General features: G+C 46.8%; 5 protein-coding genes and 1 non-coding gene across 11 annotated transcripts in view; 2 read left to right on the top strand and 4 right to left on the bottom strand.

Annotated features, from left to right (window-relative positions):
- Positions 1-24,261: 24,261 nt before the first annotated feature.
- On the bottom strand, positions 24,262-85,363 carry AMOT (angiomotin). 3 transcript variants are annotated; one of them, XM_038164775.1, is made up of 13 exons: positions 85,170-85,363; positions 60,150-60,315; positions 57,830-58,748; positions 50,605-51,058; positions 49,101-49,245; positions 47,679-47,771; positions 45,034-45,179; positions 35,383-35,532; positions 33,651-33,841; positions 31,652-31,774; positions 30,805-31,037; positions 29,811-30,035; positions 24,262-28,829 (listed from the first exon to the last, which is right to left on the bottom strand). In XM_038164775.1, exons 3-13 carry the CDS (start codon positions 58,699-58,701, stop codon positions 28,729-28,731), a joined length of 2,733 nt encoding a protein of 910 aa, XP_038020703.1. In that variant the 5' UTR covers positions 58,702-58,748; positions 60,150-60,315; positions 85,170-85,363; the 3' UTR covers positions 24,262-28,728. The 3 variants fall into 3 exon arrangements, with proteins under 3 accessions (XP_038020703.1, XP_038020702.1, XP_038020704.1); XM_038164774.1 differs by lacking the exon at positions 85,170-85,363 and adding an exon at positions 73,480-74,326; XM_038164776.1 differs by lacking the exon at positions 85,170-85,363 and adding an exon at positions 65,063-65,571.
- Positions 85,364-88,262: 2,899 nt separating this feature from the next.
- PGK1 (phosphoglycerate kinase 1) lies at positions 88,263-99,962 on the bottom strand. The gene is made up of 11 exons (XM_038122877.1): positions 99,800-99,962; positions 97,239-97,289; positions 96,219-96,374; positions 95,958-96,102; positions 93,378-93,481; positions 92,554-92,673; positions 91,795-91,909; positions 91,321-91,500; positions 90,601-90,778; positions 90,323-90,421; positions 88,263-88,735 (listed from the first exon to the last, which is right to left on the bottom strand). The coding sequence occupies exons 1-11, from the start codon at positions 99,862-99,864 to the stop codon at positions 88,695-88,697; spliced, it is 1,254 nt and encodes a 417-aa protein (XP_037978805.1). The 5' UTR covers positions 99,865-99,962; the 3' UTR covers positions 88,263-88,694.
- Positions 99,963-105,744: 5,782 nt separating this feature from the next.
- ATP7A (ATPase copper transporting alpha) lies at positions 105,745-133,703 on the bottom strand. Of its 4 annotated transcripts, XR_005255021.1 has the most exons (24): positions 133,554-133,702; positions 127,405-127,547; positions 124,490-124,979; positions 122,577-123,308; positions 121,629-121,835; positions 120,518-120,681; positions 119,739-119,900; positions 119,030-119,106; positions 118,633-118,858; positions 117,450-117,683; positions 117,096-117,187; positions 116,565-116,692; positions 116,255-116,409; positions 115,826-115,960; positions 114,404-114,598; positions 114,005-114,187; positions 113,090-113,303; positions 112,276-112,422; positions 111,689-111,831; positions 111,171-111,374; positions 110,517-110,634; positions 109,460-109,562; positions 108,696-109,112; positions 105,745-108,369 (listed from the first exon to the last, which is right to left on the bottom strand). XR_005255021.1 is itself a non-coding variant. In XM_038122681.1 (23 exons), exons 2-23 carry the CDS (start codon positions 127,510-127,512, stop codon positions 108,836-108,838), a joined length of 4,494 nt encoding a protein of 1,497 aa, XP_037978609.1. In that variant the 5' UTR covers positions 127,513-127,547; positions 133,554-133,702; the 3' UTR covers positions 105,745-108,835. The 4 variants fall into 4 exon arrangements, 3 of the variants coding, with proteins under 3 accessions (XP_037978609.1, XP_037978610.1, XP_037978611.1); XM_038122681.1 differs by having other exon boundaries at positions 105,745-109,112; XM_038122682.1 differs by lacking the exon at positions 133,554-133,702 and adding an exon at positions 129,003-131,589 and having other exon boundaries at positions 105,745-109,112.
- A 674-nt stretch (positions 133,704-134,377) lies between these two features.
- LOC119694968 (cytochrome c oxidase subunit 7B, mitochondrial) lies at positions 134,378-136,922 on the bottom strand. The gene is made up of 3 exons (XM_038122684.1): positions 136,544-136,922; positions 135,125-135,249; positions 134,378-134,576 (listed from the first exon to the last, which is right to left on the bottom strand). Exons 1-3 carry the CDS (start codon positions 136,578-136,580, stop codon positions 134,502-134,504), a joined length of 237 nt encoding a protein of 78 aa, XP_037978612.1. The 5' UTR covers positions 136,581-136,922; the 3' UTR covers positions 134,378-134,501.
- On the top strand, positions 136,854-136,970 carry TRNAL-CAA. Its single transcript has 2 exons — positions 136,854-136,891; positions 136,925-136,970. It is a non-coding gene; the product is annotated as a tRNA-Leu (tRNA).
- Positions 136,971-138,320: 1,350 nt separating this feature from the next.
- Positions 138,321-141,707, top strand: part of MAGT1 (magnesium transporter 1) — a 10,791-nt gene continuing 7,404 nt past the window's right edge. The window contains 4 exon segments of the mRNA XM_038123041.1: positions 138,321-138,353; positions 138,355-138,558; positions 139,769-139,938; positions 140,773-140,890. Of these exon segments, the coding sequence (XP_037978969.1) occupies positions 138,321-138,353; positions 138,355-138,558; positions 139,769-139,938; positions 140,773-140,890 (525 nt within the window).

Raw genomic sequence — 141,707 nt, 5'->3', positions numbered from 1 at the left:
TCCTCAGTGCCACTCACTGCCACACCAGCACCCCCAGGGCCCCCCGGGTTTGTTGGGGTGAAAGGCTGTGTGCAGCCACCTCCAAAACCAGCCAATGTCACCTCTGAGTCCCCAGCAGGGACAGCCAGGCGAGGCACTGGCAGCTGTGTGGGGTCACCCCCAAGGGAGGTAACCTACACAGAAGGGAGCAGTGATGGATGTGGCGAAACAAAACCCACCCCCCACCATTTATTGCAAAGATGGGTTCATCTCCCCAAGAGGTGGGAGGTGCCACTGGCTCCTCCAGGTGTCCCTTTCTCCTGGGGGACACAGCCAAGGGTGACACAGTCCCTTTCCACCTTCCTCTCGCCCAACCAGGTTAACATACCCAGGCTTCTCTCTCAGCTCCTGAATAATCAATATATTAATATTATTAATTAAACAAAATACGAGTTGTAGGTGTTTGATTTCCTGCCTGAGGGAATGCTGTTGCTCTGTATCATGGCTTTTCCCCCCCAGCTCTTTGTAAGTGCCCCCCTGCACATCGCTGAGGGACTGCTCAAGTGCTTCATTAGGGGCTTAATTATCTTGAATTAAAATCTGGCCTCCTTTTCTATTTTTTAACAGTAACCCAAAATTAAGGCATGACTTAAGAAAAACACCCAAAAAAACCCATTTTTGTTTGCTGCTTGAAACTGGAGGGAATTGACTGAAACAAGCTGCTGAAGGGGGCTCAAAATTAGGGATAACTCACCTGGATGTCACTTCCTGACCCATGGAGCAGAGCACACATCAGCGCCAGCCCTGCTCCAGCATGGGCACCTCGCAGTGGGGCAGGTCTGGAGGACCAGCAGCAGTGCTCCCCGGGGCGTGGAGCCCTTCCCAATCACTCCGAACAGCCAAATGACTTCTGAAAAGGACTTTAGTGCTTCCCGGAGCAGAGCTGGAGCTGTATTTCTGTGTCATCTTCTCTGGTAATTGCCACTTGTTTGGGCCTGTGGCGGCTTGGCAGCCAGCATGGGTAGGCAATAATGTAGCAGGTTGTTAATTATGCGGCTTTATAAACTCTCCATCTTATCTACCAGCAGATCTTTACTCTGACAAGGAGCCTGTGCACGCAGGCACAGCCAGCTACAAGGTGCTATTAATTGTAGCACACGGCTGTTTACAGAGATACAACCCCGCTCCCTTCTGCAAAGGGATTAAACGAGACCTCGCCCGGAAACGGGGGTGAAAAATGGACCTAAAATGAAATTCTTCACATGATGCTATTTTTAAGCCGGAATTGCATTTTCACTCTACAGGCACATCAGCCCCGCAGCAGGGGCGTTAGATTAAACTGCAACATTTAAATAAATGACACTTTAAAAATGCCCTGGAGCCAGGCAGCTCCCGGAGATGAGATGTCTGCAGGGAGAGAGCAGCGGCGGCTGTGGTGGGGGCATCTCTGCTGCTCCGGCTCTGCCTGGCGCAGCCCAGCTCCCAGAGCCCCACCCGAGCCAGGGCAAAGCCTCTCCTGCCCCTGAGTTGTGTTTGCAGGGTGCCCCCATGAAGGCAGGAATGATGAATCTGGCTCCATGTTCTCAGAAGGCTAATTTATTACTGTATGATGCTGTATTATATTAAAGAACACTACACTAAACTATGCTAAAGAATACAGCAAGGATACTTACAAAATGCTAAAAGATAATAATGAAAACTCGTGGCTCTCTCCAGAGTCTGACACAGCTTGGCCCTGACTGGCCAAAGAGTGAAAACAACTCACAGCAGAACCCAATGAAACAATCACCTGTGGGCAAACAATCCCCAAACACATTCCAGAGGAGCACAACACAGGAGAAGCAAATGAGATCAGAATTGTTTTCCTTTTCTCTGAGGCCTCTCGGCTTCCCAGGACCAAAATCCTGGGCGAAGGGATTTTTCAGACAATGTGAATGCCACACCCCTGTGCACTGCCCAGGTAACCCTTGCAGGTCACAGAGCACCTGGAAGGGTTGGAAATTCGCTTTTAAGGTGACCATGGCTCGTGTGCCTCTGGTCAGAAATGACTCAGCCCAGGAGCTGGCACAGCCCCCTCTGGGCCATTCCCAACCCATTGCCATCGTTTCCCCAACATAAATCCACTGGGGTTTTACTTCTGCTCTCTTCCACCAGCTGGGTTTTGCACAGGCTCAGAAATTTGGCTGAAATATGGGAAAGTCCTCAAGACACAGAGAATATAAGCTTGATAAACTTCTTTGTTCTTATTAGCATTTTCCCAATAAATGTTTTGTCCTCTCTGGTAGGCAAAGTGTCCCTATTTCCCCAAAATACCCAGGCTGCCCTCAGCCCCATCTTCCCCCCCTCGAGCTGTTGTGACAACACAGACACCCATTCTTACAGAACAGCTCACCCTTACTGATGTCAAATGTTGTTAAAATAATCTTCTTAGAAAGCTGTTTGATTTACGGTTACTTTTTACTGCTGGGCTTTTTTTTTTTTTTTAAGAAAATCAATCCTTTTTTACTTTCCCCTTTGAAAAATTCCTCCAGTAAATTTCCTCCTCTGAACTGCTCTGACAGAAATCACTTCCCTGCCCTTTCTGCTTTTTAAGAAATGGGAAAATCAGAGGCAATAAATGACAAACCTCTGAGCCTCATTGACAGAAATGGGATGGTTCTGAAAAACAAATATTATTTACAGTTATCACTATTTCCTAGTTTGTTCCTGGTTTTCAGCCGTGCCTCCTGAGCTGTATCTCTGGGGTGGCATTTTTGGCCTTTTTTTCTCATGTTATTGGCAGTGACACAGGATGACATCCCATGTCCCTGTGATGGTGTGGCAGCTCAAATCCCTGGTTTTACTGGAGTGCTCCAGGGGCTGCTCAGGAATTCCCTGGCGTGCTGCTGGGGGATCAGGCAAGTGGGTAAGTGGGATCCCCAGCTGCTGCAGAGGCTGCAGGATGACTCAGTGCTTGCACCAGGCTGTGAGAGTTCAGTTGCTGCTGTCCTTGTAGGGATCCAGCGTTCTCAGCCCGGCTGCTGCACGTGACGAGCACTTCTCAATCCTTTTATGCAAAAGTTCACAGTAGGACAGTTTTATTTTTGGATATGGCAATGAGTGAAAGTTTGGCAGAAGAAGGCAGGATTTGGATGGAGGAAATCAGACAGGGCTCCACCCCATGTCTCTCCAGCTTGGGGAATTTTGGGTTTGAGCACTGTTTTCTTTGCACACAGCAGAGCTTTGGGACTGAAGCCCCAAAGGAGACATTGGTGAAAACAACACTTAGGAGGCTTTTGGGAGAGCCATTTTTTTCCAAATCCCCCTCTAACACGTCACTGGGAAGGGACACCAAGTGACCCCACCTGGAGGGACACCAAGGACCCCCCACCCTGTCCCTCCCAGCTCACACCAAGTGTGAGGTCACCCCAAATCCCACCAACAAAACATTCCTGCAGAAAATTATTGCAAAACCTCAGTCCAGCCAGGAGCTCTGCTGTCATTTCTACATCCATCAGATGCACCTTGTAGGAGGGGAGAAGGCCTGAGATTAGATTGCACTGCAATCTTCAAGAAAAACTGCTTTTTGATGACAAAAGTGATGAATTTCTGTCTGTTCTGGGAAGATCATATCCGTGTGTGGCAGTCAGAGCCGTTCAGTGCTCTGAGGCTGAGGGTGATGAATCAGTGGAGTGGGGCCTGGAACTCATCCAAAGGAGGAAAATATCTCTATTTTATACATATACACACACATACCTCCACACCTGGGTATCTTGAGTCCAAAACCCATTTTTGCTGCCCAAAGAGCAGCTGTTTTCCAGTAAACAACCCAAGGTTTCACCCACTCCTGCTCACACCTTTGTTTTCACCCAGGGCGGGATGTTATGAGGATGAGGAGGGAAGTCAATGATGCCCCATATAATGAAATTTCATTAATATAATGTTTATCTCAGTGACACATTTTTCCCCAGACTGTGACTGGTCTAGGCTGGATAGGGCTTGGAGCAACCTGATCTGGTGGAACGTGCCCATGGCAGGGGCTTGGAACAACAGGGGCTTTAGGGCCCTTTATGATTCTGTGATTCTGTCATTCTATAATTGTATGATTTCACAAAAGCAGGTGTAAAACACACATCCCCTTCCCCAGGCAGTGCTGTGGTTGAGACATTAATGGAGAAGAAATTGCCAATCTATTAAAAGGCATCTGCTTTTAAAGATAAACCCAGCTCACTTTGCTATTTCCAAGGTGACTCTTATTCCCAAGCCACCAGCTGAAAACTGCTTGGAGGGAAGCTGGGAGGGAAGCAGGGGAGATCATTCCTCCTCTGCCCCTCCCTGTGGAGCTGCTCCCCTGGCCTGGGAGGAAAAGCTGCTGCTCTGGCATCTGCTAAAGCCTGGTTTAACAGGTTTTAGTGCTGCTCCTCATTTATGGTGGCAAGTCCAGGAGTGGCTCTGGCCACGTGGGAATGGGTCAGGATATGCAAAATCTCCTCCAGCATCACTGCAACAGCTTGTAAAATACCTACAGCACCTGCAAGCCTGGGATCTGACACGACACCAGCTTTTCTCCAAACAGAGGAAAAAACACCAGCATTTAAAACACTCAGAGCCTGCTGAGATCTGCTGTCAGGGCCAAATGTCAGGTTTCTAAGCATCTTTACAATGGCTTTAAGTGTCGCCTGGAGGTTTTGGGGTTTTTTGAAGCCTGTCTTTGATCCCTTGGACAGAAGTGATCAGGAACATCTCCTGGGGACCCACTGCAGCCCCACTCATGCAGAAACCTCCTTCTCTGAACAGCTTTCCAGAATGGTTTGTGCTTGGAGGGGCCTTAAAGATCATCTTGTTCCACCCCCTGCCACAGGCAGGGACACCTTCTACTATCCCAGGTTGCTCCAAGCCCTGTCCAGCCTGGCCTTGGGCACTTGCAGAGATCCAGGGGCAGCCATTCCCTGCAGTACACCAGGAAATGCAGAGTCTTTGGAAGGCAGTAAATCTGGATATGGGCTGTCTGCATAAGACAGAGGTTTGGGTGGATAATTTATAAAGGATGGTAATAAAACAGACTGCACAGTTTAGATCTTAATAAAACTGTGATGCCTTTTGTCTGATTTTATGGACAAATTTTATTAACTTAGTACCTTTGTACCAGAGAGGTCTGACAGGTTTCTTATGGCTGAGAGCTCTCCTGAGCAGCAGAAGAAAATCAGAAACATTTAGTACCCAACAGCAGGAGATCACAAACTCGCTGTCCTTGCAAATCCATCCTCCTCAGGTGGGTCAGGGCTGAGATGGAGCTGCAGGAGAGGGGGAATCACAGAATTGTGGAATCAGTTGGGTTGGGAGGCACCTTCAGACCATCCTGTTCTACCCCCTGCCATGGCAGGGTCACCCTCCACTGTCCCAGCCTGCTCCTAGCCCTGTCCCACCTGGCCTTGGACACTTTCAGGAGTGGGGCAGCCACAGCTCCTCTGGAGGAGCCTCTGGCCTGGAGCCACCCCAGCTGGCAGCCAGGGCTGGCAGCACTCAGGGACAGCTGGTGCCTGGGAGCACCAGGAATTAGGAATGGTTTGCTAACAAATCTCATTCCAAGCCATAATCAGCTGTGCTCGAGCACCCATCCACAGCCTCCCTGTGTCCCACCCCCACAGCTCACGCTGGAGAGTGGTACCCAGAAATGCGGGGATGGGTCCTGGCTGTGTGGTTGTGACAGAGGGATATCCTCCTGGAGGATTCATGGGGATGGGTGTGGGGTGAGACCATGGCAGCCATGGCTGGGAGGCCCTTGGGGACACCCCAAAGCCAGCTCTGCTTGCCCTGCCCATCCCAGCTCCTCTCTCCAAGGAACAAAATCCCGGTGAGAGCAACAGGTCCCAGTGCACTGCCCTTCCTCATCCCAGTTGGTTTGTTTATCTGCTACTGATTATCCAAATGATTTGCATCTTCTCTAGGACTGGGCCCAGCTCCCCTTTGTGAGCGATCCACCAGCCATTTGTGCCTGCCTCATTAAGTTAATTTAGGCGAATTTCTGAGGTGCTGATTCTGACACTTGTGTGCAAGACTTTGCACCCTCCACCATGGCCATGGGATGGGGGAAATGGCCTTGGGGAGCTTCCCCACCAGGATCAGCTGTGGGATTTATGGTGCTTTCCGTGGAGAGCTTCATCCCCACGCATGACACAGCCCTTATAGAGATCATCTGAGTGTGTTTTCTCTGCTCTTTCCTGCAGGCAGGACAATGCCAGCAGACATGGGAGGGTGGTGGGGTTTGATTGGGACCCAAACCCCATCCCAAGGCACCCACACTGCTAAAGGACACAGCCAACATCCTCCTCCCTTGTACTCCTTGTAGGGTTAAAAAAGGGGGGGGGGGGGGGGGGGGGGGAAGGGAAGAGAGAGCAGCAGCATTCTCGTTTTGTTGCCATAGCAGCCTTCTGGATTATTTAGACTGATAGCATTTGTAAAAATTCAACAAAGGGTAAAGGATCACTTGGAAATGGGAGCAGATGTAACAGTGCGTGCCATATGCCACTGGGAAAAAAACCCATTGGCAAAGGCAGCATCATCAGAACGAGAGCCTAACCCACATTGTGCCACGGAAAATGTCACTTTCTCTAGATTACAGGGTAGAGTACGAAGCAGGGAAAATTCTGTTCACATGGATAATTGCTGAAAGGCGTCCCCGGCGCAGAGCCGCGGGGAGCGGGGCTCGCCTCCCCTGCAGGCCTGATGAACCTCCATGTGACACAAAGGAAAGGTTGTTAACATTAAAAATTAATTAACCTTCGCACGCAGCTTAATGGAAGTCACTCCTGAGGAAGCCTGCCCGCACAAGGGGGGAGTTACAAGGGGCTCTGTGAGGAGCAGAGCCCGTGGAAAGGCGCTGCCTTCACAGCCTGAGCTCCGCTGCAGCAAGCCTGCAATGCTGACGGAGCCTCTCAGAGCTCCAGATCAAACCAAGGAGCTCTCAAGGCTCCAGAACTCCTGGTGGTGCTCAGGGGAGCTACCCTGAGCAGGGGTCAGGGCAAAAGCCCCCAGCTGCAGAGAGGGAGGGGGCTGGAGGCGAGGCTGGTGAGGAGCGGGAGGATGTGGGTGAGGGGGAGCTGCTCCCCAGCATCAGCCCCGTCCCACTGCTCCTGGAAAGCACAGCCAGTGCTCCTCATGAGTCCAGCTAACACCAGAGTCCTGCCAGAAAGGCACTGAGGGATGAACTGAGGCCAGCACATCCAGTATGTGGGTGGATGAGGGTGGACAGTGCTTGGAGCAACCTGGGATAGTGGAAAGTGTCCTACAGAGGAATGGAATGAGATGAGTTTCAAGGTTCTTTTCAGCCCAAACTCCTCTGTGATTCTCTGATAATGCTTGGGAATGATGAAGCCTGGCAGGGGAAAGCTCTGGTCCCACCCCCAGAACCCTTCTCTGGAGCTCCCTATAATGGGAGGCAGATTGGCAAGAGCTTCCATTGCCACTCACCCAGGACTGCATGGGGCTTAAAAGGCTCTTATTTATCAGATCCTCATTATGAAAGGGGTTATTAAATGCCCAGACCTTCCTACAGCAGCCTGGGCATCAATCCTGACCATGCCCCCTTGCTTGCTTCTGCTGCTGCGATTTTAAAATAAATAAATAAATCAGAATGGCCACATAATTATAGGAAATAGAGACACATTAGGCTGGAGCGGCAGGGGATAATTATTTGCTGTCCTTCAGCACCCCAAAGCAGACAGGAGTGGAGGGGAGGCTTCCTGTGGGTAGGAGCTCCGTGTTGCCCACCCTGGCACTGGCACAGGACCGAGGCCTGGCAGCCAGGAACGGGAAGCAGACACCAGGGATGGCGTTTGGCACAACCATGAGAGCCAAAACCAGGTGCAGAAGGGAGGGAAGGACGTGGCTAGAGGCACAGCAGGGGTGGAGATGGGGAATGGAGCAGAAATATTCCAAAGTAGAGGACACAGAGCCCCTGAGCCATCCCGAGCTCCCAGCCCAAGGGCAGTGGGACAAAAGGGCTGGTCCTGCAGCTCCTGGGGTGTCCATGGGGGTGGGACATCACCACAGCCAGCCTTGAGGCCAGCAAAAATCACCTCATCTGCAATTTCCAAGGAAAAAAAATGCTTTATTAAATTACCAGCCTGTGGAAAATGTATATCCTGCTCCTCTCCAGAGGAGAGAGACACATAAAATTTGGGCTCGTTTTGACAAGATACCTTCAGTGAGTGTAAATCACTCATGGGTTGATTAACTCCTCTTCTTAGGCAATTCTGCAAGTTAAATGACAAAGCTTCCTCTCCTCCTGAAGGCTTTTACTGAACTGGTAATGAATCCAGGTATACTAATGTCTTTCTTTTTTATTATTACAGAGCCCAGGCAGCACGGCAGCGTTGCTGCCTGGGAGCTGTTTGTCATTGCACGGACACCGCTTGCTGTTTACCTTGTTTTCTCCTCAAATACCAGCAAATTTTAAAAAAGAAAAATTAAAGGAAAGAGAATTTTGTCAACCATAACAAATGATGCCATTTTTTGATGGATATGCAAAATAGCAAATGAGGCATTTGCTGATGCTCTTCCATTTACAACACAAAAGGGGCGGGATGCTGGATATGGCCTCTGGGAGCAGCACAGGAGGGAGGGGTGGATGGGGTTGCCAGAACCAAAATATGATAAAAATATTGTAAATCCCCAGAAAACTCAGAAATTCCCCAGTCCGGCCACAGACAGTTTATATCTGTGATAGCAGTGGCAGAGCAATCCCTCAGGGCTGGGAGCCAGGCAGCCCCTGCCCATGGGATCTTCATCTCCTGGCCCTGCCTTGGCTCCAACCCGCACAGCTTCTCCCTGCTGAGGTGCTGAGGCACTGAAATGAAGGTTTCAGGGTGCTCAGGAACTATTTTAATTCAAGGCACAATTATTGGAAATAGCAATTATGTGCTTGGTGAAGCTCAGAGACACCTCCCAAGTCGTGTCTGAGGGAGCACTGAGCACCCCGGGTGGCACCTGTGGCGTTCATGACCACCCCGCTGGCTGGGAGAATTTTGTTCCCCTCATGACTGAAAGAGGAGGATGAGCATCCCTGTTCCTGGCTCTGCACACCTTCATCCCCACTGCTGCGCCAGTGTTCTCCCCTGGGAAGCTGCCTCCAGGGTGGAGGAACTCATTTCATCTCCTCAGCTTCACCTGCAGCATTTTGCCTGTGAAATCACCGCGGCACAACAACACCAACAACAAAGCTTTATGTGTGCGTTCTGCTCCTGTCTCAAAGTCTGCAATGTAAAATACAATCATTTTTATTCCCACTTGCAGCAGCGTTTCTCTCATGCGGGGCAAAGGGCTGGGGCTGCTCCCCTGCTCCTGCTCCCTGCAGAAATTCTGATAAAAGAGGGGCAAATCCTGCAGCTTCCTGCACCAGGCTCAGGCAAAGCAGGGATGTGCTGTTAACACGGAGGAGCTCCTGTGAGCTGCTGGAATGTTTTCTTGGATTGACAAATAACAAATACTGATTTGTCTGGGCTCTAATAAGAGCAGGGGCTGTGGTGAGGAGGGATGGACGAGCACCCACCCCGAAAAGGGCAGCTCCTCAGCGAGGCTGGCAAAGCCTCTCACACCTCATGCAGAAAGTCCAAGTATCTCTGTGATGAGTTTGATAAATGATGGAATACATCCTCAAAAATAAACTCTGTCAAGGAAAGCTGATAGCAATAAAGGAGTTATGAGAGGAGAGGAAATTTGCCATTCAGAGAGAGATAACCTTGCAAATACTCTGTATTCCTGCCACAGGAAGAACAGAGCCGACACGCTCCCTGCTCCCCCCCATCCCAAAGAATCCGAGCTTTTCCACAAACTGTGAAAAGGATCGTGCTTTATCTGCTCCTTCCCAGGTTCAGCTGAGGTTTCAGCAGGAGCTTGCTGAACCATCAGTGCCTGCAATTAACACTTGCAACTATTTTTACAGCGGGATCCGGGCTGGGTGTTGGAGAGCCCCCGGAGAGAGGCTGAGGCTCAGGCGCTGCTTCGGGAGGAGCATCACCCTGACCCCGCGGGCTGCTCCTGCCTTGCCATCCCCACAGTGCTCGGGGAACCCTGGGGGAACGCTGGAAACCTCTAATCTCAGCCTAACCCTTAGGGGGACCCTACTGGGGACTCTAAACCAGGGCTCTGTGTGGTCTCACTCCCTGCTGAGAGCGCTGCTGTCCCCGAACGTCATCACCAAACAGAGCTTGGGACATCCAGAGGTTGGAAAATTGTCCAAAAAAAGCTTCCAGGTGTTATTTGGGCTCTGCTGCAGGCTGGGGTGGGGGGAAGGCTTTGGACTGAGCAGAGCTGAGCTCCCCTAGCAGGGAGCAGGAGGAGGTCGTGTGCAGGATTGCTGAGGGAGGCGAGGAGAAAGTGTCCCAAGGATGAGATGCTGGTTTATTTTGTAGCAGAGTAAACCCAGTGTGGCTCCAGGGAGCTCTCCAGCTTTACTGCAGGTCCCTCAGCCAGGATGTGCTGCCCACTGCAGGTACAAGTGTGTCCTCTCATGACAGGGCAGACCTTTTCCCTAAGCAGGAACAGGCAGGACCTGGAAGCTGAGGATTGTTAAACGTGGAATTGAATACACAGCCCAAGGCCATCCCTGGGGTACCCAAGTCTCTGGTGCCATGGGGCTGATGGTGAACACAAAACCAGAGGTGATGGATGTCCAGTGCTGTACCCAGGCTGAGGATGTGAAGAACATTTTATTATTCAGTTCCTGCAGTGACCCAAGTGTAGATGGCAAGTCATGCTGGGGATCACTCACAGCCACAACAATGACATTTCTTGCCTCTCTTTTTTTGCAGGCTCTGCAGAGCCAGTGACCACTCACCCTGCCCCAAAGGGCACTTGCTGGAAAGCCACAGGGCTAGCAGGAATAAGTAAAAAGCTTTCAACACAGTTTTCTTTTTGGTATAAAGCCAAGAGAAGCTCCATTGTGAGTGGAATGGGAGGAAGGTCTCAAGGCTGCTGTGGGCATCACTGTCCCACAGGAAAGCTGCAGGCACCACCTCCAACTAATTTAATTTGGGGAGGGAAGGGGCTATATTTGTATTTGTGGCAGTATTTCACACCCCTTTGGTGGCAAGAAGGGGCTCCCTCTCCTCCCTCAGCAGCCTCATTCCCTGGCAGCCACGATCCAATGATTCTCCTTTTTAATCTGCCTGGGAGGAGGGGGATAATTAGTAACGAAGCACACGTGCTAAGAACATGCAATTATAACCATTGGGTTATAATTTATGTCTTATCCTTCTGTGCAAAGTAATTAATACAGTAAAAGATTATTTATACCTAAGTGAGTAGAAGGCAAAGTTAGCTCTGCTCAGCAATGGACCCAGCTGAACAACCGTGCCCAAAAGTGGCTGGAGGCTGGAAACCCAGGGAGAGGCAGAGAAATTCCTGAAGGAACAGGAACTTTTTGGGAAAGCCTCCTCTTCTGGGCACCTTACAGTGGAGGAAAAGAGAGACCTGGCTCTGCCTTTCCTCTGCTCCTACTGCAACTCCTCTGTGGGGCAGCCCTGTGGGGTGGGTCTGACCCTGCTGAGGTTTTGGGCTTTATTTTGGGTTTGAGATTTACTAAAGAATAATTTAGGGTCTTTGTTCCCTACCCAGTAGCCAGTTTTCCTTGTTTTCTGGCCAGGAGCCTGGAGCAAGCAAGGCAAGGGCTGGCCCATCCCCAGGCTGCCACCGGCAGGGAGGGGCAGGGCAGAGAGGGGGACAGCAGGGACAGCAGGGACAGGGGATCCCAGCCAGCCACCAGTGCCACTGGGAAAGGAAACTGGGACCAGGAACCAGCTCTAAATGCAGTCATGCCCATGCAACAGTCTGAGCCAATTAGCAGGGACTAATTAGTTTCTGACGATGCTCAAGCAGTCAGGACCTTGCACTCTAATGAGTTTCTCCCCTCAGCTCTGGCCTGCAGCTGGTCCCCACCAGTGTCAGTTCAACATGTACATTTTTATTAGAAATCACTGCAAACTCCTGCCAGGTCACAGGAATAGGGAACCATTAACCCTCCGTGTCCCAGGGAAAGCTGGAACATGCCCAAGGAGCCCTGGGATGAGGTTTCCCTGCCCGGTCCCTGCTGCTTCTGGAGCTCCAAGCCCCAGGGGCAGAGGGTGGAGGCAGCAGGGATGAACAAAGCCCCTCCCCTGGCAGGACCCCCTCGGTCCAGCTCAGAGGCAGATTTCGTGTGCCCTGGCTCTGTTTCCATGGCAATTTGCCTTGGGAGCACCACTGCAGAGGGAGCATCCCCAGGGGATGGGCCCGGGAGCAGAATGGGCTGCAGGGCTGGACACAGGGCAAGGGTGGTGCTGCTGGGGCACTGGGGCATGGAAAATGTGCGGAAGGAGCAGGCACCTGGACTTCCACTTCAATTTTTTACTTCAATTCAACTTCCAAACTGCTGCCTTTCTCCTGTGCTGGTGGGATTCACAGCCCCCTGTCCACCCAGCTCCCACCCAGCTGCTCTCTCCTGTGTCCCACCTGGCCATGGAGGAGCTGTTTCAGCCAGGAGGTCGCAAAGCAAAGGAGCAAACACTGCTGCCAGCCCATGACAGGGACAAATCAGCCAGGCAGGAGCATGAAGACATTGGCTTGGCCACCAAAACAGCTGAGGAGGTTCACCACGGTCATAGCCCATGTCTGTGCAAGGCAAAACCTGGATGCAAAATCAAGGTGTGCCAGGAAGCCAACCTCAGCAGCAGAATCCACGTTTCAGAGCCAGCAGAGCACCCAGCAGTGATGCAGCTGTGAGGACAGAGCCTCCAGCTGAACTGCACTCAGGTGAACTCCCTTAGCCCAGGGGGTGCTGGGGTTTAGCCCAGTTGGGGAAGGGCTGGAGGTTTGGGAGTGGCTCGGGTGCTCCTGTGCCTGCCCTCCAGCAGCTCCAGCTGCTTCCTGACCCACTCAAGCCCCTCTGGCACAGGGGTTCTCCAGCCCCAGGTGGGGTAAAGGAGAAAAGAGGGACAAATGGCTGTGTGCTGAGGCAGCTGGATCTATGCTGGGTGACCCAGGGGAGGTCAGGGTCCCGTGCAGGCAGCAGGTTCCTCATGGCCTGGCTGTGCAGGAGCCTCTCCAGCCATGGGATGCTGCTGCTGGAGTCACAGCCAGAGCCTGAGCTCTGCTTTCTGCTGCTGGGCCAGGCCTGAGCATTTCACCCTGGAGCAAAACCAGGTATGAGAAAGCAAAAACCAACTTGGGGCAGGTGGCTGAGGAGCAGATAGGCTTTGCTTTCTTTTTTTTTGGTCCGGCCTGCTTCGAGAGCAATTTGCAAGAACCCTTTGACAGTCATTCTCCCTGCAAGAAAAACTGGCATTTTTACAGATTATTAAAGGATTATTGCTCTTTGACAGTGCTGTAGACACACAGGTGGTGTGGTGGTGGTGCAGATAAACAGCCCTGTCCATCTGGCTGTGGCTCTGCCTTGGCTTGGCCAGCCCTGGGGTGTGACATTGGACTGATGATGATGAGTGTGAGCATCATCACCTCCTGGAACAGCACTTGCCCCTCAGCTTTGTCCATTGTGGCTCTGCAGCACCATGGTGGCACTCAGTTTGTGCCTTTGGCACCACGTCCTCACACACACAGCTCACCTGGGGCACTTGTGCTTCTCCTGAAAGTCACTGCCATGAGTCAGGGTGATTTCTTCTCCCTCCAGGCCTTCTGAAATCCATGAAGCTCATTCAGCAGGGAGAGGTGAGTGTTAAGGATTGCAAAAGGATGTGCCAAACACTAGCAGAGAGGTGTGTATTGTAAATTCTTTCCAGCACTGTAAAGATGGGGGACTCAGCAGCAGGCTCTCGGGGCCCTGGCTGGTGGTGGCCTTTGCTGCTCTGGGGTGCCCTGGGATTTGCAGAGACACAGCCATTCCCTTCTTCAGCAAAGAGGGATGAAGCACTGCAAGCCACCCAGCTCTGTGAGTGCCTCTGCTCAGCTGCTGCCCTGGCTCCAGTGCTTCTCACCAGTTCTGGTGGCCATGGGAGTTCTTGTCAGCAGATGCTCCTCACTGCTGCTTCCAGAAATGGTGCTGTAAAGCACTGTAATGAAAAGTGGATAGAGAGAGACCTCCAAACACTGCTCTGCCAGCAGACAGCTGCTCTGGGTTTCCTTCCTGCAGCCTCTTTTCAGAGGAGGCATGAGAGGCAGAGAGCATCAACCCCTTGAAGGACCATGCAATGCCCCAGGCGCAGACCTGGGCTGGGTTCTGCTGCTTTACAGCTGCGCTCAGCACAGGGCAAGGTGCAGCCTGTGGTGTGAAACCCCATTTTCATTCGCAGCCCTGCCAGGAAGCTTATTAATCTGCTTTGCCCTGGAATAGCCCCGTGGTGCAGCCCAGGGGCTGCGCTGTGTGCGCTCCCCAGGGTGAGTGGGCAGTAAATGACTCGGTGGTGCTCCTGCCGAGCAGCATCTTCCTGTCCATCATCCCCAGCGGGGCTTTTCCCATGTGGAAACTGGGCCAGAGCAACCAGCAAGCCTGGGATGAGGAGAAGCAGAAGCAGCTGATGTGCCCAGGACAGCCTGTCCCTCCTGATGATCAACACCATCGCTAAACCCTTGGTGCACTGATCCAGAGGAGGAAGCCCCCTTAGGCCAGTGGTTGAATGGCCCAGTTCTCACACTGTGCTGGGCTGCTCTGGCCCTTGGAGCTGCTCCTCTCACTGCCCAGAGCCCCCTGCAGGACCCAGAGCCAGCAGCTGTGGGCTGCTGGCTGGGCAGAGCAGCCCATCTCAGATGGGCGTTGGTACCCAGCCACAGCCTCTGCTCCTGCATCCTCTGCTCTGACCAACACATCCCTGTGCCCAAACACCCAGAAAAACACCAGGAAGGGAAAGGTTTTAGAGCTGGAGCGCTGGTGGCACGGGGCCCTTGCAGCACTGCTCTTTGTCCTCCTGCCAGCAGCGCCGGGAGCCTCCGGGAGCATTCTCCAAGGCTGCAGATGCGAGGGCAAAAGCCAAGCAGCACTCTGAGCTGACAGCTCTGCATCTGGCTTCTGCTCTGAAGGAAGTAATTAACAGGAATAATCACCCAGGAGCAGCAGCATGCCCTGGAGCGGAGCTGGGTTCGTCATCACCAGCTGATGCTGGACAAGGGGGTGGTACCACCTTCTCCAGGGGCAGCAACAGCAAAAGGCAGATTAATGCAAAAAATCCTAAAAAAAGGAGAGAAAAAGAGGTTCCAGGCAGAGCCTGGGGAGTTTCCCTCCACTCCAGGCACTGGGCAGATTTTTCAGAAGAGATTAAATAATTCAGTGGTGGCCTGGCAGGGAAGCAGCACCGTCATGTTCTGAGTCTTTTGTCTTGCAGAGCAGGGATCAACTGCCCCAGCTCTCAGTGAGTGAGATAAGGCAGAGGAAAAGTTCCCTGTGGGATTGCTGGCTGTCCCCATCACCAGGACCCCTGAGAGGGAGCAGGGCCAGACCTGGCACTGTTCCCTCCTGTCCCACTGGCTCTGCAGCACGCTGGCACCTCCCACTGCACCAGCCTTGCTGGGTGGTCACAAAACTCCTCCTCACCTGGCTGACACCTGCAACACCCACTAGGGAGCAGAAAAATCCTAGTAAAATTAAATGAAAGCACTCAAAGCATTCCTGGGAGCTTGCAGGCACCCCTCCTCCTTGCACCTCCAGTAGGGTGTGCTCCCCAAATGCCACCCCATGGGGGGACAACATCAGGTACCAGCAGCAGGATCCAGGATCCTGTGTGGGGACATGGAGCCTCTCGAGCCCCAGTGGGGAGTGGCGGCCACTCTGCCTCCTCAGCCTTGCCAGCAGAAGCGCAGATGGATGTTAAAGGCATTTAAGTTTTAATTTTTTATGGTGTCTGACAGTTTATTTTTTAATTAAAGCTGTGCCTATGTGAGAATACTTGGAGCTGTTGCTCCTGTGGCTGCGCTGCCCTGGCAGATGCTTGGGGTTGTGTTTCACCCACAAGTTTGGGAGAAGGAGCAGGGTGGCCTCTGGGGGCACAGCCCTTTCCTGGTTATTTCAATAAAAATGCTCAGAATGCCATCTGTGCTTCCTAAGAAAGAAGAACTGAAGAAACTCCTCCAGGCTCCATCACCTCCAAGACACCAGACCCAACAAGTCATTAAACCCCATCCTTTGCACTTACAAATGACATTACACAGCCTTGGAATGGCCTTTCTAGAGCTTCTGGGGGGAAGGAGGATGAAAAATCAGCCCGGGAGCTGCTGCCCCATTTCTGGGAAAGAGGAACCGAAAAGCTGCTGGTTTGGGTGCCCGGCATGAGGCAGTGGGCACTGCTGGAGCCCCTTGCTTTGCCTTTCACACCAGCCCTGCTCTCAGCCAGTCGCTAAAACCAGGCATGAAACAGACTTAATTACGTTAGCAAATGGCTCCCAGGAAATAATTAACTCTTTTATGGGAGTGACCTCATTAGGCACCATTAAATCGGGCAGAAAGGGAGCCATCTGGTGCCTCTGACATCACTGCTCCGGCCGGGGCTGGGATGCAGCCACGTCCGCCGCTCTTCCCGGGGTCACTCGGGGGTTATTTTCCTGTCCCTACAGCCTGATCCCAACACACGTGTCCCCATCTGTGCTGAAGGACACTGGGGTGACAGTACAGGCACGGGACAGCCCGCGCCAGGGGAGTCCAGGAGCATTCCTGGTCCAGGAGATGCGAGTCCTGCACGGAGCTGCAGCAGTGAAGGTGGAAGGACACAGATCCTGAAATCCTGAAGGAGTCAGGGCTGCCTAGGCTGGGAACACATCTAAATCAATAACCAGGCAGCCCAGCATAACTGGAGATAATTAATTACCTCTTACTGCATTATTTATTATTGCAGGGATTTATCATTTTCTATCATGATTCATTACTTTCTGCTTGCTCCCTTCTGCAGCTCCTCATCCCTGGTGCTGAGTCAACTCCAGCCCTGGGCAAATGTCTCACCAGGGAAAAGCAGCCCTGCAAAGCTGCTGGGAAAGCTGCTCGGTGTCCAGCATGCCTGCAGCTCATCCTGTTCCTGAGGCAGGGAAAATGAGCAGCTCCTTTTCTTGGAGGGGGATGCACAGGGCTGGATGTGCTGCACCCTCACCTGCCCGTGGCTCTCGTGGGGGTGGGAAGAGCAGATGCACCCGGGGGCAGAAAAGCCCAGGCACCTTCCTCACAAAACCTGAATTGGTGGAAAAGTTGTTGAAACTGAAGGAGGGTGGAGGGGGTTGGTTTTCTTAGCTTTTTCAGAGATGGGGCATCTGAGAGGAGTTTTAAAAGATTTTGTTTCAATTCTCAAAACCTAACAAAAAGCTCACACAATCTTATACATCTATATATGAACACCAAAATAAAATATACTAACCTAAAAAAAAAACCCATAAAATAAAAATAACATTATTTTTTTTAAAAATTAAATTTCAACAAATTTTAAAATATAACCTTGCAAAAACCTAAATTTTTTAAAAATTAAAACTATAAAAAATACTTTATAACAAAACCACATAAAGAAATATATGTAATTACTATTAAAAATAATAACATTATATAACAAAAACTAATGAACTAAAAACATTTATGAAATATTATAACCAAAAATTAAATTAACTTCTGATGGAATGGCATTGAGTTTTACATCTGTTGTGTCTCACTATTCATCGAGACTGATAATGGAATAAAATCTTTTAAAACGCCTCTCAGTTGCCTTGTCTCTGTAAAAGCCAAGAAAACCAAGGGGTGGGCAGTGGGGTAGGATGGACTGGGGCAGTGGGGTGGGATGGTGCAGTGGGGTAGGATGGGGCTGGGGCAGTGGGATGGGATGGTGCAGTGTGGTGGGGCAGTGGGGTAGGATGGACTGGGGCAGTGGGATGGGATGGTGCAGTGTGCTGGGGCAGTGGGGTGAGCCAGGGCTGCGGGACGAGCCGCACTCGCTCCTAGCCCCGAGGCAGGAGGCGGCGGATGGAGCAAACCGAGGGCCTCGGTGCCCCTGCCCGGCCTCCAGCCCCCCCAGGAGCCCGCAGGTGGAAATTAGGGAGCAGCAGTGCCTAAGTGTGAGCGTGAGGAAACACAGCTGGAAAGCGGCTCTTGTTTTCCCCGCCTCCCATCAGTGCGGCTGGAGCCGGCTGCGGTCAGGTTTTACCGGAGAAAGCGGCACGATCTGCCCCGTTAGCTGCCGGCGGCGCTGGGGGCTCTCCTCTGAACCCAGAAAATGCCATTTACTGCACCCATCGCCGGGGACAGCCAGGGACAGAGGAGATTTGCAGTTTCCCGGCCGGAAGCTGCTCCAGTCTCAGCTTCCACAGCAGGACCCCGCTGGTCCCTGTCCCCCACAGGCAGCACCCAGCCATTGGGGTTGGCAAATCTGGGGTGCCCTGGGCTCAGCCCTCTTTGGCAGCGAGAGAGCCTGCAAAGTCCTCCTTGCCTGGCCAGTCACTCTGCACTTAAAAATACACTTTAAAGTTTGGGTACAATGAGAAAATCTTTTCTAGCCAGCTGGGAATAAACGGGGTGACTTGACTGGTTTTCTCCAGGTGTGTTTGTCCCCCATGAGACACAGGCCCTGATGTCGGGGCTGGTGGATCGTCCTGCTTGTCGCTCCCAAGGGAGGTCGGGAGAAGGGACAGAGCCCCGGGGAACCAGCAGGGAGCAGGACTCGAGGGGTGCTGACAGAGGACGCGGGGCTCAGAGCATCAGTTCTGCGGGCTGGCTCAGCCGGCGAGCTGCGAGCGCTGCGAGCCATTGCCATCTAGAGGTTCTGGGGAAAGCGGTGCCCGCCACCCTGCAACACAGCCCGGGTGACACCGGGGGCTCCTCCAGGACTGGGGGTGGCCGTGATGTCCCAGGAGCCCCCCGGCCCTGCACGGTGGCGCTGGGATGGCTGCGGCGGGCCAGAGCACGGAAGAAAAGCTGATTGGGGCTGGGATAGAATCATGGAATGTAAAAGGGTGGAAGGGAACCTTATAGATCATCTAGTCCCAAGCCCCTGCCATGGGCAGGGACACCTTCCACTGTCCCAGGCTGCTCCAAGCCCTGTCCAACCTGGCCTTGGGCACTGCCGGGGATCCAGGGGCAGCCTCAGCTGCTCTGGGCACCCTGTGCCAGGGCCTCACCACCCTCACAGGAAGAATTTCTTCCTAATATCTAAGCTAATTTTCTCCTCTTTTAATTTTTACTCATTCCTCCTTGTCCTGTCACTAGAGGACGATGGGGCCCAAAGGCTGCGTGGAGGAAGGAGAAGCTGGCATGAGCCAGGTGATGTGGGCACAGCTGGGGCACCCAGGGGTGTTCCGAGCCTGTCCCAGGCCATGGGCACCTGCCCAGTTTTGACCTCTCTGCCCAGGGATGGGTGTGGGCTCTGCTTCGTGAGATGGTGAAGTGCAAAGTTACTCAAAAAGGATCAGCTCACAAAGATGCTGGCCCCAGATCCATATAATTTCAGTATTGCCTTGCTCATAAAGGGTTTTTTTACGGCATGGTGGCAAAACTCATCTGTCCTCTCACAGTGTGTGCAGCCTCCCTCTTCAGGTCTTGATGTGCTCAGCAAGAGAGGGGTGTGGGGTGGGTTTGATTTGATTTTTTTTTATGTTAATGACATTCGAGGCGTCCCTGCTCCTCGGTGTCCCCGCTCCTCGGTGTCCCCGCAGAGCCCCCGCTCGCTGTCCAGGCAGCGCTGCCTTTCCCGCCTCCTTCAGGGCAGCGTTTTGCAGCTGGAACCCAGCGAGGCACCGCTCGCTTTCAGGAGCACGGATGAATCTAATAAGGCTCTCGTGAGTGTGTGGAACCGCGGCCGCCTTGTGGCACCTGCAGCCCCGGGGCTGGTTCCCTTGCGGGTCCCTTATGGATCTGTTCATCTGTTTATCTGCGGGCTGGGAGCGCTGGCCGGGACCCAGAGCGCTGTTCGGGTGAGAAATGGGACTTGCCTCTCTTCGCCTGCTCTCTGAAGCATGAAATACCCATTTTTTAAAAGCACGGATGTCCGGGAGAGTCAGTTCCTTTATGTTCCACGCTGTGCCGAGCTGCAGGTGGAAATGTTCCCAAAAGCCCAAATCCTGCTGGTAAACTTCCGTGTTTTGCTTGAAACTCTCGAGGAAAAATGCTTCTTTCCGAAATCCCATCCTTCCTAAAAAAGGGAAGCGAGGAAGGAGCACTGGGCACAGGCTCCAGCCCTGCCGCTGGCACAGCAGCCACTGCCCCGTGGCCGGGGGGTCTCAGGGGGACCTATCCTGGCTCAGTCGGGTCTCCCTGAAGGGCTGGACTCTGGAAAATGTGCTTTTCCTGCCGGTCTGGGTGGTGCCCATGGGCACAGGAGAAGGGCCCCGAGCGGCATTTGTGTGGCTGCAATGAGAGGTACAGGGAGCATCACCCCAAGCCCCTGGTTAATAATTAACCAAATACATGTGTCAGCATCAAAACCTTTCCCTACACATGGTAGATTCAAGCCTGGTTTGCTCAGCCACTCCATAAAGAGCTTTGTTTTCCCATCCAGCCATGGGGTGTATATATATATATATTTATTTATTTATTTATTTATTTATTTATTTATTTATTTATTTATTTTTAAAAGACTCAGCAGCAGCATTTGAGGGTTAAACCACCAAACGAGCACCTGCGAGTGGAGCTGGCATGGCTGCTGATCCTCACTCCTCCTGGTGCTTGAAATGGAACAGAGATCTAGGTTTCATTATCACAACAGGCTGTGGGAAGGGTTAAATTTGGATTTTTGTGATGCGGGGTGTCACTCAGCAGCCTTGGTTTGGGCTGTGAGAGGGGGAGAGCAGACCCTGCCCGCTGTGTCTGTACAGGCAGAACGGTTTCACTCTGCAGGTCAAGCCGAGTTTGATTTGCAGCACATGGCTGTGCCAGCTGGGCATCTCCAACTCCTGGTGCTTATTTTCTCAGCTTTAACCTCCATTTTCTCCTCACAAGTTGTTCATAGTTGCCACTAATGCAGTTACTTTAATTTAAATTGATATTGGGAAGAAATTCTTCCCTGTGAGGGTGGGCAGGCCCTGGCACAGGGTGCCCAGAGCAGCTGGGGCTGCCCCTGGATCCCTGAAATGTCCAAGGCCAGGTTGGACAGGGATTGGAGCAGCCTGGGACAGTGGAAGGTGTCCTTGCCCAGGGCAGGGGGGTTTGGAACAAGGTTCCTTCTAACCCAGACCATTCTGTGATTTTATGATTTGGGGACCAGTGGAAGTTTCTGATTCTCCTTCCAAGGTCTTAGTCTGGCAGTGAAAGAAGATTTTCCATCAGAAATTGTTTAGAGAGTGCAGGATTAAGGTTTGTCCAGACATCAGGGTTTTATGTGCTGAAGAGTTCCAGGAATGTCACTTGCTAGCAGCAGGGACAGCAATTTCTGCTCCACTACACAACCCATCTCTGAGCCAGGCATGCCCCACACTGGGATGGCTGAGAGGGCACCAGAGGCTCAGAAAAAAGGGAAAACAGAAGGATTGGGAATTGCTTAATTAGAAACAGTTTTCTCCTTTAATGTTCTGCAATTACTTTGAGGTCAGGAGAATTATTAGTAATATTAATGGCTGTATTTCCAGAGAACTAAAGTTAATAGTACCCTAATTGGGCTGTACCGTCCAGCACTAATTGCTGAGGGCCAGCAGGCAGCTCATTAAGTCTTCCAGCCCTTCTCCCTTGGCAAATCACATTTCTTCTAAGTCCACATCCCAGATAATGTGGCTGCAGAGGGTTAAAGTGTTGGGATAAGCACACCAGACCAATGAGGCTGAGGCGCTCAAGGACTCTGCTTTCAGCCTTCCTGCCATGGCAGTGACATCTTGGGCCTCTTGCCTTTGCCCCGTGCCCCCAGGTGGGCAGGGAGAGGGGTTTGCTGCTGGAGGTGGGCCTGAGAGCAGACGTTTTGGCTCTGAACAGGCTGGGATCTCATCCCACCCCCTGCCATTGCAGGAACACCGTCCACTGTCCCAGGCTGCTCCAAGCCCTGTCCAGCCTGGCCTTGGGCACTGCCAGGGATCCAGGGGCAGCCCCAGCTGCTCTGGACACCCTGTGCCAGGGCCTGCCCACCCTCACAGGGGAGAACTTCTTCCCAATATCCCCTCTTAAGCTACCCTCTGTCACTTTGAAGCCATTTCCCCTTGTTCTATCTCCATATTCCCTGGCCCAAAGTCCCTCTCCAGCTCTTTTGGTCTCTTTTAGGTACTGGAGGGCTGGGTGCTCCAGCGGGGAAATGCTGGTGGCTCCCACAGGAGGACAGGACAGGGATTTTTCTCCAGGCAAAGGGGACGAATGTGCAGACAGGGATATTGTGGCTGTGAATGAACACGACCCAGGCATCATCCTGCCTGAGCCATGGTGCTCTGGGGTGACCAACAAAGGAAGAGCAACCAAAATACACTCAAAATACTGAAATAAAGAACTGAAAAGCTGCAGACAGGAGGGGTTCTTTCTTATTTTTTCGTTCTGAAATGCAGCAACAGGAAACAGAAGGGTAGAGACACAATGAAGTTCTAAACCTGCCCATTTATGTTTGAAAAAAATGACTAGGGAGGAAAAACAAATTTCATCAGGTACAATGAGGTTCTCAAAATTACCAGTTTTTATAAATTGCATGTATTTGTGTGTGTGTGTGTATATATATATATATAAAAGCCTTATATTTAAAAGATTAGTGCTCCTTCTGGCAAGGCATCAATGACAATTTTCCTCTCCCGTTTACCTCCACAATACACAGTGAAGATTATCTCATTCCAACGTCACTGTATATAAATAGCACTGTAAGAGCACCTTTACAGGGCCAGTGTTTTGCTGCCATTTTATATTATTCTTCCTTACAGAATTCAGATAAATGCTCCAAAATACATAAAATGCTCCAATTATGCCTCGGGGAGCAGGAAGGGGAGGCACAGAGTTGTTGCTGGGAAAGGTCCTGTGGCATTATGGAATTTTGCTTTTCTCTGGAGGTGTTTAACAGCAATAACAGGCAAGACTTTACAATAAATGGGATAATGCAGCCCTTGGGAATGTGCTGTACTCACTGTGCACTGTTTTAGCTTCTAACTCCCTCCTCCCACCCATGGGGCTGGCGTGGAATCAACCACTACACTTAGTGAGGATTTGGAGCAAAGGAGCTTTTCACCTAAAGGCTGGAGCCAACTGAGAGGAGGGGAAAAAACCCCCAACCAACCAAACCTAAACCACCAGTCTTTTCATTTTTATTCCCTTTTAAGCCCCAGCTCTTGGCAGGCCGAGTAGCAGATAATGGGATTGAAGGAGGTGCCTTTCCCATGCAGGTGTTCAGCAGATGCAGCAGCAGAACAGGGATGGCCTCTGGGAGATGTCGAAGTCCAAGTGGGCTGGTCAGCAGGAAAGGTGAGGGCACCTGGAATCCCAATGAAATCCCAAATCCTCCCTGCGTGGCTCCTGGCTGCTCCCCACAAAGCAGGGGTTGGATCTTTGCTGCCCACATGGGCTTGTGAAATGCCCAAGTACTCCTCTCACACCCCTGTGCAGATGGGCCACACTTGTGTTATTAAATAAAGCAGCTATTAGCTGGCTCCTGGAGCTGGGGGGTTTTGTCTGGCCAGGTTGGGTTTTTTGGGAGGTTTTTTGGTGGGTTTTTTTGGTGGTTGTTGTTGTTTTTAGTTGTTTGTTTGTTTGTTTTGGTAGTTTGGATTTGGTTTTGTTTTCTTTTGAGGTTTTTTGGTTTTGTTTTTTTTTTTTTTTTTTTTTTTTTTTTTTTTTTGTCTTCTTGTTTCTGCTCTGGCACGCCAGAGAGATTTATAGAAACAACATCAAAAGGCCCGAGAGTGGAGGGGATGGATGTGCTGAGCTGACCACTGGCCCCAGGATTTGTCAGGCTGGTATTTATTACAGCAGGGGAGGTGACAGCTATGTTAAGATCAAACTCAAAAGTCAACAGTGAAATTGCATCAAGGCTGGCCACTTTCAAGCAGCTTCCCAGTAATCCCTGCTCCTTCCCTCCGACAGCACCACGAGAGGGGAGAGATAAATTAGGAGGCAGCAAAATGCACCAAGAATACAGGAACAAAAAGCACATGGGTCTAGTGCAGGCTGTGATGTGGAAAATACTCCCAGGGCTGAAGGCTGCTCGTGCTGATGCCCTCAGATGTCTGGGAAAGGGAGCAGGCATCAAAGGAGAGGTGGCTGTCACCGCAGCTCAAAGGGCTGCTAATCTGGCTGCTAAAAGGTGTGAGCTGTGGGCAGCTGCAGGGCTGGCCCCAGGGAAAAATAAATCGGGGTGCTTAAGGGAAGAGACTGGAATGACAATTACTTTATCCTGTGAAATCTCCGATTAGGAGCTGAAAACCCAAAGACAGAGGCCAAGCAGTAGTGAGGAGGAGGGAAGGTGAAGATTGTTTTTGTTTTGTATTCCATAAGCTTCTCATACCAAACAAATTTACTGCAAAACAAGCAAATCAGTGGAAAAAGCTGAAAACACGGGGTTCATTCTTTAAAAATACATGGATACAAAACATTTACAAGACTCCTTAGTGCATATTTACACTGACTATTTTGTTTTCTTTCTAGAATTAAAGCTGCCATAAACCTTCAAAGACTTAAGGGCTGTTTCAACAGCTGAATTACAAAACAGCCCAGTCACAAATTACAAAATAAACTTGGATGGTTTAAATAAAGGGGGGAAAAATAAACCACGTGATTCACTTCAATGCAGATTTATCTAGGAAAGATCATTCTCTTGACACACTGTCTATGGTTGTGAAATTGCAAACTTTAGTATTTTAATTCATGCTTTGATATTTTGGGTCCTGAAGAGAAGCAGCTGACTGGGCCCCTGTTAGGCCACAGCCCTGCTGGGAGGGAAACTGCCCAAAGCCATTTGCCCCCCAAAAACTCTGCAAGATGGTGGTGGTGGAAACCAAACTCTAAAACCAACTTAGAAAAAGATCTTTTTGAAAAGAAATGTATTTTCTTCATAAATACAGTACAATTACATTTTACAATGTCTTTTTACTTCCTAGACATAAAACCACTAACTTGTACAAAAGAGTTCCTATACAAATACATGAAAAGAGAGCCTCCCCCCCTCCAGAGCCCCCTGTCCCCTGCCCCGAGCACACCCAGGGCAGCAGGGTGAACCCGGGAGAAGCTGTGCCAGCCCCGGCGAGGGGAAGCTCAGCTCCCCCGGGCTGTTCCTGCCCTGGGCACTCCGGGTTTGGGTTTGTCTGGTGTGAATTTGGGTTTGTGGGGTGTGCAGAGCCTGGCTCCGGCCGGAGCCGCCGCGGGTGTCACACGTCCCACACGCCGCTGGCCCCTGGAGCAGGGGGTGGCCTCGGAAATGGGGCTGGCCTAAAACTCTGAGAGTCCCCCCCAACTCAGGCAGCCCCAAAAACCAAAGCAAAGGCCATGCTCAGCTTTCAGCACAACCCACACGGGCAGAACGTCAGCCCAGCACGCGTGGTGACCTCGGTGTCCCCCTGCAGACTCCTCACACATCCCCTTGAGTCCCCAGACACCAAATCGCTGCTCTAACCCCCCCAGGAGCTGCCAGGTAGGAGCTGTTTAATTTAATAACAACGTTGGGCCAGGTGGAACAAAAGTCTCTGGATCTCAGGCAGTTCCCCGAGCAGTGAAACCACAAAGGAACTGCCCAAGGGAAGGACTTGGGAGTTTGGCCTTTCTGTAAGCAGTGAGAGGAAAGAGGAAAAATAACTAAACTTCATTTTCTTGTTTTGCTCTACAAAGAATATGTGGCTTTCTTTATAAAAGCTACAATTCTGCTTCTAATACCCGAGTTTAAGAAAAACTCTTAGTCTAAAATTTTGGTTGGCAAAGGTCGTTGCAATCATTGTTAAAACCACTTTCTACTAGAAATAAACTCTACAGAAGGCAAAGGAACTAGGTGTGCAGTTTGTCTCCTTAAAGCAGTTTCTGTTTTAAAAACAAAATAAAAATCTGTACAGAGACTGAAGACTATAGTACACATCTTCCTCAAAGCAAGCAGCTCGTTTACATTCACATCAGGATGGCTCTGAGGAAGCTCCAGGGGAAGAATACATTCCTGATGGCTCCCAGTTTGTCAGCACAGCAAAACAACCTCCAGCTTCCACAGCAAAGTTTGGGGGTTTTGCTTTTTTGGAAGAAATTGAAATTACAAAATAGGGTAAAGAGCCCGACCTAAGCAGTGTGAAACTGCACCATCTTCCAAAATTACTTCAATGGGTAAGGAACTGCCAAGGCTTTTGTAATCCTGACGGTTCAGACACAGCCTGGCTTCCATTTCTGGAGGAGACAGTTGCTGTATTTTATTCACAAAAAGCTATTACGTCCTTTTTGTTTTGTAAAAATAAAATGCAGTGGCCGTCCACTTGAAAACAGGGAGCTGCAGGGAGGATCAACCAATTATTTTCACCTGAACAGCCAATACTGATTGGGGAAAATCAGTTTTCAGAAAGAGGTTTTATCTGTAAAAGATCCAAATTTTCCCAGACATTTTAGAATTTATGTGAATCAAGTGAGTTGTAACTGTTTATTTAGAGCCCCACAGTCATAAAACTTCTTTCCAGATGCTGAAATGTATTTGTAAAGATGGAATATTGCTTTTCCTGACTCTAAAGGAAGAGAAAAGCATTCCAACAGTTCTCCCCCCACTCACACTGCCACTCAATGGCATTTGATTTCCCTTGCTCATTTTAAGCCAAACTCACAAAATATAATATAGATACTTATGCTGAAATGGCAAAAAGGTGGACACCTTGAGCTAATGAGAAAAGCTGCATTTCCAGCAACTGTGGAGGAGGAAGAGAAATCAAATCATCCAGGGTGGGCATTACTTCATAAAGTGGGATGGAATTAAACCAAGAGAAATAAAAGCAAGACATTCTCAGGGATGAGAATGAAGTGGTGGTGGACAGAGTGCCTGGAAAAGAGTGGGGAATGGTTCAGAGGGAAGGGAGGTCTGGAACTGTCTGGAAAGACATCATCCCACAGGACAGGCAAAGTCTGGCAGTGCAGCTCTGCAGTGCCTGCAGCTGGCTGATGGAAGGGGTTTGTGCCTGGCCACAGAATCTCCCAGCCCACCCCTGGCCACCTCTGCCTTCTGCAGGACTGGGAATATGGCCTGAAGACCCCTAACCAGCAGCAAAGCTGCCAGAAATAATGGGAAGTGTTTTCCTTGGATTTTAAGTGATTATTATCAGAAGGAAAGCTCAGGGCTGACCTTTAGGCACCACCTGTGCAGAGAGAGGCACCTCCTCTCCCCTCCCACTGTGGAGCTCCTGGTGGTCTGCCAAGGCCATTTCATTTGAACACCACAGCAGTAGTGTCAAACAGGAATTAAAGACATTCACTAACTCTGTGATAATTACTTGCTGGATTTCCTTATTTCTGGGGTGAAATGATCTGAAATGAAAATTTTGCTACTCTAATACTGCACAGAAAGCTGAAACTAGCCAGGTTCCCAGTGTGTGACCACTGGCTAATGAAATATTTTAATTTTCAAGTACAAAAAAAAGAGTAGGTTTTAACAGAAATTAATATTGAAGTGTTTTAATAAAATGCAAAGACAGTAACAAAAAAAAATACTCATGTACTTCTATTGGTCTTAATATCTCCTCATAGTTTCTGTAACCAAAGCACTGCTGCATCTGTGCTAGTTCCCAAAAATCTGGAAGTGAACCTCATGACTTAAATATGTAACTTTTTTCTGTATTGCCTCTGAGACTTTCTTTAAGCTGCTCTCTCCACTCAGATGAATTAAAGAAGTATTTTGAAAGGAGAGAATCTGCCATCTGAACCTTTGCACAGAGCTTCTCTTTAAAGCTCTACCTCTGAGGCTTTGCTCTGTGAAAAAGAACCCAGCCTCTCCAGAAAGGAGGGATATACAAGGTTGAAGAGCATTTGAAATATAGAAAAGTCTGCTACAGAGAAAGATCTCCACAGATGCAGTAGATTAAGTTGTTACATCTACAACAGAGCTTCCCACTTGAGCTATGGTAAATTTGAAGTAGTTTCACTAAAGCCAATGGAATTATGATGTCAGAAATCAGATCTAACAGATCAGGGCTGGGCCTGTAAATTCTCTTATTAATTTATGTAAAACATGAATGCAATATATTATTTACTATCCACTGTAAAAATTATTGAAAAAGTACTTAAGTAGAAAAGTGTGGCAAATCTTGCAAAAGGAACTACAAATATGAAATGTGACATTAATCACCGGAGTCATTTGTCTTAATAATGAAATAATTAAAAAAGGAATTTGGGAAGTAAAAAAAATGTCACCACACTGAAAATGGACAACTTTTCAGCCTGTGAACATGAAACACCTACTCTGAGTTCTTACACTGAGAGGAAAGAGGAAGTGAAAGGGAAATCTCCCTTGATCACAGCTCAGATTTATCAAAGCTTCCCAGAACACCTGGATTCCAGCACCATTAAGTGATGCTCACAATGATGTCCCTGGTTCTGATCATTTTAAGGCCATTAAGCTCACCTGACTACATTCAAGCTATACATGTAACCAGCACCTGTGAGAGCAGGTACTTCTGCTTAAGAGACTTTAAAAACACTGAAATATCAGATGTAGTGCACCTAAGGTCTAGTTTTTTTCTCCAGATGTTACCAGATCCAGTATTTTAAAAATAAAGGGGGAAACTTTCAAAGAACAAGTGTTACGGGTTTTTTTATAATTTAGAACAAATTATAAATTAACCTGTCCAAACTTCTGAGACATAATATACAAGAGCAAACAGCTGAGTGTTCTTTTATTACTCACGTACTACATTTTTTTTTTCCCAGTAAAAATGTCTTTTAAAAATTTCTTGCTACTGTTATCCCAGCTCAGATCCTGGTACAGCCTTTCAGATGAGGTATTCTACCATCTCTCCATCTGGGAGGTCCTGCCCCACAGTCTGAGCAGGGGCTTTTCTTTCAAGAGTGCTGGAGTGGAAGAGTGGCCCATCTATGTGATGAGGAAAAACAAGAGACAATTAAAGGTGTAACTTCAATGAGGTTAGAAACGTGACATCAACACTTTAAGTCATCTCGTATCATTGGCCAAAGACAGCTAATAACTTATTTAGTTTTTAAAAATTCAATTCCCACGTATGCAGCCAGACAAATAAAGCTATTTTATCAAATTCCCTTTGGGTACCTCCCACTGATACACAAATCCACACAAAACTGGAGTGACTGCATGTAAACCAATGCAGTCAGGGTGGATTTTCACCACCAGACCTGTTCTCCCTCGATACCCATTAAACAGCACAGCACGGGCAGGAGGCAGAGCCCAGCCAAATGAAGAACAACAGCATTGTAATGGGTCTGTAAGGAGAAGAGGCAAGGTTGTGTAATCTGCATTGATTTGGCAGAGTGGGCTGGAAAATGAGCAGCTCTTGCCAGCTGGGAGCTCTGTGGGAAGCAAATTCAGCTCCTGGGACAGTCACTGTCAACTGGATCTTCAAGGCTGAAGTTGCTCCTGTGACTGGGATGGTACCAAGACAGCTTTATTGTGATAGCTCCCTCTCCTCCTTCTCCCTCCCCCTCTCTGAGTCCACCTGGCTTTGGATTGCCCACTCAATGCAGTAGCCAGTTTGAACGGGCCATTTTCATGTGTTTAAACCCCACATCCTACTCACAACTTACTTCAGAGCAGACGCTGACTCAGAGACTGCCCAGGGATTTGCATCTCCCTGTTCTCAATTGTCACATCTTGCTGCACCTCCCTGCCCCGTGTGCCCACGCTTACGCTGCCACTCTTCAGGCTTTTCTTGTATTCCCTCAGTGTGTTTGAGACCACTCAATCACACTTGTCCCTGAAATCAACTCGTCCTCACAAAAACTAACCCCACTTTGCCTGGAGGGAGAAAGGGATGTCAGGGCTGCCCCAGAGATGGTGAGTGGGTGGCAGGTCCCCCCTGGCACTGGGGCTGAGCTCTGTTACCTGTTTTCTCTGCACTGTAGGTCAGGTTGGTGCTGGGGAGTCGTGCTGGGGTGGGAGCTGCAGGGGAAGGAGCAGCTTTGCCCTGCTCACTGCCCCTGTCTGTCTGGGTGCTGCAGTCTCTGCTGCCTGTCTTGGAGTGGGCTGACAACAACGGCGTGGAGGGCAGGACAGGAGAGGGGGTGGAGGGGATGGATTCGGAGCGATATTCTGTTCCCAGCAGAACACCTGGGTGGGAAGAGGGAAGGAAATGTCACAGTCACAGAAAACTAACTGGTATCAGCTCTGCACCACTCTGCACTGATTGCTCCAGGACCTGGAAAGTGCTCCCTCCCTCAAAGGCACTGGTTTGCCTTTGCACAGCACCTTCCTCCCCTGGGTGCTGAAGTACCTGAGGAACAGCAGTGTCCCCATGTTGCTGCTTGCAGGTGGGCACTAATCTGCACACCGAAATCACCTGCAACAAGTCCTCATTTACATTTTGGGGGTTTTTACTCTCAGTTCTGGGCCTAACTTCTCCCAGGGAAAAGAAAAATCACCTGGGATTTGCTTTGTTGCAACTCCATTTCTCAGAACAATGCTGTTGAGCCATTCCAGACAGGAGTCGTGTTGGTGAGGCACAACACTACAGGATAGAAATCCTGATTAAAATCTTTGCTCCAATTCAAGGAGACTTAACACCATCATCCAGCTGTAACACCCAGCTGAAAGCAAGTGCTTGGGAACCCTGAAAACGGTATCCCAAACGTTCCTAAAGTCAGGTGGCAAATTGGGAATAAAGGCTTACGTTTTAATGGCAGAGCCCGAGTATCAGAAGTCACTACTTCCCAGAAGTGATTAAAATAAGCAGCTATTTCAAATGTGTCCCATCTTACAGCCAGCTTCACTGCAGGCCAGGCCAGCTGCTCTGGGGTCCAACACACCCTCCTCTGCTGCTCCTGCCTCCCCTCCAAGCACTGGCTCTGAATCAGAATTGCCACTGCTATTTGGAAATTACCCAGGCTGCCCTTCCAGCTCTTGTCCTCCCTCTTCTCCTCCAGGATGGGGGTGCTGCTCAGTGTTGAGGAGTGGGACAGCAAGCCCGAGCCAGCGTTGGAGATGGACATGAGGGACTTGGCAGGTCTCATGGAGGAGAGCTGCTCTGTCTTGCCAGGCTCCTTGCGGGAGCGCTGCTGCAGCACTTTGATCATGGCATCCTTCTCGATGATCTGAGCGTGCAGGGTCTTAATCCTTTGGGGCAAAGAAAAAGGACAGCTTCAGTGTCTCCCATCTCCCTGGACTGAGGCCTCAGTGTCCTCGTGGCTGTGACTAGGGCTCCCTAGGCACTTGGACAGGTGGAGGGAGGATGCCACGAGATTGTCCTGGGCACTGGCTGCTGTCTGGGCCACGGAGCAGATCATGTGAGAGAGTGTGATACACCCACCCCGCTCTGGCTGCTGGAAACTGCTCTAAACAGCCATGGAAGGAGCTCTGAGACAAACCTGAGAGTAATGGGCAGGACATGAGACCAACATTTTGGGGAGTCTGCACTGGGGGCCTAACCCCAGGGAAAACAGCTCTGTGAGCCTGTTAAAGGGTGGCTGGAGCCTGGGGTCTGATGAAGATACCCTGAAGAGAGGCTAGATGCAAAAAATCTAAGACAAGACTCTTTTGCATTAGCCCTCAGTATCAAGACAGGTTTTGGATTGCTGTGTTTATACTTCCTTGGCCAAATGAGTGTCTGGCATTTGACATCGCTGCTGCTGGTGAAGACACAAGAATTTCTGGTTCTGAGGCGTCTACCCAGGCAGTTCATCTCAAATCCCTGTCCCAAAGAAGCCAGACAGGACCAAAGTGCACTTTACCTTCCCTCCATGTCGAGACATCTCCTGTTGGCCAGCAGGATCTCCTCCTCCTCCTTCTGGATGCGAGCTTCCAGTGAGGTGTCGTAGCTGGGGTTGGGCGAGTGGCTGATCACCGTGGTGTCCCTGCAACAAGCAGGACAGCACATGAAGGACCTGCTAAGTTTGCTGCTTTCCCCCCCGCAGCACAAAAGTACTGCTCAAATGGAACAAACGTGGATATCCACTTCTTTCTTTTTTTTTTTTTTGAGTTTAAGCTGGCTCAGTGTCTTCCAAAAATCCAACTCCTAATTTACTTTGTTCCTAGTGAAAAAGGATTACAAAAACATGTAGATCATTACAACAACAACCTCCTGTCCATTTTGGGACAGTGCCTCACCGAAACTGAATCACTGCACCACTCTAAAGTGATCAAGGAGGCAAATCCAAGGACACGAGGAGGGGAAAGGAACACCAGGCACTTTTCTTCAACTTCAGATTAAAAGCTTTTTCCCTTCCCCTTCCAACTGTATCATACAGGGGACGTGAATATCAAAGGGAACAAGGCATGGAAGTTTCTTAAGCAATCCTAAGCAGCTTTGTCCAAAAAATCTGGAACAAGGTGAAAAGAGTTTCAGACTGATTCCCTTTAAGGCCTAATATTAACACTGTGATAGTTGGTCAGTCCACTAACCAAATAATGAGTATTTCATTCTGCTTGTGAATGTGGCAGGGCATGAGAAGATCATTCACCAAAGAAACCCAACCTGACCCAGTTCCTGCCTGGGCTCTAAAGCATCCTTCCTGCAACCTCAGCTTCCCAAGGGATGCCAGCTTCTACTGTTAAAGAAAAGGGAAAGAAATCTGGACAGTGTTGATGAGGTTGCCAATGGAATTAGTGGAATCTAGATGGAAATGGAAAAGCAGAGGCTCTTTCCTGACTGGACAACATTCTTGTTCATTTAGTGAAACCTGAGCAGGCCTAACACATCCCCTCCCAGCCCATGATAAACAATAGACCAGGCCCCAACTTATCAGCCCACGCTGAAAATATAACATGGCCTCTAAGCACAAGCAGCAGCTGGAGCCTTTAGGGAATCTCTGGGGAGGTGGAAAACAGTGCACAAGAAGCATCAATACCCTAAAATAACAGCTTCCTTCTGGAGCAAGATAAGATAAGTCTTTAAACACTAACACAGCAGATCTGCAGCTTCACCCCTGTAATTCCAGTGTGATCTTACAAGCTGGGAAGCCAGTTGTGATAACATCCCTATCTGGATTTGGCTCGTGAAACAATCTACAATAAAATCTGCTGTCCAGAACCATAAACTAGTGAGCAATGAAATTACATGCAAGCAAGGCCTAACGCTAAGGAGTTGCACTGCAGTAACAGCTCTTGTTTACCAACCAGCTGAGGCACTCGGGCCTATTCACAGCCATAATAAGGGTTTCTGTACAGTTGTCTTGGAATGCGAGCTTGTTACCAAATTTCAGACACCCTTCCCACCCCCACAAGCAGTGCTTTCCATACACAGCAGAATGTTTTGAGCAGAATTTCCTAGTAGATGCTTCTGGTTAGTAACCAGACAATACCACAAAGTAATTTGCAAAAACATTCTGGAGAACAAGGAAGCCATTCAGGGTGAATGATGTGAATCACCAAGCTCACCCCATCTCACATGACTTCAGCAAGGACTGATTCCTGTTTTAAAAATAAAAAACCCCCAAGCCTCTTCTCTTTTGAATCAACAGCATCTAGGAATGGCTCAGAACAATTCTAGTCTGGAAAATGGATCCTGCATGTGGAGGAATCTTCCCCTGGAAAAGCATTTCTAGTTGCTGGCAATTGCACAGCTCCCAGGAAGAGCAGCCAAGCTCCACTTGCTTGCAGAGTTCTGAGGAGCTGTTCAGACCACAGGGTGAGCAATCACAGGAGGATGGCATGACAACATTCCTAGGTGGGAAATATGACATTCAACTGGAAAAAGAAAATAATCCCAGTCCTGTGGAAAGTCCCATTTACCTCTGAGCAGCCACAGTCGCAGCTGCATCCAAAGCAAACTGTCTCATCACACTTTCCTCCAGGTATTTCTGTTCCCACTTGGTCATGTCAGCTTCCAGAGCAAGGATCCTCTCCTCCTTCTCACGCAGGAGCTCCATCAGCGCTGTGGCGTTGTACTCTGAGACATTGGCAGCCTGAGATGTGCCCTGACGCTGATTCCCAAGAGGAAAAGAACAAAGCAAACAAAAATAGGAGTCTCAGGATGCAGATGTAAGGCTCAGGGATGGCTGGTTTGCTTTTTGTCACTGGTTTGACACAAGAACCCCCCAGAGGGAAATGCAGTGGCTTTATGCTGTGTTGGGCAGGCTAACAAGAAAATACCTGAGATGCAAAATACTCCTCCCAAGGCCATTTTTCCCAAAAGTATATGGAAAGTATCTTTTTTTCCAAAGATATATTTGGACCTTTCCAAAGTCCCAAATATGCATCCCAGAGCTGGACTGTGCTACAGAGGTGTGATGTGCACAGCCCTTCCACAATGCCTTATGTAACACAGACTGACTCCCAAGTGTTCAGCAAGGCACTGACTAGTATCATCCCTTCCAAAAAATACATCCAAAATATTTTTAAAGCATTTGATTACTAAATTAATATGATCAGTGTATAGCTGGGGACTGAAATAATTCAGTTCTAAAGCAAGATTTGGAAGACAGGCAGTGTTCCCTTTCAAAGTAAGGACACATGGAGATTTGCTCAGATAACAGTCCAATGAATAAAACTTGCAGTTTTATATGGAAGTGTCATGTGGGATTAACAAGACATATGAATTAAAATTTTTAAAACTGGTTTAAAGGAATAGAAATAGGGCAAACTAACTATTTTATGCTGAGCTCAGAAGTTTTAACCATGACAGGAAAACAATTTTTTGTGTTGACTCAGGTTCAATGTAAAAAGTTGAGGGGTTTAGAGTACCTGATCTTCCAAAAGTGTAACAGAAAATTTTATCAAATTACTCTAACTCCTACTAAAACCTATGCAAAACCCCAAGATTTAAATATCTATTCCTATGCAGAGATGGAAGTTAGGGGATAAAAGTAAGCTAAATCACTAAAGCTAGTCACTAAACGTGATTTAGAACACAGGGCTGTGTCATATTTCCAGTAAAATTCAGACACCTGACAATTCATCTGTATTTAACATAGGCTGAAGTTAATGCAATTCTTAACACATCTGCACAATCTACTTCTCATTCATTCTTTTCACTGAAAAAAGACTCTCAATAATACTGCAATACAGTCTCTATGAAACCCCCATCTATTTCCATCAACTGCATTTATAGAATTGGCTTTGCTAGTTTAGCCTTGTGTGCTTTTTTGAATTCAAAGGGTTTTTGAGGGGCCTCTTTCCTGGCCAGCAGTTGATGAATTTTACATAAAATCACAAAATGTGAACAAGATTTAAAAAATAATTTCAAATAACATAATCGTGGTATTTAAAGGTACAGCAGCATGTAGCTATGAGGCTATTTCTGATCTTGCACAGGATGGATCCCCTATTGCTCCTTACCGAAATTCTCTGGTTAAAACAGAATTAAATCAAGTAAAAGCAATACAATAGCCAGAAAATCCATGAATCTAACTAGTGAAAAAGAAGTTTTTTAAGAACACGAGATAAAAAATGCACTGCCTTTCTCCTGTGTGTGGGGCAGGGTGCAATCCTAATCCTCCAGGAGCCCAGCAGGGCCAGGGGGTACCTGCTGCATGCGGAGAGATTCCAGCTCCCTCTCCAGCCGGGTGCGCAGCCGGTGCTCCAGCTGCTCCCTCTTCTCACACGCTGCCTGCAGCTGAACCAAGGCCTGCTGCATCTTCTCCACCTTCTCAACATAGACCTGCTTCTTCTTCAGCTGAAACAAAGCAAGAAAAGGCACCATAAACAATGGGAACGAGCGAGTGAACTTCGGGCTTTGCCACCAGCCAGGAAGAAGAGGGCCAGGTGACTTCCAGCACCTGAAGGGAGCCCGCAGGAAAGATGGAGAGAGACAGGACAAGGGGGGATGGCTTCACACAGCCAGAGGGCAAGCTTAGAGGGGATGTTGGGAGGAATTCTCCCCTGTGAGGGTGGGCAGGCCCTGGCACAGGGTGCCCAGAGAAGCTGTGGCTGCCCCTGGATCCCTGGAAGTGTCCAAGGCCAAGCTGGACAAGGCTTCAAGCAATAGTGGGTAGTGGAAGGTGTCCCTATGGCAGAGGATTGGAATTGGATGATCTTGAAGGTCCTTTCCAGCCCAAACCATACCACGATTCATGACAGATACCATGCTGTCAGTGGGCCCTGGCCTCCTGCTCTGGCCTGGCCACTCAGGATGTTACAGCTCTGTCCCAGCTCTGCTTTCCTGCTGGGTGTATTTGTCCTTTTTGTCCTCAGTGACCCCACGGTAACGATGGGGAAACAGAAGAAATTATCTGTGGCAAACGTCTGAGAGCAGCAACGGACTAGAAAGGGCACCAGGGACTGAAACAGTGTTTGAGTGACTTGACACACGTTTCCAAGGTAACTGCAGCAGTGTTTAGAGCTGGTCCCCAAGCTGGGAACACTCTCAGTGCAATATTGAGAATTGCTGGCAGCATTTTTACAAGATTAAGCAGAAACTGAATCAAAATTTGTAGCATCCTATTGCTTTCCAATCACAATAAAATTAGAGAATCAAAACACACACCAGCCGTGGCCTGGGCTCTCCCCATGCCAGGTTTATCCCAGCAGTCTGGCCACTCTTCTTGGCCTGAGAGGTCCTGCTCTGTTCCTGCCACTGCCCTTCCATCCTCCTCCACTGTTCATCCTGCAAAGCAAGCTGCCACCCTGCCTCACAAGAAGCATGAAAAAGTACCACACTGAGCCCTCCAGTAACTGTCTTAGCAAGGTTAATCCACAGTTCACGCAGAATAAAAATGAACTAAAATATTACTTAAAAAAAAAAAAACCATATCCAGAGCCCAGTTCTATTCAAATATTGCACACCTGTGGGCACTATTTGCTGTTTAGGAAAAGACTAACAATTGCAATTTACTGGCCCTGTGCAGCAAATCTGGGGCACTGCTTTTGTAGCTCTGATTGTCATACACCCTGAAATACAAAAATAGCAGGAAGAAGGCAACTTTTCCCAACAGTCAGAGCCAAAGTTCTAGACAAGCACCACAATGCAAAACACAGACTCCCTTATGTGAGTTCAAAGAGCTGCTCTACAGCTTGATGGAAGAAAAGTCCACTGAGGGATATTAAAGACAAAAGACACCACTTTTGGCTCAGGAAGTCCTTCTTGGAAGCGGAAAGTATTCTGGGAAAGTATCAGTGCTGGCTGGCCACATGCTGAGAGCGCTCCCTAGGAATCTGCTCTCAGTTTCAGCACACACAGGATACTTTGATCTGAACAACATGAGCTGTTCTTACACCGCACCTTTGCTCCAAAAAGGTCTTATCATGTGTTTCTTAAGAAATTTTCCCTTTTCTCACTCCTGTTCCTTCAGGCAATGCAAAGAGCAGAGATAGAAAAATCTCCCAACAATATTAATCTCAGACATAGTATCCTTTTCTTCTGTCCATAAAGTCAGCAGGCATCTAATCTCACAGCGTGAATGTTGCTGCCTTAGAGGATTTTCCCCAAACAAGAATTTTATAATAAAAGTTACAACAAACAGTGAGCAATCCAGCCAAAGGACTTCCCACCAGTGCATGTACAGTAGAAAGGTATTTTTATTCTTTGATTGCTCAAGATTTCAAGCTTATTTGGAATGGGAGGGATGAGAACATTTAAATGTAACTTAATAGTCCACTGCTGCTCTGCAGAAAGTCAATAAACGTGTTATACTTAATAAATCTTTTTATTCCAGATCATAGTACTTGATAACACCAATTTAAGGTTTGTCAGACTCCACTGAAGTGTGGATTAATGCACCAGTTTTAAATTTAGATTAACAGCAGCTCAAAGCAGCCAAAAGTGATAAATATAGGGCCATCAGTGGAAACCAGAAATGGAGAGCACTCAGTATTCTTGGGTTTTGACCTGGACAAGAGTGAGGAACAACTTGATAAACTCACTAGCAGTGAAATGCCATGCATCGAGCTGAAAAATAATCTCTTCAAAACCAGCTCTCCTCCCTCTCTCTTCTTTATAAAGAAGTTAAGGATGAGGTGATGGACATTTGGTCTCATTACCTACTACAAAGCATTTCAATTCCTGAGCAGTTTTTTAACACACAGGCAAAATCCTGCAAAAGCAGCCACCGACAACATTTTACAGTTTCGCAATTAACAAACCTGAGTATGCATATGTGTGGATTAACACTCTGGCCTGCATTCAAAGAATACCAAGAGCCCAGCCAAAAAGCAGAATTAGGACACAGAAATTCCACTGAAACATCCACTTTGAACGTTCTCCCATCAGCCAAACCTGCAGGTGAAAAGTTGCAACACAAGCTGTTGCCCAAGCTCCCAGCACTGCCTGCACACGCCTGACTCGGGCACCAGCCCCAGCGTACAGGCACAGCTTGTTCAGTGGCTTTGCAGAAAGACAACATTTTTTTTCCTCCTTTCACAAGATGCACTTAATCTTCCAGCATCAGGAAGAATTAAGAATGTTGGAAGATTTAGGGCTGGTGTGTGTATTCTTTTCAACGGCTTAGAACTGGAATTAATTCACAAATTCTTCAAATAATTTTCAGGTTTTTGGAACCCAGGTGTTCAGTAAGCTTTAAAGGCACGGGATGTGCTCCAGAACAACTCAACTTTCCTAAAGTCTCTTGTCAGAATTATCCTTTCTCTAGAAGATGATCTCATTTCATGCACTTGCTGCCCTCAGTTAAGTCATTGCATATTCTGGCACTCTCATTCATTTCCAGTTTTGCCACTCTGCTACTGCAAATATTTGAGAAAAATTTACGTTTCTGTGAAGCAGGATTCTCCAGAAGTGCTAGAAGGGAAATCTAAATTTAAACATTTTTGGTTTTCATCTCTCTGATTGGATCTAACTCTCATTGTAAAGAGGATCAGGAGTGATCCTTCCAAGCACAGAGGGATTTCATTACCAGAAATCAAGAGTATGATCTTGTTTTCCTAAGACAGGAATTGGAAACAATTTCCTGAGTATTGCCAAGGTGCTGAAGACATAACTAAGATGGGAAGAAGGAAAAAAGGCAGCGAGCTGAGGCTTGTTCTTGGTCATTTGCCACGGATTCCCACCCTCCCTCTCCCAGCAAAGAACCAAAACTGGCTGCTCAGTGCCAAGAGCCACAGCAACATCTACCAGGGCAGGGATGGCATCAAAGGACACAGGAATTCTCTCCTCTGCATCAGGCCTTGCAGAGAACACGTGCTCTAGATAAGAGTTCATTCCTGAAGCTTTACAAGGATGCAGTCACGCCCTTTGGGATGTAATTTTAAATAAATTTGACAAGATAGTAATTTTCCTTTTGATGGTACAGCATTTAACTAAGAAGCAAGCTCATGTTCACTTAATGTATCATAACTGCTTTGCCTCCAAGGGTGCTCTGAAAATGCAGAGCATTTTGCTAATGAGAATATCTTTATTTTAACACCTATTTACGATGTAAGAGCTCAAATAATCTCAGTGCATGTCTGGAAGCACAGCAGGATGACTGTATCCACTCCCAGCATTTCCTACAGCACAATTTTAATAATGTCCTTATCATCTCCAGGTCAATCCCTGACTGCTTTGGAAAATGTCCTAACCAAGCATCAGAGGTCAGGCTATAATTCTAACTAAACCAATGTAAACAGGAGCAGCCACTCTCCAGCTGCCATTTACTACAGAGTTTGTGTAAATTCTGCAACAGGACTCAGGACAAGAAAAATAAAGATGACCATGACTGGCCTGGGCTCTGCAGAAATCCAGGGCACAAAGAGCAAAGCAATGCAGGGAATAGCCCTGAAAGATTCCCTGGCTACCTGATCAAGTATTTCCAGCTTCATTTAACTTCCCCTCTCCCTTGGCATGTACTTGCATGGTCTAAAATCAATGGCCAAAGACAAACTTTCCTCTCAGAAACAGGGGATATTTGATTATTACTACAACTGCCCAGCAGAAAGGGAATTAACAACATTCTAAAAGCCAAACAAATCCCGTTCCTCATTTATTTAGGCTTTGACAAACCACGCAATGCCTTTCAGGGATCCCAGGTCCTTGCAGAAGGAAGGCTCTGAGGAGGGCACAGAGGTTCATGAAAAGGGAGCAGGGGCACACAGGAATAAGGAATTTTCAGTCAAGGCACAAAGGAGGCTGTAACATCCTCCAACTGGAGCTGCCTGTGCAGGACAAACACAGCCCTGGACACAGCAGGTGAGGGGGAAGGATCTTCTTTGAGGAAGGAGATTCATTGCTTCCAGATGTGTTACTCAGCAAAGATTTTTTTTTTTTTCTGGGGAAGAAGAGAAGACTTCCTGCACTGATTCAGAACTCTCCCAGGCATTTTGTCAAACCCAGCCATTACCCTCTTCATCTTGGACAGCTCCTATTTCAGCAAATTGGTAACACTCATCAGCATCTGCTTGTCTCCCACCCACTATTTCTGATGTCTTCAAAGTCCTTTGTTTAATATATTCAGCGTGTTTTCATAACATTCTGGGTTTATCCTAAAGCTAAATCCATTCAGATGCAGCTGAAAATGTGTTTCCCCACAAGAATTTGCCTGCTATGGCAGAAATGTAGTTAAAAAAAAAAAAAAAAAAAGCCAGCCAGCACGTTTACATCACCTCACCCTCTTGCAGTTGGATTTTATTCCTCTAGGATGCCTTTGAACCCTCAGTTTGTTTGAATTCAGGCCCAACAAGGCGCCAGTGGCCTCAGCAAGAATTCCTGCTGAAACAATTTGGTACCACTATCCCCGTGCTAGGGAACAGTGTTTGTGGCATGGCAATGTCACAACGTCCTCGCCCCGTTTGTTTGTGTTAAAATAAAGTTCTAACTCTCAAAGCCAGGGCTGGAAAATCACTAACGGGCAGAACATGCGAGACAGTGACATGGCAATAAAAAGGCAGCTCTGTCACAAGAACACAGCTCATTAGAGTGAACCAGTTACAGGGAAAACAGGGAGCTTTCTCTCCTCGGCACCCAATCCATCCAGGAGTGACAGGCCATCCAAAAATTGTCCCTTTTAGAAGCAACTCTTTCCTGAAAGGAGTATTAGGTAGCTCTCAGAGTCTATGTGAAACAAAGCCCTGGAGACCAGGAATATCTTTTTATAGACTCGGGGAAGTGACTGGAAAAAACTAGAGCAGGCAGCAAGCAGACAGCTCTCCTTTGGTCTCCTCCCTACAAGTCAGGGCTCTGTTCTGAAAGTATCTCAGGCACAGCATAAAAAGTACAATAGATGTCATTGGGAAATGTATTTTTGCATTTCCCCCCAGACAGAATCCTCAGTGTTATCAGAAATAGAGCTTTTTTTTCTCTCCACAACAGCAGTGAGAAATGAACACAGTATCTCAGCTGGTATCTGCTTCATTTGGAATTGTGATGGCTGAGGGATCTTAGAACTTGTAAACACAAGCAATTTTAGAGAAGATACTTCATTCAAACTTATCCCCTGCCTTATCCACCAGCTTTTACCCATTAGAGAGATGGTCTGTCTCCTCTTCCCACTGCAAACTCTGTGTGTGACGATGGCAAAGAGCAAATACTTTTTATCTTCCTGGTGGTTGTCATTATTCTTCAAAGCTGTGTCCTTGAGGCACTCAGTAAAAAAGGGATTTGTAAAGCAGTGGAGTGAAGGAGTACAAGTTACACTACTATAAAAAACCCACAAACTTGTCTTAAGTTGAAGTGTGGTCTTCCATGGTATAAATTAAATAGGGTAAGCAGAAATGACCAAGTTTGAGGGAAAAAAAAAAGTTAAACCAGTAGCACTTGTAGCCTCTGCACTCAGCAGTTGTGGTTAGATAAAGTATTTGGCACCAAACTCCCTCCTGCAACATTCCAAGCCTGGTAAGGACTGGCAGCAAGTCAGCATTTACTCACAGTCAGGTGGGTCAGGATGGTCCTTTCTGCAAAGCCAGCAGTTCTGGCCCTGGCCCAAAGCAAAGCCCAGCTTAACTGCTCCATCTGCCCCAGGCTGTCAAGGTGTATGTGAGCAGATGGGGTTAAATCCTGTGTGAGCAGCCACAGCCCTGCTGCCATCCCACTTGAGACCCTCACAAATGCTCAAAATGAGAACTTTTCATTGCTTTAGCTCCAAATATTATCGCTAACTCTTTCTGACTGTGATGTACATTTTTAAGCCAACATACATTTTACCTCAAATATGTTCAATTTATGTCAAATGTATTACATGTAATGAAAATAATCTGAAGTTTTGATTTCAGAAACCACAGACCAATACTTCCCTAGAAACAATTTTAGTAAGCTGCTGATTTATGCAAAACTGTGGAACATTTACTAAAGGCAAGAACAAAAACAGAGCAGTGAAAATAGGGGTTAATAACTGTGTATCTTTATGGAGAGTAGAGAAGTAGTAAAGTTTAAATATTATATATAAAACATATACATACTTAGCAATTCTGTTCGTAGACACATTTGAGTTTGCTTTAAATATTTATGATCACTCACCCTATTTTGCACTTTGCAGAAATAAACCCCACACTATCAAAAACTTTAATGGCATCTTGTTCTAAATTTGAAGAGCCAAATTCACCCCTGCTAACAGGAGAAGCATTCTGTGAATGTCTACTTTTGCATCCAACTGCTTCACACTGTACTTCAGTATCTCCAAGATCACTCCTTTCTCCATCACATTTAACATCCCATTATCTCTCCTTTTACTGTAACTTGGATGCTAAAATCCAGAATATATAAAACCCCTCAAAGCTCCACAGGTGTAGACAAGTGTCTACATTTCACAGATTTTGTCCAGACTGGCAATTCAAGCCAAGGGTTTTGAAAAGAATCTAAAGCTCCAATTCCAGTGCAACATTAAAATTTGGTTACAGCCACATATGGCTTATAGCTCTCCCTAGAATGGAAATATTCATTTATAAAGGACCTGGTGCACACAAGGCAAGGTTACTCTGCTTAATAGGAAGTCAAAATGGAAAGGGTAAAAAGAAAAGGTGAAAACTTACATTACAGGAGGCAACAACTGAAATATGCATCCCCCCCTCAGGCCCTGAGCCAGAGGAGCTGCCAAACCTGAGCCTAAGAAACTCCACCCTCTGCTGCAGGACCAGTTTGGAAATTCCTGACACTTACAGGGACTAGTCACTCAGATTAACCTGGCCAGAATAAAGAAATAATCCACTAATTGTTCATATCTCTTGGCCACTGAATGCCACTAACTGAGAATGGTGTTCCCAGCCCCTTCTAAAGGTGCCCTGAGCTCTGAGCAGCTCCTTGGCTGCCTTTCAGAGTAACCAAACAGCCTGGGGATTGGAGAACTTTCCACAGTTCACCACTAATGAGGCAACAAATGCGTTGTAATCCTAAGTATTTCATTAAAAAGTGATTTGGGAAACCTGCAGAAGTGACTCTTTACCATTTGTTTCCCCTTATTCTCTCTCACCTCTAGGAAAAAGCAGAGTTAATTCCTGCTCCCTCACTGAGACGCTTCCATATTTATCTACAGCAGGAAGGGTGGCACTTCCTGCACACCCTGGGATTCGAGCAAAGGTTGGATGCATGTGACCACAAGCCCTCATGCAGATCACTTCACTCTGGATCAGCCTATGTGTGCTTTTTAAGCTATCATGCAATTTAGCCCAGAGTGACCCACCTATTTCACTATTCCACCTAGGCAGAAATACTTTGCCACAGCACTGAACCCAATTCTTCTAGTGAAACAAGAGCAGTCTGTAGTCTTTTGAAAATAAAACACACAATTATTATTATTATCCCTCAAGGCTTCAACTTTACTGTGAAGGAGCCAAAGAGTGCCTACACAGAGGTTCAGCCCGGCCAAGTGTTGTGTGTGCTGGCCCAGCTGATCAGAGCACCTCATCCACATTGACTCCAAGCATTTTCCAGGGAAACCACAAGGATGTTACTTGGAGTTACATACATGTTACATACATGTTACATACATACATACATGGAGTTACATACTTGGAGTTACAAGGATGTTACATACTTGGAGTTAGTGACCCATCAGACTGAAATTTGAATGAAAGCCAATGAGCTCCAATACATTGCAGAATCAATGAGAGAACAGTTTGAGAGCCAAAGAGAGCCATGTTGGATGTAAATCACCCCCTCCCCTGAGTGAGTGCAAGTCAGCCACGCCAGGCTAAAAGAGCTCATGACAGCAGGTAAACCCACAAGAACACCCTGAATGAGCAGAGCAGGTCCAGGGGAGATCCAGAGGGACTGAGGGAAGGCTTCCATGAAGAGATTAAAGGAAGGGCAAAAATTAAGGACAGCAGGGAGAGACACAGGAAGGTTCAGGGGAGGGCTATTGAGGCAAATCTAGAGCTCAGAGAAGAGCAGGCTAAAACTCAGAAATGAGCTACACTGTACCTGGAGAGGAGGATATTCACTTAGTATTTGATCATTCCTCCTCTGTTGGCACAATGGGATTCTGAAGGGAGAGAGAACTAAAAGCAGACAAGGGGAGGGTGTGAGGAATGTCTCTGAAAGCAGCAAAATTCAGGTGGACATAGGCACAGTGCCCAGCTGAGGGTGACGCTGAGTGCCGGTAGCCAGGGAGATGGCAGGGTTGGAGAACAAATCTGCAGTGAGGAAGTGTGCTTGGTCAGGATATTTCCTCCTGAGACTCTCCATGGAGGAAGAGTAGGAGTAAAGGAAGCAGAGGCTGGAGTGGGAAATGGGGCCTTTGAGAGGAGAGCAGAAGGCAGGAGGAAAGGACGGACACCGTGACGCAGAAGGGCACAAAGGTGAAAGCCATGAGTGGCAGGGACAAGGCTACAAAAGAAACTGCTGTGAAAGCTGCCCAGCTGAGCAGCTCAAATGCATTATCCCCTCTTGGGAGGAAAGGGAGAGAAAACAACTAAGGTCATGCCCAGCTTATTACAAATGCTGGGCACACACGGTGATTTGCACTGTCCCCACACCTGGCAAAGGGACAAGCCACATTCATCTGATATTACTTGAAAGTCCATCCAGATCTGAATTTCTGCCAAGTTCAGCAGGTTTCCAGGGCTGAGATTCCACTTCCAGCCCACTTTTACAAGTTGAAACAAAAAGAAAACAAAATATGGCTGCTTAGACAAAAGCATGTCCAAGGAAATAGAGATTTGTGGCTTATCTGTTTAGCTAGTCAACACAAAGCTAAGCCGACAGAAACAGCTTTGAAGAAAGCAGATTTCCTTATAGCTTCCACAAGACAAACTCATTCCCACAGCCACTTTTGCTGGAACACAAGTTACCCTGATTCCTCTTTCTCAGCATTCTTACCTCCTCCTCCAGTTTCACCACCTTGGCCTGAGCGTTGTTCAAGGCCTGGTCTCGGATCTCGATGTGTCTCCGCTGGTCCTCGTTGGTGGAACGGGCAGCAGCCAGCTCTATTTCCAGTTTCTCTTTTTCCCTCTGTGTTTCCTTGTCTATGGATAAAAAAGTGATAGTTACCAATGCACAGCACTTGTCTCTGCCCAGTTTTCAGGTGAAGGGAAGATTGCAAGACTTCTTACAAGAAAGAGAATGCAAACCTAGTGCTAAGAGGGAAAAGAAAAGGACATGGCTTTCAAGGAAGAGAAGGACCTGTAATCCTGAAAAACAAGTATGGTACCTTCAAGCAACAATGTGCCACAAAGATAGTGAGAAGGAACAGAAGGTGCATCACTCAGTACAGTTACTCAGGTAATTTGCTGTGATTATGCAGATGGTTAGTGAAACTTGGCACCTCCTCACCTCTGAGCTTTCAGCAGTGGAAAACAAACAGAGTAATTTTAATATCTCGGGCTGGGGAGAGAGATAGCAGACTGGTGTTCCTGAAAAACTTGTGGTCCTTTTTTCCACACTGACCCCCCTCAAACTGGGACGGGGTTCTGTCCTTTCTCAGAGGAACCCCCAGCAATATCTTCAGAGGAGTCAGAAAACAAATCAGCAGTAAGAACTCCTCAGTCTTCCTCTACTGCCTGTAAAAATGACCCCCGGGCCAGAAGTGAGGCACATACATCTGTTCTGTCCCTTCTCAGAGCAGACCTGCCACCCCAAACACAGCAGCTCATCCTTTTCTGCTGCTCTCCAGGAAGAGCTGGAGCAGCAATGCTGAGTGTTGCAGGAACAGGGCACTGCCTTCATAAAAAAAATAGATAGGATAAAAATAATTGGAGACTGGAGAAATTATCACAAAGGGTGTAAGGCAAAGCCACAACACAGAGCTGATGTCCTCTGTGTATGTTGCCATTCCCAGCTCAAGCCAACCAAAGTTCCAAAGATAACATTAACCCACTTGCTGCATACACAACCACAGAATACTCCCTGGAGTGATCTACACCCAGCACTGATGACACCAGAGAAACTGCATTCCAGAAACCAATATCCCACGACAAAGGAATGAGGACAAGGAGTGGAAGGCTTGAAAAACAGGAACGAGGTGCTGGGTGTTAGGACAGACTGCATATGGAGTACACAGGCCCATTTGTGCAAGCATGTGCATAACTATATTTACAGGACCACAATTACTCCCTTTCTTCTGCCAGCAAAGAGCCAGGAGCAAAGCTTTAGCAACACAGAGTAGCTAAAGATTCCCTCCTGCCAGGGAATCAACACAGCCCACACACAGGTTGCAAAACAAACCTGTCCACCAACAGCATCCAGAGCTCTGCAGAGCAAACCCAGAGCCAGCCCAGGACATAAGGACAAATGTCATCACATGATGGGGTTTTTTTACCCATCTTTTCCCAGCATTTCTCCTCCACCCAGGAATGAGTTGCTGCCAGTGTGTGAACACATTACACTGTACTGCAGAGACTGAGCTGCATTGAGACAGGGTGGCATTGTGCCAGCAGGTATCAGTAAGTGCTACCAGGCTGTTTGTTAATCTGGAAATGCTTGCAGAGAGGCTTTTGGAGGTTTTGTTGCACACTTTTCTCCAAATGAGAACTGCTTCACTTGACAAGTGCCTGAAGCACCCCTAGAAATGCTGGGACTGATGAAATGCAGGACTGTGGCCTCCATGTTCATCCAAAAGGAGGGGCCCCCCAGCTTTGACCTCCCCAATTTCATAGGGTGCACCTATGAACCTCAGTGTCCACCAGCAGAAGGAGAGGCTAAAGTCCCAGACTTCCCAGTACCACCAGGGGTTTGGAATTCACTCCCTGACAGCCATTTGCTTGCAAGGCAAACCACAAGGAATAAGCTAAAGATGACACAAGAGAGGGACACCAGAATCTGTCAGGGTAGCTGCAGTGTCTATTACACCACAGAAAAACTCTGTTTTGCAATTTTATTGCACTACCTTTTTATATAACAATTGGAGAAAAGTGAGCATTGTCAGAAGGGTGGAGCACACTGTGAGATGAGAGAAAAGTTGGCCCAACGCCGTCAGCCTCAAGACATTTCAGAACAAAGGAAAAGCAGCATTTCACACCCGTCATTTTGGCTTGCCTTGTGATAAATCCACTGCTGTGGACAGAATTCCTGACCCTCACCCAGCCCAGCAGACTGCAGGAGTGTCCATCCCCTTTACTTTTGCTCAACAGGATAGGGCAGTGGCAAATTAAAGAGGAAGGAGATAGGAGACGTAGCAGGCTCCTCTCCTACTGGTTTAACTCATGCCAGGACTCCTGTTGGCCTGGGGAAGGTTTCATTTCAAAGCTTTCAAGGAATAAAATAAATGGATAAAATATGTAAATTATGGGGTAAACACTAATTTTACGGTTTATCTGAAAATTACCTATGCTCCAATATCTCTAATAAATCCCATCAGATGGACTTTAGATACTGACAGAAAAGGAATTCTTGAATCCCTCCTCTCTCCACTGCCAGCTTTGGGCTGCCACTGCCCTGATTTCTGTGCTGATCATTAACCTGCTGCACTGTCCTCCATCCCAGGTGACTGGAGCTTTGCACTGACCCACAATGGCTGTGAAACTCACTTTGTGCAAAGAGCTGGGAGATGGTCTTCCGATTGTCTTCAGACCCCTCAAACTCCTTCTCTGCCAGCTGCTTGTTGGCTGTCTCCATGCGTTCTGCAAAACAATTCAATAAAAGCAAAAGAAATAATTAACAACTTTCAAGCATTAAATTACATCTGCTCAGAGCATTCCTGATGTTGGGTGAATGGATCTGCTACTTCTACAGCCGATCAGAAGTTGGCACTCACTTTTGAAATGTTTTTAATTATGTCCTTGAGGAAATACACTCAATGAGACAAAACAGGTTAAAGTTCCAAATAAATTATTTTAAACATCTATAACACAGCACTTTATTTTTTCAATTTATACCTTTATTTTTTCCACACAAATAAATCCCACCATGCAATTAAAAGATCTCTTATAACTCTCCTCTAAATCTTAACAGGAGATTAAATTACTGTTGTCCAATTACCTGACTTGAGGGAATAGTGTAAAACCCTAAAAACAGCTTAACAGCTCTGCTGCTCCAAGCTGCTAGAAGCTTGTATCAGTCTGTGAAAATTAGAATGAAATGTTTATGCTTCGTTTTATTATGAATAATATTATTTAATGCAGGCCTTTGTGTACACTACTGGGAAATGCATGGCTTTACTCCCTGGATGCAAAACAATTTCTGGGAGTCTTAGTAAAAGACATGAGGCAGTGAGAGCATGCAGGACAATCAGAAGGCTCTCTTAAAAAAAAATTAAACTTACAGTTTAAACAGGTGTTTGTACACCTTCAAAAATCTCAAATTGCAGATGATTTCCACCTTCCAAACTAATGCTTAAACTTTTCCCCCCAGTGAGGTCAAATACCACTCAACACCACTCTGCTGCCAGCCGTGGGGCTGCCTCAGCCTCTTAGCAAGAACCAGATACCAATAACATCTCACTCTGGAAAAGGAAGGGAGATCCAAAAAACCAGATGCTACATTGATAAGGAATGACAAGACCTTCAGGAAGAACAGACACTCTGCAGTGTGTATGTCAGTGCAAAAAGGGTCACTGGACAGGAAATAAAGCGAACGTGCCTGGTGTGGGATTAGGCAGTCAGCAAAACCTCTTTCCATTTGTGTAAACTGAACAAATTGTACAAATTGTCTCTAGGATATAAGACATGAGAGAATTCCAGGCTTGCATCTGGTTTATGGTATTTGGCTTATCACATGTTTCTTGTCAATGAGAAACAGGCTGGAAATGAAAGACTACAGCCCTCTCCTAAACCTGTCTTTTCCATTCCTCCAGCAAGTGCCTAAAATCTCTGACTACTGAATGCACCTGAGTATCCTGTCATATTCCAGTCGTGTCAGACACTGAATTCTGCAGCAAAACTCTGTCCTGCCAAGCAAGCATAACAATAAAAACCCCCAGCACTGAAGAACAGAAGTTTTACTTCATTTACCTCGTAGATCCCTGTTGAAATCATGAAGCCTACGAATTTCTCCTTCCAGTTTGTTTCTCATGGCTTTTTCCAGGGCATCCCGCTTAGAGGATGATTTCTCCAGGTTTTTGTAGGCCTCTGAAACTTGCTGAATTTCTGTCTCCAGCTGCAGTGGAAGTGAAAACAAGAAAACAAGCACTTTATTTTCCACTAACAAATTTCATTGTCTCAGACAGGAGATTACTTTGTCTCAGGTGTTCTTTATTGAGGGAAACCTACACTTATACACTAAGGAAAAGAAAGTCTCAGGTCCATGATGAATCCCTATATAGAAAAAATACCAGTGGCTGAATAATTTTGCAATAAAATATGCTTTATCCTTCGGTGTAAAGCTTCTCTGATCATCCAGAGCAGGAGATTCTCTCCTAACTCTCCTTGCTGGGCATGATTTGCTATGGAAGTGGGGATCCAGACCACAGCAAAGCCCATCAGCACTGTCTACAGCAAGTGATCAACAGGGAGGTGGAGGGAAGTGCATTTGTATCCTTCTGTCATTATCAGGAAGCTGTCAAACAATTCTCTCAAGTATTTCCTGGCCAGAAACATTCCAAAAAAACACAGCCAAACGAACATATGTCCCTGGTAAGAGGTAACATGGGGAATAATGTGTGAAAAGCCACACTGGTCACCTGAACTCAAGGACAAACAGCCACACATTTTTCTGGCCCCAAACACAGCTCAGTGCAAAGAGCACAGCAAGGCCCACAAAGTCCTAAATTGCTAAGTAGCATCAGCCTTTCCACAGCTGCAAGGCAAAAGCAAAGCTGACCTGCTGCCCAGCTTTAAACCACTGGTCATCAAGAAGTTATTTCTGTGAGGCAGCATGAAAATACCTCCACATGCACATTAATGATGGGTCTCACTGGGGTATTTCCTTTTAAATGTCTTAGCATCGTTTATTCTGCTTGTTCCATAAAGCCATATGTGACAAATAACTGGGTCCAAATCAAGACATTATGGAAATTGTGTGGTGTTGAGAGACAAAAGGGGTGTTAGTCCCAGTCCTGCAGTCCAAATGTCTTTAGTGTAGCCATAGCAGCACTACTTGGCCTGCACACTGTGGTGCCAACCAGTTTTGTAGCCATGTCCCCTGTGCCTCCTTGAGTGCCACCCCAAACAGGCCCTTCCTGCAGCTCTGAAGTCTTTTTGGGAAAATGAAACCTGCTGCTATCCTGGACAAGCCTTAACTTAGCCAAGCAGACAGCCTCTTCAACAGCTGAGGAGGATGTGCTTTTGAGCATGGTCAGTGAACTATTAGCAGAAAACTGAAGCTTTGATTCCATCTTCTGCCAAAGTTAAGCTGATGCCCAAAGGCACAGGACACAGACTAATCAATCTGCATACGAAAGACTCTAAAGTACATCATCAGTCCCTTCAGCAAAGGAATCCAACACTCACAGGTTAAATGATTCAATTAGGGACTAGACCAGAGACAGGAGAATGCCTGAATTGCACAACCACCCACCTTCTGCAGCCGGGCCACTTTCTCATAGCACCCATCCAGCTCCTGCCGTAGGGACCGGTTCTCCTCGGACAGGATTTCCACCATTTGCTGGGCCCTGGACACGATGGCAAAAGGATCTACTTGCATCTGCTGGTAGGGGGAAGGGATCTGCTGGGCCCGGGGCATCATGGAGTAGGAGTCGCCTTGCTGCTGCTGCGGGCCCAGGAAGGGCTGGCATAGTCGGTACAGATCTCCCTGATGGACTGGGTTGGACAAGAAAGGCTGCTGGGTCCGTGGCAGAATGCCAGGATCTGCCTGGCTGGGAGTCAGAGGTTGCTGGTGCTGGGAAGGGGACAGCCTAGAGGGTGGTGGAGACTGGAGCAAAGTCAAAGATCCCAGGGATGTCAAGGAAGAAGTTGGGCTGTGGTGGTGAGGTGGTCTCTGTTGTAACTGCAGCTGCACATCTGGGTTCTGCCTGGAAAACAGAGAGCACAGGCTCCATCACAGTCATGCAGAGGGAGGAAGGTGCATAAACCAGGGACAAGGTGTATAGCTCCTGTGCACAGGTCTTCCCATACAAAAGACTCAAGTGAGGCTTTCTTCCATTTTAGAAGTCTGTTTTTAAAAAGCATTTCAAAATCAAATCTTTAGCAGAAAATTTATTCTAACGGCACGAAGGTGTTTCCTAGAAACTATTTTTTTACAGAAGTACTAAGAGAAAGTGCATCAACAACTACTGGCCAAAATTATTTTTGTAACTTTTCTCCACACTTCATGGATAAAACTGCTCAACTAATGACTGCTAGGAACAGGCTCTTTTCTTCTGGCCTTAAATGTGCCATCTGTCATCGAGAAAACAATTAATTTTCTTCTGCAAGCCAGGATAGAGAGTTGAAAGCATTGGCTAAGCTTGATGCTAGTGCTCCACCATCACTGATCTGAGCTTTCTGAACTATCAGTCAATAAACTGCAGCCTGGTTAAATGAGACAAATAAAGGATATGAAAACCAGCCTAGGAATCAGAAGCAGCATTTCATTCCAACCTGCCCTGTCCTAGGCAGTAGGTGTGTTTACTGCTCCTAACAATAACCTCTGCAGGCTATCAGAGACACATCTCACAATCTATAACATGCCTGAGTCCACCACAGAACTAAATCCAAGCTACATCCTCTCACATTTCCCAGGCTCTGGAGATCCCCAGCTCAACTCCTGCTGCATTAGCCAAGTAAGAAATCTCCCTGAGAAGACTGTGTGGATTTATCATGCTTGGATGACCTCAGGAGGCAGGATTTGCTTTCTCCTCCAAAAACATTCAACCTTTAACTCCTCTGGATGTTCTTTATTCTAACAGTTGAAGTCCCTCCCTCTCCATGCTGCAGCCAGTCTCTTCTTGAGCACGGAGCTCAGGCCAGAGCAGAGCCAGCCTGGCAGCTCAGCGTGTCCTGAAACACTCCTGCTGCTCTGACAAAATTCCCACCCTTTGGGATGCACTTCAGCCCTGCAGCTGGAAAAGCACACACTGTTGTTCCACCTGGCCAGAGCTGCTACAGAATACCCCCCTGGCTGCCTGTGCTCCCAGGAGGGACTCCTGCCCTGCAGAGGATGGACAAGGCAGCTCTCAGCATTCCCACAGCACCAGGAGCCTTGGAGGAACTGACAACAGTGAGCAGGAAGCTGAGCTGAGCTTGCTGAAGCAAGGGTTACATAAAATGCTTCTGAGACGAAGTGCAAACACTCAGCACCATCCTTCCTGCTCTACAAGAAAGAAGGAATCACTCCTCATACCCACCACTCACATCTGGGCATTACTCACATCTGGCAGCAGTGCAGGGAGTTCAGCAGCTCTGAGCCCAGCACAGGGTTCACTATTTCAGCATCATGCCCTTCATGTCTCATTGCCCTGCTTCCCTGCAGAGAAACCTCCAAGCTCCCGCTCAAATTCCTTAATAGGGAAACAAATCTAGCCTTTGTTAACTAAGAAAAAACAAAGAATCACTGCTCTAGCTACTGTTTCTCTCCTTCTCACATTCAGGTGACTGTGGTCTCTGCCAGCAGCATCATTTCAGGAGCTGTATTTCCCCAGAAATGATCATTTGCAGCATGAGGATTCCAGGGGTCATGCAGAAGAGTGATGTGCAATTAATTTCCTCAGGAATGTTCCGTTTACTAGCAGCAATTTGGTTCTTCTCCTCCCAGGGGGGCAGCTCTACTTATTGTTGCACTGATTTCATTAACTTCATTTGCCACTTCTCATCATGAAGAATAAGGCAAAACCATCACAGGCCATGCTCAAGGTCACCTGGTTTGTCTCAGGTGGTTCCCACTGCTTTCTTAGCTCACCCAGCTGTGTGCAGAGTTAAAACTTTGCATCCTCACAAACCACTCATCTCCTTGAGTTTATTCTTTACCTATCACCACAGCTCTGCTTTGATGTTGCAATCAATTAGGGAATAACCTTGCTGTGACACTTCATCTGTGATGACCTACAGAGTTAGATCAAAAAGAAGTACATTGCTGGTCTGCCTCATGGGTGCAAAAAACCAATTTTCAACCTACAAAACACTCTTTTCCAGTCTGAAAACAACCTGGAGCAGCTACTCAGGGAGACTGGTGTCAGTGAGTTAATCTTAAAAGCCTCATGAGGATGATTTAGACGCCAATGTTAACAATTTGAGCTATTTGACTAAAACCATCTTGTTATTCTGTCAACAGAGACCCAGTGGCAGCACCTTGCCATCCTAAGCACCAAGGAGATGAACAAAATAATGGTCAAAGAAACACAACAGCAGCACTTTAATTCTGAAGGGCCAGTGGAACTGACATGCCTTGTAATGATCCTTTTTTTTAAACCTATTGTAAAGAACAACTCTAGGAAATCATGGCTGAGTATTTCTAAACAGGATACATTTCCAAGAAGTCCAGCATCTTGGCACTCACATCCAAAGCCTCTCAATCTTGAAATTATACCAATCTTGTGGGCTCAAGCTAGAACATGAGAGCTTGGAGGCTCTAGTTCTGTGGCATTACCAACAGCATTAGGGCTTCCAAAATGTCACAAATGCATTTATATTCCTAGCAGAATGAGACAGCACAGCTGGGTTAATACATCCTAAAAAACTATATTAAAAAATCATCTTTAAAAAATGATATTTAAAAATCCTAGTAACCTCACAGTGACACCAGACATTTTAATATCTTGCATGCAAACTTTTACATCCACATTCAAAGAACTCTTTGGCATTCCCACTATTTACAATTTTGTTTTATAAAATACTTACATACATTTTGTGGGTAAAAAATACCTGGCTCTGAGATTTCTTTATATTAACAAGAGAAATGAGGAATTTATTTCTCTGGTAAAGCAATTTGGGTTGAGAAAGTCAGTAAGGAAAATGAACACGATTTGGATTTTTCAAGATTTTTATGCTACACTGCAAAATGTAAAGGTAAAAATGATTACTGGTGTCACTTAACAGTATTGCTGATAAAATGATTGCAGAAAATTCCCTCCATGAGAGAATGAGTCCTCAGGTAACCCCGCAATAGTAATCACAATTTTATCTGAACCAACCACTTCAGAAAAAAATGTAGACTCTCAAAACAAATATACAACAAAATTACACAATCTCCTTCCATTTGCCTCAGTGTCACAGAGACCTGAATAAATCAAATACAGGAGGAAAACAAAACTCAGAGCAATTATCCCCAGAAGTGTTTGGGTTTGAAAGCATAACTTGTAAGGGCCACTTCTCTGTGCACCACGCAGGAATTTCTGCTCTCTGGCATGGAGCAGAGGAACTCCACAGAGGCCAAGTACAAACCTGGATTTATGGCTTTGCAAGCACCAGGGTCAGCTCAGCTTTTGGGGCAGGAGGGCAGAGACAGGGAGCGAGGGCAGCTCTGCAGCCACGGGGTGCTCAGGCTGCCAGGACAGAGGGTCACACACAAGGTCTGTGGCACAGCAGCACAGTGGGGAAGGCAGAAGAATGAAGGGACCAGGAAAGGTTTCTGGCTCGTTAAGGTTTTTTCTAATGCCTTCCCAGCTTCTCCTGCCTGTTTCATGTTCAAGAAGCTCCAGTTCCCCTCCTGCACAAACCAGGAAATGCTGCCCGCGGGAGGGAGCAGGCTCCACTCCATTACACAGCCGAAATCAAACCCAGGAATTTCTGTTCTGCTGCCCAGTCACACCTGATTAGCCCCAACTTTGATGCTGCTCAGGGGAACACAGTGCACAGTGATTTACTAATTATGGGACAAATTCTGCAGACCTCCCTCTCAAAAACTTTCTGTGAAGTCGATGGGATTAATCACCTCAGCAGGAGCTCAGTCACTTGGGCTCCAGACAGAGGATGGCGCTTGAATCAGAGAGACAAGGGGCTTCCTCTGCACCTAAAAATGCATCAGACAGGAGCTTCCTCTGCACTTAGAAATGCATCAGACAGGAGCTTCCTCTGCACCCAGAAATGCATCAGACAGGAGCTTCCTCTGCACCTAAAAATGCATCAGACAGGAGCTTCCTCTGCACCCAAACCTGCATCAGACAGGAGCTTCCTCTGCACCCAGAAATGCATCAGACAGGAGCTTCCTCTGCACCTAAAAATGCATCAGACAGGAGCTTCCTCTGCACCTAAAAATGCATCAGACAGGAGCTTCCTCTGCACCCAAACCTGCATCAGACAGGAGCTTCATCTGTGTCCTAACCTGCATCAGGCAGGGGCTTCCTCTGCACCCAAACCTGCATCAGACAGGAGCTTTCTCTCTATCTAAAAATGCATCAGACAGGAGCTTCATCTGTGTCCTAACCTGCATCAGGCAGGGGCTTTTTCTGCACCCAAAAGTGCATCAGGCAGGGGCTTCCTCTGCACCCAAACCTGCTCCAGCCTTCGCTGTGCTGCCACAAGAGCCCTTGCAGCCCCAGGACACGGAGCCCAAGACACCTATGCTCTGCTCTTAGACTGGAGAGTTGTTTTCACTACCAATGCTAAAGTGCAGCTGAAGTATTAGGGACTGAACCCGACTCTGGAGCTTCACATGTGGCCGGCCCTCCTCTAAACTTTCTTTAAAATTTCCAAATAACAGCAGAGATGCCTCCGGCATGCCCGGTATTTACATTAAACCAACATCATTACCAACATACACTGTTCCCAAACTTACACCGCCCAGGAGCAGGTGAGGCAAACTGTTTGCAGACTGGTTTAAACTTACCACACAGCCCATTCCTTTCCCAGACTGGGGAGGGTGAAGCATGAGAATGCTGTGAATTCCCCAATGTTTATCTTGCTCAACGAGTTTTATTTAACCGCATCATTAGGTCACCCTCAAATTCCCCCGAACAATGAGGGGAAAAACCCGCAGAAAAGGGTGTGGCTTCGGGAGCAGAGAGAAGGGGCTTTGTTTCCTTGACGCACAATTCAAAAAATGCACACATTTACCAATCCAAAAGAATCCCGATAAAGGCCGAGCCGCGGTGCAGGAGAACTGGAGACTGCAAGGACGCTCCTGGTGCGAGGCAAAAGCTCTCCCCGGAGCTGTTTGCCTTTAAAATCCCCACACCATCACCCAGCTGCACCTTTAGCAACACAGAAGGTTTCTTGTCTAAATGACAGTTTCCCTTACAGCATGTGGGAGAGGGAGGGGAATAGAGGACTCGCTCCCTTCCTTTGCTACGCTGCTCTGTAATTTATGGATTAGTCTTGCAATTGTTCTACTGCTCCAGCATTTGCCTGCAAAGGAAACCTCTCCTCTGTGCAGCTATTTAGGTTAAAAAGTAACCTCATTAGATTCCCAGTGCTTTGAAGACAAATTTCAGTTGCTTCCCCTACTGGAAACCTTGCCAGCTGAACCTTTCTCCTCCCCCTCCTTCCCCCCACCATGTTCTTTCAAAGCAGCCAGGATCCATCCAATACAGACAAAAATCACCCTGTCTAGAGGAGCTGACTGTTGGCGTGTTTTCAAATACCTCTCCCTTGAACAGCAAGCAGGCTACATCTCACTGCATATAATATAAGGAGTATTTCTGATGCAGCAGAACCACTGAGGAGCTGTTTCCCCGTCCCGTGTGCACAGAGGTTTGAGGCCTTTGAATTTGCAAAAACATTTGCAACGAGCTTCTACAATCATTACCCCCCCTAAACCCTTTACTTCCCCTTTTCCTGGCCTCTTTATTATTTATTTAGCCAGATCAAAGGGCCTTTTCATCAGGCTTGTATGCTGCTGAAGTCATTTCAGATCACAAACAATGGTGGACAAACTCTGAAAATAGCTCCTCATAGGGCTAGGAAGGTTCTGAGCAGATTTAAACTCCCTAAAGCTCAGACTCTGCTCCCAAAACTACGGACTGGTTTCTTCATGCTCCCCTCAAAATGTGCAAACACAGATTCACAGAGACCTCTCCATTTACATCTTCCTGTTGCTCCTCTGAATTACCCTTTTAGCTTCAAAATGAGGCCAAAATCATTACACCAGATACTACCTGGTGTCAGGCAGAGATGAGATGGTATGGGAGCAGGTAAAGTGAAGCTGGGGTTTTAGCCCACCTTAATAAAACTTCATCTTCCCACACGAACATCAGTGTTTGGCTCAAGCCAAATCCAGCTCCTTATCTAGAGGGAACCAGAACAGGCTGAGATTTCAAATTATACAAGAAAAATGAGCAAAAACTGAACAAGCAAGCCTGGGATGAGGCACAAAGCGTATTTCATTTTCCTCTCCTACACTTCAGGCCACTAAAAATAAAATTCTAAAAACTCTACAGGATGCTCAGCGGTGATTTTTGCTACCTGCACCATTATTGCTTTCATTCACTTTCTCCTCTTCTATGTGATGCAGTTTTAAGAAAAATCTTTTGTCTGGCAGATGTAATTAAAGAACAACTTAAGTCTTGCAATAAGTAACTGCAAGTTTCTACAATGAATCAGACCATAACTTTGGCTTTTGTAGCAAAGCTTTTGTGAGGCTCTGGAGCCTCAGCATTGAACTTCCCCATACCATAAAATCAAGTTGGCTTGTTTTGGATCTTTTTTTTTTTGGTGTGTGTAAAAAAGCATCAGGCCTCTCTAGTCAGCTACTGAAGCAGGTAACAGTCTTTCCAGACAGTCTGCAGCTGAGCACAACATGTCATCTCACACAACGAAAATGGGGTCTTTGCTGAAGGAAAACCTGCCTCATGAGTGAAGGTGATGGACTGAGTTTTATGTCATCATTCCCTACGTGGCTGTCACAGGGCTTGTTTTAAGGTCTCTCTTACCTGACTGAGCCATACTCAGGGGGATGCTGATACCTCATCATAGGCCCATCAGATCTTCCCTGCTGGCTCATGCGATGGTCACTATAGAAATGCCCCGAGTCCTGAGCTTTGCAGTTCATAGACGGGGTGGACACGTTTTTGTAAGGGTACTCTGGGGGAGGCCCCCGCTGCTCCATTCCTTTCATGCTGGGCTGGGAAGGGGGCTGCACCGAGTTCTTGTAGAACTCATTGGAGCCAGAATTTTTGTAAGGGTCGCTGGACTGCTGGGGAGAGAGCGGGGACAGCGGGGACAGCGGCGCGCTCGTGACGGGCGCGTGGGCCTTGACCCCGCTGGTGGCCAGGGACAGCTGCATCAGCCTCTCGCTCAGGGAGCGCACGTGGCCTTGCTTGAGGTCCTTCAGTCCTTCGTCCTGGTGCACCTTCCCCGGGCTCACCCGCTGCACCGTGGGCCGCCCTTCAGTCCTCATCTTCTGGTTGGTGACGCCCGTGACGTAGAAGGCGGCCCCGACGCTGGCGTGCGGCTGGCCCCGGAAATACTGCGACTGCACCTTGGCCTCCTCGTAGGTGGGGAGGTCCTCGCTGTTCTGCAGCCGCGGCGAGAGCTGCTTCTCCATGATGCTGTTGTCCACCTGTATCTCCTGGCCCTGGGGCTCCTGGCGGGCAGCATGAGTCACGAGCTGGTGGTCCTGGGAGCTCAGCCCTTCGTTCTGAGAGGCCGGGCTGCCGGTGCTGCTGAAAGGGGGGGCATTGCCTGTGGCTTGCTGGTGTAAGGCGAGAAGGTTGCGGTTGTCATTTGGGTTCCCGTATCGGAGCTGCTCCTGCAGCAGGCGCTGTAAAACTGTCGTAGCTGCTTGCTCTTCTGAATTCCTCATCTCAAACTGTGGTGCCTTTTGGGTGGAATGTAAAAGCTGCCCTTGACCTAAGGAAAGGAGACACGGTTATTAGCGCCTGAGTGGATTGAGGGAGAGATATTCGGAGCAACGGCTTGAAATACAGAAAAAAAGCAGGTTAGATTACCAAAGGTTCCCATAACAATGGGGGTCATCAAGGCCCATGGAGACCTAAGAAGGACGTGCATGCCCGGGGGGCAAAGCCTCAGAAAGGTGATGAAAGGTGACTTGAAAGTTTATAGGCAAATCAATCCACTGCAAGCCGTAGGGATGCGTGCCAAATACCTCAGACAGCATCTCGGGCAAAAGGGAGACGTGGAATTCACAGGATGATGGTAAAAATGCCTGAAACCTGTTTGCTTTGTACTTGGAGTTACCAACAGTGAAATACACTTCCCATAGTTGTAGGCAGACAAGGATCGAAGTGTGAAATCAGCAACGTGTCAGTTTTAAGGGAAAGAAAAAAAAAAAAACAAAAAAGAGGCCTATTGAGATAGCATATGGTTCAAAAGAAGTAAAGAAATCTCTCGGCTTGGAAAAAGCAATTAATGAATACCTAGTTAGCCAGCAGGTTTTCAGAGTTATGAAATGCTCAGAATGAGATCAGCACCTCTTCTCCCTGCTGCAGAAAACCCCAGGCACGGTGCAAGTGAGGACTCAGGAACTTCCTGCTATACAAAGGCAACCAAATCCTCACACATCTAAATATCCTCAGCGGAATGCATGCAAATGCAAGGGGAGGAAAAAGAGTTGTCTGATCTAAGGAACAGAAAAAAGACCTCTGAGTGGCAGGAAAAAACACTGCGTCCCAATGAGAGAAACACAAAGAGCCAGTCAGGCACATCCTAAGCACAGATTAAGGCAGTGACCAACAGCAATTGCATTTTGCTCAGTCTCCCAGTGGAGTCAGGAGTGTGTCATGGAAACTGAGGCCCATTGGCCTTGCCTGAGTTGAAATATCAAAAATTAATGATACCTTTGAGACATGTAACTGAAAGCAGAGCTACTTTTGAGCTAGAACAGCTCAGAATAGAGAGTAAGCCTCACTCGCTGGCCAAGCTGCGGCTCTGCCCTGACAGCAGAACACGTGCTGGTGTTCCAGCATTTTCTTTTGTCACCTTTTTTCTGTATTACATTGTCCCTTAGCAGAAGGTAACTTGTTCCCAACAGTTTGTTCTGTGGCGGAACCAGGAGGCCTGAAGGGTCTGCTTTGTGCTGCATCTCCACAACCTCCCCATTTGCTCCCTCAGACCAGCCAAACCCTGCAACACAAGGACTCCCACTGGGCACACAAAAGCCTTCTGCAAATCTTAATGAAGAGAAAGTTAAAATCCACCTCATTCCAGGCTGCCCACCACGGCAGGAATTCAGGCCCTGTTAGCTGACCTGGAATGTGACACCTTTGAAATGCTGTTTGAAGTGGCACATACCTTTGTCCTTCACTTGGAGTTCCCTGGTAAGGAGGAGCAGTTCTGCCACATGGGGGGACACACTCAGCCTTCCTCCTGCAAACCCAAGATCTCCACTCAGAGATGGCTTCAGGCTCCTCTTCAGCAGGCCAGATCACTTGATACTCTCCTCGCTCCCAAAATAATTCTGAGGAAAGCATTGAAAACATCATTTTAATCAGTAGATGAGACCCTCAAAATAATAAACCTTGGCCCATATTTCAGATTTTCCTTTTGTAGCTTCTTGTTTTCTCCCAGAGCCCAACAATTTTGATCCCTTTAGGATGAATGAACCCCCGTGTCCCTAGCAATCTACTCCAGCTGCTGCTTTAATCATGACCATTTCTGCTCCAAGATTAAATGTTGCCAAGTAATGCTTCGTCCCATCTGTGCCTCCAAGTGAAACAGTGATTAAAACCTGCTAATTCTTTAACTCCATTGTTTTATTTTTTGCTCAGAATGAAAGCTGCAGCACAGATGAGGATGCCCTGTGCTTATGGCTCCTTTGCCAGTGGTGCTGAGTATTTCAAACTGTGTCAGCAGAAATCCTCTGCTGGATGGTGACACTGTGAAATGCTTGATAAACTTCAACACACTGTGCCTCAGAAATGACTGTGAGAATGATCAGTTTGTGAATATTAGCTTTATTTTACAGACTGGAAAAGTCAGGGAAAGAAAAGGACACTGACAAGAGTTTATGCCAGAAATACATTGCAGAGCACAGCTCTAATTCCCAAAACACTCTTTAATTACGTTACTTCTTTCCTTCAGAATATGAAGCAGTAAAGAAACTTTAACCATTGAGAGGGGAAGCAGGAGAATACAGAACAATGTGTATTTAGGCACGTTACAAGAAGCAGTTACTGAAGGTGTCCTAAAGAAAAAGGCAAGCAATGCAAAAGATGTGGAACATGTTTGTGCACTCAGTGTGTTCATACTTTAAGGAAAGGCAATGAAAACAGAACTAGTGAAACTAAAAATATTCATTGATACGTATAATTTAACTTAATTTCCTGGAATGTTGCAAAAAATAAAGTGAACAGATGTAGTGAAGGAATGCAGACGTGGATACTTCTGTCTCTGACTTATTACGGCACAAATCCACACCCAACAAAAACTATCTCAGATCTGCAAGTTAAATACTTGAGGTGTCAACAGCAATTTCAAGGCACATGAACAATATCTAAGGAGAGAACAAGGCAGTGTTGTGTGGTGTGGTACTTCAAGATGGTGGTTGAAAAAAGCAGCTAATGTCAAATTCTTAACTGGTGACTTAGCTCGAGAGGGATATATTGAAAACAGCTGCCAGCAAATATGCAGTAAAGAACCTTTAAACCAGGCATTAAAGATAGCAGATAACTAGAGCAATTTCTAGCCTCTTTTCCCAGTGTTGCACAACAGAAGTTAAGGATTCCTCATCCTCCTCACACCAGAATCATCACTGACTCTTCTTTTTACAATTTTTTTTTAAACCAAGCTGCCCTGAGCAACCCTTTTTATTAGAGTATAAAAAGGCTTTTATTATGCAATATGATGCTGCCTTTCCACCCAAAGATTTCTTTTGTCTCAACTGGAAAAATCTAAGGAGGTGGGGGGGGGGGGGATTGTTTATTTTTTTAATACAAAGATACAATCCAGCTTGAGATTCTGCCTCTCTGCCCTAAAGATTCTTTTTCAACAGACAAATCCAATCTGTGCATGTTTAACTCCTTCAAATGCTCCAGGAACCATTTCACACACAGAGCTTCACTCCTCAGCTCTACCAGATCATTCTGCTGAGCTGATGGAGAGAGGGCACAGTGCACACTGAAAACTTTTGCTGGAACTGAATACTACTAATTTTAGTGTGGGTGTAAACTAGAAATCAACCTGGAAACCCAAAGCAAAGGGTGGGCTGAGATACGACATGAAGATATTCTAACCAACAAATCCGCTTTCTTTAAATACCAACTGGTAGCCTATTTTTTCCAGTTTTATCCCATTATTTTTAATTAACAAAGAAAATCTTGTGCAACTAACTTGGGTGGCAGCATTCCTGGAATCTGCTTTCTGAGCAGGCTGGAAACTGCTGGCAGAACCAGTGAGTTAACTTTTCTATTAACAAAACACAAAAATGAACAGTACAATTGGTGCTGAAGCCCATGTGTTATTTATTTAGACACCAAACTCCATTTTTTTGTCAGGCTCTTCCAGCAATTTCGGTTTTCACTGTGCCAAAGATGGAAATTAGTGAGATGCACTGGAAAAGTTGTTATGATAGAGCTGGAAGGAAATTGGGAAGGTTCTGCAGATACTTTAAACAGACATATTTGGGGGTTTAGCCTACATCTATTATGATTGATAGGGCTGAAATCAGATTGCCAACAACTCTGCCAGACTGTATGGATTGGATGGTGCACTCTCCATAGCGCCAAGGCCTAGAGACACCTTTTCCAGTGGAAAATTCAGGTCTAGATCAAATCTCATCCAAGCAACCACGGTGAGATTTCCCAGGCTGAATCAATTTTGCAATTTGCTCCCAAGCACTGCAGCTCTATCATCTTACACCTCATTCTAAACTCAGGTCTGAAATTACTCCTGGTAATTTGAGGGAAAAGCTCTTGAGAAAACATCAGAACCTAGAACTGGTAGAACTAACACAGGAATTGCAAATAATGTTTCACCATGCTGAGATCAAGAACGGGCACAAAATGGGGGTAGTGTAGGTACTATTTAAGGAAGAAAAGCCTCATGTTTGCAGGGCATTGTGTAAAAACCCAGTAGCTGAGGCTTCTGACTTAAACATCATGTAATTATGCACAGGAACCTTGCCAGTCCCTCGTGAGGAAGGAAGATTAATGAAGAATTTAAAATGATAATACTTGCCAGGCTGTAGGGAACCAAAGCAGCACATTTCTGTACAGCATGCAAATATTTTCCAGCATTATAAAAATAAACAAGCTTAGACAAGTGAGCGACTCACCACTGTTTGATGAGTGGCTCTAATGCTATAGCTCAATTAGCCTGCATGGAGCAATAATAACCTCACAAGCGAAGAGAAGCATCTTTCTTTAGCTTGTGAAACGAAGAGGAATGTAAGAGTCCCTGTGAGGACAGCCTGTGCATACTTGCCCAGAATTACTGCTTAGCCAAGGAGCTAATTAGCTTACACATCAGGTGGGATGGGAACAGGTTCACCACCTCATCAGGGCTGCACTACAGTTAAGCACTTTCAGTTTTACTCCTAAGTTTTGAGTCACTCACACCTGAAACAATCCAGTGACAGACTTCACACTCCAGCAGCAAATTCTGTAAAGCAATTTTGTGGTTTCTTAAAGGATATGCTTGTGATACTGCCCATCCTGGCTGGCAGCAGGGGATGGGATGCTAGCAGGTAGATGAAGTTTTCAGCTGGTTTTTAGGTTCCGGGCTTTCTTCAGACAGACCTGCACTCTGTAATAGAGAAGGGGAAGGCGTGGAAAGGACCAGCTGTGAGGTCCCTGGGCAATACTCCCATGCTGAGTCACCCGTGGGTAATGGAAACCCTCTGCAGCTCCGTGGCCCACGCAAAGCCCAGCAGGCTGATCCCTGATCCTGCAGAATTACTCAACCTGTGTAGTTGGAACCATGGCTGTTCTGCACAAAGGCTCACTTTGGAGTGGCTGGGAGCATCAGGGACTCAGAGGCAAGGTCCCAAATTATTTAATGAACAGTGGAGGTTACCACTGAATGCTCTTTGCTTTTTTCCAGTCCTACCCAAGGAGGAGGAGGAGAAGGGAGAGAATACACACCAGGCTAGTCCTGGAGAATAAAGGTTCCCAACGTCTGGCGCCAACACCCAGACCTGCAAGGCAGCACTCAACAAGTCCCAGCGTTGTGAGAGGGCTTTAGCACCTGCTCCTAACCAGGAGGAGCTTCCAGACTCCAACCATAAACACCTCCCCAGCTCCCATTCAACCCTCCCGGCCCTGCCTGCCTCCATGAGCTGCCCGTGGCTCAGGTGATCCCGGAGGGTGGCACCGAGCAGGTGCATGGAGTGCTGCCAGCATTACTCATCTTCATTCCAGAAGGGCAGAGTCACCGGGCAAACAAGAAAAACTTCCTTCTTTTAACGAAAAACAAGAACAATGTCACCCGGAGGGGGGCAAATAAGATGCATACCCATTGTATTAGATCATCGTGCTACAGCAACAGACCGGTCCCGGTTTTAACAACTCTCCCAGCCAAACTGAGTCCACCTGAGCAAGGATTAGACTGCCCCTAATCCTGCCCCTCAAACACTCGTGTCACTGGGACCAGGCATGGGGAAGCCTGGCAGGCCTGAACAAAAGGCAGCAAGTTGCTTGGCCTGGCTGGAGATAAATAAGTCAAGACATCAACATGGGAAGATCCCCTCTAAATTACATCTCAAAGGAAAAAACTGACAAGACCTTACTTGACCTTTGAATTACTGTTCCCCTCATTAAAAAGTATCCATTTCTTCACAGGGAAGTTCCTATAATCTTCACCAACATAATTTAGGCTTTATATTACAAAGGAAAAAAAGAATAAACACTTACAAAGCCCAGTATAAATAGAAATGTGTAGTGGCTTTTGAGCATTTTGAAAAGAATGCTTTGTGATTTCAAGTTCCTCCCTAAAATTTTAAAAGTGACAGGACGATTTATTCTCAATATACCAGTCTAATAGGAAAACCAGCTGTTTTTATTGAGAATATTTCTACATGAAGACATCACAGCACTCAATTACTTACACTGTTATGCAGCAGTGTATACCTACCTAACACTGCTCACACATCTGCACAGTCACAACCCTTTGGGGGCAGGTACTACCATTTCTGCATAATTAATGAAACACAAATTCCAGCACAGGCAATGGAAGCTCTGCTACCAACTCCAGAAAGGCCAAGATCTCACCTTTTAGACGTCTTCTCGCCAAAACCAGCTCAAGCTCACGCAGCTTCAGCCACACCAGGTCTCATTTCAGAGGGCTGCCTCCCAGCACAGAGCAAGCAAGATTCATCTGCCTCAAACTTCAGCAATTTCCAGTCATCATCCCAGCAGAACTGGGGAATTGCTGCAAGCCCGAGCTGCAGTTTTAATTCAACATCAAGCTTTGTTTTGTGTTTTGAGAATGCTCCACTTCTGGCTGCTGCTGGCACTCAGGCAGCGCCCTGCTTCTGTCGTCAGCAGCCCCTGTCCCACAACTATCCCAACTATGCCTCAGCACCAGTTTCATTGCATTGTGTGGTTTCTCCATTCCTTCCCTGATTTAGTCCAGGCCTCTCCTCGGGGCTCTCAGATAATGAAAACCATGTGAGAGTAAAATGTAATCTTCAAACACGCAAACCAGTTTCGTGTGCATTATCAGAAGGGAGCAAAATGTTGACAGTGCATCATTTGTCCCTACAGATAGGATCAGACTCTTTTAATTGCTGCTGAGATTAAAAAAAAAAAAAAAAAAAAAAAGAGAAAAGAAAGAAAGAAAAAGATTGGAATCACCATCTACGTTAAAAATAAAGTCAAAATTCAAAGCTAAAAGCTTAAGCAGTCCTGAAAACAATGGAAATACGATCCTCAAAGAGATATGTCCACTTTGTGCCACCTTAAGGTAGTTTTTCCTCATATATATGTCAGTTGTGACATCCTGAAAATTTATATCACAGGTTGACACAAATAAAAAAAGTAGGTGGAGGAGGATGCAGAGAAGAAAACAACCACTATGGCCTAACTTTAGCATGGAATTTTCTGGCTTTTTCTAGCAATACCACAATTTAAACTATTTTAAGCCACCATATGGAGGAGCTCTTCTTATTTCAGAATGCTGTTTCACAGAATTTAAAGGGACTAACCACAGAATCCAGAAAGCAGGCAGGAATGGCCCCTCCTTTGGCCTCAGGTCTGCTTTTTGTTTCCTTTAGAAAAAGAAACAGCTAAAATACAGGTAAATTGCCAGTTATCAGCCAGAGATGCTGTGGCCCAAGGAAGGGCACAAACCCAGTGCAGTACTAGGATAGCCCAACACCAATGAGAGATCTCAGTGGGTGCCAGAGGTTAAAAATATGAATTAAAACTAAAACCCTTCAGAAGATCCAGCCCACTGCATTTTTAGACAGCAGGGATGATATAAAAGTGGTTTTGGTGTTGTTCTTTTATCATAACCACCTTGGCTTTTCATGTGCACCTTGTAAAAAACCTTTAATTACCTATAAGATGATTAATTGAGCCTCATCACCACACTGGGAGGAAGATATTACTCGATTCGTTTTAGCACAGTGGTGACTGGCTAAGTCTTGGCCTATACTGATGGTTTTTCTTGCCACAACTATGTCACTCAGGGAATTGATTTCTTTCAATGTGAGTATTCCAGCAACCACGCTAAAACAGATGCAGTTACAGTAGGAAATAATTGGTTTTAGGTGTATTGCTTAGGAAACCTCGTGTAAACCACACCAGCACGACTTCTGCCTTGCTAACAGAAACTTCATCACTGCTAGGAAGATTTTCTGTAGTAACAGCAAGCACAGATCCTGCCTAAATGGATCAGGGATGTTGGCACCCCAGGACTTGTGCAAGCAGAAGGCAGAGGAGCCCCTGAGAGTTTTCTACAGCTGGAAAAGATACTTCTGCAAAGGATCCTCAGCAGCTGCAGAAAAACAGTTAAAGATTTAGAGCCCAAATGAACTTCTCTGAGTGCACAGAAAGCAGAGGTAACACACGGCTCTTCGCTGCTCCCCCTGAGAGCTCAGTCAATGCCAGCAGCGCTTGTGCAGGAAATGCACTCAGCCCTCCCCTGCTTGAGGAATGCAGTGCCAGAGCCTCTCCAGGCAGGAAAAGCTGCTGTCCTGGGTCTCCCAAGGGAACACATCCTGCAGTTTGCCTCCCCCAGCACAACCCTGGAACCTGACCTCCATCCCAGCCTTTTGAGACTGCTCCATGGAAGCTCCCTTCAAACGCCCTGAGCAGCAGGGGATGGGGCCAGCAGTGTCCCACACACCCTTCCTACTGCCATCCCTGCTCCCCCAAATCAGAAATCCACTGAGCTTTCATCACATGCTAAATCCACTCTTCCCCCCAGCAGTGCTAAGCTTTTTTTATAACTTTTTTTTTTCCTAAAGAAGATCCAAGCGCTCCACACCCAATCCCAACTCCACAAGAGCAAAAGCTGCTCTTTCTCATGTAACTTTGGAGTGCTCTTTTCTGCCTGCTCTCCACAGATCCCTGATCTTACCCAAAGGAAGGGTGGAACAGGCTACGTAATGGCTCTTGGTCTCTTCAACCTTCATCATTTACAGTAAAAAGTGCTCCAAATTTGTTTTTACCCAACACAAATATCAGCACTCAGCTGTGATGACTCCAGAAAATTCCAGATTACCACCTCCTTGTGCACCTCCACAGGCTATCCCAGGACCCCAGACTGGTTTGGGTTGGAAGGAACATTAAAATCCATCTCATTCCAACCCCCCAGCACAGGCAGGGATGCCATCTCACGCTGGTTTTAAGTTCTGGCTCTCCAAAAATACAGAGGAGGTTTCAGCTTTGTTTCTTTTCAAAAAGACAATGGGAAAACAAGGAAGATATATTTTCCCAAGCCCCGCAACAAGACAGGCTAGCCCCAGTATGAAGCAATCAAATTTGTTTCAGCTGAACACAGAACCACCCAAATTAGAACAGCAGGAAAAGTCCACCAAACCCTGATGGGAACAAAGTCACTGAAATGTGGAATTACTTTCCTTGAGGGTTACAGTAAATAATCCTAATATATTAAGTAATTCTTTCAAAAAACAAGTTGTGTAGAGACACAGAACATTTTAAAGAAAATATTACCGTGACAACTCTTAGACAAGGTCTTACAAATGCTAATTAATTCATCAAACAAAATCCTAAACTGGCTTAATTCATAAAGATTCATATAAGAGAACTGCTCAACAACATCTTGGTCTACAATAGGACACTGTAAGTGCTTTGCTAATACAAATAATCCTTTAAAAACCAATTTTATTGGATCAGCAAACTTTTTTGTCATTTACACAAAGTCTGGTCCTATACTGTGACCAGTACTGATGAGCCTTAGCCCAACAGTGGTTACCAAGGAAAATGACCAAAGACCTCTCCAAACTCCCAAGGAATTTCAAATATTTAGTATTTAAAAAAAAAAAAAAGTTATTTTAAGCTGAGACACAACCAAACTAGACAAAAGTCATTCTCAGAGAGGATGAGAAAGTAAAAAAGCAGCAAGTCTGAATGGCAGCATTTATCTCTGAAGCCTTTCTGCAGGACCAAGAATGCAGAGTGCCTGCCAGGAGCAGAGGAGACACTCAGCTATTGGGAACAGGAGGGAGCCCTCACTTCTCCAGGGCCAGCCAAGCTCTGTGGGAGCTGCCCAGGACAAGGGACACATCCAACAACCACCACCAGGGATGGCCACAGCTCCATCCCAGGGAGACCCCAACACACGCTCCTCCTGCACCTAAGCTGAGCTCCTCACGCAAACCTCTCCACTCCAAGGCAGGATTTTAAAGCTTTCAGGGGTTTGTTTCCACAGGCCTTTGAATTCTGTTCTCAGGGGTTTTTTTTAAATTCATATTTCATTTTCTATTCCTATTCACTCCTCATGCACCGAGCTCCTGCTGACATCAAATGCCTGGTTTGCCCTGAATGGCCATTTATACACAAGTAAGTTTTAAATCTATTCTTACTTTAAAAACTACATCCAAGTGTCCATGTAAACACAAATTCCATCAACCACAAAAAACTCCTTTCCCTTACAGGTATAGTAGGCAAGTAGGAAAAGATTATATTGCATATTAAAAAATTCATTGCTCCTAGGAACAACTTCACACTATTTTTCCCAAAGTTGTTGGATCTTTTTTCTGTCCAGAAGATGACACTTCAAGGCTACTCTGGAGAGCCAGGAAATATGCAAGATTTGGATATTGCTGACTTTAGAGCTCTCCATACAGCCCATTACTTTCACATGGACACAGTTCCAGTATCAGATCTGTCCAAAGCATGGACCAAATGCTTTTGGAAAAGCTGAAGGTATGGCCATGGAGGCTGCAGCATAGAGTTCTTCCTGTGGCCAGCACTGCATTCCAGAGCTGCTTGGGAATACACTCTCTCCTATATAAAAGGGTTTAACAACTCCTGCAACCAAACTGGACTCACAGGGCAGGTAGGTGCCTGCTCTTTTATGAAAGACAGTGATTTAAGTGTACAATATGCTGCTGCCACATATGGGGCACGTGCAGAGAGAAGATCAGGCACCAGGACGCGTGGAAGCCTAACCTAGAAAGTTCCTACTCATCAGAAAGTAAGAAAAGCAGAGAATTCCTGAAAGGAATGAGCTTACAGAAATGAGTTGTGGCCCAGATTCAACACAATGGACTAAATCACTTTGACAAATCCTCTAGTGCTTCCTGCAAGTGTATAACCCCAGCAACAGGCAGTTTGGAACACTTCTATGAGGAACCAAGTCCTCTCTTGTATTTCAGTGGACAGAAGAGGAGAAAGAGAGCCTGGACCTTATTGCCAATCCCCAAGAATGGCTGTTCTCACACTTTTATAAACACTTGGTCTCCATGGAAGGGGGATACCTAGCAGCAAACATTGGCAACCAAGGACATTCCACTCCCACTATATCGTCCACAATAGCAAGAAGGGGAAAAAATACATAAAGCTGCTTTGATTAGGAACCCTTTGAGAGGACTTCTTCAAAAGCGAGCGTCTGAAAATACCGTGAAATGTGGGAATGTGCAACAACAGCCAGATAGAGGAAAACAGGCATCTTACTTTATCCTGAAAGCATTTACACTTCAGCCCAAAGTGGGAACATCCATTAATCCAAGAATCTTTTGCCAAGAACAAGGTCATCATTTTCTTTTTAATTCACAACAGAGCCCAGCACACAACATATTCTGCACCAAACAGAGAATCTCATCATTTACAGGTGTTTGGAGCCAGGTTTCAGTTTAATGCATACTCTGAACTTGTAAGAACTTTATTATACTGGGTTTTGTCTTCACTGCAGGTCAGAGCTCTGCAGCTCTTTAAAAGCCACTAGTAAGAATGAAACAAAAAGTGCACAAGTATTTCTGCCCCACAAGGGGTATAAACAGACAAATTCTTTCACTGCCAGAAGTATTTATACATTAACACAATCTTGGACTGTTGATAATTCTAAAATTGAAGACCTATTCCTGTGTATACATTATTACAACAATCTAAACCAAGCTTAGATTTTACTCCACATTAAGAAAATTAAGCTTTAATGAGCTCAAATTTTCCTTGAGCTGTTTGCTTATTGCAGTGACAGTAAGCCCCAGCCATGGAGCAAGGCATCATTGTGCTGAGCCCTAGGAAGAATGAAATGGTTCAATTTGTTCTATCAAAATAACCACCAAAAAAAATATAAATCACATCACACTCAACTGGAAACAAAAGGAAGGGCTAGAAGTGGGAGAAGCATTTATGCTCTGAGAACTTGGGGTTGCAAATTCTCAATTGCACTGTCATGGTTAGGAAAATGTGGCAGCAAAGCAACGCAACCTTATTTCTAAATAAACAAAAAGATTGGTCAGTCTGCTGATGCAAGACAGACTAAAGAGAACAAGAGAACTATTAAATTATCTCCACTTCTGGGATTCTGGCTATTCTTTTGCAAAGTGAATGGCTTATGCTAATCAGGATGCATCTGAAATGCATCATTCAAGCCTTCTTGTGCAAATACAGTTCTTATTTATCCCAAAAGATCCCCACCAGCTGGCAATGTTTGCATACAATGTTAAACCCAACCTCAAGAGCCCATGCATTATGAGTCATTTTACACTTAAAAACATTAGTTCCCTTCAGAGTTCTCCAAGACCGTGTATCCCACGAGAAGAATTTTAGTGGAATTCAGCAATAACACACTATGTTACCATCCAACTTCCTCTAGCACAAAGAAGTTACAAGTTTTCTGTTGTTCGGTGGGTTTGGTTTTTTTCCCTCCTAACAGTGCTTTTCCTCAAGAACATCTTTGGGGAAGGAACAAAAGGATTTGCACCAATCCCTTCTACATGAATCAAATATTTATGCTATACCCTCTTGAAGCACTTTCATCTAGTAACCTATGGAATGTGATCTCCTGACCTCAACACTCAGGCACGTCTAAATCAGCTGCCCTTTGAGCTGTATTAGAGGCCGCAGAGAATTTTTATACATTTGTATCACAGGCATACGAAAAACTTGTGGCCCAGCTGTGGCATTCTCTGCCACGAAGCATTAGTCCAAAGTGTGCTCCAGGAAAGGGGAATGCTTTGGTTGTCCCACGTTTATGGCACAATCTGATGTTGTGTGTCACCAGGAGCAGGCAGGATGATGAACCAAGCTATCAGCCAGCTATCAGCCAGCACAGTTTAAATTCAAGTGTCATGGCAAGCTCCAAGCCCACGTCCCACCACATGGCCACTCTGCCCTGTTCCCTTCTGCCTCCAGCCCCCTCCCCAGGGCAGTCAGCACTGCCTGCAAAAACCCTCCAGAATCCAAAAGGCAAAGCGCTTGTGGGATGAGCAGGCACCCCATTCCCTCCATCTGGAAATCCCACCCTTTCCTCAAGAAAAATAAATCATTCTTGTCTTTCTGGCTCCCAGGAATCTTTGAAGGATGGGGTTATGTTGCAAATAACTGTCCTGGAAGTAAAAGAGAGGGAGACCAGGTGTCCCAGATGAACCTGCAACTTCAACTACAGCACAGATTTTTCCAGGGTCAGCTCATGACCCTGCTCCCTCGAGGAGCAGTCACTGAGGTAACCCTGGTGAAAGTCTGACCCAGAGATTTAACAGGGTCATGGGCCTGATGGTAGGGTTCATGTTTTCACAGCAGCCCTGAAAAACCAACGTGATGCTGCCCATGGCTCACACGGGAGCAGCACGAGGGCGTAGGGAAAGCTCGAGAACACAGCTCTTGTGTTCCCACCCTGACGTGGTAAAGAAGGCTCGGTGCCCTGAAACAGTCAAGCAGAAAAACACGAGACAGCAGCCAAAACCAAGACCCTGCCCTCCGCCCCAGGAGGGATCCTGGTCAGTCACTCGCCCCAGTCCCCTCGCAAGGTGCCCCACTGGCTGCTGCACCTCAGCAGAGACTGAGGCACCCCCGGCTCTCCGAGGGTCCAGCAGCTCACAGCACGCTGCCTTGCTGCCCCACCTATTCCACCTTCTTTTCCCACACAAATCCCTCAGGGGAAGAGGAAGGAAAAAAAAAACTTAAAAAAGAATGAGGAACAGGGAGCAGGACAGACCAATGTGTAGCATTTCCTGTATCTTCCACAGGAAAAACCCACGCAGCGGGGAAGAGCTCAATGTCAAGGCTGGTTTCACCACATGAACAGGCAGTTCCTCCTGCTGGGGGATGCTGTGTGATTCCTCAGGGAACAATACAATCTTCCCTAACACAAGGAGTCCCACTAGCAGCCACACAAAATTCCACAGGTCCTTCCCTTGCAGAAATGCCTGGTGGCAAAGAAGGAGGAATGTGGGTACAGAGCTGGGGGAGAAGGAAAATGAGACACTCGCTGTGGTATTATCACTTGTAAACCAGGACACACTCAGCACTTGGCCCCTACAGAAAGGAGTATTCTGAAAATATGTTTCCCTGCACAGAGACTGGGCCTCCATCCAGTTATTATGTGCACATGTCCCTGCTGCGTTTTCAGTCTTACTTCGGGAAGAAAAAATCTCAAAACAAAGAAAACATCCCCTCATATTCACTGTGCACAGTGCCAAGCGTGCTCCTGACCATGTTCAATAATCTGTTAAGGCGTGCTAATAATGGGTGCAACACTTCTACACCTTGTGACACAGCAGCAAAGCACTTAATGTAAAACAAATTCCAGTGTGAAACAAGAAATCAGCCGATCGTGGCAGCCCTGTTTGCACGTGTGATACAGAAATGCACATAGATGCTCCCCTGTGCAGCACGACCAGCAAAGACAATCTCAACACGTGGATTTCAAGCACAATGACTGCAATTATTTTCTCAAAAGAAAAGAGCACCACAAGAATCGGCTGCTTTCAAACACAGCCTGACACAAACCCACTTCAGCGACTTCCACCGAGTTTTACTCAATCCAATTACACACGAGTACATCACTATTCGTTTTGGCAATTTACAACCACTGGTGACATAGGTGGATGAGCGTATTTTGTTCTTTTTTTTTCTTTTGCAAGATGAAAAGCAAACTTAACAGGAGAGAGAAGTGATGGACAAAAGCTGACAGAGAAGAGAGCCAGTCTAACTCCCAGGTTAAGGCTGGAGAAAGAATGCAGAGTCCCTTGCAGCGTGAGCACATCTCTTACCTACTGATCTGCTGAAGACAAAAGGGTTTTCTTCTTTTCAGAAACTGGACACTTGTAGCTCGTTGGGTCAGTCACACAAAGCTTCCCTGCTGCCAAAGGTATTCTTTTTCCCCTCGGGTTTTTGTTGTTGTTGTTTGGTTTTTTACCCCAGAGAGTAAAGGGCAGAACAGTGGATTCAGCAGGGGCAAAGGGTGGAATTCGAGATTTAACGGGCTGGAGAACCGCAGAGCTCTCTCCAAAAGATGCTGTATTTCAAGGCGCTTTCATTTGCAAATCCTTCTTCATCCTCAGTGTCAATAAAACTGGAGGAGGGGGAGTAAACTTTTTTTAACCGCAGAAATAAACTGGACTCCACAGTACGGGGAATGTGATACGAACTGGATTTGTGGCTCGACTTTTTCTTTTATTAAAAATAAATATACTTTCAGAACAGGCAATCGAGCTGGAAGCGGGGTAAAAAAAAAAATCCCAGAGTCAGCCAGGACCTGCCCGCGGTCGCTGGGAGGAGGATAGCGGTACCTCGAGAGCGGCAGAATAAACACAAAGAGGGGAAAGTCCGCGTCCCGGCGCTGGCAGCTCGGCTGTCAGTGGCAGCGCCGCCCGGGGCAGTCGCAGCGCCCGCGGCCCCGGCAGCGAAGGGCGGCCCGCGGCATCGCGCCCGGGCGGGCTCGGCTGCGCTCGCTGCTTCTCCGCGGTTACCTGAGCGCGGCGGCGGAGCGGCCCCGGGCAGGCTGGGCGGCACGGAGCGCGGCGGAGCGGGCGGCACGGGCGGCTGGGCTCCCTCCTCCGCCTCCTTCCGCTGCTGTGGGCGCGGGCGGCCCGCGGGAGCGCTGGGCCGGGGCGGGCAGGAAGCGCCGCCGCCCCCGGGCCCGCCCCGCCCGCGGCACCGCCCCCGCTCCGCCCGCCCGCCCGCCCGCCGCTATTGTGTGCGGACACACGGACACACGGACGCACGGACCGCGCCGAGCCGCAAGGAGCAGCGCCGCGGATCCTGGCCCCGCACACGCACCCCAACAACCCCACCCTGTGCCCGGAGCGGCGTCCAAACGCTCCCGGAGCTCCTGCGGCTGTGCCCATTCTCTGGGGAGCCTGGGCAGTGCCCCAGCACGCACCGGGGCGAGAACCTTTCCCGAATACCCAACCTAAGCCTCCCTGACACAGCTCCAGCCGTTCCCTTGGCTCCTGTCCGTGCTCACAGAGAGAGATCGGAGCTGCCCCTCCACTGCCCCTGGGAGGATGGTGAAGACCACAACGAGGTCTCCTCCAGGCTGAACACACCGAGTGACCTCAGCCACTCCTCAGGAGAGTTTCCATCTAGACCTTCTCCCATCCTCGTGGCCTCCTTTGTACACTCTTCTAAAAGCTTCATATCTTTTTTAGAGTGTGGTGCCCAAAACGGTTCAAAACATTCGAGGTGAGAACACCCCAGTGCAGAGCACGGCACAGCAGGACAATCCTCTCCCCGGCCTGGCTTGGCAGGTGATGCTGTGCCCGGTGCCTCCCAGGACAGCCCTGGTCCCTCTGCAGGAGGAGCCACCTCGGCAGCTGTGGAAGCACCTACAGGAGTCAGCCCCACCAAAACCAACCTGCCGAGCTGGCAGGACTGGCAGGGAATGGGTTCCCTGGAACTGGGTTCAATTGGACTGAAATGGGTTTATAGCAATGTGCACCAGCCCAGGACTCATCTTTTTGCTGGCCAAATGCTGAAAATAAATGAAAGCGAGGCAAGAACTGATCATGGCTAACTGCATATAGGCAGGGTATTAAAGGAGATCCCTGTATATTATGTTCTACTTAAAACCAAAATGTATATCACATCATCTTCCAAAGCTTAGGCTATCCTAATAGGAAATATCCACAGACCTCTACTACTCTGCCACAGCTGGAAATAGTGGTCAGTGTGAAAAGATGAGACTGAAGACACTGCAGTTCTCCCCAAATACAACTCTGATTTTGCTGTGTTTCGGCATTTTATCACATGATAAAAGATGGTGGCCACATTCAGAGGTGGCTTTTGCTGAAAGCTTTAGTGCCTGGAATCAGAGTGTGGAATTTCAACTCCTGAAACAGTTTATCTTTAAACATTCCACAACCTTTAGAGCAAAGCATGGACGCACGACCTTTGTGCATGTGACCCTATTCAAAAGCCTGTAAAAGGATCCCAAAATGCTGCTAAAAAGAAATACTTAAGGCAGTCTTGTTTTAGAAGATCTAATAGAGGATTAGTAATGGCAGTAACACAAGTCAGCTCTGCAGTGGAACCAGTCTTTGCACCAGAGAGGCAAAGCTCTTGTTCTGAAATGGGCTAAGCAGCATTACTTCTCCTTAGAACTTCTCCTCACCCCGTCCCTGTAATCAGGGCAAATACCCAGTCTAAACAAGGCTGAGAGATAACAAACTGGTCCTTCAGTAGGGACTTATTTGTGTACAAACAATCTACCCTGCCTTTCTCACAATCCACCTCCTCCTCCAGCTTTTGCATAGGGAGCGCTGGCATCCTCCCCCAGTGAGGCCATTCCTGTCCTGAACTGCTGAGGAGGACAATCTCCCAGTGACAGCTTCCACTTGGCTCCTGGTCATTACCTCGTAATTTCAAAAAAAGAGCGAAACAGAAAACTGAATGCAGCTGTCACGGTGTGTCCACAGCTGATTTAATACATAAAGGCCTGATCATGCAAATATGAAGCCCACTAAGCAGTACCAATTTGGTAAAGTTTGAGGCTAAGATGCCACCAGTTTCCAAAAAAAAACTTGAAAGTGCAAAAACTGGCCACATGTCAAATCCTTGCACTGTTAAATTTGGCCTTCATGTGAGGAGGGATGGCATGATTCAGCCATTTACCTTTTAATCCCTCTGAGCAAATACATCCTTTCTGACATTCCCAAATGTTAGCATTGAAAAGAAAGACTTGGCCAAAAATTCAGGAAGTCGAATTACAGAAATCCCAAGTGCAGCATCTATAAACATCTATTTTTCCCCCCTCATAACCAACATTCATTCACTGGAATGTTTTAATGGAAGAAATTCAGAAACACATGTAAACAGCTCATTAACATCCCATAACCTTACAGTTTGAAACGCCAAAGGAAAAAAACAGGCAGTGGAGAAGCAGCTACTGAAGGCAGCATTTGCTGGATGCTGTGGGGCAGCGTTGTAAGGGAAATTAGCACAGCTAGAGCGAGGGAAAGAGTTATAAACTGTGCTTCAGTCACACATCCTGTCTCCCTCCCACATGCTCAAAGAAAATATGGGAGTAAAGAGAGAAGGCAGAGTCATCAGGAAAGCACAAGCATTGCTTCATGCAGGCACTGGGGAGCAGCGAGCCTTGCCCGAGGCGTGTTAACCTCGGCTCCTCTGCTGCCTATTCCAGGAGCACTGCTCGTGTTCAACCCACACAACTGGAGATACCAGCCTTATCGGGACTGCAAAAGAACAAAGCTGCATGAAATCCAAACTCTCTTCCTTAAAGCACTCTCCCCCTGTATCCTCCCTTCACCCAGCTCCCCGCCCAGGCCGGTGCTCAGGAGCTCCAGCACACATCTGAATGGCTGCCAGCGGAGGAAGCGAGCAGTTTCCATACACACATCACGCCACAATGTGGGAATTCAGGAAACAACACAAGAAAGGGGTTCCTAATAACTGTTCCAGCGTGCTCGGGCCAATTTATGCAATTGCACAAAGGTCACGGTGGTTGTGCTAAAAAGCACAAAAGATAAGCGCTACAACGGCAACTAATTCAAAGCAGGAGAATAAATCTCAGGCTTAGGAAAACCTGGAGTTGCTCCACCTACAATTTTTTAAGAGGTTGTCCTTCACATTCTTTAGAATTCCTCCATCCTTAAGTTCCTCCCTCCAGGAATGGCTGTAACTCAGGCGCCCTTTGTCCGCAGCAGCTGGAGCTCAGGAAGCTGCTGATATTATCCCTCCTGTACAGACACACCACGGCTCAGCTCAGCATCCACTCAGCACACTGCACAGGGCCCTGAATTCATTTCCGTGCATCTCTGATCTCGGGCCAGTTCAACAGAGCTTTTCTTCTTGCACATAAAAATAAAGTGTTAGCAGGGCTCAGAAGTGGCATTTAACTCTTGGGGCCAGACAGAACGTCCCCACTAAAGTGAGGGGTTCTTTGTCTATAAAACACATTATTGGGCAAAATAATGACCCTACAGTAAACAGACAGTAATACAAAGAAACAGGAAAAAAGCCTAAGAAGAGGAACTGAGGATGTTTGCCAGGAATGTGAGCAGGAGCAAGAAACAAGAATTTCTGAAAAGGGAGAGTGTATTTCTTGTCATAGAAAACAAAGTCAGAATCCCAGAATGGTTTCGCTTGGAAGGGGCCTTAAAGCTCATCTCATTCCACCCCCTGCCTTGGGCAGGGACACCTTCCACCCTCCCAGGTTGCTCCAAGCCCCATCCAACCTGGCCTTGGACACTTCCAGGTGAGTTTGACAGATACTCATTGAATAAAAGGAAGTAAGCGAACCATGTTTGGGAATACAGACCAAAACAAGACTAAAAGATTTTGAAGCCTTGTAAAAATCACAAGAAATGTGTGGAGAAAGCACCAAGGTACTGGAAGGCCGAGTGGTTGGTCCAAAGTCAGGCTGCATTCGCAGAGGCCCTGCCTTGCTGCCCACATGTAGTGAGCTCAGACATGCAGTACTGCAGCTTTTGCTGCTGTTTCACCACCTGGTTGTAGCACCCAGCACCTTCAGGGTGGCCATGGCCATCTTTATGTCATTTGCAGAGGATTTGGTGTTGCTGCCACATCCAGCCCTGAGCTGTAACAAGGCCTGGAAGGCGCCCTTGGGTCCCGTGTTGGGTACGGCTGGAGAGCAGCTATGATTTCTGAAGGGAAACAGAATCAGACAGATGAGGGATCGAGGCATGAACTACATGAGTTATTATCCACCAAGATGGCAAGAACAGCTATTCACAGATCAAGAGCACCAGAAATTACCACCATCAAACTTGACATGCGTGGAATTGCTAGAAAAATTCTATCCTCAAAACACACGAGCAGGAACAGTTACACACTACTTATTCCTCTGGCCTTCACTAAGTAACTGCTGTGTCTTTCTATACAAGTGTATTCTTTTACCAATTCTACACAATAAAACTTTGATGACCACATAACTTCTGGGAGGGAAGTAACTGATATAGAAACCTCTGCAAAGCCAACTTCATGTCCTGTCTCTACTGTGATTTACACTGTAACACAGCCCCAGCTCATCTAAGATTTTTCATGCTGCTGCGTGTAAAGAGTTTTAAAAGTCTGTCAGTCTGGGAGGTGCCTCTAATGGATTGTAACTCAAGTGCAGCATGGTTCCTGGGGTGAAGAAAAGGCCTGCAAGGAAAGGGGAGAAAAGGAACAGCTTACCACAGTGAAATGTAATATAGAGGTCAGCAGTGACATGTCACCCACGAGGTGATTGATCAGGTACCACCTGTAAGGAGAATTATTCTAACTGCTGAACCTTGGCCCGTCTCTGAGCAGAACTGCAGAAGAGAGCTGTGTATCCAGGAGAGTGGTAAACAACTGCCAACTATGGAAAAACAAATGTTTCAGCTTTGCCCTAAACACACTCGCACCTCAGTGCCCTGCAGTTAAACGTAGTTTGGGCAAAATAAGGTTAGTCTGGACAAAGTGATTTCCTTACCAAATGCTGTTCTTCTCCCAAAGATGGACCTGTAAGCTTTAGCTGATGTCTATGATATGTTAACAACCTTGATGTAGGAAAGCTGACCACTCCCTTGCTTCTCTGCACTCTTACCTCTCAAGTCTCCTTAAAAAGAGATGTGTCTTTAAAATCTGCTGGAATTAATTGAACATTCCCTCAACTTCCAGTGGATTTGGACCAGAGTGAACTGTAAGAGTAAGGCATGGAGGCACTGAGCTTCAGCACAGTATTTGTTTGCTCTCAAGGACTAAAGATTGTGTGAAATTACAAGTGAACAAGATGTACAGCAGGTTCTGCAGCAAAAACCAGACTTGCTAATCCTGATATTTCAATGACCATAAAGCCTAAGAGAGGACAACCATGGCTGATTTGATACCAAAAAAACCAACCTCTTCAAAGTCTCCAGGCCTTAGAATGGTGCAGCTGTATTGATAAATACCACGGGGATGGGGGACAGGGGGTGCTCTTCGATTTAAAGCTCTTGCAACTCATTTTTAATGCTGATGTCAGAAGCAGACTCAAAAGTGAGAAATAAAAGAGGCCCAACCAACAGCAATCTCTGGCTGGGAGCAACCCTGCACTGCCTGGGAAGGGTAAAGGCATGGTCCCAGTGAAACACTGAGTGCCATGTGCATGCCAGAGCTCTGCTAATTGCAGGAGCAGAACCATCTTCCCCTGCTACAGAGAAGCTGTACTGTAACCAGCTTGTTCTGAACGTGAAATTAAAGAAGAGAAATGAAAGGAGAAAAAAATGTTAGGTACAAAAAACATATTGAAACAAAATAGATTAATTTCTCTTAAATAACTTCTTCAAAAAGTGCCAATTAGAATTTTTATGAATACATAGATGTGCTCCTAAAGGCAGTTTTTTCCCTGTAGTAAGCTACAAAAAGACTGATAATTAGAGAGAGCAAGATATCAAGTTACAGGTAATTGATTATCATTTCATTTTCATGTAAATGAAAAACTAAAAATAGAATTATGGAAAAAAGTCTGATTAGATTTTACAATCATTTTCAAAAGCTGCTGCCACATTCTGGAAGAGCACCAGCACACTCTGCTGGTGATCTTTGTTTAACAGTTATCAAGAGAAAAATGAGGGGTGAAAGTGCATTATGTTCTTGATATGAAATGCCATTTTTGTTTTAAATTTATGGTTAATTAGGTCCCCAACAATTTAGGAAACAGCAACTCTAGGAGCTAGCTGTGCTTTTGGAAACAACGCAGTCATTACTAAGAACTTCATTTACTCTGGGCAATCATCACTCACTGGAATAAATTTCACTGTCTCAAATAAACATCTGATGTAAATGCTTCTCTCAGCAGAAAGCCCTTCTGTGGTGCTGCCACACAAAGACAAGCTGGTGTGAGAAATTCCCATGATGCCAAATCCCTTGGCTCCACCCTGACTTTCCATCAATTTTTGGGCTATGCCAAGAAAAACAGCTCTCCTTAAAAAAGTCCTAGCCCAGCTCCAACACCTTCCCCAACGGGAGCCACAGTGGGAATGCTGCTGTGTTTTCATCAAAGCAAACCTGCTCCCAGCCCTGTCTCTGTTCCACCCTTTGCCAGGAAGCTGGAAAAGCTTTGATTCCCTCTGCCCAGGATGCACCCAAGCCGTGTCTCCTGGGCTGCCTCACACACCTGAGCCAGAGCTCGCACAGGACAAGGAGGCAGCAAAAACAACCCCCAAGCCAAGCACCTCGCTGCCAGCTGTCCCAGCTCCCAAACTGTGCTCAGAGCAGGCACCAGGAAGAAGGGTTAAAAACTGGCAAATTGAATCCATGTGCAGCTCATGGAAGTGTGGGAAACAAGAGACAATGTTAAGGGCAGAGTATTCATTAGCAAAGGGCTCAAGTTTCTTGGCTTCTGCCATCTGCTTCCCAAAGGCCATTTTTCAAGGTAGCTTTTTGTTCTTCACTTTTGAATGTAGCTGTGGAAAGACATCTTACTCCTTCTTAGCTAATGAACTAAAGCTCAGTGCACATTCAATGGCTTAAAATATTTTGTCTTTTTAACTCCCTGGGGACAAGAAGGGAATGCAATGTCAGAGGTAGGGTTTTTCTCCTGGGATTTGGATCGAATTTTTACCTGACACAGCTGACCCAGAACCCTCAGAACACCTCCATAAATATTCATTTACACTATGGTATTAAATGCATCAAGAAATCCTGTGTTCACAAAAAAAAAAAATACACAAGACTTCACAATGCTGTATATATCTGTATATTATGTGTAGTGAGATACACAACCCCTTTGACTGTTTTCCTTCATGAAGTAAAAACTGGGAAAAACAGCTCCTGAATCAGAGAAACAGCTCAGAGCCCTAAAAAGAACACACTCTGTGGTAAAAATAAGTGAGTTTTAACATAGCTGTAAGTCAAAGTCAGGAATAATTGTTCTAACGCATTCTGCTCCTGACAGATCTCAAATTTAGAAGCGCTTCACATTTGCTGAGAGTCCCAAGGAACTTTTTAAGCATTCAGGGATCACTGACACTTGGCAGAGTGGGACAGAGTGACAGCCAAATGCCAAGCAGAGCTCTGAAACACTGCATGGGGAACAGACATTCCTGCCTAAGGGGGCAGAGCAAGTTTCCCACTGCAGAGAAGAACAAGAGTTTTCAAACCTGGAGTTTTCTGCTCTTCAAGGAATTTAATATTGTGCACATGACAGGATCCAGCCGGAGACCAGTGATCTACAAGGGATGAGAAGATGCTCAAAGCCTTGAGAACCTGAGCACCTATAGGACATTAACATGATTACTTTTTTAATATTATTAACTAAACATGCCAGGCTGCTCTTAAATATTTTCTTCCCACATTCCTACCCACACCTTTACCTTTGTGCCATAGGAATTCTGTGTTCGGCTCTGCCCCTTGATCATTAATGCAGACTCCTGAGCTTCAGACTTCAAAGCAAGGCAGGATTAAGAGTCACAGGCTCAGGACTGGGACAGCATCAAACCCTCCCTGTGCTGGAACCTCCACCTTGTGTTCGACTCCACAAACACCTCCTGGCTGTCAGGACTGGGAAATCCAGGGATTTACGTGGAGCTTCCCACAGTTTAAGTTAATAAAGGAGCCCAACAGTGCCTCATCTCCTTCCAAACGCTAGTAAATGAAAGGAAATGGGAACGTCTCCTGAGGTTAGGGAAAGAAAGATGTGAGTGCTCTAGAAATGTGCAAGGGAAGAAACCAAAGCCTCCATTGTGTGGAAATTCACTTCTCCAGGAAAGCTCTTCTCTTCGCTTCTCCCTCTCCTAAGCAGCACACGAGAATGTTCTCAGGGAACCCATCATCACCTACAACCCTGGTGGTGGTTTAGTTTTTATTCCTGTCTTTTCTATTTTTCCCCTCTCACCCTCCGTCACTCTGCTGCTCAAAATGTCTGCACTCCCCGTTTCCTCATTTCTGCAGGTCCTCCCCTGCCACGTGCAGCACATCCCAGTACCACCAGCACTGCTGCGAGCTGCAGCCATGCCTCACCACTCAGAGCTTCCAGCAATGAGACCCACCTACAGCCAGCACAGCACAAAGGAAGAAATTACAGCACAAATATATCAAGACACAGGTTTGTCCAAGACCCTGAGGAACTTTGGAACTCATTTCAATATAACTTGCAATCAGCATCCCACTGAGTTACATTTGAAAATTACACCAACTTGACCAAGATTAAGCCACATCAGGCTTAGGCAGACAGGCAGTCTGGGCTTTTTCAGCTTTATTTGTAGCTGCTCTCATATCACCAACTTACAAGGAAATTACACACCACCAGACTAACACAGGTGCAGTTCCTTTAGTGGTAAGAAAGCTGCTAGAGATCTCCAGACTCGGGAATTTTCATGGACTACCTGGTCTACACCTGCTCTGAGTTAGGCACTGCAATGCTACAGTGGGAGAAGCTGCTGTAGAGACACACACTGCCCTCATCAGCCTCACGATCCCTCATGAACACTGGGCTCAAGTGATGGCAGACGGTGTTACAGAGCAGAGATTTACTTGCTGAGAAGGTGAACTGCAAAGCCAAACTCAGAAATTTCTCTGCCTAACGAGAAGGTTGCAATTAGGTCACTGCTGAGAGCTGGGTAAGCACAGATCAGAGCAAAAACATTCCCACAGAGTAATTCAGATGTGACAGCAGGTACTTGGAATGAGAACAAGGACTTCATCCACGTAGTCCTGCTGCCGAGTTATGTGGATAAACAGTGATCCTGATGGAGCCAGCCCCCAGCAGGACATGCAGGTGTCGGGATACACAGACCCAGTTTAGCACAAGCCAACTAAATTCCCAAACAGGAAAGCCCATGTCCAACTCTGATGAAATTTGACAAAGAGCTCAGAGCAAGTTTCAGGTGAGAATTCTATTTAGGACATGGATGAACTGGATCCAGGCCACAACCTTTTTTTTGTATCTTCTGGACTTCAGTTTGAGCAATGATTCTTATTTCTGAACCCTATTTCTGCTAAAATACTCCATCAGTTCTATGCCCAACCCTGCTCAGCTCAGGCTGGATATTTTGGTAAACAGAAGACCTTTATTCAAATGCCAAGGAACTTCAATAGAACACTCTCCAGGCTGCTTTTGGTCACTGAGACTCCCTCCCTTGGATCCTGCACATGGAATTACCTGTCCTAGGGGCACACAGGTCAGGAGAGGGGAGATTTGTGGGTTAATGGGATTCTGTTCTGATCAGGGAGATTAGGTTACAAGGGCATGCCTTGTAACACACTGCCTTCTTCAGTGTGGCACTTCAGTTTACAACTGGGGATTTCTCCTAATTAGATTGTACTTTTAATTATTTATGGCCTGTAGTATCTGCAGAAGCTGCCCAAAACCTAAGCCTTAATAAGGATAATTGGAATAATCATATTTTTCCCTCTTTTGTAAATCACCTTGAGCCTTACTGATGAGAAATGCTAGGACGTGATTAGATGCTTAATGAAAAATATCATTAGAAAGTGAATAAAAACGAAAAATGAACTAAAACAGAATTTCCTATTTTATGCTGCATTGGGGCTGAATTAAGAATCATTTATCAGAGGCGATGCCGAAAATTTTAACTTGAAAACTGAGTGGAGATCTTCTTTATGCACGTTATGATGGGAGAATGCAGGTGAGGATGCTAGAGTCGGGGCGTGGATGTTGTGAGAAGTCTGAGCAGCCCCCAGGAGCCTGAAATATGGCAGTGCTGGGCTATCCCACCAGGTGCAGCCAGCCCTCGGCTGGTGCCAGCACCAAGAAGAGCAGTGGGTGCTCAGCATCACCCCAGCGCCTGTGTCCACCACAGCTCCTCCACACTGAAGATCTGGCTTTCCAGCCCTCACCTTCCCCAAAGAGTATGCGGGAATGGAGGCAGAAGGGGTTTGAGCTGCTTAGACCATGTGGTAGAAGTCACGGTGAATATTTATGGCCCTGCCTGAGTCTGTGAATGAAATCCACAATGACCGTACCGGGGACGGCCGAACCGAGGCACGGATGCAAGGCTCTTAACCCTTTGGGGATTATCACCCTCCAAATCTGCTCTCCCGGAGATCAAAGCAGGAGGATTTGGAGACTTTTCTGTTAAATTCAGAGCTGGGGCAGGTGCGGGTGAGCTCCTGCGGATGCAGAAGGGCAGAGCAGGGACCACCCCCGGCGGCTGGGGCACAGGCTGCGGGTGAAACATCCCCGGCACCACCGGGACCCGACAGCGGAGCCGGGGAGGGGCCGGAGAGAGGAGCAGGGACGGCTCCCACACCCGCCGGCAGCCCCGAGCCCCGCCGCCTCCCCACGGCCAGCCTTCCCCGGAGCCGCGGACAGCGCGGGCTGAGCCCCGGCACCGCCCCACACCGCCCGGGGAGGGAGGAGGAGATGCCCGTGAGGGCAGCGGGAGCACCCGGCCGCCCTGCCCCGCCTCGGGGGCCCGTCCCGGGGGGTGCTTGAGGGGACAGCGCCGGCCTTTCCCCGCGCCGGCCTCGCCCCGCGGCCGCGGCCGCGCCCTCGCCCGCGCAGCGCCCTTACCCCGCGGGCGCCGGGCCCCGCGGCCGCCCGCACATCCATCCCGGGCCGCTCCCCGCGGGCTGCCGCGGCCGGCACGGCGCTGGGCCACGCCGGGGAGCTCCGGCAAGGGCCCCCCGCCGATGCCGTGGGGAACTTTCAGCAGGCGGCTGCAACTACGGCGCCCGGCATCCCCCGGCGGGCCGGCGAGCGGTGCCGGCCGGGAGCTGTAGTTCCGCACGGGCGGGGCCGCGGGGCGCCTGCGGGCAGCGCGCCTCGGCCGAGGGGAACCGCGGCACCGGCGGGGCTGGCAAACACCTCTGAGAGCAGCGAGCCCACCCTGTGAGCGATCCCCACCTCGTCGGCCAGCCCAGAGCGCTGGGTGCCCCGTCCAGTCGTTCCCTGCACACCTCCAGGGATGGGAGTCCACCGCCTCCCTGGGCAGCGCCTTCCAATGTCTAACAGCCTTTTCCGTGACGAAATTCTTCCCAATATCCAACCTGAACCTCCCCTGTCCTACCACTGGTTGCTTGGGAGCAGACCCCGACATACACCCTCCTGTCAGGGAGTTGTGCAGAGCCGCAAGGTCCCTCCTGAGCCCCCTTTGCTCCAGGCTGAGCCCATTCCCAGCTCCCTCAGCCGCTCCTGGTGCTCCAGCCCCTTCCCAGCTCCATTCCCTGACCTGGGCACGCTCCAGCCCCTTCACGTCCTTTCTCAAGTGAAGGGCTCAGAGCTGAACACACCGCTGGAGGAGTGGCCTCAGCAGTGCCCAGTCCGGGGACAGTCACTGTGCTGGTCCTGCTGGCCACACCACGGCTGGGACAGGCCAGGTGCCACTGGCCTCTTGCCCACCTGGGCACACCTGGCTCCTGTTGAGCTGCTGTTGGGCAGCACCCCCAGGGCCTTTCCCACCAGGCACCTTCCAGCCCCTCTGCCCAGTCTGGAATGTTCCATGGGGTTGGTGTGGCCAAAGGATTTAAGTTCTTGACTTTCTATTTCAGCTGGCTCTTAGTATCAGCCCCCTAAACCTGCTGTATCTATTACCTTCATCATGAACTTTCTGCAACAGCTTTGTTTCTAAACTTTCTTCCACCCCACCGACAGGGACCATTCCTTGCCACAGAAACTCTCAACAAAAAACAATAAAAATGTAAAAGCCAACCTGTCAAAGATTTATAAACAGGCAAAACTTAAAGAAAGACCCTGGAAACTATCACTGAAATACTCAGCTGGTGGCCATCAAGTGTTCAGCTCATATGGTCTCATGTTTACATGCTTCATCCATTTTTATTTACAATTTGTTTTTATTTAAAGCTGAGTATCTCTCTGGCCCTGCTGTGCCATGGTTCCTGTGTTAAACACAGAACAGTACACAAAGCAAGCCATATGGAAACAAAAGGATATTTTAGAGATGGGAGTAGGAAGCATCCAAAGTCAGGTGGAAAAACGATTTTAAGCAGAGACATCTGTGTGTACAGAGCATTATTATTGCTTGCTGTATTTAATTACAGATAGCTTTGTTGTGTTGCTTTTGATGGAGAGGAAAAAGCCAGCAGAGGTAGTGGCCACACACCAACCTTCCACTGTAAACACCCAGAAAGGAGGGCTGGGGGCAAGTCTGTTATTGCTCCATGGGAGTCCTGAAGCACAGGGGCACAAGAGTGACACAAAAATGGGCTGTGCTGTCATGAGGCCTTGTTTGCCAGAGCCAGACAACGAGGATCTGTTACAAGACATGGTGGAATGTTTGTTTTTGTAGTACTGGATTTCCAAAATCCATGGTCTTTTTGTGGCTGACAAGCCCCCTCCTTTCTTTGCCTCGTTCCTGCAGCTGTCGGAGGTCTGCACCCCTGCCTGGAAAACACGAGCACGGCACAGCAAAAATGTGCATCATTCATGTGCCATCAGACAATGCTTGGGAGAGTTACAAAGGAGGGGAGGAAGAGGAGAAGGAGACCACAGTGCTGCAGTAATTTGCATTATTTCTACTTTCTTTGCAATAGTCACTTTTAGCTTTAAACTGTAGCAGCTATATATTTCATAGCAGCTTCACTACTCTTCAGCAGTATGGGGTTTTAAGTCACACCCCCTCATGACTAGGTAAAATTGGGCAGTGTGTCTCTGTTCTAATACATACTTTCATTTTGTTTTGGTAGTATCTAATATATAGAAATTAACTGAAAAACAGAATCTGTGTTGTGACCTGTCACTTACCTCAGGGACTCCCCCCATGGTTCAGCCCAATGCTTTGTGCTGTGCAGAACCTCCTGGGAGCACCCCTGCTGGGATTTCACTGGGAATCAAACCCCAGGGGTTTGATTAAAATCAAACCAGGCCATGGCTGCCCCACACCACTCACTCTTCCTGGATCCAGCAGGAAGATCCAGCAGCAGTTCAGCTGGAGCAGTGCCTCTCCTCAGAGCAGAGCTGCGACTGCTGCCATAACCCAAAGCCAAGGCTGGGCTGAGGCTGGAGAAGTCCCAGGTTTGGTTTTGAGCCACCCTGTGCTCACATTTGAGCCCTGCAGCCAGCACAGGAGCCAGCACACGGCAGGGCACGTGGAAATCCAGCTCCAGGCACTGCAACCACCTTGCTGGGCCTTCACTGACAGTACCTGCTGAAGCCACACCAAACCTCAGGGTCCAAGCGTGCAGTGTTACCATGCTACTGTCAGTGCTTTTGGGACCACAAACAGAACAGAGGCACGTAGCAATTCTGTTTGGCAGGAACTTCATTTGTACCCATCTCAGTCTTCAAAATTCTTCTTGTATTGGCATTAAATAATTAGTTGCCCACTATGAGGCAAGTTCTCTAGATGACAAGCAGCTGAACTTGCATTTTTCTTACTTGACTTGCACATGCAAAATTTCATCTTACTTTATTATGAGGGGCATTATAGTTTTAACATTACAGCACAGCTGTGGCAATTTACTTCCCTACCAACCAAGTTCACGTTGATGATGACTGGGTGCTTATAGAACCACTGGACAAACACAAAAGGAGATTTAGAAATATTATAATTAGAGCAAATAGGAAAAATAGCTCAGATTCCAGATGCTAGAAGGTGTTTTAATGCAGATCATTCTAAAAATCTGAAATAAGGACAACATACAACTAGGAGCACTTGAAATATGTTTATTCAGCAGCTATTACAACCAACCTCCAAAAAACTGGAGTCCCCTCTGGTTTCTGAACCGTGTCAAGTGATGAAAATGCCTTTAGGATGGAAGCTGGACAGTGCACTCCTTTCTGAGATATACATCTAACAGGGATTAATCTCTTTGAAAAGGCAAAATATAAATATATACACTCTAAATTCACAACAACAGCTTCAACTCACTACGTTAATTCAAGTGGGGTAACAGTGGACAAACCCACATCATGTAAACTGCAGTCAGGAAAATCTCTGCTCTCTCCTGCTCCCTCCTGCTCCAAGGTCCCGTTCCGGTTTACATTCTGGGATCTGCCTCTGGCAGAGCTGGAATACCGAAGCGCTGAAGTGCTGGATCTCAGGGGCTGTGCACGGGACCGGGCGTGGGGCTCTGCGCTCTACACGTTGCTCAAGGCATCCACACCAGGGAGAACCTTACCTGGGGGCAGATAAAACACAGCGGCAGGGTTAAGGACCTCTCCGTGCTCAAACAACTTGCAACATTCAAAGAGATGTAATTTTAAAAAGCAAATCAGGAATTATAGGTTGAAAATGGAAAAGTTTGGCTCCACACTGACCACAGTGGTTGCGTGGACCTGCTGCACACAGTGAATCCCCCCAGGGCACAGCTGCACTCAGATGTCAGCAGAGAGATTCCTAACACAGCCCAGCCATCAACCCTCAACAGTAATGGCACGTTTCTGTCCAAGTCCTGCTAGGGCCAGATCCAAACACCCAGCATCCTTTTCCATTAAATTTGATGGCAAACAGATTTTTGATTTGATTTAGGGAGTTGCTGCATAATTTTTTTAATCCCTAGTAGCATGTAAATAGAATTCTGGGGATTGTGGTGGAAATTTTAAGAATTATTTAAGAGAAAAAGCTTCCTATGAGTCTCAGGTCTTTAAATAACTAAATCACTCAGAGGTTGAGACATTTACATGTCTCTTTCCAACTGATGGAATCAAAGAATAGTCTCATCTTTGAGTACAATGGCCTAGATTAATAAAGTGCAACATTTTCTAAAGCATTTTAAGCTTTTTTGTCCTACTTTATTAATGAACAGACATCACTCTGGTTTTGCCTTTCCTCAGAAAAACAACTTTCTAATGCTCAAACTTTGCAGCAGGACTGAACTGTAACACCATTCACAACTCACTAGTTTGCTGAGTTTTCAGGGATTTTTCCCCCTTTCTTCATCTTCAGAAGCTTTTCTAATTAGCCAGACTTCCGTTACATTTAAAAGATCACACACACAAACCCATATTTCGGGCCAAAACTTGGACAAGTTTGCGCTTTTGAATACACAGCGTTTCCTTCGAGCCATCTGCATTCTTTCCCTTCCCCATCACTCCCTAGGCAACAGAAACAAAAGCTCTGTCTCCCATCTTACTCCTGCAAACAGCAGCTGCAAGGCAGTTTATTGAAGTTTCTCCTCTCCAGAGGAGTTGACAGCACTGGATAATTTACACACACTGGGAAACGGCAAATTACCAGAGGAAATGAAAAGTCGTTTAGAGAACAATGGAACTAGTTACAAGAATCCCTTCCCTCCTCACCATTTTGAATTCCAAGTACCCTCGTGCAGGTTTGTCGGTGAGCACTAGAGGGCTCCCCGAAACCAAGGGAATTCCAAACAGGAAGAAGAGACTTCTGGCAAGAATTCCAGACTGTTCTGATGAGGCTTCCCTATCAGAAACCGAGCATTTTCAACCGGCTGGTTGGCATGTCCTGAGGGATCAGGGACAAAATCCAGCCCACTCTTGTTTTCTATCCCAATATTTCTGCTTTCTGGGAGAAGCACACTGTGCTGTCTGCAGGAATATTCCATTTCCCTTCCTCTCTTCGTCTGTGAGGCCTACAGAACAGAAGAGGAGCCTGTAGCTACAAAGCTACATGTAACTAACTCCACGTGCTGGCACAGAAAAGACATTCCTCTGTGGCTGTGCTTTCTTGATAAATGATAATGGTAAAGCACCCAGAACTCCGCATTTACTCAAACAAATGAAGATAAAAGAGGATTTACCCTCTAGCAGCTCCAGGCTGGCACCACCTCCTGTGCTGACATGGCTGACTTTATCCTCAGTGTTCCACTTAGCACAGCAAGTAGCTGTATCTCCACCACCTGTAGCACAAACAGAATCCATGAGACACACAAGAAATTCAGATTTTATCCAGCTGAAGGCCCAAGCTGAAGGACAGAGGAGAACTTGAGGAAAATAATATGACCAGTATTTTTATCACAGTGCTGGCCATCACAAGCTTCCTCCATGCATTTAGAAACAGAAGAACACAACTACTTACCAATAATGGTGATGCAGCCTTTTCCAGTTACTTCTACCACTTTGTCCATCAGAGCTTTGGTTCCTTTGGAAAACTTGTCCCACTCGAAGACTCCCACTGGACCGTTCCACACGATTTGCTTGGCCCTTCCCACAACTTCAACAAACTTCTTCACGCTCTCAGGGCCACAGTCCAGGCCCTAAGGGAAGTGAGTGAGAGAAGTCACTCACTGCTGACCCCCAGCTCAAATCCCCCATGCCCAGCCAGAAGCTTCCCCCTCACCCCAAACATGAAACAAGAATTTCTCTCTATTCACAGACAGATTTGCCAGCAGCTGCTGCAGGAGGGTGGAGTCTGGGGGGGTATTTATCTTCCTAACACTTCTTAATCTTCCAGTAAGTCAATTTTAAATCAATGTCAGCTTCTTGAAGCCTTAGTTAGAAAACTTTGCCAATCCTACTTAAATTCTAGTCAAATAAAAGGGATTTCTACTGCATTCAGATCTGCATGTTGGGAGAGGAATTCTGCTGTTTTAATCCAAATCTCACAGAAGCTACTTTAGATTTAAAAATTCCGAACAAACAACAGGGCTTCAATTTCATTAAACCAACAAACTCCACACAGCTTGACTGCCCTCAGAACATTTGCCAAGGCTCACAATTACTCTTTTTACTCCTTTAAGAGGTGTCCTACCCACCCTATCCCTCTCCTCCTGTCAGTTCCTTTCCCATTCAAACCCACCATCCAGCCAGCAGGAATGCCTGAAGCCACTGTGGCCTCCCCAGTCTGTGCGTTCTCATCAAATTTGTCAGCAGTGATGAAGTCAACAGGCAGAGTGATCTTCACACCATTCTTCTCTGCCTTGGCCATCAGGTCCTTGACAATTTTTGATCCCTCTTCATCAAACAGAGAGTTGCCAATCTAAAGGAGACATTTGGGAAATTTAAGAGAGGTGTTTGTTTAGCTCCTGGTCATGACAGAAGAGAACATCAGCACCCAAACTGCTCAGACAGCAGCTCTGGAAAGATTGTTTTCTTAAAGCACATGGAGAGACATAGCAGCAATCTGAGTTTTGCAAAGGGATTGTCAAGTAATTTCTCAGTGCTCCCTACTCTTGCAGAAATCCAAGAGAGCCTGTGCTCAATCCAGAACGTGTAAGGGGCATTCAGACCACATTCTCCACTAGGAGCAGACACAGAATTGTTCTCCTCATACCTCCATGTTGTTGAGCACTTTGAGGAAGGTGAATGCCATTCCACCACCAATGATCATCTCATTGACCTTATCCAGCATGTTATTGATCAGCTGGATCTTATCCTGAACTTTGGCTCTGGTAAGAGAGAAAAGGAAAAACAGTGAATAATGAATATTGTGACTTTCACATGTCAAGACTGTTCTAGAGAATGATCCAACAAAAGAATTGTTGGGAATGGACAAAAAGAATTTTGCAAGTTAGCAGGCTAGCATTAAAATTCAACTTACTAGAGCATTATTCAGCCCTCCATTTCTTCTTTTCTATTTAAGTAACTCTCATTTAGCCCCTTAGAGCCTGATTTCCCCTGACTGCCCAGCAGAGCCTGCAGCCCCAGCAGGGCCTGTTGCATAATGAGAGGTCGTGTCAATTTACAGAGTGCTGAGCCTGAGCACGCCTGTACCCTGAACTGGGGGGAAAGGTCACTGACAATGTCTGGGCCATCACATGGCTCTAACTGCTCTCCTGGCTCATCTGGGCAAAAAAACTGCTGGGGACTGTCTTGATTTGGGGAATGACAACAGACAGCCAGATTGTATCATCACAGGAGCAGATGTGTCAGTTAGCTTCTCTCTAATCCACATCTCACATCTCAGGAGTCAGCTACAAATGTGAACTGCAGGTACACTTGAAAGGAAAGCACATGCTTAAACCAAGCCAAAGCAGCACGACATTTCTTAGGGCAGTTAGAGAAATACAGTCACAATGGTCTTGAGCCTTACCCTCCAAGAATTGCCAAGAAGGGTCTCTCTGGACTCTCTAGGGCCTTGGCAAAATAATCCAGTTCTTTCTTCATCAGGAAGCCAGCAGCCTTCTGAGGCAGATTGACACCTACCATGGAGCTGCAGAATTAAAGTAAAAAGTGAGGAAAGGAAAAATTTCCTTTTTCCATGAGACATTGGGGTGTAGAAACAGCCCCATGTCTCACAGCATTTCAAAGCCAACCCTTCAGTCAGCTGCAGCAATGAGAACAGCTACCACCTGCAAGAGAACACACACAGGGGCTTTGCTTTCCTGGTTTGACAAGACAGCTGTACATGCTTCATTTCTGACACTGGTTTTGCACAGAAATATTGATTTGCAAGACAATTATCATCTCAACTGGTGATCCAAGACACCAGAGGACAAATAAAAATAGCCAAGAGCAGTGATTTCTTCTTCCAAGAGGACCACTGCAGTCTGTAAGTACACACATCCAAACACATCCCATGAAAATAGTAACTCTGGAGCAATTAATGTTTTGGAAAAGAGGGCTGATTTCATTGCAGGACAATTTATACAAGCCCTAAGCAAGTAATTGTTGCATCTTCAAAGTCTAAAAAAGGTCAATGAAAGTCTTAAGATCTCATTTCAAGAGACAAACCTGAAAGAGCACACACTGATGACAACTACCTCCAGTAAATCCACTACTGAGGAACAAACACAGCACAGTGATAGTGGGGTAAGCCCAAAAGGAAGTTAGAACTCCTCGGGGGCAGTATTTGATGTGTTTCCACAGCAGATACTGTTCTGCAGTTCTGTCTGTGGATGGGAAACGGGTACCCACCTGTGAGCTCGGTGTGCAGTGCCGAAAGCATCATTGACATAGACATCTCCCAGTTTGGAAAGAGAGGCTCTGAAAGCCTCCACTTTTGCAGGCTCAGCCTTGATCTAAAAAGAGAAAGAAGGACAAGTTTGTACCCTGAGACTTTGACTCTGAATCTGAGCTCAAAGTCAGCTATTTGACTGAAACCCAAAGCAAAGGTCAGTTTGAGGAACTCATCAGTTCATCCGGTGGGTCACTGTCTTCATTTGCTCTTTCCCAGTCCAGCAGAAGCAACAAAAAAGTTTAAATTATTTAAATTCCACTTTAAACTCCCCTAGACTGCTATTGCTGAAGACTGTTCACACTTCTGAACTGCAGCACCACAAACCTTTCAGTTTCTCTCCAACAGACTTCAGTGTTGCGTGGTGAACACAGGTAGCACAGGAAGGGTGTGGAGAGACAAGGCAGTGCTGAGATCAGGCTAAACAAATTCATGCTCACTCACTGAACAAAGCAAGCACAATCACCAAGAGACACAAGTAAAAAGTTGAGCTCCCTAAAAGACTGATTGAGGATTAACCAATGAACAGTCTGATAAAAGGCCTGCACACTACAACAGGCCACAGTGAAAGCAGTCAATGCTGGAAATGCAGATAAGTGTGGTATGTAGTGGGTAAGAACAGGTGTATTTCTATTAAAAGACTCCTCCAAGCATCCTACTAAATCCTCACGGGATGGCTTATGCAGTTCAGCTCTCCTTCCCAGCATGAAGAGACAGCAGAGCCCACTAGGGCAGCAGGTGACTGCTCAGAGGTAGCTGGCAGCCACTTGCTGCAGAGGAACAGCCCAGACTGGAATCAGGCCAGCCCCTCTCCCAGGGCTCTCCTGCTCGGTCAGCTCATGGCCCCACGGGAGGCCTGTGCCAGCACCCAGCTGTGACACCACAGGGACAATGGTGAGAAGGCACTCCAAGAGATGGCAGCAAGGCTCAGCACAGCTTTGGGGGCCCCTTTTAGCAGAGCCTGAGCAGGAGACAAGTGCAAGGGACCACAGAGATTCTACAACAACACTGCCAACTGCTCCTTCACTCAGCAAACTGCCTGGCTGCACAGAGACTACGCGCTGCACTTAGAACCAGTACCACCTGAGAGCAGAACACAAGAGGCTCTGACAGAAGGAACTACTACCACTGCGTCTACTTTGGAAAAAACACAGTTTAAGCACCAGTCAGCAACCTGCAATTCTGTATTGCATCACTGTTTCCATAGCACTGACTTTCACCTCTGCTAGGAGAGGCAGCTCTGACACTGGCACCTCTCCCCTGTTGTGCTCAGTGCAGTGTGTGCTTCCATGTGCACACGCCCAGTGTGGTTGTGATATTTTATGAAAATCCCTTTGCTAGGATTTTCTTCTCCTGAGAAGCTGAAGGGCCTCAGCTTCAAGTGTAAACAATTTGTTATCTGCTGCTGTGGAATGCAGCAGGTGCTTCCTCCATTGGTCAGTGTGGGATGTTTCTGCTTGGTGGCCAATCCAGGAGGCAGCAGCTCTGGGACTCTCTGGGAGTCACAGAACTTTGTTATTGATTCCTTTCTATTCCTGTCTCGCCTTCTAATGATTCTCTCTATTCTTTGTAGTATAGTTATAGTGTGGTCTTTTTTAATATAATATATATCATAAGATAATAAACCAGCCTTCTGAAATGGAGTCAAGATCTCTCCTTCACTTCACCAAGTCCTGACTGCCCTAAAGACCCACGGCAATACCCAGCTAAATCATCTGGGAATTACAGAAACATAAAACCAAGGGACTGTCTCCCAGAGAAAATGGAATTCTTGCCCCATTCTTTTCCCTGCCACTATACCTGCAGTGGCACACAGTTCTAGCAGTGAATAATTCCAGATTTGCTCAATTTCCCCCTGCCATCTGCACAGGCTCACCAACTCTGTGCTGTGTTCCTAAGCTCCAGGAGTCCTGTGTCAGCCCATAAAGGGCAGCACTCCATGTCAGCATTCCCTCCAAGCACTGGATCTGAACAGAGCCAAGGCCCCTGTAAGCCAGCGGGGTCACCATCGCTAAGAAAAGCAGCTGTCTGGAGCAAGCACTCTGCTGACCTTCAACAAAATGTCAGAGGTGCAAGGCAGCCTGGTTCTAGAGAACTGCTCTGAAGAGCAGACAGGCTTAGAGGAGGGTTTGATAATGCCTGTGTTGCAGAAATATTAGCCATGTAACCCAAAAAGGAAGCATCATTCTTACGGGCCTGGTGCAACAAACTGCCTCCAAACTGGTTTTCATTTTAGACATCCAACACTGAAGCCTAACAAGCAGCAGTTTCTTGCACGGCTCTATTTTTGTTTCTTTCTCCTTTTTTGACAGAGTCATCTACAGCCTTACACTTGAGCTGTTTCATCTTGGAAATCCACTGTGTTCCACTCAAAGCTTTTGCACAGCGGTGGGACACACTGAACTAAAGATCTCTGACATCCTCTTGAGAACAGGTTCACAAGCAGTGCTTTGGAGAGGCTGCTGGCTCCTCATCAATCTGCAGCAAAGAGCAGATAAGACCAGAGCAGGCACACATGAAAGCCAGACTTGAAGTTTCACCTTGTTCCCTGAAGCATCCTTGCCTTTGCCTTCCTCTTCAACGTGGAATCGGAGGTTCTCCAGCAGGATGACTGAGCCAGCAGCAGGATTGGCACAGGCCTTCTCCACCTCAGGACCAACACAATCCTTCAGGAACAAGACCTCCCTGCAAACACAAGACGCACACCGTAACCTCACCAGTGGCTTCCTGGCGGAAAGAAAAACATCCAGGTCCCCTGGCAGGGAGGGCCTGGTGCACACCAGGCTGCTTTTCCACTTTACCTGCCCAGGAGTGCCTTCAGCTCCACAGCTACTGGGGCCAGGGAGAACTTGTCAGGCATGGGGACACCATCCGGGCGACCCAGGTGACTCATGAGAACCACGGACTTGGCCCCATGGTCCAAGCAGTGCTTGATGGTAGGAACAGCTGCCTTGATTCTGTAACAGCACAGAAGAACCAATTAATAAGGACTCAATTAGAGTTTACCAGGCAAGCAGATTAGTACCACTTACACATGAGCCCTGGGAGCTGTCCCTCAAAAATGACAAAAGAAACAGAGCACAAGAGCTGGATAGAACAATTCCTTAAGAAAGCATCAACAAAATTCTCCATCCCAGCCTGTTTGCATACATTTCACTGTTATCTTCCAAGCAATGTGGGACATGGAATTAAAATGCATTTTGTAATCTAAATTCTGCTGATTGCTCAGCTAAGAACGCCAGGACGCACCTGAACAGTACCAGGCCCCCTGGGTTACTCTGGGATCCTGCCCCAGTAGAGAAATGATGAGCAGTGAGAACACTGGTGAGCAAAGCTGGCACCTCCTGCAAGGGGCAGACCAGCAGGGCAAGACATCTGGCATCACTGTTTCTAAACTCCAGGGTTTTGTGTGCTGCACTGCAACAATTATTCTAACACAGACAACAAGTTACCACAGCCCCAGGGTAAGCAGGAGGCACAGAGACTTCTGGATAGTAAGAGAGACAACTTTCACACACAGCCTAAGGGATGTGGCTGTGAAATGGCCATGGCCAACCTAGGAAGTTTAGGATCTTTAAAATAACAGATATTTTTCCATATGCTTTCCACAGCAGCCACAGTGAGTATCAGTCTTGTATTTAAGTGTAGTTTGCTAGCAACTGCAGAAGATTTAATTAAAAATCGTTGGACTTTCTCTGACACCTTCATTATTCTGGTTTGAGCAATAACAGTTTAATCATGGTAATGTTCCAGGTACTGGGATGAAATCAGAGACACAGCAGACTTTGGGGTCTCCATTTGGGATGGAAATTAGAGCTCACCTCTGATTGTTGGTTATTTTGTGATCCTTCATTGGAACATTGAAGTCAACCCTAAAAAAAAAAATCAGAAGCAAAATTAAATATTCAACAGATTTATTATTTATTTAATTTTAAGTATTCAACAAATGAGTGAGAGAATCTGCCAGTAAAGGTGTTGGCTAGAAAAGCAGTGTTACAATTAGAGTTAGACGTTCACCTCTGCCTTGTCAACAAGTTCTGAAATCAATGTGTTATCAGCCATTTCTGCTTGTGATAACACCACAAATGAAGAACAACCACTGCTAGAATAACTCAGGAAAGCTGGGCCACAAATACATCCTAATGCTCAGGACCAGAGCAGCAGTAATGCTGAGCAGGAAATAAAGCCAGACAGAACTTTTCATTTTTAAACAGTATAATTTCAGATCCCCAAGGAGGAGCATCCAAAGGAAAGGGAATGAACAACGACTAGTGACCTTGTGTCCTCAAACGAGGTTTCAGAAATACTTGGCTGGACTACTGTGGCCAGCAGGCAGTTCAAGGAAGCTTTAATTTCTGTCCTCTGCAGCTCTAATCTCCCTGCTGTGGCTTATCACATTCTCCCTGGAAGACCTGACTTGGATCTTGAGGTAACTCCCTGCCCCGTGCCAGCTGGAGGGCTGGCGGGAGGAGTTCCAGCAGCCCGTTCTCCTGGCATCCCTCGTGCCCATGTGCAGGAAGCTGCGTTGCGTAACCGCGGAGGCAGAAATTGCTCACTGAGCTACGGGAGGGAACACCCATGGCTGGAGCAGAGTGGCAGAGAGCAGAGTGTGCATCCTTCATCCTTCTATACATTAAAAACATCCGCGTTCAGCAAGCTGCGTGAATGAATCCCCCTGCAGCTCACTCAGCACGTGAAACAAATGGGAAGAAAAGACAAAAGCTGCCAGCAAAACAGGAGTAGCTGAGCAGAAAGAAATTGAACTGGCAGCCCCAGAGCACAGTGGTCGAGTTCTAGAAGGGGCAAAGAGAACCACCATTATCCTAAAAGGAGAGAATAAAAGGACAGTTTGCTTTACAGAGCCATCAAAACTACAAAAGAAAGGTCCAGCTCAGCCTTCTTGTCCCTGCAGACCATTGAAACCTGAGCTCCCCTGAGCCCTCTCTCCTCCCCATTCTCAACTCTTCCTGAAGCTTCGGCACTAGGACCCGAAGTTAAGCAGGATGTGAGTAAGCCAAAATTACGATGAACACGAGGAGAAAAAGAAGAGGTATCGATTTTAGTACTACGGAGAGCACGTGGGGACTCGTTTCAGAGGGGTGAGATGCGGGCAGGAGACACGGAGCCTGGCAGCTCACCTGCTGCGTTTGGGTAGTCCCTCACGGAACAGCAAAATTAATTAGTTAGCATTAATTAACTGAGATTTTGAGCGGGAAGACCCAGCCCGTTGCCTGCCAATGCATGGCTGCTCTCTGTAACATGACTCAGAAATGAAAAAAACCAGTCAGATGGCCAAAAAACCAGTCAGGTACAGACTTCTACAGAGAGATCTTTTGTTGTACCAGACTTAGAAAGTGAACGGAAATCCAGAGCAAGCTTCTTCAGTACTTGCTACATGGGCTGGTTTCTGATAATCAAATTAGGGAACTAGTTCAAAACAAGGTTGAAGAGACAAGGAGAAAAAAGAGCAAGTTGTCTGTCAGATTGCAAATAAGAAGAGCTATAGTTTTGCTATCCCTGCCTACTCACAGAGCAGATAACACGCACACGGTAACCACCTCATAGTGACCTTGAACAAACTACCCCATAATTAAAGTATTTCGAGCAGGACATATCACGACGTACCTTCGTGCCCTTATCTCCCAGAATTTGGCAACAATTTCAACATTAGGCTTTCAGGCACTGATGCTTTATAAATAAGCAATGAATGCCTATTTTAGGGTTTCAGACCAGGATGTGCTGAAAGCCTGCGCTGACGCCCCACCCCTGGAAGTGTCCAAGGCCAGGCTAGAAGAGGCTTGGAGCAACCCGGTCGAGCAAAAGGTGTTCGTGTCCTTGGCATGGGGATGGAAAGAGATAGGCTTTAAGGGCCCTCCCAACCCAGGCCACCCTGTGATTCTGTGATTCGATTCCTGCTAAGAAATGAATTATTATTGGTATTTGGACAGCTGAGCAGAGCCGTATCTTCACTTTTTTACTGCAATGCTTTTGGAATTTGCATTAAGGAAAAAAAATAACTAGGAAATAAGCACTTTTGGGGTAGCTCTCTGGAATAAAAGCATGGCAGGCTGGCTGGATTTGCCCTCCAGCCTCCTGTGGCCGACACACGTGCGAGACGGGCGATCCAGGGCGGCGAGCCGGGCCGGGATTTACACCCTGCCCGGCCACCACGGCCCCCGCAGGGGAGCCGGGCCGGCTCGACGATGATGCAGGAGCCTCTCTAACACCCAGCGAGCGAGAAGAAAATAAATTAAAACCGCACAAATCGACGTGCCAGGCTCGGGCAAGGGGCTGCTACCGGGGGGCAGCGGCCCGGCCCCAGCGAGGAGCACGGAGCAAGGGCGGCCCTCAGAGGACCCACATTCCCCCCGCAACGCCTCACCTCATGACGACGCGCTTGCCATTCACGTCCACCTTGTCCAGGGTGAGTTTGTTGGAGAGAGACATGTTTGCAGCCGGCCGCAATCACTCCGCTCCCGCTGAACCCGCTCCGCTTCGCCGCCTCCGCGTTCTGCCGCAGCGCCGCCCGCGCCGCCACCACCCAGAGCGCTTGGCCCCGCCCCTCCCGTCAGCGATTGGTCTGTGCTATCCTCTCTGCGTTTCTATTGGTCGAGCCTCCTGTCCGTCAGCGGATATCCCGCCTCTCGGGGGCGGGGCTGCGGCGCCGGCCCCGGTCACGTCCCACACGCAGCCGCCGCTCCCTGAGGGCGCCGGGAGAGTGCGGGGTCCTGTCCCTGAGCGCGAAATTAACGGTTCCGCACCTTATCTGAGGGAAAATCACCCATAAATGGTGTCTAAACGTGTGTCGGCTGGTGGGAATCCTCCAGGTGAAGGGCAAGCACTTCACAGCTGAGCCATAGGCCTGGGGCAGGCCACGCGTCAACTGTAAAGGACGAGACAAAACCCGGGATATTTTTAAGTGACCTACATAAATACTTCTCAAGACAAGTGGGGACAAAACAACTGTTTGAAGGGATACACCTTGCAGCAGCATGGTTTAGTAGAATCACGGAGTCGTTTGGGTTGGGAGGAACCTTAAATATAATTTCGTTCCACCCCCTGCCGTGGGCAGGGACACCTTCCACTGTCCCGGGCTGCTCCAGCCCCAGTGTCCGACCCGGCCTTGGACACTTCCAGGGATCCAGGGGCAGCCACAGCTGCTCTGGGCACCCTGTGCCAGGGCCTGCCCACCCTCACAAGGAAGTTTTTTTTCCTAATACCTAATCTCAAACCTACTCTCAGTTTTAATCTGTTCCCCCTTGTCCTGTCTCTCCAGGCCCTTGTCAATAGTCTTTCTCCCTCTTTCTAGTAGGTTCCCTTCGTGTACTGGAGCGCCACGTAGCCTTCTTTTTTCCAGGCTGAACAATCCCAATTCTCTCAACCTTTCCTCATAGGTGTAGTATTCCGTCCCTCTGATCATCTTGGTGCCTCCTCTGGACTTGCTCTGTGTCCTTCCTGGGCCAGGGACCCCCGAGCTGGAGGCAGTCTTAACCCTGCCCTCTGTCAGGTCACAGCCATTCCCCATTGTGTCACTCCATGCCTTCACAGCAGGTTGGTGGGTGCAGTCAAACATCACCTGCCCCAACATACGTGCAGCCTCTAACGCAGTGCACTGGGCTGTGCATTGGGTGACAATAGCACAGTGCAATGCACCAGACTGGGTGAAAAAGGAGCTCATGGTCTTTTGTCTTTTGCCCATAGGATAGGCCTTTCTGTTGCTGACAGGGTTATTTTTTTGCCACGCTCACAAAAATGTACAGATACCACTGAGAAAGTGGTGGTGACAAAATCAGTTCTCTGCTGACAGAATGGTGCTGGACAGAGTCAAGAGAAGGGCAACAGAGCTGGGGAAGGGTCTGGAGAGTCAGTCCTATGAGGAGCAGCTGAGAGAGCTGGGAAAGGGGCTCAGCCTGGAAAAAAGGGGGATCGGGGGGAACCTTGTGGCTCTGCACAATTCCCTGACAGGACGGGACAGCCGGGGGTGTTGGGCTCTGCTCCCAGGGAACAGGGACAGGAGGAAAAGGAATGGCCTCCAGTTGTGCCATGGGAGGGTCAGGCTGGACATCAGGAAGAATTTCTCATGGAAAAGGTTGTTAAACATTACAATGGGCTGCCCAGGGACGGGCAGAGTCACCATCCCTGGAGGTGATCAAGGAAGGAATGGATGTGGCACTCAGTGCTCTGGTCTCATTGATAAGGCAGTGATTGGTCAAAGATCAGATCCAGTGGTGTCAGAGGTCTTTTCCAACCTAAAAGATTTTCTGATTCAAATGAGCACTCACTGACCAGAAATGAAACACAAAGGTACCTAGAGAGCCAGACTAATGCACTGCTCTCACATGGGTGAAAACACCCAGCCTGAAGCAGAAGGGTGGGAGTCTCCTGCTGCAAGACTTGTCAGAAAGCTCAGGAAAGCACGGATGGGCCTCCAAGACATGTTAAAGGTATCAGTCCCAGCAGCAATAAACCCTGAAATACGCAAGTGGGAACAAACCGACGGGTGACAGGAAATCTCCTGTGAGGTGGTCACCAATTAGGATGGAGGAGGCCAGGGAACACCCCTTTAGTTGGTCGGTGTGTGCCACTGTAGTTTATCTCATATTGCTGTAAATCTGCAATCAAAGTTCAAATTAAATTAAGTGCAGTAATGGTCTCAATGTTGACTGCAGAGTAAACCTGGGGGGTAGCCAGGGGTCCCTCCTGTGATGTAGCAAATCAGACCGAACCTTGCAGTCGCCAGGCGGGTCCTTGTAACCCAGAGCCCCTGGACAGTGCTCGCAGTGTCCCCCGTGGGCAGGGACATCTGGAAGTGTCAGTGTGAATCCAGCCTTCACCAAGGCCTGAGAGTCAAATCCTGAGGTGTTCCTGAATCCAGCCGAGCTGGGATCCCCTGCACAAAGCACAGCTGGCCAGAGCCACTTCTACCTGCCGAGAAGCACAGGTGAGAGCAGGTGAACAAACCTCAAAGGGACTCCGGTGAGGAGATAAGGAGGGCTTCTCTGGATCCACAGGAGCTGTAACTATTTAACTGCTCTGAAATTAATCCCTTTCTTTCTTCCTGTACTACTTCATGCTGTGCTGCTTTCTCCAAGGCAAAGGTTAAATTCCTCGATGCTGACTCAGAAAGGAAAGCTCTTCCCAGCTGCAGCCCACAACCCTGCCTTCCCTGCGAAATGGGTTCATTCATTAGGACAAGGCTTTAATTTCAAAAGCTTTAATTTCAAAAGCTCTCCTGTCACCTCCTAGGGGTAAAAAAGTGTGAGGCAGGAATGTCACAGTGGTGTGGTGGCACAAACAGAGTATCTTGGGCACCCACAGAGATTTGGGACAGCTGTGTGCCACAGCTGAGGGAAAAGGGACAGCAGGACACTGGTGAATCCCCGGGTAAACAGGACATTCAGCAAGAAAGGACCAAGCAAGCCAAAAATAAAAATGACCAAGAGGACTCCACTGAATAGGACCAGTTCCACTATATCCCATAGGTTAGGAGAGTGTTGGATAAGAAGCCTGGGGCAATCTTGGTGCACTTACAAAGATCATTGTTCTGGCAGAAGTGCAGCTCACTCGGTGTTGTCTGGTTTTATTCTTGTTTGCTTTTTCTCCTTTTCTTGTGTGTGAAGAGCAAGAGATAGAGGAATAGGGAGGATGTCACATGAGAACTTGAGATGGCAGAATACAATTACATGTGTAATGTGATGATGGGAAATGGCCCAGGCATGAGAATTTGTGTCTTATAAAAGGATTTACAAAGAACAGGGAAGAAATACAGACACACATTCAAAGCTCACTTCCACGCTTGAGTCATCTCTCTGTCCTTCCCTCCTGTTGTGAAATATTTAGAATATACTGCAAATATTTAAAGAAAAAAAGCCCATGCAAACAGTTCAACCCCTGCACTTTTAAATTAACCAGTGCAGCAAAGCCAGGAGGGCAAAGGGCTGGTAATGACAAACCCAAGGAGCTGGGGTTAGACCTGTGACCATCCTAGGAAGTCATTCCTAGGAATATGAAGCAGCAGCTGGACTTTAGACTTGCACATCCCTCTCCTGCGTGATCCTGCTTCATTTGTCCAACAGGAACAGGACTGTGCAAGTTTAGGCAGACCAAAGGCTCTGGTGCACTGGGGTGTGTTTGTGAGACCAATAATCTGCATCTCCATCCGTGTCGTGTGACCCAGGCTGCAGGAACTTCCTGCTTTTAGAACCACCCGCTGCAGTTTAAACCTCCCCTTAAAAACAGGCTGCAGCACAACGTCTGAGTGCTCTGTTCTCCTTGCAGTGGGAGATGGTCAATATCCAAGCACAGGGATCCTGTAGGAAAGATAAAAGAGCACCCAAACTGGAATCGTGGGAAAAGCTGCCTGAAAAACAGGCACAGTGCTCAGAGAATAAAGGCAGACATCTCCTGGCTGCTCCCTCACCTGGCCAATGCCTGCAAATATCATTCCCAACACCTGCAGGACAAAGGGCTTCAGGCTGTCCATGCACGAAATTGAATGAGGGGTTAATTTAAAAATGCTGAAGAATCCTCTGTGTCTCTTCATCCTGCACCTGAGTTTGTGTGTACAGCTCTCCAGTTCTCCTTTAAAAAATTACTTTAGAGATACGTTTAATGGGATACAGACAAGCCAATCTTACCTGGTCAGCAGTTTTCCTTCATGACCAAGCAGGGCATGGTACAAATTCACAGCTACTACTTAAATTGTCCAGTCAACTGGGAGGCAAATAAACCCTTCACATTGCCCATAGCACAGCTCTGCTATCAAGGCAGATGCTGAATTTGGAATCAGAGTCTGACCTTAAGGGCTTGCCATGCTGCTCTGCAGAGATATGGTCTAAAAACATTACTTAAAAAGGAAAAAAATAAAAAGAAAGTATCTTAAAAGATGATGTAGCCACCCCGAACTGAAAGCCTGTAAAGAGTGATTCAAAGATGCATGCAGGAACTGCACGCTGCTGACATGGAAAATGGATTCCACCAAGCCTGCAAAGGTGATGTTTGAGGCAGCAGCTGCAGAGGCTCCAGCGTTAACCCTGGCTGTGGCAGGCTGCAAGAACACAGCATTGCTGTGTCTCTCTAATGCCAAAGACAGTCAGTTTTAAATGAACATGAATCCTACATTACCTACAGTATCATTTTCTATCAGAGCCCTTCAAGGTGGTGTTCGTTCCACTGATTTTTACAACATAGAATGACCCTCAATTTGATGACATTATTTACCCATTTTTCCTGACAAAACAGCGCTATGGGAATGTGTGAGCTCTGCTCACCCCTCACCTGTGCTCTCTGCCACCAAGGGAGGTGAGGCTCTACTAAACTGAGCTCAAGAAAAACTGCAATCAGGGGCTTGTAACAGAATTTACTCAGGGACAGCTCATGGTTTCACTTAGGAAACATCACCGACTTGTCAGGTTTCAGGAAAGGAGAGACATTTTAAATTCCAGAAGAGTCTTAACAATTTTTAGTTCTATATTAAAATTGGTGTTTCTTGAATCACAATGAAGAGTGTTGGCCAGACAAATGCAGAGATTTTTATATCACAGCTTAGTCCAGAGGATGTGGGGCCTCATGGCTACTTCATGAGGTTTTGATTTCTTTATTTTTAATTCAGTCAGGGCTAAAACAAAACAGTTCCATTTGAAACGAGAAGGTTCACACACTGCCTTAACTCAAAATAACTCAAGACCTAAGTTAAATAGTTCCAAATGTTTTGGTTACTATTTTTGCGCAACAAACCTGCATTTTGTAAACCAGTGCTAAAATTGTGGGTTTCCACACCTGATGGGGCATACTAGGCCTGAGACAGTGGAAGAGGATGAAATTACAGGGTTGCATCTTAAGGAAAAGCAAAATTCTTCATCTTGGAAACACTTGGATACAACTTGAACTGGACTTGCGCAGTCCAGTGACAGAACAAGGGCTAATTGGCACAAACCAAAACAGGGGAAATTTAATCCTGACACAAGAAACCCCTTTTTTACTGTAAGGGTGAGTGACCCCTGGCAACTCCTGCCCAAAGGGGGTGGAGATGTTACAAACCTCAGTCCTGGGGGGACAGCTCTGGCTCTGCTGGGACAAGTTCTGACTCTGTGACCTCCAACAGCCTCTGCTCTTCTGCCATTTGCCAACACAGGGATGCTCCTACATGAGATTATTCCACAATTTCCAACTTTGACCAGCCCCATGTGCCCCAGCTCTACACGCTCAGTGCTTGCTCAAGGTTGTATTTAGCAGAGCTGCAACTACACCTAAACCCCAGTCCTTGGCCTTTTGCTGAGACAGCTACAAATATTTAAAGGAGATGAAAGAACATGCTCTAAAACAGCCTTTGGATGCTACATTTTTATTACAGAGCTTATAATTGCCATTAGAATGATGGAGGCACAGTCTTAAAAGAATAGGAAACGTGAGACAACATGTTCTGAGATGCAAAGAACTGTAACAGCCCTACATTAACATTCCAACCAGCATTCACTTCTCCATTCTTCATCCCTAAAACTGAATAACAAAAGTTTTCCAGTTTAAAACATTTTGTTGGAAGTTCTAAGCAAAACAATAAGCACAGTTTTTAATAAATAAAAGTGTGTTCTTGCTTCCATTGTGTTCTGGCAACTTCACATTCTTTTCTTTTTTTTTTTTTTTTGTATAAAATTTCAAGTGTTTTAAAGTCTTTTAAAAGTAAGTTTGGTAAGATTTAAAGAGTAACTTTTAAAGCTTGGAGCATATGTACTTTTTTATTAAATAGAGCACAGGTTTATAAATAGCTAGACAAAGAAAACAATAAAATAGACAAAGGAGTAATACAATATTGTTTGTAACTGAGTGTTTCCAAGTGATAGTTTAAATTTCTGAATCCAAACTGTCCCCAACAGAAGCAACTTATTTACATATTAAAACACATTTGGGAAAACACTGAGCTCCCACACATGATTCCACTTGCACTGTACATTCAAACAGAAAGGGATTTTGGTTCTTCAACGTAAAGCACCTTTTGTAATGTTTTAATCTCAAAATAAACATCCTAGAAGTCATTACCTCATCCTTGGGAAGTGCTGGACAGAGAATCTGCTTTCAAAAAATCTGAGTTTATCACAACCACCTTGCCCCCACCCCCCCGGGCTCAGTTATTTGCTCTCCCCAGAGCCTGATCCTCTGGCTGTCCCTACAAGCTGCTCTCACATCCCTCCCAGCCAGCAGCTGCTGTTCCTTATTCCCTGATAATCATCCTGCACCTCTTTAAGTGTCCTGCTTTGGAAAAAGAGCCTTATTTTGCTGAGCCTGGATCAAACACTGAGTTTCACAGAAAATGATAAAGCCTAGAAAAAACACCTGTGTTGGGAAAAAGTTGGAGGTAAAGCTGTAAACATTCAACCTACACAGCATTTGGACAACGAAAGGTTGAGACAAAGTACTCTAAAAATATATCTGAAAATTGTTTAACAAGTTCTTAATGCTGCTTTATTTACTAACCAGGAATTCAACCCTGAATTACCTCCCCGTTTCCTGCAGTGGGAGGGTGATGTGGCATTTCCAAGCCATCCACTCCCCAGCCAGCACTGAAACTCCAATCTGAAGGAGTGGCTGAGACCACCCACAGCACAGACAGAAATCTGTAAATACCTCCCTTGCACCTGCACAACCGTGCCAGGAACACCGAGAAGGAGGGTGGATAAACAAGACAACTGAAATCTTCGCATGATTGTGAAGCACTAAAACCCATCCTCAAAAACAGCTTTGGGTAACAATCTGCTTTGTAAGAACAGCTCTGCTGCTGCAAACTGAGAACAAAACCTCATGGGATGGCTGTGCAGTGATAGATCTCAGCATGTAACAACACCACATATTACATACAGGTGTAATCTAATTTATAAAAATACTCTATACTCACAAAGAGATATTAAGAACCCAAATCCTGCTACAGAAATATTTTGTTTCTTGAACCAGCAGCACATGATACTGCTCCTCTCACTGCAACACAGGTACCCTGATTTCCTAACAACACATCCCCCAGCACAGCTCTTCTGCTCTCACACAACGAGATTTTTCTGGTGGTTCTCAGATAAAAAGCAAGAGCTGTTTACTCAGGACTTTTTACATACACAATCTATGCCCTGACATCAGACTTTCATTAAAAAGCAGAACATTGAAGAGAATTTCTTTGTCTTCACCAAACTGAGTATTTCTCCCCTACAAGCACAACTGGTACACATTGACATGATGGACTGCACTTCATGATGAAATTCAACATTACTGAACCCAGCCATTGCTGCCAATGACTGCCTCAGCAGGGGATGGGGACAGCAAGGTTCAGTGAGTAACAAACAGGTAACCAGCTACTGCTGATGAGCATCTCTTTCTCACTGAGGATATTTTTGATATCAATGATTTCATGATCAAGAGCTGCATTTTGATATTGCAGTTCAGCAACAAATGACAACTGTCTGAATTCCTGATACCTGGATCTGCACAGAACAGGCAGAGGGGGTTTGGATCAACCAAAGCAGTGATGCTGGGCCATTCCTAGAATACAGACACTTCACAAGCAAAGCCTGAACTGTAAAGACTTTAAAGGCAGTCTGTGACAAACTCCCCTGGTTCACTGGAGTAGTGCCAGTAGATCCTGGTGGTGAGCACTGCTCCTTCCTAAAGCTGAACACTTTGGCTAAAACCAGCTCACACTGATATTGCATTCAGGTGTTGCAGGAGTTTTTGGCTTAGGAGAGGTTGGGAACGAGCAAAGCTCCCAACTCCCAAACCTTCATGAAGGCAGACAGTCTCAGGGCAGGGTGTGCAGAGCTCAGTGTGGGTATGGCCCCAAACCTCCCTGTTTGCTGCCACGCAGGAATCTGGATCCCATGGAGATGATTTGAAGCCTGGAGTGTGAAAAGCTGGAACCAGATGTTGACAGCAAGAAGAGACATTTGAGAGGACCCATTTCTGGCAGAAGGCAGGCTGTGGGAGTGAGAGGGTTCTGAAGTAAGGCACATCTCTCTGCAAACAGAACCTTCAGGATTTTGCAGATGCAAATTCACAATTTAACACAGCACTGAACTCCACTATGCATAAAATAGTCTGGCATAAGGCTGGGAAATCAGTTTCTGCTTCCTTAGTTTCCTTGACTGTATTTTGACAATTTTCCAGAATAAATGCTATACTGCAAGCTCCATGGAATGGGAACACAGCCCTGTCTGTGAGCATCAACAGCCCCACACCAGATATTTTTGGTAAGTCTAGATTGAAAACCACAAAAGATCCTGGAAAGTCATTGCAAAAACTACCTCTACACTGAAGAAGAAATGCATCCAGAAGACCTCCACAAGGATCAGACATGCACAGACCTCACGAGAGCTGTTTTGGTTGTGTTTTTTGCTTCAGGGTATTTTTGTTTTGCCTCAGTGGGGTGGGAGGAGCGAGTCTTTCATAAGGCTGTGTCATCATCTTCCCCAAAGTCCCCCACCAGCAGGGAGTGTTTGTCTGGCTCGCCGAGGACGATGCTGTTCACGGAGCGCTTGTCTGAGAGCAGGGAGTTGATGGAGGCCCTGCTGTAGGTGATGAGTCGATCCATCAGGCTCAGCTTGGGGGAGCCAGCCCCGCTCTCATCGATCCCCACGTGGACACTGATCTCTGACGGGCTCTTGTGCCTCAGCTGGCCACGGGCTCGGAACTCCAGCTTCTCAGAACTCGGTTTCTGGTACCTAAGGAAGGAAAAACCAAAATATAGCAATACCTCTGAAGCTGCAGTACACTGAAATATGAACTGATTATGCACAAGTCAGAGGCATTTATAATCTGACCGACAAGATTTCTCACAAACACACAAAGGCCATTAAGGAATTTCCCATTCCGAACACTTCTGATTTGTATATCTCTTCCCATTAGAAATTATATTTCTTAACACCTCTGTCTGCTTAACACAGACCTGTGAACTGCTCTTCAAAAGCCTTCAAAAGCTCTCACAGTCCCACATTTATTTTCTGTCACTCAAAGTAAAAGACTTGAGCTTCAAATCCAAGTTACAAACCACCAGACTGTTCCTACTCACATCTTTAAGAGCAAAGAAGAAAGCACAACAGAGACTGAGGAGGCAGCCATGGCTGCAGATCCCATCCAGGGCTGCAGAACCAAACCAATGGGCAGGAAGACACCTAGAAAATGACATCAGCAATAAGTTCAGAGCAGGAACACTGCATTATTCATATAGTAATATATACAATTTCACACAGACTGTCCAGTTATAGTTGTTTTTTTAATTTGTTAGTAAATGAGATTTTAGTCTAAATGACCAATTTTTAATACATAAGGATTTGTGGTTTATCTCAACTAGAATCTCAGCCTGAAACTCAGAGGTGGCATGTCCTGCCCACCCTGCAATAAACTGCTTGCTCACAGAATCAGGCTCTTTCAAGAAACCTTTTATCTTGAAGCTATTGTGATGTGCTGAGCACATCCACAGTAGCCATAGTGTGGGAGGAGGACAGCTCACTGATACCTGGAGAAGGCTGATGTAGAACAGAGGCTGGACAGAGTTAAAGAATAAAGTAGGAATTTATTAAAAGGCCTCAATGGATGCACCTTGGGCAGCACAAGAGCCCAGCCAGGGCTGCACCCAAGATGAACCAAAATGGTCACAAAATGCACGAGCGGGCACGGGGTCTCTCCCTTGGATCAGTTCTGCTCCATTTGCACCTTGCAGTTCATTGTCCAATTACAGCTTTAGGTTATAAAGTCCCATCCTTCTTGTTTTTCTCTCTTCAATTCACTGTTGTTAATGCTTTTTGGGCCAGAAATTTGGATCATTTGTCCTTGGTCCCAAGCTAGAAAAAGAGTTGTTTTGTCTCCCTACTCTGTGAAGAGAGCTTCCCAACACTTAACACGAAGCTCAGAACTGCACACTAAAACAGCACAGAATCTGAAAAATATAAAAGCTAATACTTAAAGCATCATGACAGATATCCCACTGCAACATCCCCAGGCAGAGAACTCTGCCCTTACTGACAGCCAGAAATAAAGACAATGGAAACTCTCCCACATAACAGTAAATCACTGCAATCTTCTACTCACTGAGCCCAATCCAATTAGTGCAGGCAGCACTCACACACCTGCAGCTATGGGAACTCCAATGAGATTATAAATTAGAGCAAAGACAAAGTTGATCCGGATCCTCTTCACAGTTTTCCTGGACAAATCTATGCTTGCTACCACATCCATCAGGTCATCCTGCAAGTGAAAATGTTCATTGGAGCACTCAGAGACAGAAAGCACACAGGTGGTGTCCTCATAGTCCTGTGTAACAGCTCACTACAGGGCACTGGATGTAACAGGCTAATCACAGTGAGCCCTCTGGAGGCTGCTCTGCTCAGGCCAATCCATCACAATCCAAGTAATGTCCACAGCACCTCCCAGGACAGCTCCAAACACTGACCACTGTCTGCCAGGGAGTAGCTGATGTGTAGGAAGAAGTGCCTGTAACCCTAGAGGTGCCATGGTGAGTTACCCAAATTTAATTTATGTTTGCCAAAGGACAGGTCACTTTGTCTTCCTTTGTCACTCTAAAACTTTAATTACTCCAAAATGTGCAGTACCCAGAAAACGTGGAAGTTTTATCCTTCATGGGATAATCACTGCACTAAACACAGTGAAGACAATCTCTGCTCCAGTTCTCCAGCTGATGGAGACTGTGCACCCCTGCATCACCCAAAACATCCTGGGCCTTCTGACCCTCCTACCAGCTCCCGTTAACTCTGATTTCTTACCCTGATGAGAACCACATCAGCCGCCTCGATGGCCACATCCGTGCCCGTGCCAATGGCAATCCCCACGCTGGCCATGGCCAGGGCTGGGGAATCATTGATCCCATCTCCAACCATGGCCACCCGCTTCCCTTCGTCCTGCAGCTGCTTCACTTTGGCCACTTTGTGTGAGGGGAGGACCTCTGCAAACACTTTGGTGATGCCAACCTGAACAGAAAGAGAGAGTTAGAGGACGCAGCTTTTCCAGCAGCTGTCAGAGCTCCTGCCTGGAATGATGTGGCCAGGAAGAGTGAAACCCATTTTATCACTCATGAGCCAAAGAGCAAACCCAACTGACTATACGAAAACAGCTCTGAATGTACAGCTGATGTACTTCCATTCAAAAACTTCTTGCAATCTTGATTCCAAATGTTTTAAAACTACCATCTTTCACAGCAGAGCAGACACCGGCAATATGAACGTGCTACACCAGCATTCCTGCTGAAACCAGCTCCAGCCCCAGCCCCAGGCCACCAGCCCACCTGCGAGGCGATGGACCGGGCTGTTTTGCTGTTGTCACCGGTCATGAGGACAACTTCTAACCCCATGCTCTTCAAAGTGTACACTGCCAGCTCAGCCTCTGGCTTCACAGTATCTGCAATAGCTATCAAGCCACAGAGCACTCCTGAAAACAGAAAGAGAGTGTTTGTAATGAAGATCTTCATCAATTCAGAAAAACTAACTTCCCCCAGTAAGTCCAGTTCCAGAACCAGCTCATACTGACAGTAAAAAGTGGGATGATAAGAGGTACTAAGGCAGCAAGACAGAACATGGACTGTCCAACCACAATAAAATAAAAATTCCTTTTTTTCTCTCCTTTTTGCTCTTTTGCTTTCTTTGATGTCTTTGCATTGTGTTATTATGCCCAACTGTCCTGACAGCTGAGAAGTGCAGGAAGAGCTTTCCCATAAGAAAGTGCTGTAAAACTGATTAATTATCTCTTTTCATGCCATTACTCTGCTTCAGCTGTAGCTGCTATGACATCACTACTTATTAATCTCTATTTATGTGATGTTTAATGTGATATTTAGTGGCAAGCAAACTGAATACAGCAGCAGCCTGAACTCACCATCCACAGCTGCCAGGACAGCCGTGCGGCCTCTCCGCTCGTGTTCCATCATGGCTTTGTCCACCTCATTTCTCACCGTGAGGCCATTCCTGGTCATCCATTCCCTGTTCCCAATGAGAACTGAGTATTTCTGAGAGGTCACAGTAGCTGAAGGAAGAATACACAATGTGGATAACCATCCTGTGGATAGCCAGGGAGCTTCCCTGCAGCTCATCCCAGCCAGGCTCTCCCAGCATGCACTGGAACAGCACTGCAGGGAATCCAAACAGAAATACAGAATTCCTCAAAGCTTTCTGCCCTGCCATCTCTTCATGTGACCTTCACAGGAGAGATGCTAACATTTCTTCAGTCCTGGGGAGCCACCCCATGTCAGAGGGCCAAAAACCACAGGCCAAAGGACAGTGAAGGACCAAGTCACCTTTCTCAGTGCTTCTGATTTCTATGAACAGCCCAATGGAGCTGAAAGACCTAACAGTGAACTGTTCTTGAGTGAAAACTAACCAGTTATGCAAATACACATAATTTTGGCTAGCAAATGGTGACTTTGGGAAGCAAAGTGAAGTCAGAGAGAGCTGACAGACAACTCCTGTCTGATTTTCCAGTCCCATGTTCAATGTGCAACTTGAAATTGTATTTAACTTTAACCTTCTGAGTGATGTGTGCACACCAAATAAACTAATGAGCAACTATTTAATGTGTGCCTTGATGTCAGCCCAGTTCTCCAAGGGGGAAATAAATGACCTCATTCCTAAAGATCCTAAAGACACAGAAGCAAAACTTGTCCATTTTATTCTCAAACCCAGAATTAACTTACTTGGCAGTTCAGTATCAATGATCAAAGCAGGCTGCGCTGATTCGTCTGCATTCTCCTCAATTTTCACCAGTGTCACATTTTTCACATTGTTTTCTTCAACCATTCTGTTTTTCCTGTAGAGTAATGCTTCAATATTGGTGACTTTGCAACTAATGCCACAGCCAGGAACTACCTGAAAATCTGTACATGTCCCAAGGGTTTCTGAGTTCAGCTCCTAGAAAAAGAGGATGGAAACTGGTGAAATTTAAAAATACATAAAAACATGATGTAATTATAAAGCCCACAAAACTAAAGTACAGTTGAACAAGAGGAGGAGGGTATTATTGTGGGTCTTCTGGGCAGTTAGGACTTGGTGAAGGGAAGGAGAGACCTTGACTCCATTTCAGAAGGCTGGTTTATTATATTATGATATATATTGCATTAAAAAAGACCACACTGTAACTATACTACAAAGAACAGAGAGAAAGATTCATCAGAAGGCGAGACAGGAATAGAAAGGAATGAATAACAAAGTTCTGTGACTCCCAGAGAGTCCGAGAGCTGCTGCCTCCTGGATTGGCCACCAAGTAGAAACATCCCACACTGACCAATGGAGGAAGCACCTGCTGCATTCCACAGCAGCAGATCACAAATTGTTTACACTTGAAGCTGAGGCCCTTCAGCTTCTCAGGAGAAGAAAATCCTAGCAAAGGGATTTTCATAAAATATCACAACCACAGGAGGGAAATAATCATCAAAATCTAGGTCTGAATGGTGCCTCTAATAGGGTGTGATTTATGTGGCTCCACAATTTTCAGCTTTGCCAATTAAACACAGCAACTACTCAATCTGCATGAACAGTCTTGTGGCATTGAGGAAGTCCTGCCAGAGAGGTTCTTCCACAGGGAGAGCAGGCTGTGTGTGGGAGCCCCTCACCTTCTTGCAGTACTTGGTGATTGCTGCTCCCAGGGGGTGCTCGCTGCTGCTCTCTGCTGTCCCCACGATGGCCAGCATTTTGTGACGAGGGAGGAGGTTCCCCTCCACCAGGAACTTCACCTGCATCACCTCTGGAGTGCCGTGGGTGATGGTCCCTGTTTTGTCAAACACAACCACCTTCACCTGCAGGAAAGCAGGAAGATTTCACTCAATGAACCGAGCGTGGAGGTGCAGGTTCTGTGGAAAAGCACCCACCCGAACCAAACTGCTGAACACAGAGCCACGACCTCACATGGAACACCCCGAGCTGGACGGGACCCACCAGGACGTTCCATCATCTTCTCCAAACAGCTGGCAAAACCCTCAGGCCGGGCAGCCTTGGGGCACCCCGGGGCTCACCTTGTGTGCCATCTCCAGGGGCTCCCCGCCCTTGATGAGGATGCCGTTCTGGGCCCCCACGCCGGTGCCCACCATGACGGCGGTGGGGGTGGCCAGGCCCAGGGAGCAGGGACAGGCGATGCACAGCACCGTGATGGAGGCCTGGAAGGCGAAGCGGATGATCACCTCTGCTGCTGAAATGCTCTTGTTGTAGCCCTGGGCACGGAGGGGAGTTGGTCAGGAAGAAATCAAACGACAGGAAGAACACATTTGGCTACGCATCGTCTTGGAGGTTGGAAACATCTGCTAATGTATCCGCTGAGTATTAATACTCAGCAAAGCATGCAAAACCAAAGATGAATGATTAAATTAATGATTAATTAACCAACTTGTGTTCTATACTGCATCTACCACTGATAGCTCATCTACCCACTGGAGCTGGGGGTGCTCAGCCTGGAGAAAAGGAGACTCAGGGGTGCCCTCGTCACTCTCCACAGCTCCTGGAAGGTGCCTGTGCTCAGCTGGGGCTGGGCTCTTTCTCCAGGCAGCACTGACAGAACCAGAGCACACAGCCTCAAGCTGCACCAAGGGAAATACAGGTTGGATATTGGGAAAAGGTTTTTACAGAAAGGGTGATAAAGTTCTGGAATGTTCTGCCCAGGGAGGTGGTGGAGTCACCATCCCTGGGTGTGTTTAACAAAGCCTGGATGTGGCACTGGGTGCCAGGGTTTAGTTGAGGTGTTGGGGCTGGGTTGGACTCGATCTTAAGGTCTCTTCCAACCCAGTGATTCTGTGAATTCTGTGAATTATCCTCAACTGTTTTATTTATAGGACATTTCCTCAAACAAGACACCACATGCTACAACTCTTTAATGATGCACTGTAACAAAAGATACTCTATCGAAGTTATATATACTAAGGAGCAAAAAAAGCAGATATGAAGATGGCTTTCCTGAAAACAGAGAAATTCTTATCAGAAATAGTTTTAAAATAAGAAACCCTGTGATCTAAGCAATGCTTAAGTCCAAGTTGGGATCCTGACCCTCCTCTGGAATTTGTAAGGAAGATGAATTCCACTGATTGCCAAGATGAATTACACAGAGCTCCATACATAACTGGAGCTTGTGACAGAGGGGGACTTCTTTTTCCCACAGAGGAGGGATGGATGGTGGGAAATTTTTTATGTTCAATATTTCTTTTAATTAACTTTTTAAAAAATCCCAGCTTACAAGAGCTGATTAATTACTGTGGATTCTCTTCAAGTATAAACGCAGGAATGATACAATATAAACAAAATACATAATGTAAAAAATGTAGTAACAAGAGCAGTAATAGTCAGCAACTGCCTGCAAGGGTAATCCAGAAAGGGAACCACTGCAGTCTAATAGAACTGTAAGGCTGTTTATTAAATATTTCAGAAGGTGTTTAAAGAGATTTACTTACCAGAAAGTATTTTTCCACTATTTCAAAATCCACAAACCCAATTATAATCCAGGCAAAAAGGGTAACCACAGAGACAGCCACAATAAAAGGAACAAAGTAGCCACTAAGTTTGTCTGCAAATTGCTGGATGGGAGCCTGGGAAGGAGAAACACCACTCAGCACCATCACGTTTGTGTCTGAAGGCACAGAAGACAAGAATCACAGCTGCTGCTTGCAGCACACTTGGCTCGCCACACTTCGTAATTACAGATTTACTTAATAAGAGGATTGGCTCAGGAGACAGGATCAGAGTCCTTATTCAGCAAGACAGACTTCATTACACAGCTGCAATTCAAACCCAAGCAGTCTCAGCCACCCCTGCAGTGATTTGGTGTGCTGGTGCCCGCATGAGACAGCAAACCTCAAGTGTTCAGTTGGATGATACTCTACCTTAGAGGTCTGGGCCTCCTCCACGAGTTTAACAATCTGGGACAGAGTGGTGTCAGCTCCCACGTGGGTGGCCGAGATGAGAAGGGACCCGTTCTGATTGATGGAGCCTGCAATAACTGTATTGCCAGGCTTCTTGGTCACGGGCATGGCCTCACCTGAGGAAAGGGCAGCAACAGACACAACACTGCTGAAAAAGGCACCTCTGGGACAGCTGCCAGCTCGTAACACGGGGGAGAACATCAGCTTCAACTTCCCCTCTGGAGATTTGTTTAAAGGAAAAGATTCACACTTGGAAAAAGCAAATGCTGACCTGTGATGAGAGACTCGTCCACCATGGAGTGTCCTTCAATGACACGGCCATCCACTGGGAATTTGCCTCCTGGGACCACTTTGACAATGTCCCCTCGCTGAACCAGTTCCACATCCACTTGCTCCTCGCTGGAATGGTGCAAAGGTTTTATAAGGAACTAGAACTGGAGTGACCCGAGCAAAGGAGCTGGCACTACACACAAAGCACAACCCCACTGGCTGGCATTAGGGCATACAAAAATGATCACAAGAAAGTCATAGTGCTCTTTGAAATGGCCTATTTTATCATAATTTTATTTACTTTCCAGTTAAGAAAATCTACTAATTGTCTTATCACAGGAAAAAAAACAAAACAAATCAGCAATAAACCAAAGCAGAGCAGTGTTAATTCTGCATTTTAATATTTTTATCTGCCAGCAAATCTGAAGTTATTTGCTTCATAGTTCTGTAGAATAGTAAAATTTGTCTGTGAATTAAGCATATTAACAACAAAAAAGGAACAACAGAAAAAGCAAATGATAAAGCAAGATACCTTAAAAGAACGTTATCAGGGCCCAAGGTAACAATAGTAGCTTCAGTAGCTTGTAATGAAATTAGTCTTGCCAGTGCTTCTGAGGTTTTACCCTAGAATAATAATTTCCATATTTTTCTGACTGTACTATTGGAAAAAAAAGCTGGGTAAATGACAACTGTGCACGTTGCAATTTACCCTTTTAAGAAAACACTTTCTGCGAACAGTCTGATATTCAGTCCAACTTTTATTAGCTCCGTTATTAAAGACGGTTTTACCACACAGAAGGTTAAAAGAGCCCAGCAAAGCTTTTGCACGGGATGTTTTCCCAGGGTGCTGCAGTGGCTCTCGGTGCCCCGGCTCTGCTTTGCTCACCTTTGCCACGTGCTCCAGCCAGCGGCCCAGCGAGATGAACACGAACAGCATCGGGGGCGTGTCGAAGAAGGTCACAGGGTTCACTTTGGCCCTCTCAGCCATTGCCACCAGGAGGATGATGAAGGAGTAGAGGAAGGCAATGGATGTTGCCAGCACCACGAGCACGTCCATGTTGGCCGTGTTGTGCCTCAGCGCCCGGGAGGCCTGGATGTAGAAGTGCCACCCCCCGAACACCTGCAATGGCATCCCACAGCTCCAGCACACAGCAGCAGCAGCTCTTCCCGCTTATTTGTGGTATTTGCCCCTTTCCCTGAACAAAATCCCAGCTCTAGTCAGGGCTGTGGTCTTCCCACAGCACTCTCAGGTATTCCCAGCGCCCTCCCAGTGGGATTCAGGAGCTGCCTCAGGTGCACAGCTGCTGGAGCTCTGCATGCTGAGAATTTTAAACTTTCTATGCTGAAGGGCACAGACCACAAGAAAATTCTATATTTGACCTGAGGCCTTGGAGAAGGCTTCCAAAATTGATTAATAGCACTGGGATTACTGGCTTGTAGTTTGATTAGAAATGTGTAATATCACAAAGTGGAAAACTTAAAAGTTTAAGGTTTTAGAATATAGCAATATATATGGGGAAAGATGGAGGTTTTAGGGCAGAGGCTGGTCCTTTTTCTTCAGGGGTTTGGGTAGTATTTTGTAATTGGATAGAAAAGTCCACATTACAGACTTCAGGTGATTAGTCATTGGGTTAAAAGTGAAAATAATTTAGGTGTCATTTCTTAATTGGATAGTTTAGCCTTAAAAGACCTCGTAACAAAAGCCTGTTAGCCTTTTTAGTGCCTTGTTAGTGAAGAACTGCAGAACTCACTGCTGTGAGACTGCAACACAGGTAAGAAATAATAAACACCTGAGTCTGAAGGTGAAATACCATCTCCAGCACCTTCAAACCAACCTTGCCAGAGGTAGAAAAAGAAGCCTGGAACCAGCACACAGCAGCTGCCCACAGCCTGCCCTGCCCCTGCAGTCCTCAGCACCCATTATTTTGGCCACAGGAGAAGCATGCGAGAACCTCAAAAGCATTTTGTATCAGCACAATTGCATTCACTTTTCAAACTTCATTTCTTCATCACCTTCCAATTTGAGCATTTAAGCCCAACAAAGCAGGAGTTGGCATAGCCCCACTCACCTGTACAGGGACACAGAGTAAAAATGACAGGAAATTCATGACAGACAATCCTGGCAGGAGCTGGTACTCCAGGACCATGGAGGAGTGGAGGGCCTCCATCTCCTCACTGCTCATGTTGTGATGTGTGTGGGCATGCGAGAGCTGGCTGTCCATCACCATCATGTAAATCATCAGCCCCATCACAGGGATGCAGAACACCAGGCTCACCACAAAAGACCTTTTCCACCTCAGATTTAAAAAAAAAAAAAAAGAAAAAAATAACATTGCAGTCAAGTGCAGGAGAATATTTTAAGTAGTTACTCTGCACAGCCACAGAAAGAAATCATAAATTGATGATTGAGTAACAAAGAAGAATCAAAGATGTTTGTGGAATCTTAGTATGCTCAGGAATACTTACTGCCTGATTTCCTGTTTGTGATCCAGATGACTGGCAGATCTATCCTTTTTGACTAAGGAAGTAGTAAAACCTAAATCCTAAGGGGAAAAAAGCAGAATAATAAAAAATAGAACAGTCAGTTCTAAAACTCACTTTGTGCTCAGTAATTGCCAACTTACTGATGGTGCCAGTCTTACCTTTGATTGACTTTATTAACATTTCTGGTATAAAGTGTTATTATTGTTTAGTTCCTGTTGTCTGTTACTACTGCTTATTTACTTTTCAAGAAGAGAAAGGCAATCTGATGTAGAAATTAACCTTTCTGGAACAAAATACTATTCTCTAAAATGTGGCTTTCCAAAATGGTTGTTTCTAAAGCACAGAAATTGAGAAACTGAAGGAGAAGGCAGGGAAACTTATTTCACCTGTCACAGTACTTTATTTTTAAATAAATGTTCCTGATTTTTCTACAACCCTATAGCTGGTATCTCCAAGTCTACCATGACCTGACTTTCACAGCATTTATTTTTAAAAACTTAGGCAAAGCTGTAACACAGCATTTTTAAGCCAGAAAACACAAATTAGCTGCAGAAACATGCACTAAGATGAAAGAAGATGGAAGGAGATATATAGTTTTTTTGCTTTAACAGCCTTTCCTTCTATTTCTGGGGTGTGTAACTTCCAAGGACACTGGATATTTTAGGAGACTTGGTGTCTACACGAAACTCACCTTTATCACTTGTATGACATCTCGAGGACCAATGGCCTCAGGGTCATATTTGATGTGGGCTTTGTTGGTGGCAAGAGCCACGGAGCAGTACAAGACACCATTGGTCTTCATGAGGGTGGATTCTATCTTGTGCACACAGGAGGCACAGGTCATCCCTCTCACCTGGAAAATAAAGGTTCCTTCCTGTTGGCAAAGCACAGGCTGCCTGGCAAATGCACCTTAGCAAGTAGGAGAAGTCATTGTGACTGTGCTGCATTATTTATTGCTTTGATCTGGGGTGTGAGCACTGTAGAATCAAAAAATAGTTTGGGCTGGAAGAGACCTTAAAGACCATCCAGCTCCAACCCCTGCCTTGGGCAGGGATGCCTCCCACAAGATCACGTTGCTCGGGGCCCCCTCCAACCCTTCTAGAGGAAGCACAGCACAGGGACAGGGTTATTAATCCCTGCTAAAGCTCTGCTGGATGCTCAGTCTCAGAGCTGGGGGACACTCAGCTTCAAAAAGTAAAAAAAAAAAAAAAAGAGTAAATTCTAGCAACAGGAAGAGCAAACAGAAAAATACAGAAATATTTCTCTGCATTTTCAGTGTAGTAGTAAGCCAGCACAGTTTGCAGGACAGATAAAACCTGTGATACACACCTGATGTACCATTATATTTAATTTTTTATAAATTAACCTCTATTACACTGTAAAACTCCAGGCAGCGGACACTAACACAGGCACATCCAGCAGATAAAAGCAATAAAAGCTGAAGGTGGCTGGGTTTAACAATCAGCTTACAACAAGCTCCAGAATGCCATCTCCTTCCCCACAGTTTTCCAGCACGGTGGCTCCGAAGCCCAGCTCCCGAATGAGCTCTGCAATGGCTGCAGGGTGAATGACAGCAGGGTTGTACCTCACCTCTGCCTTCCCTGCCATCAGGGCAACAAGGATCGAGTGGATTCCTAGGAAACAAAGTGTGTGAGTGGTAAATCAGGCTTAGGATTTATTCCTACATTTATGAGGAATGAGGGCACAACACAATTTATTGAAATTGGGAAAGCTCCCTTGTTGTATATAAAGAGAAACATCTCATGTTTGGAAGCTACACCAGCACCTCAGTGCAGGTGTGACAGATGAAAGCACCACTCCCCATGAGCAGCATGCCTTGAACAGTCTAATTACAAACATCCTGTCCATGCTATATTAAAAAACACCTATTTCTCCTTAAAAGAATTTCTTCTAAACCACAGTGCTGCATATTTCTCTGATCTGCCTTTACCATTTCTGGCAGCCTTTTTGAAGGAGAACCTGTATGAGAAAGGGCAGATCTAACAGTGCAATCCTACTGGGCACTGAGAGGATTTAGATGCATCCATTTTCTAGGATGAAAAAAATTAAAATCCAGGCTGACTTGAAACCTGTCCATCTTCATTATGATAATTAAACACAGTCTGCATTAATGACTCTGTTACATCACAGTCATGCAGCCGTTTGTTCCTGCAAATATAACCACAGACACCAGTGCCCTGACTCGCAGAGCTAAAATTAACCCGTGTCCCTTTAATCCACTCACACTGTCCCTTCTCGCAGCTCCCTAGAGCTCACATCTGCTTCTGCCTTTCAGCTGCACACCTGGGAACCTCCCTCCAGCAGGAAAGAGCTGTTTTACCTTCAAAAGGATCCCCTATTTGATCTCTACATTCTCTGGAGCACTCAGCTGCTGCTTTTGCAACAGCAGAGCCTGGGCAGCACGTCCATAAAGCAGCAAGGGTGTCCCTGCTCCCACCCTATGGGCCAGAAGGAGGAACACCTGTCCTGACAACCCACGCCTTAAAAACACTGCAAAAGCCAGAAGGGTTCTCCAGCAAATGCTTGGCAATGTAACAGACCACGCTGACAGACATCTCACCATCCTCCCTTCTGAGATTCCTCTCGATGTTGGCCACGCACGAGGCACACGTCATGCCTGTGACCTGCACGTAGCACTTGGAGATGGTCTTGCTCTCCTGCCTGCCAGGGTGGGCTGGTGGCGCTTTGGAGGGTGGCTCAGGCTTGTGAGAGTCCAGCTGTGCTTCAGGGCAGGGCTGAGCTTTGGCCACAGGGAGCTCTGCCTTTGCTGCAAAGGAGACAGCAGTTTGTGACAGTGTGAACAGCCAGGGCAGGGAGGGACGAGCTGCTGTGACACACTGCTGCTCACTGGCACTGAAAATGGAAACGGGGATTGTGCACACCCTGTCAGTCTGACCCACCCACTCCTCTGGAGTTCAGAGTCAGCAAAAGAACACAAGACAAAGGTGGGCCACTGATATAACTTACGGGCTCGCTACTATTTTGCCTTTTGCCTTTGTTCTGTTGCACATCCTTTGTCCTCTCCTGTAGCTGGAAGCAAAACCTCAGCATTGCAACCTTAGTCTCACACACAGTTTCACTGACTTTCCCTGGAGCACAAAGCTGATTTTGTAAGCAAGTGCATGTTTCACAAGCAAAACCAATGTTTTTAACCTTAGAGAGGGGCTCTGCAACTACAGGCTCCTTACAGCAATTCAGGGGATGCTGTTTGTGCAGGAACAGGGTGGAAAGGATTAAATGGGAGCACCCAACCACTTCTGCAGCTAGTGACATAAACCAGCATTTATCTGACATATTTATATCACCAGACACCGCAATCATTTGAATCAATCTGATGTATTAAAGGGTGTGCACGTTATCTTTAATGATCTCATCTGCAGTGAAGCTATAAAGCTTCTCTTGGCAAGCACAAAGTGTATGTCAACTGCTAAATTTCATCTTGGGGGGTACCAAATCCTAAACATAACTGCACAACCCTTATAAATTTGAAAGTTTCACATGTCATTACCTGGAAAGGATGCGTCAAATCCCATATCCTCTATTGAGGACCTCAAGTCTTCTGGGCTTGTTTGCAGTGGGTCATATTCTATAGTTCCAGTTCCATTTGGGAGAGAGACGTGAACAGATTTCACACCTGTCTTCTGGGACAGCACTCCCTCGATGGACTGCACACAGGAGCTGCAAGTCATGCCCTCGATATTGATCACAACAGCTTGAGTGAGGGGCTGGCTGGGATCCTGGGGAGCAGGGTGAGACTTCAGAGGAGATGCCAGCGTGGGGAACAGTGCCAGGTTCTCATGCTCCTCAGGAAGGCTGACTCTGAACCTCTCTGGAGACACGTTCTCCACAGCTTTCCTCAGCTTCTCTGTGCTAATTAAGCTTGGGTTGTAGTTTATAACAGCAGATTTGTTCTCTAAAGAAACCACGACGCTCGTCACCGCCGGCAGCGCCGACACGGTGCTCTGGATGTTGAGGACACAGGAATTGCAGTGCATCCCCTCGACTCTGAACACAACTGTTTGTGTGCCAGTTCCACTGGAGTTTTCTCTGTGTGATGCCTCAGAGCTCTTGGGCTGAGCATTCCTCAGCCTCTCCAGGTCAATCCCACTGAGCTTCAGGGGTCTAGGCTGCTTTTTGAAGGCTGCTGTGAAACCCGCCGCTTCAATTTGCTGCTTTATTTCTTCTGCTGTGATTAGAGGAGGCTGGTAGACAACAACAGCTTCCTTATTGTCCAGAGACACTGGAAATTAATCAATAAAATAAGTGTGTGTCACTGCCCTAAGCATAATAATCACATCACAGGATCTTGTCAAAGCTTTCCAGCAACACTTTAAATGGTCAGAAATGTAACTGCAACAGAAAGGAGATTTCATTGATTTCATTGGTCAAACAACTTAGTTCTTTAACCAGTTTTTGTCTAGTACTACAACAATTTTCAACTCCTCCTCCAATTTTTCCTCTTTCCCCATGATTTTCACAAATGGCACAAATCACTTTTTATTGAATTTATCCTTGTTTGGGGGTCTATGGCAATACACTTATCCCAAAGCTAACTTATCAGTAAGCTTGCCTTTTAGATTTTTAATTGGACAGAAGACATGAACTATTATTAATTGTGGTTGTGATATTTTATGAAAATCCCTTTGCTAGGATTTTCTTCTCCTGAGAAGCTGAAGGGCCTCAGCTTCAAGTGTAAACAATTTGTGATCTGCTGTTGTGGGATGCAGCAGGTGCTTCCTCCATTGGTCAGTGTGGGATGTTTCTGCTTGGTGGCCAATCCAGGAGGCAGCAGCTCTCGGACTCTCTGGGAGTCACAGAACTTTGTTATTCATTCCTTTCTATTTCTGTCTCGCCTTCTGATGAATCTTTCTCTCTGTTCTTTGTAGTATAGTTATAGTGTGGTCTTTTTTAATGTAATATATATCATAATATAATAAACCAGCCTTCTGAAATGGAGTCAAGATCTCTCCTTTGCTTCACCAAGTCCTGACTGCCCTGAAGACCCACGGTGATAATTAATTACAATTTTAAAAAGGCATCTGTTATTACAGACTTCTATAACTGGTAATAAAATAATGGAGCACAACTACTCCAGGCTGCCTACCAAGTGCAAAACAACCACTGAACACCATCATGTTCAGCCAGAATCCATGAACCCATGTAACAGCCAGATCCTTCCCACAATATGGGCTCCTTTCTTCATTTCTAGTCCACATTAAAACAAAATTAAATACCCAGTCCCACAAAGAGTCACTGTCACACTCAGCTATCTCATCTAAAACCTGCATCGCCATCAGAGGACAAACGGCATGGCCAACTTCAATTTACATAAAAACTCTAGACTAGAGTTGTACCTCTAATCTGTTGAATTCCTTGCAATTTGCCAGCTTCAATTTCCATAAAAACACACTAAGGTTTTACCTCTAATCCTCTGGACTCCCTGCAGTTTGCCAAGCTTGCCCTCGATGGTGCTGGTGCAGGAGTGACAGGTCATGCCATCGACTTTCAGGCGCAGCACAGCGCTGCTCGCCTGGGACCAGCTGGAATCTTCCCACGTTCCAGGTGTTACCTCTGGCACAGAGATGCTCAGATCTGCTCCCGGGACCATCTGGGTAATGTTCCTGCCGTTGGTGATGGAAGGGATGAAAGCCACCACGGCAGTTCTTTGATCAGAGGACACTTTCACATCCACGATCCCTTTGTGGCTCAGCAGCGTGGCACAGATCTGCCTGGGCGTTAGGGCTGACTGGGCAGGCAGGGTGAGGAAAACTGTGTCAGGTAGAACAGGTTGTGGGCTGGAATCAGCCAGGCTAGCATCAAATCCCATGTCACAGATGGCTTCCTGCAGAGTCACTGGGGTTTGCAGCTTGGAGTCGTAGATGACGACGGCGTTCTTGTCCTCCAGAGAGACCTCGAGGGGACAAACAAAGCGACTGAGCAAACTGCACCACAGAGCTGGGAGCTGACACTGCACCACACTGGAAACTGCTCGGACTTGCAAAGGTCACCTCACCTCAAAGAGCAAAGGCACACTGAGTGACTCCTGCTCTCCTGGGCACCAACAGGGCTGGAGAGAGCAGATCCCAGCCCCACTCCCATCCTTCACCAGTCTGTCTGGCCACTTCACTTGCAACACCCAGACAGCACCAACGCCCCTAATGAAACTTCCAGAGCCAAATTCACTTCAATTAGGATGATTAACCCAATTCAACCCCCGGAGCAAAACAGCCCACAGAAGAAATTTGGATCAGTTAGCAGTAATTCTAATGCAGTTAGGAGTAACTGCCCCCGGGCTACAAGGATGGCAGAAAACACTCTCTGAAAAAACCCACAGCTTTAACCCGCAGTGAAAGGAGCCCAGCATTTCCAGGCAGTGGAGGCACAGGCTGCTACCTTGCTGTAGCAAAAACCTGCACTAAACGTCACCAAAACTCGCTTTAGACCTGATACATGACAAACATTAAAGAAGCTGTTTTTCCTCTCTCTGTACATTTTGGTGATCCAGAGACGTCCTCATTTGGCAATAACCTTTTCCATTTGATAGTACACATAGCCTCAATTTAATTTGCTCCCAACAGATGATATATCAAACACAATAACTGCAGTTTCCAAAAGGAAAAAGCAATGCCTGCTAGAGGCCCAACACATTATCAATTCAATTCTATCTTTCCTCTGGGCAAAGCTACAACCTAAAGACCACAGCCATGATTAAATTATATCAGTTAAATCATTCTAAGAACCACCTTTCCTCATTTCTGTCCCAATTATGAGCCCTAGCAGAATTAGCAACATGGACATTTATGGGTTTCATTGCAGAATAACCTAAAAGCAGCTGTTTGTCTGTATTAGTCATCTAACATTCATGCCCCTTGCTGACCTAATTCATAATCACTACACAAATCCCTGTTTTACTATTCCCAGAGAATTTTCTGAATCAACTGATCTGCCTAGACTGAAGCTCTGATGCTGAAGGAGGATAATTACTAAATATGACCTCTTAAAGTTTCTTAAGAGTCCTGCTCTACTCAGACTAAGGTTTGCAATGTATCTTTTGAAATAGCATACAGCTTTGGGATAAGGTATTTACCTAAAAACCTAAACACAAAAGCTTTAATGGTCCTTTTAAAAACCTACTTCATTCCTTTTGTAAGAGACACTGGCAATGCACGTTGTATAAATCTCCTTACCCTATCCAAAGTCACCTGTGTATTCTCAGAAATCACCTGAGAAAACACAGGTGATTTTGTCACACAGGTGACAAAATGACATCTTTTGCTAGAATAAGGAGAAAGAGAAGATTGTGAAATCAGATTGTTTGGGAGTATTATTTTCAGGCTGCTTTTAGCCTTTACCTGGGTTCCTGCTTGCAGGCACCCAGTGATTTATCTGGCCATGCACAGGGGGCTGTTCAGAGCTGTCTCAGCACAGAATGACATTAAAGCTCCTTTACAGCTGAAGGAAGATGAAAAACGACCTGTCTTGTAAATTCTGCTGCTTTTCACCAAAATTTCTGTAACAAACACCTATTTCAGGCCACAGGGAGCTGCTCTGAGCTGTGCAGCAGCTTCTCTGCAGGGGAAGTGCATGGCAATAGGGCCTGCAAAACCAGCTCCAGACAATGATCACACACACCCAAATTCAAATTGCACCCAGTTCTGGGAAGTGTTCACCTAAGATATCCCCATAAAACACTGCTGATAAAACCAGGAAGACATTATTTTCTTTGGAGTAAAGTCAACAACTACAGAATGTAGAAGGATGCTTTCAGACACAGACACTAAATAAATAAATAAACGTCTCAATTTTCTGTGGTTAGAACTGTTCTTTCCACCACAGGCTGGGTTACAAAATTCATAGGAGTCTGCCAGCTTTTAAATTACTTCCATTATCAAAACTACTGTAAAATTATGTACTCTGCATGGATCATCATCCTACCCTGCAATATTCTACAGTCCAATATTTAGCCCATGACAGAAGAAAGCAACATTGTTAGTCTATCTCCTCTGAGCGAAGAAAAAAGTTAAAACTAAGTTAGGCAAAGAAAGCCTGAATTAGGACAAACCCTGTTCTTGCCTTTTTTTCCCCCATTACTTCACAATAGCGAGTTAATTGTAAAGCAGAAAATCAATAAAGAGCAACAATGACTCAAGTCCCTCTGCAGTGAAGCCAGCACCTTTTTCTCTTATTTACCAGAAACACACCAATGCACCTCCAACATCAGCCTGCCAAGAAGCATACAGAATAAACTCTCCCTCTGTTATTTTCCTCTCTCAGAGCACAATTTCTCCTGGTTTCCCATCCAAACCTTGGCTAGAAGCAGTGCCAGAGTCACTCACTTTAATGTTGTGGATCCCATTCATCTTGCCAAGGTGCTGCTCAATGCTCTGGGCACAGGAGCTGCAGGTCATCCCCTCCACGCCGATGGCCACCGACTGTGCCTCCATGGTGAATGCTACTCAAGTCTGCTCATTGCTGGGGCCTAAAACCAAACAGGACATTAGCTCCTAAAGAATTTCACAGGGATTGAAATAAAACAGGAATGCAGTGGAAGGAGTCCCCGTGGCAGGGGTTGGAGTGAGAGGAGCTTCCAGGTCCCTTCCAATCCAAACCATTCTGGGATTCCAGGGGTTAACAGAGAGCCTCCTTCACCACATCTGGCTCTGGCAGATGTCAGAACCTGAGCAGGTATCAGCAGAATGGAAAACTCCAGGTAGTTATTCCCATGAATTCTCAAAACAGGCAAGAGTTCAGACATCTATCATTCAATTTGGGTTACAGTGGAGATCATTTAATTACATGCAGCAAGCTGTGCTTCACGGGTGTGAGATATTAAATTACAGGGGGAAGCAGGAGAGAGAGAGAGAGGGACAGCAGCTCTTGGAATGCTGAAACAAGAGGATGGTGTATTATCAGCTGATAACTCTGCTTTTCCACATCTCTCTCATATGTTGCCCTCTGTTTGCAAAAACAAGTGATACTGAAGTTAGCCCAGGCAGCAAATCAAGCTTTTTGCCACACCTCATTCAGAAAGGTCTCCTTTCTACTCCTCTGAAGAGTTTCATTACTATTTTTGCTCATAAAAACAAGCCCAGAAAAAAAATTACTGAACCTAAATGAAATTTGTAGAAATAACAGCTAATGGAAAGGACTTTTTTGCCCAATGCATAAACTGTTAAGTGACTGAGGGGGAAAGGGGGGGACAAGAAGCAAATCTCCACATTTTTTTGTTAATGTGTTGAAAAAAGTAATGCAAGATTTTATTGACAGAGAGGTCAGTGACCAGGGAAATGATCACAGTTAATGTTTGGCAGCAATGGAAGCAGCAGTAAAATCCGATGAGTAACTGAGGAGCTGAAGTGAAGCACAAGCTTAACTTGTTTTCTTACCCTGGGGACTTATCTTGGAAAACTCAATTACATTGATGTTTAGTAAAATAAATTTTTCCTGCTCCATGGTGACATTTCCAGACTGTTCTCTGTTACAGAAGGCCTGAAGGGTTCTGCTTTCACTCTGAGACACGCCACAAACCACGTAAGAACACAAGGAAGTTTCATCATTGAGACTAATTTACCCCCTGATGCACAAAATGAAATGTTGAACTTAATTAACAAGCACTGAAAGAAGTATAAAACTGGGAATACTGACTTTTCCATAACATTAAATACATCACATCCCTGCTAAGAACAGAAATAAGAGAACTCTACCTGAGGAGTTATTACAGATCTCACCTCTCCCCTGCTCTTACAAGAGCTGAGTTGTTGGGAACACTCAATATTTGTGTGTGAATAGCCACACATTACAGAAATGCAGAACTGTCACAAGAATTATCAACCAACAAGAAAGTGTATTTTAAGCAAATTTCACACAGCAGCTCCTTTCTCAGGCGGATCTGCACACTCAGAGGTACAAAATACTTGAAAAACCACTTAGTTACCTCAGGAAACACTTGCTGTCCTGCCATCCCATTGAAATGTGATCCTCTGTGTCCCCCAGCTGTCCCCAAGGAACGCCCAGCGAGCAAACAAGGACAGCACTGTAACCCCCCAGCCAGGGACACACCAATATTCCCACAACCTGAAACACAAATCAAGTTTGCAAAAAGCACTTGAAAGGTGCAGGGAACTGTGAGCACAGCCAGGCACATGGCACTAAAAATCACACAGCCCAGACAGAACCAATCCGCCCTCCAGCAAGGTTTGGAGATGTGAATTTAAGAGCATTGCAGGTACATGACCAACCTGAACTGCCCTGTTACTGCACTTTGAAAACAAAACTAAAGTAAGGGCACGCTTTGGCTGTGAGCTGCTGACCAAAATAATCAAAGGCTGCCTTGGAGGAGAGCTGGGGTACAGCTGTGAGCCAGGGAAAACCTGCCGAGCTCCTGCCTGCCCTCCTGGGCTTTGGTTTAAGAGACTCGAGCTGCTGGTACAATATTATCCATTTTTACACAACCTGGACACAATGTTAGAGGTCCTGTGTCAAACAAACAGCAGCCACACTCACAGCACTGAACTAGCACTGACTGCAGTACCCAGCAGCACTGCTACCAAATGCCCCCCGACGCTTTCAAAACCCAACTGTTTAAATATGTAAAAATAACATTAAACTTCTTTTCGCACCTATTATTATTACAGTTTGTATGGACAAAGTGTTTCCTCCCTTTTCTCAGTCTGTTTCCTTGCCCTTCTGCTGTTTGTTCATAAACACAGCAGAGAAAACCCTTTCCTGGAAGAGGCTGAAATTAAAACAAAAACCATGTAGGCATAAGAAAAAAAATTAAAATTAATTTTTCCTTTTTTTACCCCTAAAGGCCCTGAAGTACTAAGACTGAAACCAGAACTTCCATCACTAGAATTTATCTGTTGGACCAAACTGGCTCTTGGTTTTGTTCCCTGACCTTCCACGAATGGAAGAATGGCCCAGCTCTCTCTGACATGAGCACGGCTCACAGCTCCCTGCTGGTGGGGAAGACAAGCAAAGTGGATTTTTATTTCCTTTCTTGCAGGTTGCTAACAGTTTTTATACTCATTTTAAAACCAGGTTGTTCTCTAAAAGATGAGACATGTCCAAATCTAATGGTCTCTTCAACCAGTCACATTATTATTAAGACTGAATTGCCAATGAGCTCTATCTCAAGCTCTGTTTTCTGTACAGCCTTGCTGAAATTCCCAAAAGCCAAACTGTCTGGATTTCCAGTGCTCCTGAAGCTTCAGAGATCTTGCTCTCAGAACGAAATACAGGGTTATACACAGTGACTCTAAATAGACAAATCCTTTTTTTCTTCTCTTGCAAAATTCCCAGGAGAACCAGTTAAATCTAAATTTCATCTGTATTCTACCTTGTCATATTAATTTCATTTCTGATGTTCTGCCTCCCTTACAAGTGCTTCAAGGTACAAAGAATTTGGCTGAAACTTGAATGAAATATTTGTTATATTTCCCCCTGAAGTCCATGACTAAGCAGACTGAAAACACCTGTTACACCAGTGAATTAGGAATAGATGCACACAAAAGGTAGACAAATATTAACTATTTAATCCCAGTTCTCCTCATCTGGGTCAACATTTTCCCAAGAAAATAGACTTAGAAGTCAAAATATCTGCAGCAATCCATATAATCCACATCAATGGCTCATGCAAGTTAGCATGGACACATCCTTTTAATTATCATTTATTTTCTTACAAAAAAAGACTTGAAGCTGAGGTCCTGAAAAGGCCTGAGATGCTAAATTAAGGATTACACGGGTTTTTAGAGAAAAAAATAATGCTTTTATTCTTAACCAATTGCTCCATCTATAAAACACTTTTACCATCAATTAGTAAAAAATTTCAGGATTTGACAACACAAAGAAATGGTAGTTCCCTTTACAAGTTACCAGCTCTGTGTTTAGTTTCATTTTCTTGCAGGAAGTCAGTTAGTGCTTCTATGAAGTAAATGAAGCAATAGAAAGAGGTGTTTTCTACTTCCAACAGAAATTTCTCCCTACGGAAAGGAAAATTCAATAGTGATCAAGCACAAGGTGACTGAGACACTCATTCATCTCTCTAAATAGTTTTTTGATGTGCTAACACCAGACACTCTAAGTAAAATATCTGAAGAAATAAGGCTCAATGAGGGCAAAGTTAAGTAATTTATCAGCCCACACTATCAAAAAAAAATAGAAGAAAAAAAAAAGCAATGCAAAGAAGAAATCACAAGACCAGTAAAAGCTCAAGAATCCCATTTAACCCCAAAAAAGACACTTTGGTGCTTCTAATATCTGAGCACACCCAGGCATCACAGAGCAGCAGAGCTCCGTGTCCCAGACACACTTTGTGCCAGTTTTGGGATTAGGGATACAGCCAGGGAAGACAGATGCTTCTGGTTACCTGTACAGCTCCACTCTTCACCAGTTTAGAATCACCTTGAATTTATAGCTGCTGAGGTTAAAAGAGGTCACAGCTTGGCAAATACCAGCAACAGAATCCTGCAGGTTTAATTACAGCCTTTGGATTTTATTAAATTCATAAATGGCCAAGTGCTACTTAGCTTCTTTATTTCTGTAAATTTCTGTAATGTAAATTACTTTTTACATTAAATGGAAAAAAGGTGCCTGTCCCTCAGTGTCTGCAGGGACCTATGGAAAAGAGCAAAGGGCAGGAAAGGGTAAAAGCTGCATCATCTCACCCTTGGGCTTGAAAAGTGCTACAGGAGATGGCTCCAACAGGGAAGGAGGAGGTTTTATAGGGTTCATGGGCAAACACAGCCACTGGAAAGGGTGACTAGGTAGGAGATATGTATGATAGGCCCATGGGTAGATGAGGCTTAATCATTGAGAGAGAAACTGTGCATCTGCAATAAACGGCACAGCTACGTGACACTTTAAATAGGTTGTAATTCATGTTGCTCAAGACTTTAACAAGCCTTGCTTGGTCAGCGGAGCATGGAAATTGCTCTCCAGAAATTTATTTCTATACTAACTGCATGGGGAAAAAAAAAAAAGGCACACATTGCAAACATTCTGCTTCACTTCTAATGAGTTTTACAGTGTTTGAGACAAATTCTTAGCAAATCCTTTAACTCCTTCTTGGCTTTCCACAACCTCCTGAAGTCAGATTTTTGGAGAACATGAATGTTTCCTTGGAAGAATCATAGGAAATATGAGTAGAATATAATTTATAACCCCTTGTTATGTAAGCATAGCAAGGTCAATGGGGGCTCCTCAGTCTTAAGCTTAGTCTCAAAGTACTCAGCAGAACAAGGTGGAATGTATTATACAGTAAAAATAAGGAGACTAAGACAGCAAACAACATATATTAGCTTTTGTTTCCCTGCTTTGCCACCTGAAAAGGAAAAAAGTTTCAGGTCTTTTCTCTACTAAGAAAATACATTATTATTACTAATTTCTAGTCAAACTGTTTGTGCTCACACAGGGCACTGCCATACACACAAAATCCCACACCACCAAATCTTTGCCAATTTATATCCACACAACTCAACAAGTGTTTAAGTACAGAAACTCAACCTTTGCTGACTGCACAAAAGACTTTAAGACTTTAATTTCACGCTACTTATATACAATTTCCAGAACATGAACACAGGGAGGCAACAGTTAAGTTGCGTTGTTCTTGCTCATATTTGCGAGATTTTACCCCAAAGCATCATCAACAAGTATTTGCCCTTTTCCAGAATACCCACACTAAGCTTTTAAGTAGAAAAAGGTGCTCGTGCACAGAGCGCTGCCATCATAAGGTGGCAGAAGGTGACATAAGAACAGTCACTAAGTTTCAGAGGGCCAAGCGGAGCAGCTCAGAGTTGGCACAGAGCTCAGTGACTCATGCGCTCCGAGACCTCCGGCCATTGACAGGAGCACAAGAGGGGCTTTTCCGAGCGAGCGCAGACCGCCCGCGTGCCAAGGCCCGGCCCGCGGATGCTCCCGGGAGCACAGCCCGCGGGTGCCGCGGCAGCCCCGGAGCGGAGCCGGTCCGGCCCCGCCGCAGCCCCGGAGCAGGAGCGGCCGTGCCGGCCCCGGCGCTGCCCGGGACGCGGAGATGCCGCCGAGGCGCTCTGGGGGCGAAGCCCCGGGGCACCCCCGTCCCCGCAGGGCTGCGGGCACCCTCACACCCCGACGGCCCCCGAGGGGCTGCACAAAGCCTGGCCAGAGCCTGGCCCAGCCGGGCGGGTGTGGGGCCCGGAGCCTCCCCTCCAGTCCCGTCCGGGGCACGCAGCCCGGCACCGCCACAGCCGCCCGCACCCCCTCCCCGCCGGGGACGCGGTGACACGCCCGGGGGCAGCCCCGGAGCACGGGGAAAAGCGGGAGCCGCCAAGGCGGGTCCGCACGCACCGGAGGCCGCGGGAGCGCCCCCGGTCCGCGCCCGCGGAGAGAAGCGGGAGCCCCCCGAGGGTCCGCACTGCCAGGGACAGCCCCGGAGAGCGGGGGAGCGGCAGCCCCGAGGCGGGTCCGCGCGGGTGGAGGGAGGGGAGCCCCGAGCGGGGCCCGCACTCACCCAGACCGCGGCTCCGAGCGCCGCTCCCAGCCCGGCACCGCCGGGCTCTTCCCCCGCCGCGCCACGTGACCCCCCGCTCGGCCCCGCCCACCGCCACGTGACGCGGGTGGGCACGTGACGGCGGCGGGAAGAGGCGGGGCCGCGGTCGCGATGGCGGTGGCTGTGTCGCGACAGGAGCCCGCCCGCCGCGCGGCCAGCGCCACTCGCTGCTGCCAGGCCTCTCCCGACCCAACCAGCCTGGCATCGCTGGCCACCGCACACCAGCACGAGCCGGTAACTGTTCACCTCATCTCTCTGGTAAATTCTGCTGTAAACAGAAGTTAAATGCACACACAGGGTTGGAACCACCCCAAATCTGGGTCCCTTCCACCCAAAATCATTCTGGGATTCCCAAAGAATTCATTAGGAAAGTCCCATTGATCCTGGGATACTGCGTGGTCCTGTGGAACCTCTCCAACTTAAAACTGAGTTTAATTTCTTCACAACTCTCAGGGGTCACAGGAGAAGCAGCACAGGAGAAGCCCGCTGCCATCCTGGCAGAAGGATTCAAGCCATAAAAATCCTTTTGTGAAAAAAAAATGGAATCTCGACTTTGTCATTACAAGTCAGATGTAAAGGGATGTGTGCTCTGCAGTGGGAATGCAGTGAGTTCATTGACACACACACCTGGCTAAATGAAAACTCAGCAAAGTTCTGGACTTGTCCTTTATCCACCAGTGATCCCTACAGCAACAACTGGGACTGTGTAAAATTACTGGGAGTTTTTACACTATTTCTTACACTTCAGCAGAACCAGAGCACAGAAGAAACCTGGAAGAGCCAGACAGGTTTCTAGGTACGTTTATTAGACCAGGAATGCCACTGTCCAAGTGGTAATCAGGGCATAAATGCCTCTACGTGACCATTTTCTCAGGGAAAGCCTAGAGCAGTTCATAGAAGCAGAGGCTGTTACTCCCTCCATTCGCTTGGGGTGATTCTGCCAACAGGTGAAAAGCCCCACTCCATTTTCAGCGTTGTGAGCACCTGTAAAGGGACAAAACCCGAGATTATTAACTCTGAAATCAAAGAAACCTTCAGACATAGGGTTATTACTATTGTTTTCAGCTCTTGTTATTAGAACATGACATCTCATTAACTTTCTAATTAAAGAAGTAGAATATATTTATATTGAATAGTACTTCAATGTTTCACTTTTCTGTTTCAAAATATCCAACTAGAGAAGGAAGAATCTGGAATGTAATATTGGTAATTGTAAAATGAAATACTGGTATTTTCATCTAGCAGTTTTGCTGCTGAAAGCTGTACCTGTAGAGGTTTGAAATCCCAAGTGAAATAGAGAACACTTGAGTTTCTGATATATTTTCAAATCAGGCAATAGACTGGTGCAGAAATTTGAGTAACAACTCAAAATCAAGCTGGTAATTAAAAGAAATTTCCCCTCTATCACATCACCATTTGCTTATGTAAGAAGCTCCTAAATTCTGACCACCGAATTTATTTCCAACAGGCAAAACTGACACTTTTAAAGTCTGCAGCTGAGTCACAAGAGAGCGGTGACAAAACTGACTTACATAGCCCCAGACAGCCGTGAACATGGTGGCTCCACCAAGGAGGACCATGGTTCCGTATTTATCGTGGAAGGTGGGCTCGTGCTTGCGATGAGCTTGTCTGACTGCAGTCTGCTGGATGCCACGAGCTGAGGAGTGTCAGCAAGTACAGAAATAAACTCAAACATGTGCTCAAACCATTCCCAGTGCTCACCTCCCACCAACAGAGAGGCAAGCACTACTGTGAAAAGACTGAAAATGCTTGAAAAATATTCATTGTATTTAGAACCCTGAATTACTCCAAAACATGCGATATACATAAACACTTCATTTTTTTCAGCTCTCTCAACTTCCCTCTAGAAAGTTATTCCTTAAGTCTAATTCCTGTAAAAAAAACAACTCTTAAGTTAACTTTTTCACTAATATGTTTTTTTTACTATTACTGTTTCTCTAATAAAATATTTTGTTTAGTGCTTAGCATTTTTAGATTTCTATATGCAAATATCTATCCTGGCAGTACGTGTACCCAAGCAATGTCAGGATGAAGCTCACCATCCAATTATGGGGTCGAAGATAGCGGGTGTGGGTAATACCTGCCTCATTCCCTCAGGATTTTTGAAGGGAGGGGAGGAAGGAAACTGAAATAACCCGTGGGCTTGAGATAAATAATAGACAAAAAAAATACACAGTGGTATCTTCAGATGATGTACATTATAAGTGTACACTATAAAAGGTACACTTATTAAAGAGAAGGCAACAGTGAAAAATTAAGACAACAGCTACAAAAGACAGATTGCCCATTAGTTGTGTACAAAGCATTTGATGAGAGGGTGATGTGTGCATAAAAATATTACAAAATAAAATCTTTCAGTCTCAGGTCAATGGTTTGCGTTTTTACACAACCGAGATTAGAGAAAATGATGGTGATACCCATGTTACTACATCCCTCGCATGCTCTGTAATTCTGCACAAGGCGTTTTTTTAAACACAAAAAAAAAAACCCTTCAGTATCTAGGGAGATACATTTATTTTAGGTGCCCGCACCTCGGGATGAGCCCACGGTGCCGCAGGAGCAGAGCACACCCTGCGGGGCTGTATCACTGGAGGACTGATCTAACCTTGAGCGTGAGGGCTGGCAACTGACTGCCCCTCGGCACCCACGCTACCAGGCCAGGATGTGCCTTTGCGTACTAGGGAGAGAAAGCACCAAGGAGAGCAGGCCTATGCCAAAAAGCGACCAGGAGACTAAAAAAGGCTGAAAGAAATGAAAAAAGCGGGAGGCGAAGGACGCCGGAGCCGCCCGCAGCCCCTGAGGTGCCCTCACGACCGTGCCCGGGTGCACAGCGAGTCGGGGGCTGAGGGACAGCCTGCACAGGGGAGGGCACAACCCGGGCAGACCCGCTGAGGAACCCCGCACACCCCGAGAGCCGCCCCCGTGCTTACCGACGAGGCTCTGCGCGGCCCTGGCCACCGGGAACATGATGAGAGCGAGCGCGTACCCTTGACGCCGCTGAAGAACAAAATGGTCGCGGCGGAAGTGGCGGCACGGCAGGGGCCTGTGGGTAACGCCGGGCTCCTCCTCGCTGCGGCGGAGCTCCGCGGTCGGGCCGGGCCGAGCTGGCCGATCCCTGGCTGCTCTCCGCCACCTCCCGGGTACAGACGGGCTCTCCGTGATGGGCCGAAGGATATAGAGAAGCAGGAATGGCAGTGACGACAGTGCTAAGTGTGTCCCGGAGAGGACTGCTGCCGCAGTGTCAGGATGGCCGAGTGGTCTAAGGCGCCAGACTCAAGGCGTTCCGCGCCTTCCCGCGGCGGGATTGGGTGTTCTGGTCTCCGTATGGAGGCGTGGGTTCGAATCCCACTTCTGACACCACTTTTTTTTTCCCCCCTCCGTGTGTGGATTAATTTAAATCTGCGAAAGCGCCGAGTTGAAAAGAAATCGGGGGTTCAGTGCAAACAGAAATCAGAAATAATTTCAAAATAAAACCTGAAGCGTGAGTAAATCCTCATCTCTCCCTGGGGACTTTGCATCTGAGCCTTAACCCAGCACACACGTGCTGAGGCATTCCCCTGTGCATTTGGATTTTAACAATGTTTGTAACACACAAACCAGCAATTTATAGCTTCTGTATATAACATGAAGCATGTACTGAGGCAAGAGGGGGAACTTCATTACACTGAGGGTGGCAGAGCACTGGAACAGCTGCCTAGGCAAGGTGTGGAATGGAATCCCCCTCTTTGGAGACACTCAAAACTCATTTGCAAGCACTCGTGTTGTTTCAAAATGTGGATTATGTAAGATTTTCTTGAGAAAGGATGTTCTTCGATGTTTGATCTTAGTGCCTAATGTTTGATGTTTGATCTTCTAGCCTAATCAACAAGGAAGGAGATTTAATCCATGAAACAGCAGGTATTTAGACCTAAGTGACATCCAGATGTTGGAAAAATTTTACTTTTTGGTAGAACTGCCTTGTTAAGGTTTAGGGCTTGACATGTTTCAATTATCTAAGGCCTAGGGGGAGGTTAACAAAGCTTGGGAAGGAGGATGTGCCACTGATCGGGGACACAAAGAATGCAGGATTGATAGCCCACAAGGACGTTTTGCAGCACTCCCACGACAAGGAAGACACTAACAAAGCCAACTCAGCAACTGGGCTGAAATCAGTTCCAGCTGGTGAGAGGGAATTCCGGCAGGGGCAGATCACGACCACCAACCCACCGACCAAAACGAAAAGTCACAACCTGTGCACTAATTAGTATGGGAAGCAAAGAGAAGCATCGACCAATAGAAGATAGAATGCTAATTAATAAGAGAACTACATTACTTGTACCCAGTGAAGACAAATTCCTCTGTTTGTTAAAACCTATAAGCGGTAAAAAGTTTTGAGGGTTGGCGTGCTTGATTTGTGGAACACCACTGAGCACTCAAGGCTAGTACAACTCTGATAAAAATCCATCTCTCTCTGAGTGTGTAATTATTGGCTTGTTGCACACCAGCTAGCGAATTCGGTATCTTAGCGAGCACACTGTGTCACCTGCGCCGGGAGACCGTGTCTCTGGTGATCCGCAGAGGAGCCTTCGAGCCGCAGGGTTGTGTGACGCGACCGAGAGACCCCCACAGCAGCCATCACCTCCCGGGCTGCCGCCACACTGCCCTCCCTCACGGCCCGCTCCGCCTCTCCCTCAGGGCTCGCCCCGCCCACCCCTCGGGGCTCCACCAATGGCACGGCTCCAGCTCGCCGCGCTCCCCCAGGCTCAGCCAATCGAAGGCCGGAAAGGACTCTCGAGCCGTCGCCTCCGCCAATCGGCGTCTCGCGGGCGGGGCCTCCCAGCCGGCGGGGCGGGGCGGGCGAAGCGGGGCGGCCATGGCGGCGCTGCCGGTGCCGCTGCTGGCGCTGGCGCTGCTGCTGCTGGCGGGATGTGGCGGGCCCGGCGCCGCGGGCCAGAGGCGGAAGGAGGTGAGACTCGCCCGGAGCCCCCGCGCTGCGCCGGGGCGGGTTCTCGCTGAGCGGGATGAGGGCAGGGCCCGGCGGGGTGGCCTGGCCTCACCCCGTGTCCGGCCCTGAGGTTCGTCCGGCTCTGAGGGGACCCCGCAGGGAGGGAAGGTCCTCGATTCCAGGTTCTTCAGTTCTTGTTGGCAGCACTGTACGAGTGTTGTCTTCCTAGTGTACGGGATTGGCGGGGGGGAGGAGGAGTGGTCTTTGGTTGTGGTCTCTAAGGTGCAACTTACTTCCACACACTTGAACTGCAGGGTTTAGAAAAATCCTTCTGTATAAGTGTGTATACTTGTGTCAGTTGTAAGTCAGATAATAATAATAATAATAATAATAATAATAATAATAATAATAATAATAATAATAATTATTATTATTATTATTATTATTATTATTATTATTATTATTATTATTATTATTGTCATGGCGAGATTCTTGGGGCTGCCCTGTGCAGGGTCAGGAGTTGGACTTTGATGCTCCTACTGGCTCCTTTCCAATTCCAGATATATTCTGGTGATTTCCTCTAACATATTTATCTGAAGAAGGGTTTTAATGAGTAGAGAAGTGCTTTGTGATAAAGGTAACATTTGTGAGTTTGTCAAACTAACGTCTCTTCTTAAAATGTTATAGAATTGATTGTCTCCTTTTTAAGGAATATTTTAGTGTTGAGCACTCCTGAGTTTTTCAGATGTTTTCTGAATTATGGTTCTTTTGTTTCCAGCACTGCTGCAAATGAAATGTTGAGATTGGTTCCATCTCTGGTCTTGATTGCACTGCCACAATTTTTGAAAGCTGAAAGAGTTTGATGCTTAGTAGAGCAAAAAGGCTGTGGAGGGGATGCAGGTGGTTGGTACAGCTGGAAGAAATCCTACAGCTACTGTGAGGAGGAGCTGCTGAGCTGAGGCTCCTCACCAGCCTGGTCGTGCTGAATGTTTAAAGCTCTGTGTGTTACTGGGGGGTTGAAGTGAATGAATTATGTTAACGTGACTGTCAAAAGCTTCTGTGAATGCCTGGCAGAATCTTACTGAAGTATCACATTACCTGGGTGATGTTAGGGAAAGCAGTGCAGATATTTGTTGCATCAAATCTAAAAACTTCTAAGACTGTACTGATAGACTGAAAAAAAACCAAACCAACCAAACGACCCAGCAATTGCTCTGACTTGATTTTTCAGATGGTGTTATCAGAAAAAGTGAACCAGCTGATGGAGTGGGCCAGTAAGAGATCCGTGATCCGAATGAACGGGGACAAGTTCCGGCGCCTCGTGAAGGCCCCTCCCAGGAACTACTCAGTGATTGTGATGTTCACTGCCCTTCAGCCTCACAGACAGTGTGTTGTGTGCAAGTATGAGCTCCTTCAGTCCTAAATTAGAACTTGAAAGTCATCTGATGCTTTGTAGGACAGTAAATTTAAGAACAGGGTTGCACTTTGACACAGGTGGGAGGAATAAACGTGGGCAAGTTACAGTAGGGTTGTCTTTGCAATTTAATGTGTGGGATTATGCGTGTAATGTATTTGTGAGGAAACAACATCCTCAGTTTTATCTCTCTCCTAAAATAGTCCCTGCTCTGCAGAAATAGTGTTTACTCTGGAGAAAGACACAGTGAAAGCTCAACCTTCCTGGCGTAAGCTGCTGAAGAAATGTTTGTAGAATTATTGCTGGCCGTGGAGCTTAAATATTCTTAATTAATATATTGTATGGCACTTTTTTACAATTCCAATATCCTGGATCCTTAACCATATTATAACTTTTCTGTATTAATCTGGAGGTGGCAGAGTTCTGTAAGGGTGATTTTTATACCTAGTCTGTTGAAATCATTGGTTTCCCACCCTCTGACCTGGCCACTTTTTGGTGCTCTGTGGACTGGCAAACCATGAGCAGCTGAGTTCCAGTTCACCTTTCAGTAAGAAATCATCTCAGCTTCAATCTCAACACGTCTTGCCCTTCCATTTAAAAGAGCAGGTGCCAAATGCTTCCCCTGATGGTAGACGAGTGTCTGTTCTTAAATGATTTCATTAGCACTAAACCTTTCTTTTGAACCCTAGAAAATGAAAGGGGTGGGTGTGGGAGGCACCCGTGGATGGGATGGTGGGCACAGCTCCCTCAGCTGCTTTACACCTTGCACAGCTGCTGTGGACAAACCCGTGACACAGCCTCTCACTCCGTGTGTTTTCCAGGCAAGCTGATGAGGAATACCAGATTCTGGCAAACTCCTGGAGGTATTCCAGTGCATTTACCAACAAGATTTTTTTTGCTATGGTGGATTTTGATGAAGGCTCAGACGTATTTCAGATGGTAATGTCTTTTTCTGTTCTACCATTGTTTTCAGTTTGGGTTTTGTGAAAGATGGTGAAGATGTTAAATAATTCAGTGTAACAGTGAACAAAGGAATGAAAAGTTAAAAGCTGTCACTCTTGAAAGAAAGATGGCTTGAGCATGTTGGTAAGAATATTAACAGAAATGTCAGATGTGGAATAGGTACAAGGAGTGAATTGGTTTCTTTGACTTTTTTCCCCGAGTTTGTCTCCTGTAATAACTTATGGTGTAATTCTTAATGGAATTCTTTTGCGGTACATGAAGAGGCAAGATAGAAAGCACTGATGTCATTAGGAGCAGCTATTACAATTTTTAGATTAGTAGAGAATGATAAATTAGGCTTTTGGTATTTCTTTTCAAGTACCCAGCAATTTTTCTCTTCTGTTAACATTATGTGACCACATTTCTTTGGTTCTCCAGCTGTGAGAACATTCCATGCACACTTGGAATGGTAGGTCACATTAATAGTTCATTACAGTCTGGCAGATGTTAACTTTTTTTTAAGAAGTACTAATCTCTATTTAACAGCCACACAGTTTAGGCAGTGATACTTTATTAAATGGAAGCTTTTCAACTGGAGAGTTGAAGAGAGATGTCTTTTTATTACTCTTGTTAATTTTTTCCTTAGGGTTGCATTAAAAATGCATTCATCAAGCTATGGCCTTTCCTAGACGGCCATATTTTAGAATCGTATATTGCTGTTTTGCAGATTTATTTATCAAAAGTAGTATTTGGAGAAGAAGCAGATTAAAAAATAAAGTGCATGAAATACAGAAATGCAAGCTGTGTGCTCCCT

Source organism: Motacilla alba, chromosome 4A (genome assembly GCF_015832195.1).
Source record: "Motacilla alba alba isolate MOTALB_02 chromosome 4A, Motacilla_alba_V1.0_pri, whole genome shotgun sequence".
NCBI classification, from domain to species: Eukaryota; Metazoa; Chordata; class Aves; order Passeriformes; family Motacillidae; genus Motacilla; species Motacilla alba.
Note: the sequence above shows the minus strand (reverse complement) of the source record. Positions and strands in the feature narration are given on the sequence as shown.

Coding starts and splice junctions, on each gene's coding strand:
- AMOT (XM_038164775.1), bottom strand. CDS start 58,701: ATGAGGAATTCAGAAGAGCAAGCAGCTACGACAGTTTTACAGCGCCTG. Junction 49,246..50,604: donor AAGTGGCCCGGCTGCAGAAG/GTGGGTGGTTGT, acceptor CTTCCACTGCAG/CTGGAGACAGAAATTCAGCA. Junction 33,842..35,382: donor AATCTCTCCGCATGCAGCAG/GTACCCCCTGGC, acceptor CTTGGGAATCAG/CGTCAGGGCACATCTCAGGC.
- PGK1 (XM_038122877.1), bottom strand. CDS start 99,864: ATGTCTCTCTCCAACAAACTCACCCTGGACAAGGTGGACGTGAATGGC. Junction 96,375..97,238: donor AAAATAACCAACAATCAGAG/GTGAGCTCTAAT, acceptor GTGCTGTTACAG/AATCAAGGCAGCTGTTCCTA. Junction 93,482..95,957: donor AGGATGCTTCAGGGAACAAG/GTGAAACTTCAA, acceptor TTCTCTTTTTAG/ATCAAGGCTGAGCCTGCAAA.
- ATP7A (XM_038122681.1), bottom strand. CDS start 127,512: ATGGAGGCACAGTCGGTGGCCATCGGCGTGGAGGGGATGACCTGCAGC. Junction 119,107..119,738: donor ATGTCATACAAGTGATAAAG/GTGAGTTTCGTG, acceptor TTTTCCCCTTAG/GATTTAGGTTTTACTACTTC. Junction 109,113..109,459: donor TCTTCTTTGCTCTTAAAGAT/GTGAGTAGGAAC, acceptor TTCCTTCCTTAG/GTACCAGAAACCGAGTTCTG.
- LOC119694968 (XM_038122684.1), bottom strand. CDS start 136,580: ATGTTCCCGGTGGCCAGGGCCGCGCAGAGCCTCGTCG. Junction 135,250..136,543: donor GGCCGCGCAGAGCCTCGTCG/GTAAGCACGGGG, acceptor GACACTCCTCAG/CTCGTGGCATCCAGCAGACT. Junction 134,577..135,124: donor TCACGGCTGTCTGGGGCTAT/GTAAGTCAGTTT, acceptor GTCCCTTTACAG/GTGCTCACAACGCTGAAAAT.